The sequence below is a fragment of the Sinohyriopsis cumingii genome, chromosome 9, assembly GCF_028554795.1.
Source record: "Sinohyriopsis cumingii isolate HCF-2022 chromosome 9, ASM2855479v2, whole genome shotgun sequence".
NCBI classification, from domain to species: domain Eukaryota; kingdom Metazoa; phylum Mollusca; class Bivalvia; order Unionida; family Unionidae; genus Sinohyriopsis; species Sinohyriopsis cumingii.
In genome coordinates, this window is record NC_142969.1 from 99244892 (window position 1) to 99389070 (window position 144179).

The 144179-nt window shown below is 37.0% G+C and overlaps 6 protein-coding genes across 7 annotated transcripts; 3 read left to right on the forward strand and 3 right to left on the reverse strand.

Annotated features, from left to right (window-relative positions):
- The first annotated feature begins 17719 nt into the window (after window positions 1–17719).
- Window positions 17720–20527, forward strand: LOC149792326 (uncharacterized). Its single transcript, XM_089970903.1, has 3 exons — window positions 17720–17830; window positions 18626–18908; window positions 19408–20527. Exons 2-3 carry the CDS (start codon window positions 18626–18628, stop codon window positions 20064–20066), a joined length of 942 nt encoding a protein of 313 aa, XP_089827029.1. The 5' UTR covers window positions 17720–17830; the 3' UTR covers window positions 20067–20527.
- Window positions 20528–23193: 2666 nt separating this feature from the next.
- LOC149792327 (uncharacterized) lies at window positions 23194–26008 on the forward strand. The gene is made up of 3 exons (XM_089970904.1): window positions 23194–23311; window positions 24103–24385; window positions 24886–26008. Exons 2-3 carry the CDS (start codon window positions 24103–24105, stop codon window positions 25542–25544), a joined length of 942 nt encoding a protein of 313 aa, XP_089827030.1. The 5' UTR covers window positions 23194–23311; the 3' UTR covers window positions 25545–26008.
- Window positions 26009–35968: 9960 nt separating this feature from the next.
- On the reverse strand, window positions 35969–51713 carry LOC149792328 (perlucin-like protein). The gene is made up of 5 exons (XM_089969376.1): window positions 51573–51713; window positions 41792–41880; window positions 40400–40499; window positions 37426–37642; window positions 35969–36089 (listed from the first exon to the last, which is right to left on the reverse strand). Exons 1-5 carry the CDS (start codon window positions 51628–51630, stop codon window positions 36068–36070), a joined length of 486 nt encoding a protein of 161 aa, XP_089825502.1. The 5' UTR covers window positions 51631–51713; the 3' UTR covers window positions 35969–36067.
- A 3873-nt stretch (window positions 51714–55586) lies between these two features.
- LOC149792329 (perlucin-like protein) lies at window positions 55587–64601 on the reverse strand. Its single transcript, XM_089969377.1, has 5 exons — window positions 64457–64601; window positions 63466–63554; window positions 58785–58884; window positions 56569–56785; window positions 55587–55739 (listed from the first exon to the last, which is right to left on the reverse strand). Exons 1-5 carry the CDS (start codon window positions 64506–64508, stop codon window positions 55718–55720), a joined length of 480 nt encoding a protein of 159 aa, XP_089825503.1. The 5' UTR covers window positions 64509–64601; the 3' UTR covers window positions 55587–55717.
- Window positions 64602–75954: 11353 nt separating this feature from the next.
- On the forward strand, window positions 75955–104454 carry LOC149792330 (uncharacterized). Of its 2 annotated transcripts, none has more exons than XM_089970905.1 (7): window positions 75955–76027; window positions 82943–83064; window positions 87805–87869; window positions 91534–91571; window positions 92352–92431; window positions 94129–94191; window positions 94664–104454. In XM_089970905.1, exons 1-7 carry the CDS (start codon window positions 75970–75972, stop codon window positions 94769–94771), a joined length of 534 nt encoding a protein of 177 aa, XP_089827031.1. In that variant the 5' UTR covers window positions 75955–75969; the 3' UTR covers window positions 94772–104454. The 2 variants fall into 2 exon arrangements, with proteins under 2 accessions (XP_089827031.1, XP_089827032.1); XM_089970906.1 differs by having other exon boundaries at window positions 94667–104454.
- A 30279-nt stretch (window positions 104455–134733) lies between these two features.
- On the reverse strand, window positions 134734–143169 carry LOC149792331 (uncharacterized). Its single transcript, XM_089969558.1, has 3 exons — window positions 142746–143169; window positions 136029–141950; window positions 134734–135233 (listed from the first exon to the last, which is right to left on the reverse strand). Exon 2 carries the CDS (start codon window positions 141050–141052, stop codon window positions 136631–136633), a length of 4422 nt encoding a protein of 1473 aa, XP_089825684.1. The 5' UTR covers window positions 141053–141950; window positions 142746–143169; the 3' UTR covers window positions 134734–135233; window positions 136029–136630.
- Between the last annotated feature and the right edge of the window lie 1010 nt (window positions 143170–144179).

The following is a 144179-nucleotide window of genomic DNA, read 5'->3' on the forward strand; positions in this document are numbered from 1 at the left end:
CAATTTTTGAACTCCTGCGTAACCTGCAGGATGGGAGGCATCGTAGTAAATGCTGGCTAAGACTTTTTCCATTTTTTGTGTTGGTTGGTGTGTTAATAAGACACCCACTCTTGGAGGATGCTACTCTTTTTCTCTTGGGGTACTTTCTTGGATTGCAATGCTTTGCGTGTGCGGCCAGCAATAGGTGTCGAAGAGGAGAAGGATGTTTGAGCGGGGGATATCGGTTCTTGTTTCACTTCTGTCTTCACTTCTGTCTTCACTTTCTTTTTCTCTTGTGATGAAGAAGGGGTGGCCATCATCTTTTTAATCCATCCAATTCTGGAGGTAGGTGGTGTTGTTAACTTGCGTACTTTTTCTGGTGGAGTTTGAAACCCTTCCTCTTCTTCTCCTTTTTCTGTCTTGGTCACGGGTACTGGTGGTACTGGTGCTGGTACTGGTGATGGTGCTGGACTTTTCATCAAGGTCTTAAAATCTTTCAGAGTGGGTAGAGCTGTTTCGTCTAAAGCTTTCTGGTGAAAGAGTTGCAGTCGTTGCAAGAGTTGACCGTACTTTTGCGATTTTTCTGTTTCGGACAAATCTTGGCGATCCATCAAGGACTGCAGTTCGTGTTGTAACTGGGACATCTCGCTCAAATTGGGATTGGGAGGTAAATGCGGGGTGTGTTGTTCTTGCCACCGATGGTATTCCATCCATCGTTTGTAAGGCACTAAAGCTAGTTTTCGTCCTTCCATGGGGTTGTCAGGGGTCGATTCTGAGATCTTGGGACTTTCGAAGGCCTTTTTATCTTGCTCCCACCAGTCCTCCCAACATGGTTCCCAAGACTCCTTTCAGTATGGGGCCTAGCAAGAGAGGCAAAATGCCTCCACGTTGCACTAACATCTTCTTTTTTTGACGAATGGGAATTTTCTTTCGAACCATTTGGCGAAGAACGTGACGATGTTTGCTTAAGCATTGTTTCTGGTGTTTGGACAAAGGGATTGTGCCTTTCAAAACGTTCAAACAACATTCGCACACGGTATCGATGACCTCTTTGGAGGCCGTTTGAATGAATTTTTTTCGTAGGGGTGGAGAAGCTTTGGACAGGACAGATAACAGGTATCATGTTTGGCTAAACGTGGTGGCAGTCCTTTCCTTTTCTTTCCTTGGGGTTTTCTGGAGGGTGACATCTTTGAGTCTTTAGGAGCACCTAAAAAACACTGATACCCTACTCGGTCACAGGCCTTTTTTATACTGGAACGCGTCGCCACTGATTGTCTTTACGGCGTATCAGTTTGAGGACAGGCATGACACGTCGTGCAGGGGTACGTAACGGACTAAATCGAGCCAGTTCTTGCTTGGACAAATCCAGTAAACTTTGTAACATGCCCGATCTTTCATGGACTTTGATTTTGGGAGAAGGTACTTTGTGAGCAGCAGCCACTGCCACTAAATTGGAGGGTCCTGCCACTGGGGAAGTTCTTTTGGGGGTCATCAACGGAGAAGTTCTTGGTGTGATCAACGTCTCCAAGTACTCTTCAGTTCCTGGTGACATCAACGGAGAAGTGGATAAACGTGAGGCTGCCGGAGACGCAGTCACCGCTGTGGCAGGTCGTGGTTTGTGAGTGTAAGGTTGTGTCCTGGCCGAAGTGCCTCTCTTGCGACTAGTTTTCTTCTGTGGACTTTTCTTTTTCTGAGGACTTTTTCTCTGTTTCTTTTTCTGGGGGCTTCTTTTCTTTTTCCGGGGTGGTGGTGTCTGGTAAGAGGAGGGTCCTGCCACTGGAGAAGTTATTCTTCTTGGGGACATAGTCTATTTTTTTTTATTCTTGGGGCTTCGTTGGACTTTTGTCTTGGGGGTAACTTTGGGGGCATTAGGATCCCATCTTAAGAGTGAGCGAATGATGACCCCTCCTAAAGTACCGCTCCCTCCAGGTTTCAAAATGATTTGTTTTTTGGTTTGAGTGTCGATGCGGGGATCGGCCAGTTGGACCAAAGCGACTTTGTTTCGATCGAAAAAGCGTTGGGTTTGATGAGGAATCTGAATGATTCCTTGGAGTATTTGACGTGCCGTCACCGTGAACCATCGTAAGACTTCTTTGAGACTAGCTTCTAAGACACGAGCTCGTGTTTGTGGATTTTTTTCTCGACTGATGCCATACAAGGCACGAATCAATTTGACGGGAAGATGCGACTGAAGGGACGTCATGTTCACACTGTGTGAGACAGACGAAAAAGGGTCTGAGGTTTTTATAGATTTTTTTCATGGGGAGTGAAATGAAGTCGAGGAAGGAGACGTGTACAGGACAGGTCCTCCGTCTTGGCACCAGTGGTGAAACAAGTGGGTACGAAATCGCAAATCCTCGGGAGTCGTAGGTTTCAAATCGACGAGTAAATAGGCGTGTGGCGTTTGAGTGGCATCGTCGTACGCCTGAGTCAGCCAAGGCGTTCCTTACTGTTTGGCTAAGACTTGCACTTGCGATTTATCTCGAGGGCTTTTAAACAAGACCACGTAATGCGCATTGAGACTGATGGTGCGATGGGCTTTACTTTGTTGAAACAAATTTTGGGTGATGTAAATGACACTGGCATTACGGTGATGCCCTTTGCGCGTGAACCACAATTTAATTTCTTCTTCGTCTTCTCCTAACATGTCGTCGAAAATGACCAAATGGGTTTGACGGGAGTCAGAGACGATGCCGTCGTCTTCTTTAGGAATGCCTTCCACAAACACGATGGAATCGCCTTGACTTTCTCGCAAGAGGCTGTACGCCGATTGCCACTCTTTGTAACACCACACGATCCGTTGAGGGGGCCGATCGATCAAATGATGTTTATGTTCGATCAAACGTTTGACGAATTCGGTTTTGCCAGAACCGCTAGGTCCAGCAATGAGCATGTTAAAGGGATGGCGAAGATACAAAGCCTCCCAACTGGTACGATCTAAGTGTTCGTCGATGACTTTGACAGTAGAGGAAGAGGGAGCAGAGACAGTAGAGGTAGCCATGGTGTGAGAAATGTCACTTGTGACACGAAAACAAACAAGACAAGAGTTTATATACTTTTTCAGAACACGTTTATTGAATGTTTTTTTTATCAAACATGAATACGAAAGACAAAAATACATAAAAGCCAAAGGCTTAAGTACAAGGATAAAAGGCACATGATAACGATGAACGTGGAATAAACACAAGTGTCTGTACAACAACCACATGTTTTGGGTAATGTTCTAACCAGTTCTATAGTAGGGGGTAAGGTCACACAAGTGTCCTCCCGAAAGGGTCTTTCAGGTCTGTCCACGACAGTCCTGTCCTGGGTGACGGGTTCTTCTGGCACCGTCACGAACACGGGTTGAAAAGTAACTTTTTTCCTTGAACAACTCTCGTGCATACTGGGCCACTTCTTGGGTCCAAGCCTCAAAACCCCATTCTTTCCAGGCACGGACATCTGTCCAATGGGGATGTAAGTCACAAGCTACACACACATGGTCATACACGTCTTGGGTAGCTAAAAGTTGACGAATCTTTTTTTCCTGTTGAGGTCGAGAAGTATCCAGATGAAAACGGAAGGCTTTGAGCAAAAGGAGTTTTTCGTGACCATTTAAGGCCATTGAGGTGGTAAGTACTGATCGTAAAGAGTCCACAAAGAATCGGCTGGTAAACGAAATCCCAGAAAACAAGTCACTAAGACACACACCACTTGTCGTCCCAAATTGAATGGATACAGTTGTTGTAATAATCGATGGTAATGATCCACATTTTGAATATGGTCATTGAGTTCCTTCCACGGAATCTGTTGGATTACATACGACATAAGTCGTGGCATAGCAGCCTGTTTTTATAGCCTCTTTGTTCCGAAAAGAATACACGTACTTTCTAGCCAGTGATCTTCGTTCTCCAGTTGGGAATGTAAATCTTGCATACTGTAACCGAAACGTCAGAGTTCGATTAGAAGTTTCCTCTTCCGCTAAGTAGATTCCACGTAACAAATGTTGGTAATCCTTTACCTTGTCTTCCTCAATGGGTTGCTCTAGGTGAATCTCGAAGTAACCAAAATGATCAACACGTGAATCATCGGGAGCCTGGAAGTATTGAACAAGGTCTGACCACTGAAACAATTTCTGACGAATCAGTTCTCTTATACCATTCAGGTACCAGTGGTTAAAGATCTGGTGACGTAACGGATGCAGTTGTTCTTTACGTTTGACTTGTATTTTGACCAGCTCTCGGTAAATGCGTTCTCTCAACTCCACAGGCAAAGCACGAATGTTCTCTTGTAAAGTATCCATGAATAGGTCATACTAAATTCTCTTTGGTCTGACACAAGAAATGTACTGTTTGCACAAACATGGTTTTAATTCATTGTCGAATCTAAATCGTTTCACCACTAATCTACACATTACAATTCGTTCAGAAGTTTCCTCTTTCACCAAGTTGACATTGCGTGAAAGATGTTGGTAATTCGTTAACTCTTCCTCTGGAATTCGATGCAGTACGTTTACAATGTAGTAGATAGAATCGTCAATACCAAACCATTCCTTTTTATAACCAGGAGGTCGTTGATCAATGTCTGTCCAATGGAACACTTTCAACTCAATCAGTCCTTGTATAGCCTGAAGGTACCAGTGGTTCAAACACCGGTGACGTAACGGATGCAATTGTTCTTTACGTTTCACTTGTATTTTGACCAGCTCTCGATAAATGCGTTCTCTCAACTCCACAGGCAAAGCACGAATGTTCTCTTGTAAAGTATCCATGAACAGATTATTATGGTAAGAAGTTATTTCAATGTCTCGGTCCCACTAAGGGTAAGTAATGACAATTCGGTGACCATCGAGCATGTTCTACGTAGGCCGAATCTTGCGGTTCCCAGTGGTGAAGTGACACACCGCAACTGAAGCACTTGACTTTATCTCCTTCGCCCAAGTAGAAAAATCCGGCTCTGGCTAATTCTTCGGGGGTCGGTCCTCCCAGATATTTAGGCCATTTTCCTTTGAACGATTGAAGACGATTTTCAAAGTCGCAGTATTCCGACAAACGCACAGGAAACGAATATTCGTTTTTCACAGGTTCGTTTCGATGAGGGTTGGGTGACAGGAACAGGAGTTTGCTCAGGGCTGGATGACATCCGTAGGGGGGTAGACGTGAAGGTGAACATTCCGCTTTAAACCCGGTAAAATGTCTAAGAGGACGAGTGGCATCGCTTTCGCATCCCTCAGGTTTGACACGCACAGCATCACTTTCCATGACAGGGGTAGTGAGAACAAAGTTCCCATGATGCTTTACGGCATCGCTCAGGTCACAAGGTACAGCATCGTACCCATCGCAAGGCTCACAATCGCACTCGTCTGCAAACTCCGTTACGCAATTACAATGGTAACCACATGGACAATCGCAGTTTCCTTCCGGACATTTTTCGTCGCAATGCATGGGTCTTATCCATCCAATATTAGTCACACTAGAGGAAGATACAACTTTTTTACAATCCCCAAACTGGAACGATGTCTTTTTCAAAGTATTCATCTTGTTCGCTCGGTCTTGGTAGTCACAATGAACTATCGATCTTGACCATAGCCCCCTTTTTATACTAGTCGCAATGCAGTCTCCAGCTTGTATATCTTTCCTTTTTTACGTTTTTTATGTCTTGTTTCGGAAGGTACCGTCTCTAAGGTACCGTCAACATTGTACCGTAGTGTAATGGGTGGAAAGGCCATAGAAAGGTAAGGGCAGTGCGGAGACCATCGAGTATGTTCCAGAATAGCTGAATCTTTATAGATACATAGATCCATTCGTAACTTCAGTCCACAAGCGAAACACTGTACCTCGTATCCCAATCCTGACTCAGGTCCCAAGTAGACAAATCCTGTTCTAGCTAAAACATGCGAAGAAGGTAATCCTTCCCTATCCGTAGGCCATTTCTGAAACGTGTCCAATCGACGGGCACAATCACAATAGTCAGGTAAGAAGACTGAAAAATGGTAGGGTTTGAACTTGGAGTTCTCATCGGGTTTCTCACTCGATTCTTGCTGTGGCGAAGTCATCTTTCTGGTGAGTGGCTATCCTCTTACAACCAATGTTTTATACCAACGTGTCCATACGGTAAGGTGAAATGATTGGGAAGTCGAACTCGCTTCTGGTACACGATTTGATAAACTTTTTCCAAAGGTCGACTGACGATGTGGTGAGTGGGTAAACGTACAATCTTGTTCGGTTGGTAAGTGGTCACTTTAAAGTTTCCATCCTCTCCCGATTGCAAGGCTTCTTTCAATACCCCAAAGTTGACCACTCGACTGGTTCGATAATTCAGAGTCAGTCCTTTCACTTTGCACGTCGTGTGCACTTCTCCTTGTTTGTCCCGGTATTCGTAGCCGTAATTTTTGGGACCGCCACTGACGAAACTTAGAATCTTGTCGTCGGGATGCTCGTCTGTCCGGGCTCCTAAACCGTCTCCTTCGATGTTAGGGTGATGTTGAATCGGGTGATGGATGTAAATGCAACTGTCCGTGTCAAAGTACAGGACGCGTTCTTCTAACAGTTCTAAAGCCTCGTACAATTTTAAGCGAGCATGGGCTGTCACGTAAGCCGCAATGATGACATTTCCAAAAGGGTCGTCTTGTACAAAGTCCAGATCTTCTTCGTAATTGACCAAGATCAAATTCTCTCGAACGACGTCCACGTGTTTCATGTATTTGGTTTTGTCGTGAATCATCTGGAAGTAGCGGGAAGGTTCTGTCAAATATTCCGTCTTGGGTAAACACGGTCGTTGTGCCATTTTACCCCACAAGCAATTTAACATCACTTTGGCAAACGATCGCCTGCCTTCGTTTTTCTCGATGTGGTCTAAAGTGATGCCTTCTTGTTCGTAGTATTTCTCTTTGAATTGTATTTGGTCTTCGGGAGTGTGACACCAGGAAGGATAGCCGTTGGCTTCTTGCTTCAGTTTCAAAAAGGCATCCACGTAGTCTGCGAAAATGCCTTTCTGCGTGGGGTCACCCTTGTGGTATTGTTGTGTCTTGGGAAAGTGGCAAATTTCGTACACTTCTAACAGTTGGTATCCCATGTCCAGAGCTTTGAACAATTCCACGCTGACCCAGGTTCCCGTCAAGGCCCGTTCTTCCTGGCTGTGATGACAAGGTTGGTCTTGGTTGCACGTTTCGGCACAAGTACGGCACAAGGGAAACATCAGTTTGCCTTGACAATGGTGAGGTAAGACGGGATGGTATAGGTTCGTGGGAGGCAAAACTTTACACTTGATCAAGCCTTCGTATTGTCGAATGTTTTTCAGGTCGATGTGTTCCGTTAACAATTGCGGGTGCCCTACAGGAAAGCGACAATATTTGCACACGTAGGGATACAGCGAACACACGTCCAAGTATTTGATTTCTTCTCCTTTCTCTTCGTCGGCTTGGTACAGTAAACAGGTGGCATTGGTCCTTCCTCCGTACAAACTATCCCTCGGGTTCAGCGGGTCCATGAACTGGTAACTTTCCACGAGGCGTTTAAACTCGGGATCGGTTTTCAAACGGTGATCGTACTCGTGTTCCCACATTTCCACCACCTGGTATCCTTGCTGTTCTAACTTTAGGCGTCGCTGACAAGTGTCCTGGTACAAGTCTTCCATGGTTCGTTGCAAAAACTGATTTTTAGTGCCACGGTCAGGGTAACAGACGGGACATCCGTGAAATAAGCAACCGTTAAACTCGTACACGATCTTGGGGTTTTCTAAGTCCCAGCCATCGACCAAATACGTTCCGATGGTCTTTTCGCCCCCTCCGTTGCGAGCATGCTGAATCCACTTGTCTTCCTTGTCGCACAAGTAATGTAACCAACGTAGGGCTTTGACCGAGTATTGACGCTTGACAAAGTGGGTCGTTTGAGGACTGATGACAGCCACGGTGTTTTCAGGCATGAATCGTTGTCGATACACTAAGGAACACGCTTTGGCAATGGTGCAAGCTTCTTTCAAAGGATCGACCCCTCCGTGTTCCATGAACAGTTCTCGAAATTTTCCACAGCAACGTCGTAAAATGTCCACGTCGGAACGACAATACTTTAACATTTCTTCCTGAAAGTCGAAAGGGTCCGAGGCGTGAGCCTGGTACCAAGCGTAGAAAGCTTCTCGTTGTTCGGTACGCATGTTGTCGGGGTCGTAATAGTGAGCCTCAGGTAAATGGGGTAGAACGGCGTGTTGATTGGCTTCCGTATTGAAAAAGTGTGGAAAGTACCCTTTAGCCATTTCTGTCATTCCAAACGTTTTAGGCATTCGACTCAAAGGCATGGCCAAATAGCTCATCGAATCTTTAAACTGTACTTGTCCCACTTGCATGAAAATGATTTTGGCTCCGTTCAAAGTCACTTTAGGCCGTTCGGTGCCATGTTCCGTATAGTATCTGAGAAGAAACTGTCCATCGTATCCGGAGAAATTGTGAGCCATCACCGTGGCATGACGATGACAATCTCCGTAACGTTCGATGTCCTCTTGGCTCCACGTCTTGTCGACGGGGTCTAAGACCCATTGGGCAAAATCGGCTAACGTGTTCGGCCCCCGAAAGATTTTTTCACGCCCTCCGGGAATCATTCTGCAGTGAGGGCAATGACTGAAAATAGGTTCTTGAATGCACTTCTCGCACGCTCGATGAGCCACGCAGAAATTAGGAATGTGAATGCCGGTTTCTTGCATGCATTCGAAATCGAAAAAGATGAAATTGCCTTTCTTCTTGTGACCGTCCTCTTTCTCTGGTGGGGGTTGGTATTTTTGCACGTAGCATTGGTGTTTCAAGTCCACGATGTGATGACAAATGTGACATTTCTTTTTTCCTGAACATACGTGTGCCTTGGTACTATTGGTACGTATGCCTTGTCTACACGTAGGGCACAATCTCAGGAGTTGACAAGCACATTTCTGCTGTGAACCTTGCGTCTTCAGATGTTGTTGGTAACAGGTAGGGCTGACAAACGTGCGCAGACAAGTTGAACAAGGCACTGGTTCTTCGCTCAGACAGGGTGAAGAGGCCAAACATCCTGAGCATTTCAATCCACAATGCTTGTGTTGCTCTCGATTATTATAACCATGGTCACATTTCTCACAGTAATAACCGTATCCCAGGAATCCGGTGATACTGGTAATGGTATCGAAATGGTCATCGTAATGATAAACATGAATGTATTTTCCGTCCTTAAAATCTTGCCCTCGAAACAACAGAGGCCCGCGCACTTCTTGAGGGTGCACTTTCAAGGTGTATCGTGGAGCTGGGGCATCTTGCAATTTTTGCATCTCAGGAATGCCACAGGGTGTGTCTTTGGATAGGCCAGCTTGTTGCAACAGGAGTTCTGCTTCGTTTCGTTGTTTGGCTCGGTCGGATTGTTGAATAGTTTTCCAGGTTCTTTTCCATTCTACCGTGTCGTTCTTGTTGGCATAGGTTCGTCCCACCACGATGGCACGGGCTAAACACATCTGGTCATGAGGATTGTGAATTTGGACAAGGCTACGCTTAATGCTGCGAAGCTCGTTCACCAATAACATCTTTTTGCGTCCGGTCCCTTGAGGAGGAGAGACGTGGGTCATGTCCAATGTGGCTTTACCATCGGTGATGTCAAACTGGTCATTAGATTGTTGCACGTGTTGAATCTTGTCCATGACTTTGGAAGCGGTCAATTCTGCAGGGGTGCTAAACTCGATCCAAACAGGGGATTTCAAACCGTCGTGTTGTATGGAAAGTCTCAAGCGATCGTCTTCTTTGGGTTGACATTGTCGCTTGAGTGCAGTGAGCAGAGAATCCCACACTCCGGTGATGAACCCTTCTGCTTTCTCTAACGGTACTTCGGACTTGAAATCTTTAAACTTCACCGTGTATTTGTAAGCCGTGGTTCTAAATTTTCTAGAGGAGCGCTTTTCCGTCTCTCGAATGGAATAGTATTTTTCAGGATTGACTAAGGGTGGTGAACTTAGTTTAGAGGTTTCAAATTCTGGTTCACTCATGTCCTCTTCAAAATCACTGGCATGAATTTGTGCCAAGATTTCAGCCCTGGTACGAGGCGATAGATCACGTTTCTGCCTCTTACTTTCTTTTTCTTCTTTCTTCTCGAATGAATTAGATCGTTTCATCTTGAAAGCAAAAAGTCAAATGACTCAAGTTCAAACACCATGAGCTACTTTATAGTCATAGCAGACCAGCGTATATAAAAGGGTGTGTGTCTTGTCCTTTCACTATTCATTTCACTCTCAAGCCGAGCACAACGATGGAAGAGACTAACCAGATGGAACGTTTCGTCAGAGCTTTGCGAGGGGTCATTAGAAAATTCTCTTCAGACCAGCCTACGGACTACTCTCCTTCCTTTAGAGATAAAAGTCAAGATACTTGCTATATCTGCCAGAAGAAAGGGCATTGGTCTTCAGAGTGTCCAGACCGTCAAAAAAGAACAAAAACAGGAGCTAAAAAAGACAAAAGTCAAGATACCTGTTATTATTGTAAAGAAAAAGGACATTGGTCTCCAGATTGCCCAAAAAAGAAACAAGAGGAGTCAGAAGAAAAGAAGGATTCTTCAGAAGAAGAGAGGGATTCTTCAGAAGAAGAGAGGGATTCTTCAGAGGAAGAAAGCAGACAGGTGAAGAAAAAGAAACAGGAGAAGAAAAGAAGAAGGGAAGAAAGTGAGGAGGAAGAAGAGGAAAAGAGTGTGACAGTGAAGAAATTCAAAAAACAGAGAGACTAAAAAAGGAGAAAGAAGAAGTCAATGAACTTTAAATTAAAGTGTTGTGTTGTGAATTGGATTGTAAAAAAATGGAGAAAAGAATAAATGAATGATATAAGGTAAGAGTCTTTGAGTTCTGATTTTAAAATAAGAAGCTGCACTCAAGCACTCATACACAGACACGTACTATAGGGTAAAATGGGTAGGTTATTTTTTTTTTTTTTTTTTTTTTTTTTTGAGTTATTGGCAAATTGAAATTGTATTTCTTTTCGAGATATGTGGGTGGCCCTGAAAAGGGCCTTTTTTCTTTATGATGTAGGGGTGAGTTTAAGCAATCAACTTTAACTGCCTTATGCCTTTGCCACGGCCAAGGCCTACTTCTGGACTGCGTAATGTTGATGATGATGATAATGATTGGGTTGAAATCACTAAGGGTGGTACGGTAGGCTTAGTCACAGGGTTGACGTGTTTAGCTCGGGAAGGTCGTATTCTCTTCGGTCGTGATAAAGAAGTCTGATACATTTGTTTCAGACTTCTTAACTCCGCTAAAATGTCCAACAGTACCGTGACCGTTTGATTTTCACCCTCTTGTTTCTTTGCTGCTACTTCTTCTTGCTGTTGTTTTTTTCTTACCTCTTCTTCTTGCTGCTGTTGCTGTAGGAGAAAAGCCTGTTCCGCTTCCTTTTGTCGTTGTATAAATTTCTCCAATTCTTCTTTCTGTCTCTGTCTAAAATTCTCCACTTGCGGTAATGAAGAAGGTAACGAAGGTTCCGGAACAAATTCTTGCGAGGAGAGAAAATCGACAAAATCCCAATTCACCTCTTCTGAAAGTAAGTCCGGGTTCCCTTGGGCGGTCTCCCCTGTTGTTGCACCCCATTGGATCGTTTTCTGAGTTTCCGTCATGTTGAATCACTGTCGCATAGATTGACTGCACACAAGCACTAGCGAATCTATATAGACTACGTGACGTCACAGACTGCTCTCTTCAGATTGGATGCGGGCTGACTGAATTCTGTAACGCGTGTTAGGATTGGTGAATGAACTCAATCCGTTTCAATCCTTTCTGTCCCTATAAATAAGCGCAGTTCACTGCATTGATTCACCTATTGTCGGAGCCTCAACATGTGGACAGACGTTGAATCTTCAACCCTTGTGTCAACAATGATGTTCAGGACGGACATGCTCATGTATGTCCGATCCAAGTGGACCGTTGTCCACAGGACCAGCAGCAGCCTGTGGATAAGAAGAGTCTATATAGAGAGACAAGGTTGCCTCAAGAGGACTCTGATGTATGGCCCTGCTGTAAGACGAAGTTTGAGGACAAGAAGATGTCGCAAATGCCCTTTATGTTAAGGGCATATTAACATAAACCAAAGGCCCTTTTCAGGGCCAGCCATATTTCTCGAAAAGAGATAGTCTTTCCATTGCCTACCCCTTTTTTAAAAAAATTTAAAAAAAAAATCCCATGTTCAATTTCCATTGACGCTATACAGTCCCACCCTGTTTAAATCCTTTGACGCTATACAGTCCCCTATTCCCATGATCAATTCCCCTTGACGCTCAACAGTCCCACGATTTTTCTCCATGTTAATTTCCCTTGACGCTATATGTTCCCACGATTTTTCTCCATGTTAAATTTCCCTTGACGCTATATGTTCCCAGGGGTGTTTTTAATGCTAAGTCCCATTGACGCTCTAGTATCCCCATTCACTACTTGTGTGAGTATGTGTACTTTTTTCAGCCGGGGGGGGGGGGGGGCGGAAACACCTGATCCCCCCTCCCCCCACTGACCCTAGATCTCATTGATTTTGCCGTGAGTATTTATCAGGAGTGTAAATAATGACCTTCCAAAGGAATATGAATGTATGAGAACTCTGATAAGGTGAATAATTGCCAATTAAAGGTATGTTTAATGAAATTCTAAATAATGACACTCATTACTCAAGTAATGGGTGCTGAACACCTACATAACCTGTATGACGTTTAATATAACATATGGGGACCCGAGTGGCCGAGTGGTCTAAAGCGCTCGCCGTTACGGATCACTGCCATCTCACCTGTCCGCGTGGGTTCGAGTCTCAGGTTCGGCCTATGTGGGTATGTGAGAAAGCTTGCCAGTAGCTTCTCGTGGGTCGGTGGTTCTTTCTGGGGTTTTCCCGGGTTCTTCTTCCACCATTAATTTTGTAATTTCCTCTTGTAACAAAGTGTACAATAAGATGGTTCCGTCAGTAGATATAATAATAGTAGCATATTTATACTTAAACATCTAACCCGAACTAAATTTTAATACTGACATGTTTCTGTTTTGTTTTCAATAATTCACAAAAAATTATAAAAAAAAAGTTTAAAATTGGAGTTTAAATTATCCTCTAAACATGTAGCTGTAAAGTTGAAATTATTCGTAACATCAGAAACCATCTGCTTTGAACAGAAGGACATTGTCGTATGAGACACCTGTATGTCATTTTCTTATTGAAGTTTCGGAAACTAAGATAAACCAATATTCTTGTTTAAGTGGCAATCGATTAAATATTTATAGCTATTTCTTATAAAAAATATTTTAATCTAGGTACCTCTATCAGTTACATTAGTCACAGTGTATAGTCTCTGCTGTGCTCATTAGAGGCCATATGGCCAGAATACATTGTGTACTGACCAAGAAGGGCACATCAACCTTAAATTGCATGAATGTTTATGATATTTTGCATATCCAAGTACGACACAGGTGTATGGTGTTTGCAGTACACCACTCCTGACCGTAGTTGGAGTCGTATTAAAGATCTTTTTTTGTGGAAGGGATTAGGTGAGAAAGTCAACAATAACTGTATACTGTAAGAATGAAACTATATTTTTGAACTTCACCTACCTTGTCGTTGTAATAACATTCTCCTCGTTAGTCAACCATGCAATATAACCTATACAAATGGAGCGAATAGAGAAATGCACAATCTGTATTAATAGACTTTCTTAATAAAAACAGCTCACTTCAGTGAAATTATTGGTAAGTAAATTTGGTTTCATGTGATATTCTAAACTGAGGTTTACATAATGTATTGTATAACAAGGCTGGATAACGACCAGCTTAGTTTTCCGAGTACACGACTTCATTTCTTGAACTTATTCCCAAAATAGAACAACTATTAATAAAGGAAATACACTAGTGGATTTAGCATTGGATACCCGAATGGTCAGTTCAAATGTTATTGACTAAATATGCAGCATTTTATTACTATGTATTGTTTTATTCATGGCTGTCATCTCAATGTTTCACTTTCTTTATCTGTAAAATGACGTAAAAGTGACATGACACCCAGGAAAACATGCATGAATAATTGCTACTTTTCTTTCTTTTCTGAATGTATAGAGATAGCGTCAGAATAATTAACATTTTAAGGTCTGGACAGAAACTACACTCATGATTATCCTAATAGTGGCTTCATTCTTATGGAAAGACTTGTTGATCAACATAATCCTTGTGATGGGAGTTCGTTCAAGTCTACCATTTTACAGAAGTATGAGATGGCCACATAATTATGGACAAGAAAATTATAATGCTCTATGACCAGAAAGATTCACTGTCAAAAAACAGAAGGACACGACGACTAACGTTCAATGTAAGCTTTAAAACAAATTATTGCAAGCGACTTCATAAAACCCATGAAGAATTGCTGTCTGTGAAAGACAATCTTCTTAAAAATGATTCAGCTTGCTTGATGGCAGAGATGGTGAACTAATTGGCATATAACATATTTACCCGTTCCCGGATGCAGAGGCGACCTGGAAATGAAATATACCTTCTTGCTTCTGTCATTTATTTGGCTTGATCCCCATAAATTGTTATGGGCGTTGATTCCTGAGTACAACAAACGGGATAGGAAGCTGAGCATCAGATTGTCAAATTCATTTGCTTGGTGTTTGATGTTATATAAATCGAACAAATGTAATCACTCGGCTGAGAGTGACGCTTACAGCAATGGCAAGTGAATTTCTGTTTAAAGTAATGACACATGAAGAGCCCTGTGAACATTTTGAGTAAAGGTGTTAAAAAAAGGAGTAATTTTTAATGTGGTGTTATCCATAACTTTTTTAAAGGTTTCCTGCAGACACAAAACTGCAGGATTGAAAGAAACAAATTTTCTTCGTGATTTGCTTTACGTCTATAGTATGATGATGTTTTCATTATGAGTTTAAATTTGGGATGGTGTAGTAGTTAAGTTAAACCTTTCTGGAGGGAACTCTTCTATCTACTTATTTATCAGGAGGAAGTAAGGGGATACATTTTTGTAGGTTTGTAGCTGCCTTTCCTCTGTGCCCATTCCCTCAAGGTCGCCTTACCAATGATGCGGGTTTATTTGGGCATCAGACCAATTTGGCTACATGTTTAATTGTTGTTTAGTTTTGTTGTTTATTGATTTTTGGTGTTGATTTGTTATTGAACTTTGTCTGGGTGGTTATTGTGGGGTTTTTTTCTTCAGGTTTATAATGTGGTTGTTTTCGGAGTAGTTTTCTCTATAGTTAAAAGATTGGGTCAGGTAGGAAGGTTCTAGCTTTAAAACAAAAATCTTTCTGGGCTCTGGAAAGGCGAAATATGATGTGTATTTCACCCTTTGTATTTCGTTTTACCTGCTTCCAGGTTTTGCAGTCCTTAGAGTTCGCGTGGTGCCCCTTTCCGCAGTTAATGCAATTCGGCTTTGCACTCAGGTTCTCAATGAGAAGAGTCCTCGTATCGGCCCTACTTCTACCACTTGAAACACTGAAGTGAGTCTGAGATGCATAAATCCAACATTTACTACAATGAGTATTGTTGGTGCGTTGAAGTTGAGTATAACCCATTCTTCAAACTTCAGTTATGTTTGATACTAATTGTACGAATGGCTTCGATGATTTCTGTGTCGTTGACTCCAGCCAGATAATCAAGCCCTTGGACTAATTTAGTAATGTGTTAGCGAAAGAAGTTATTGGAAGTTCGTCATGTTCTGGATGTTTTCAAATATGTTCTCTCCACTCACACTCCAAGCAACCTGATTTTAATATCTGGACTTATTTTGGGATGGCAACTAGACCAAGCATAAAGAAGCAGTGAATACCCATACCTAGCTATAGTCAATACCGCTGGATGTTGACCGGTAGCAACACCGTCAAACAAATGGGACTGTGCAGTGAGTATCTAATAATAGAATTTCTTATATTTAGATGTATCATTCAATTGTGTGTCTTGTTATCAACATATTGGCAGAGGATATCTACATTTATCAACTGATATACATACAGAAGGTGGAGAGATTCGATGTTTTAAGAAAAGACATAGAAATTATCACCGACTGAGCATTGTAAGTGAATAAGCACTGGGGGAGATCAAGTACAAAGAAATATAAGGGTTGTTGTGCATTTTAGCTATATCTTATGTGTCTGAAACTAAATAAACGTCACCGAAACTTACCTTATATTGTATACATGTCATATACACCGTTACTACTAATTTTAATCAATATTGTCCATTAACATACATATTGTCTAGTATCTACATGAATATACATTATTTTTTTTTAGATAAAAGCGAATGATTTTTACTACCGTAAGTCATTAGTTTTAAGAATCCCACTATCTCTAAAACGCACTACGCATGGGCGGCCTGTGCCGATTTATCAAATGTTTTTTTTAATAAAAGCACATGGCACTTATTGTAATCAGATTATAAACAAAAAGTCGATATCATCTTAAAGTGAGTTTTAAAAGGAGAGGTTTAACTCACTTTAACACATTAAACAGAAGCAAGCCTACCATAAACTATCCTCGCTTTGGGATAAATATTTACAAATTTTAAGTCGTATTCACTTCACACGTCGCAATCTGCATAATATTGTGGAATAATGATTATATGCATTGCATTATTTATTCATTCAAACATGGGAAAATCCATGTAGACTTAGTGAAAATTAAGATAATGGCAGGAAATGATTTTGTGGCTGTCCTGCTAAAATGAATAGAAGAAAAACATTATTTAGCAGTTTGTGCAGCAAAGTCAAAAGGAGCATGAAAACCGAAGGGAAGAAGTGGATGGGGAGAGTGCCGTCGGTCAGTCGATATAAAGAGGCTAGTGTCATTTCCAGTACATGGTTAATTTCGCAATCATATCACGATGTATACCCACACCCACATCAAACTAACTCTTATGTACAGTACATTTTAGATACCTGTTTAATGAAACTCTCGACGTCACTTGACATAATCAATAGCATTTTTTGTCCTCAACACCTGGACTTTCCAAAGAAAAATAAGTATGTCGAACTGGACGATCTGGGTGTATTTTGGCGAAAATTCAAAGGTTTGAAGCAGCTATGAACCACACACACACACACACACACAACAACAACAACAACAACAACAACAACACCAACAACAACAAAAATAACAATAAAAGTTGTCAATCCAGATATGAAGGAAAAGAAGCGTTAACATATATTTTGGGTTTACGACTTTAAAATGAACCTACTTCTTAAAATTGTTATAAGCAGAACTTGCATTACTTTTTACTTTATTAGTTCCACCTCATGTTACCATACATAATACGACTGTACAAAACATAAAGACGTCATGGGACACCATTTATGGTTGCACGTGGTAATGTCACAAAATACTGATAGAACTCTCAGTCTGAATACCGTTTACACATCATCAACGTTCTAGCAAGTTCTGTTGATCTGAATTTTACAGGTTTTTCCGTTGGTTTCTCTATCAAATAAATCGAAACGTATTAGGCAATTTAGGTAAATCTATTTATAGGTTGTTATTTGATTAGCTATAAATATATACGGGTCTAACAATTCCGTTAACCACATCGCTTTTATCAAACAAATACCTTTAACTCTCTCTCTCTCTCTCTCTCTCTCTCTCTCTCTCTGACCTATTAAGAAAAGCAAGAATAAGGATTTGTCACCCGATCTTACAAAGGAGTGGCTGAAATTAAAAGAAAAACCTGGCTTATTTAACTAATCGTGGCTACGAGTTAGCACAGAGGGGAATACCAGTCCTCTAAAATTAGATCAATATTTACTATTACTTAAAATAGATGGCTGCTTAATATAAATGCCACCCGCCAAACGGTTTCTGCTCAGTCGCTTCCGAACGAGAGCTAGCTACCTACTGAGGGAAATACTTCAAAAACAAAGGTAAGTACAAGTTTTGTGCTAATTTTATTTTTCTTACACATTCACATTAACTTGAATATTCAGGTGCTTGTTTAAATTCTGCATATTCCTATCTGATAGTAGCGAAAACATCGGAGAACTATATAACATTTTCACCGTATGGTGTTTAAAGTACACTGCTGACCGTAGCTGAGGAAATATTGCAAATCTGTCTGTCTGTCTGTCTGTGTCGGTTTCTTATTTTTTTAGGCTATGGGGCGATGACAAAGTTTATAATAATCTTATACCATAAGACGGAGACGGTATTTTAAAACTTAGTATACAATGTCTTTGTGATAATCTTTTCCCCTTTGTCACTTATGCAGATGAAAATGGTGCTAGTAGAGAAATGTACAGCATATATTAAAAGCATCTGATACAATTGACGACAGTTCACTTCATTCAAGTCCTGTGTAGACTAAATTTGTTCTTAATGTTTTAACGGCGATATTTATCCCTGAGCGTCACATGATATATCGAATAAATAAAAATTGTGAGATTACAGCCAGCTTAGTTTTCCCATATACTACTTGCAATTTTAGAACTTAGTCCTAGAAAGGATAACCCTTAATAATGGGACTCGATTGATGGATAGCATTATCTCCCTCTAGTACGATTGGGAAAAATAAATGGTCAGCTTAAACGGTGTTTGCATAATTTGCAAGTCTTTCACTTTAAAGTGTTATATTCACGCATGCCAGTTTTTAAGTTCGTTTATTTGCAAAATGACATTAAAAAACAAATTACAAATAATTTTTATCTTTATTTCTTCTCCAGATGTCCATAGACAGCCTTACTATAATTAACATTCAAGGTATTGATACAAACTACACGCAGTTTGATATCGACAACCGATTCAGTCTTATGGAAAGACTAGTTGCTCGACATAAACCAACGATATTGCTTCTGGACGATCCTTATGATGGAGATTTGTTCAAGGCTTCCATTTTCCGGAAGTATGAGAAGGTCACATCCGATATGAACGAGAATATCGTGATGCTGTATGACGCGAATAGAGTCAGCGCCACAAAACAGAGGGACATGAGGCCTAACGTTCAATGTAAGTGTTAAACCAATTCTGGAAAGTAATAGTATAGAAAGCATGAAAGATTACTCTCCTTGAAAGAAAAGCTGCTTACAAATTATGCATTCTGCTTTATATAATAAGATCGATACAAATCAACTGCTATTACAAAAGAATCTACTGGATGAGGTTATCTTTTTTAAAAAATACGTTGGCAAGTTCTAAAAGTTCCTTGAGATGGTAACATTTTTTTTCCAAATCATTTTACTCGGTTTACGATCATTTTCATCAATAAATAAATTATTTAAATTGTAGTAAAACAAATTCTTCTCAGAGATATATTGAGATAAATTATTAAATTCTGTTGGCATCAATATCAAACTACTAAATGGAAAGGAATTCTGGAAATGTATTTCAAACGCTATATGAGTCCGTAGCATGTATTTTTATCTTGGTATAAATAAAACTTCCACCATAATTTAAAACATTAAAACAGAATGGTTTTATCAGAACCTTCACACTTTTATCATTTCAGATTTAAATTATGACAACATAGTTATCCCTAACATCGAGGTTCTGTCCCCGCAACCGATGCAAACGGTAATAAACCGTTTTGCATGCATTACTTGGACTGGTGCGAATATATACGAGGAGGAAAACAGACGGAAATCATACATCGAGGAATTAATTTCTTTATCTCAGGCTATAGCACTGACGAGAAATCTCCCAATCCTTATGGGTGGCGATTTTAAGTTCCCTATATCGGAGCTAAGGAAACTAGTGAACTCCCGCAATCAGAGTGCATTTTCGGGCCTGCGCGAAGAAACTCAGCCTATGTTCGAACAATTTGGCATTGGGCTTGCATCGCAAGTGGACTACCAATTAGGTCGTCCGAAGCGTCTTCTGACAATGAAAGTGCACGAGATACAGCGATACAATGGTACAATCTCCAGAAACGATTGCTTTGTGGCTTCACAAGAACTGAGGCTCCGTGATCCAAGTTTCATCAGCATCGATGAGTTATGGAGTACATCGATTTATTTGCAAGGAGAAAAGGAGTGCAAGGGTGGTGAGCCGTTGTACAATCAAACAACCATGAATGGTCACTGCGAACGTCCGAGTTCAGCACAGTTTTGTCCCACCAAGACAGACATTTATATTCCACAAAGACCTCCAAAACACCATGGCGGCTAATCCTTTCGTATTGGCAATATAGTACTTTACTTCTGCATTATCATCCAGCCTGTCCCTGTTATATCATTTCAACTAAAATGGCGATTAAATATAGCAGCATTCATATTTAGCATGAAACTCTTTTCCCTTCAAGTTAAAGCTGTTATGCATTGTTTTTATTTTTTAAATAAATTGAAGACTTATTTATCTCTGTATATATTTTTTCTTCTTTGTGATAACGTTTATTTAATAATTAATTTGTGCAACGAAATTGACGGTTACGTCAGTTTTTAATAAACGGATAATTACGTTACTTGCTTGCAATAGATTTAATCTTGATCATCTTCTTTAAATGTCGTTTTATCATTTAATATTTAGTTTATTTATATATCACAATATATTTTGATGCCCATATTTCTATTTTGTATTGAGTAGCAGGCTACTCTTTTATTTAAGAATTTGAATAAAAACGTTAAAATTTGCTACGTTGTTTTCTTATTGATATTATTCTATAATAAAAGCAAATATTTTTACTTTCTTCTTTGTGTACCCTTCTTTATGGTCTATACAGTACACATTTAATTGAAAGCAATAATAAGCACCTCTCTCTCTCTCTCTCTCTCTCTCTCTCTCATGTAATAATACCTGGAGACAAACCATTTTATCTGACAGAGTTTGGTGTTCCCAAAGAAAGGTTGTCATATATTATAACTCTAAATGCTATAGTCCCAAGGTGATGCCTCCACAAAAGATCCATTTATCTACATACAGACAGACAGACAGTGAGACATATCTCACACATGTGTGAGTATCTGGAAATAAGAAAAATATGTGCGCTTTGCTTCTTTGTTTTCTTTTCAAATTCTAGTATTACGAGTGGTATTTGAAAAGTTCTTAATATCTTCTTATAACTTTCTATTTTCTTTGAAAATGTCCAAACATTTAGTACAAAAAAACGTTCAATAACTTTATATTCAGCCGCACGTACAGTATGTCAAACACCTGCAGATATATGTATGTAACATAACAAAGGTAAATGACAGTGACGTATACATTTCGCTGGAGAACAATTCTGCGACATAGTAAATATATTGCTGTAAATCCGTGCGTGGCGATGGTACTCTCCTGCCTTATATCAAGACCGACTTGTACCAATTTCACAAACGTACTTCTCTGCAATATCTTACAATCGTGAAGTGGTTTCTCTGTTTAAAAAATGGTGGCGAATCCATGCATGATGATCCACATTGTGCAAGACCACATCTTCATTACAACCCTGATTTACCTCCACGTGATATATTTGGCACAACGAACCACAGAACTGGCGTAAGCGAAGAACGATTTGAAAGATTCACAGAGGGGCTGACGATGTGAAAGCCCCCATGCGGTTGGGAGTTTAGTTTTACAGTGTACGTACAGCATACCAAAACGTGCATACGAAATAGCATATGTTAATTAAATAATCAGACGGAGTGACTCGGGGTGACGTAGAGTTCATTAATAAAGAATTTTATTAGATAGTACACTAAACGGAACTTTTCAAATATCACTCGTAGATTACTTAGAGTGACATGAATGTACCCCCTCCCCCCAACCACTAGCTTGGCGTTTAGATGGCGAGCCGTAGCTAATACAGGCCTATGTAGCAACCTGAAATATCATTTTCTCTCATTCGTATATTATGTTTGTATACATTCACAGATGAGATGTATTGCAAATTCCAAAGTCTTCAGCAATAGCTGCGTTTAGCAAAATGCCTTTACATTGAAGAACAAAATAAAGCACTTTTCTTCAACAATGAAAGTTGTCGAATAAAGAGAGTTGTATTATTACTTCACATTAAGTATTTGGCATGCGAGAATGTGAGGAAATTGTCTATCTGAATTTTATTCAGAATAAGGGAAATGTATCTACAGTTCTATGTAACGGTGTTTAGAAACGGCGGTTTAGAGTACACTCGGGGTCTCGATTTTATTATCAAGAATAGGTGATATATCTGTGCACCTTGCCACCTCATGTATGGACACGAAAACAATTAGAGGTCACTTGTAAAGTTTAATTAATGCCACTTCGTGTTGAGGTACGAAAACAATTAGAGGTCACTTGTACAGTTTATTTAATGTCACTTCGTGATGAGGCATGAAAACACTGAGAAGCCACTTGGAAATTTTAATTAATACCCTCTCGTGTAGCAAAAGGTCCGAGAACTGTGCGAGTCCACTTGTAAATTAAATAAATTCGTTGGCAAGCTGTTTAGTTAGGAGGTTTTAAACACATTGGAGGTGGGTGAGATATTTTTCTTGTACCTCTGTCGTGCCAACCCTTCGACCTCGTCCATCCGCACGACCTTATTTGTTTCAGAATGCCAAGCTTTTACAGATTTTTTTTCATAAAGGAGACCATATCATTACAAACCAAACGGGTCAACAGTGAGTAAAAATATGACATGACAAAATAAGCAAATTTTAAACACTCTGAATGAAAGACTGAATTACTTCTTATTTGTACGTGTTGGCGTTCCCTTGCTTATCTAGTCACGTGATATCGTGCTATTAAATCTTACTACTTAAATAACTGCTGCAATTGTGGCACACCTAAATCGCAGCACACGAATTAAAATTTGATCTATCTGAAAAATTTCCGTCAGCTCCATTAGTTGCACATGTTACGATACATAATACGACTGCAGAAAACATAAAGACGTCATAGAACGCCATTTCTGGTTGCACGTGGTAATGTAACAAAGTACTGATAGAACTCTCAATCTGAATACCGTTTACAAATCATCAACGTTCTAGCAAGTTCTGTTGATCTGAATTTTACAGGTTTTTCCGTTGGTTTATGTATCAAATAAATCGAAACGTATGAGGCAATTTAGGTAAATCTATTTATAGGTTGTTCTTTGATTAACTATAAATATCTACGTGTCTCACAATTCCGTTAACCACATCGCTTTTATCAAACAAATACCTCTCTCTCTCTGACTTATTAAGAAAAGCAAGAATAACGATTTTTCACCCGATCGTTGAAAGACTATATTACAAAGGGGTGGCCGATATTAAAAGAAAACCCTGGCTTATTTAACTAATCGTGGCTACGAGTTAGCCCAAAGGGGAATCCCAGAGTCCTCTAAAATTAGATCAAAATTTACTGTTACTTAATATAGATGGCTGCTTAATATAAATGCCACCCGCCAAACGGTTTCTGCTCAATCGCTTCCGAACGAGAGCTAGCTACCTACTGAGGGAAAGACTTCAAAAGCAAAGGTAAGTACACGTTTTGTGCTAATTTTATTTTTCTTTCATTTTCACATTAACTTGAATATTCAGGTGCTTGTTTAAATTCTGCATATTCCTGTCTGATACTAGAGATAACGTCGGAGAACTATATAACATTTTCACCGTATGGTGTTTAAAGTACACTGTTGACCGTAGCTGAGGAAATATTGCAAATCTGTCTGTCTGTCTGTTTCTGTCGGTTTATTATTTTTTGAGGTTATGGGGCGATGACAAAGTTTATAATAATGTTATACCATAAGACGGAGACGGTATTTTAAAACTTAGAATACAATGTCTTTGTGATAATCTTTTACCCTTTGTCACCTGTGCAGTTGAAAATGGTGCTAGTAGAGAAATATACAGCATATATTGAAAGCGTCTGATGTAATTGAAGACAGTTCACTTCATTCAAGTCCTGTGTAGACTAAATTTGTTCTTAATGTTTTCACGGCGATATTCAACCCTGAACGTCACATAATATATCGAGTAAATAAAAAAATGTGAGATTACAGCCAGCTTAGTTTTCCCAGTATGCTACTTTCATTTTTAGAACTTGTTCCCAGAAAAGGATAACCCTTAATAATGGTGGATAGCATTATCTCCCTCTAGTACAATTGGGAAAATTAATGGTCAGCTTAAACGGTGTTTACATAATTTTGCAAGTCTTTCATTTTAAAGTGTTATATTCACGCATGCCAGTTTTTAAGTTCGTTTATTTGTAAAATGACTATTATAAACAAATTACAAATAATTTTCTTTTATCTTTATTTCTTCTCCAGATGTCCATAGACAGTCTTACTATAATTAACATTCAAGGTATTGATACAAACTACACGCAGTTTGATATCGACAACCGATTCAGTCTTATGGAAAGACTAGTTGCTCGACATAAACCAACGATATTGCTTCTGGACGATCCTTATGATGGAGATTTGTTCAAGGCTTCCATTTTCCGGAAGTATGAGAAGGTCGCATCCGATATGAACGAGAATATCGTGATGCTGTATGACGCGAATAGAGTCAGCGCCACAAAACAGAGGGACATGAGGCCTAACGTTCAATGTAAGTGTTAAACCAATTCTGGAAAGTAATTGTATAGAAAGCATGAAAGATTTCTCTCCTTGAAAGACAAGCTGCTTACAAATTATGCATTCTGCTTTATATAAATAAGATCGAAACAAATCAACTGCTATTACAAAAGAGTCCACTGGATGAGGTTATTTTTTTTAAAAATACATTGGCAAATTCTAAAAGTTCTTTGAGATGGTAACATTTTTTCCAAACCATTTTACTCGGTTTACGATCATTTGCATCAATAAATAAATCATTTAAATTGCAGTCAAACAAATTCTTCTCAGAGAGATATATTGAGATAAATTCTCAAATTATGTTGGCATCAATATCAAACTACTAAATGGAAAGGAATTCTGGAAATGTATTTCAAAAGCTATAGGAGTCCATAGCATTTATTTTTGTTTTTGGTATCAATAAAACTTCCACCATAATTTAAAACATTAAAACACAATGTTTTTATCAGAACCTTCACACTTTTATCATTTCAGATTTAAATTATGACAACATAGTTATCCCTAACATCGAGGTTCTGTCCCCGCAACCGATGCAAACGGTAATAAACCGTTTTGCATGCATTACTTGGACTGGTGCGAATATATACGAGGAGGAAAACAGACGGAAATCATACATCGAGGAATTAATTTCTTTATCTCAGGCTATAGCACTGACGAGAAATCTCCCAATCCTTATGGGTGGCGATTTTAAGTTCCCTATATCGGAGCTAAGGAAACTAGTGAACTCCCGCAATCAGAGTGCATTTTCGGGCCTGCGCGAAGAAACTCAGCCTATGTTCGAACAATTTGGCATTGGGCTTGCATCGCAAGTGGACTACCAATTAGGTCGTCCGAAGCGTCTTCTGACAATGAAAGTGCACGAGATACAGCGATACAATGGTACAATCTCCAGAAACGATTGCTTTGTGGCTTCACAAGAACTGAGGCTCCGTGATCCAAGTTTCATCAGCATCGATGAGTTATGGAGTACATCGATTTATTTGCACGGAGAAAAGGAGTGCAAGGGTGGTGAGCCGTTGTACAATCAAACAACCATGAATGGTCACTGCGAACGTCCGAGTCCAGCACAGTTTTGTCCCACCAAGACAGACATTTATATTCCACAAAGACCTCCAAAACACCATGGCGGCTAATCCTTTCGTATTGGCAATATAGTACTTTACTTCTGCATTATCATCCAGCCTGTCCCTGTTATATCATTTCAACTAAAACGGCGAATAAATGTAGCAGCATTCATATTTAGCATGAAACTCTTTTCCCTTCAAGTTAAAGCTGTTATGCATTGTTTTTATTTTTAAAATAAATTGAAGACTTATTTATCTCTGTATATATTTTTTCTTCTTTGTGATAACATTTATTTAATAATTAATTTGTGCAACGAAATTGACGGTTACGTCAGTTTTTAATAAACGGATAATTACGTTACTTGCTTGCAATAGATTTAATCTTGATCATCTTCTTTAAATGTCGTTTTATCATTTAATATTTAGTTTATTTATATGACACAATATATTTTGATGCCCATATTTCTATTTTGTATTGAGTAGCAGGCTACTCTTTTATTTAAGAATTTGAATAAAAACGTTAAAATTTGCAATGTTGTTTTGTTGATATTATTCTGTAGTAAACACAAACATTTTTACTTTCTTCTTTGTGTACCCTTCTTTATGGCCTATACAGTACACATTTAATTGAAGGTAATAATAAGCACCTCTCTCTCTCTCTCTCTCTCTCTCTCTCATGTAATAATACCTGGAGACAAACCATTTTGTCTGACAGAGTTTGGTGTTCCCAAAGAAAGATTTTCTTTCTGCCCTATATTTTTACTCCAAACGCAATAGGTCCATGATGATGCCTCCACAAAAGATTTATTAATCTACATACATACATATATACATACATACAGACAGACAGACAGACAGACAGACAGACATATCTCACACATGTGTGAGTATCTGAAAGTAAGCAAAATATGTGGTGATCGCTTCTTTTGTCTAAATTCTTGTATTGCGAGGGTTATTTGAACAGTTCTTTATATGTTCTTATAACTTTATTTTTTCTTTGAAAATGTACTAAAATTTAGTACAAAATAACGTTCAACAACTTTTTATTCAGCTGCACGTACATCATGCCAAACACCTGCAGATATATGTATGTCAGATAAAAAAGGTAAATGACAGTGACGTATACATTTCGCTGGAGAACAATTCTGCGACATAGTAAATATATTGCTGTAAATCCGTGCGTGGCGATGGTACTCTCCTGCCTTATATCAAGACCGACTTGTACCAATTTCACAAACGTACTTCTCTGCAATATCTTACAATCGTGAAGTGGTTTCTCTTTGTAAAAAATGGTGGCGAATCAATGCAAGATGATCCACATTGTGCAAGACCACATCTTCATTACAGCCCTAATTTACCTCCACGTGATATATTTGACAGAACGAACCACAGAACTGGCGTAAGCGAAGAACGATTTGAAAGATTCACAGAGGGGCTGACGATGTGAAAGCTATGGAAAGTAGCAGTTAAAATATACTATAGAAGTGTTTCCCTTCATTTTACATGTGAAAAAATATCTTAAGCACAAGTTTGCTCCACAAACAATCCCAGCAAAAAGATCTCTTGAGATTTCAGTTTTGACAATTCAGATTTTCATCTTTACTCATGCAAGTTTTATACATCTATTGAGACCCCTGTAAATGTAAAGTGGCAGGTTTTTATATAAATGTAAGATGAAATGTACCTTTACCCGGCACTGCAGTATCGCACTGATGACAAAACTTGGCTCCATCTTGGAGCTTTTCTGCACATTCAATGCAAAACATCTGAAAGTGGTGAAAACTTGTTAATAATTTACAGATTTTTTACAAACAAAAATATGGCAACATAAGTTGAAATCAACCTATAATTTTCAAAGGTCTATGCACATTTGGACACTATAGTTTCTGCTCACCCTATCTGCACCTTGTACCCCATACAAGCATGAACGATGTAAATTAAGCGAAATGTACAGAATTATCCAGAGCTTTCAAAAAAACAGGGACGGCATTTCAACTTTTTTCAGTGGGGAGGAGGGGGAAAAACTTGATTGGGGCGGAGGGGGGCAAACTTGACGGGCTTTTTAATTTTTGTATATAGGCTACAGCAATTTTACAGCACATGCAAATTCGGGAAGTGGGGGTGACAGATCCACCCCACCCACCCCGACGTCGCTGCAAAACGCGTTTACAAATCACGCAATAAGGTTCCAACCCCTCATGAGATACTTAATTCAGAGGTCGGTCTAGTACTAGTATTAGTACCCTTATTGCTACCTTAACCATAACTAATCAAGTTGACTCTACGACATTGTATTTTTTTTAAATTATAAATTAAAGGTCTGTCCAGTATTGTACTGGACTCAGTACAGGTATATGAAAACTTTTTAGTCAAAGCAAAATATTTGCAGTATAAAAAAGCAAGTTAATATTCGTCACTAATGGAAAATATAATGTAACAAATGCTGAAAACTAATGATGCTGACAGTCTGACCTTGACGTGGTTACTCAACACAAACAGCTGGAAAATACCTTGTAGCAAATGTTGAAAACGAAACAAACTAAGGTAAAAGACACTGATGCGAATAAGATGATAGTATTCCGAATATAACAGCACGTGATTAAAATCTCATTTATGAGTTTAAATCTCGTTCGGTTCGTTAGTTAAATTGGAACTGAAGATTATCAGCGGCGTTACTATCGAAGGAGCCGGAGATAATAACTTAGAAGATCTCGTTTTTGAGTTGAAATCTCGTTCGAATCTCGTTGGGTAGTAAAGACGGAGATCAAAATTACAGCGGCGTTACTGTGGAAGGAGCCGGTGATTGTAGTTTGTAGACTGAGCTACACGTGTTTCTGGAGCCGTAAATTGTGATTTTTATTAACGGAGCCGTAAATTAAAAGTATTTAAGGAACCGCTAATTGTAGAAGGAGCCGCTAATTGTTGTAGGAGCCGCTAATTGTAGTTCATATAAAAATATGGGGGAAAGATTGTAATCATCGTCATTTTAGGAGCCGCTAATTGTTGTCGGAGCCGCTAATTGTTGCCCATATAATAATATAGGGAAAAATTTTGATCACCGCCGGGTACCCGCGGCTTTCCATAGAAAGCCCCCATGCGGTAGGGAGTTTAGTTTTATAGTGTACGTACAGCATACCAAACCGTGCATACGAAATAGCATATATTAATTAAATAATCAGGCGGGGAAAGTGTATAAAGGTGCATGGGGAGTAATTCGAGGTGATGCAGTAACGTTCAGTTCATTAAAAAAGAATTGTGTTAGATAGCGCAATAATCGGAACTTTTCAAATATCGCTCGTACATTACTTAGAGTGATATGAATGTGCCATCCCCTAACCACTAGCTTGGCGTTTAGATGGTGTTTATTGTTGTTGTTGCTGATACAGCCCTATGTAACAACCTCAAATATTAGTTTCTCTCATTCGTATGTAATGTTTGTATACATTTCACAGAAGAGCTGTATTGCAAATTCCATACAAACGTCTTTAGCAAAAGCTGCGTTTAACAAAATGCTTTTATATTGGAGAACTAAATAAATCACTCTTTCTTCAACATTGGAAGTTGTCTAATAATAGAAAGTTGCATTCTCACTTCATATCAAGTATATGGTATACTAGAATGTGAGGAAATTGTCTATCGAAATTTTATTCCGAATAAGGGAAATATCGCTATAGCTCTATGCAATGATGTTTAGAAACAGCCGTTTAGAGTACAGTGGGGTTCTGACATTAATTTTCAGGAATATTTAACATATCAGTGCATATTACCATCTCATGTATGGGCACGAAAACAATTAGAGGTCGCTTGTAAAGTTTAATAATAACTGAGGCACGAGAACACTGAGTAGCCACTTGGAAATTTTAATTAATACCCTCTCGTGTAGCGAGAGGTCCGAGAAATCTGCGAGTCCACTTGTAAATTAAATAAATTCGTTGGCAAGCTGTTTAGTAATGAGGTTTTAAACACATTGGAGTGGGTACGATATTTTACTCGTACCTCTGTCCCGCCAACCCTTTCCACCTCGTATATCCCAACGATCTCATTTGTTTCAGAATGTCAAGCCTTTACGGATTTATTTTCACGAAGGAGGCCATATCACTTCACACCAGACTGGTCAACAATGAGTAAAAATTTGACATGACAAAATAAGCAAATTTTAAAACTCTGAATGATAAACTGAGTTACTTTTTATTTGTACGTGACGGCATTCCCTTAGCTTGTCTAGTCACGTGATATCGTGCTATTCAAATCTTATTACTGAAATAACTACTAAAATTGTGACACACCAAAATCTCAGCACACGACTTCAAATTTGTTCTATCTCAATAGTTTCCGTCAGCAGATGTGTGTGTGTATGTGTGTGTGTGTGTCAGGTCAGGAAAATCAATACCTGACCTGCTTTTGTCTGCATCAGCCCAACCACACACCCAAGACAATACTTGATCTAGTTTTGGAAAGATATTAAGCGATTCAGCGGTATCCAGACTGAAAAGATAAAGAAACCATATCAACAACATTACAAAGTCACCGAAAGAAAACAAAATACATTATATCCTGCAAGCACGACAGTGGATTGGGCTGAATGGTCCTGAGTTGTTATTAGTGTGACACAGATCGGTGCCAATGTTATGAATCGACATTAAGCTATACTTGTATGGAGGGGAATTACCGACATAATTATATGCGTGTATTTCCTAATCTTCCAAATGCATTATTGTAAATGGCTGCTTGCAAGTGCTACTTTCATAATTCTATCAATCTCTATTGTATTTTCATTGATGCAAATTGGACGTGGCAGTTTGCAAGTGATACTTCTCAACTGCATTATTGTAAATGGCTTCTTGCAAATGCCAGATTCAAAATTCTAGTCATGAATTCTCTATTTTGTATTGATCCAGGCTGTAAATGGTTGCTTGCAAGTTTTTCGGTCTACTTTCCTTCTGCGTCATTGTATCTTGCGATTTGCCAACTACTGAATTGTTTCTGGAGTTTGTCGTATAACAAACGCTTTGTCAGTTATTACAAGTTTTGTATATTCTGTTTATAAACTTTACAATTACATCATTCCAACTGATGTTTAAATACAGATTTTGGCCTTGCAACAATGTAAATACTAAGTTTGATCAGTATCGTCTGTGTTGTCCAACTCGTGTCGCCATCTGTTGTCATAATGGCATACAAGAGATTAGCATGGCATTATGGCAACAGACGGCGCTCTAAATTTCTAAAGTTTTTCCTTTACCAGATACAATGAATGCTCCCCACGATGCGTTACGAGATTCATTTTGTGTCGATAACACTTTCAGTCCCTTTTTTTAAGGTGTACGTTAGCAAAAAAGTTTTGATCGTCTCTAAAACCATATGTTTTCTCGAAGATCTAGATGATTTATAGCACCTTACGAAAATAAAAACAACAAAAAAGACATACACTACAGCAGGGTAGTCCATCTTTTTCAACCCCAGTTTTTACGCACTTGAGTATTTACCTTCACCGTTTAAGAAATCTACGTCTTAGTGATATCTCTCATTAATTTGGAAACCTTAGTTATTTAGTAAGGATCAGAAATGTCAAAGATATGTTTCCTCGTACTCTTCTTAACGAGCTTTCATCAGACGAACCCTGGTTGTAAGGATTGCATTGTACGTCACCCATTTTGACGCACCTCACAGACGTCTATCTTTTCGTATGATACTCTTGTACATATGCTCCCGCGAAAATAAAATATTTCAGAGCAACATCAATAGCACATAAAAATAAAATTTACAGGTAAAATGACATTAAAAAAATTAAGCATTCCTTAAAGGTATTCTTATTCTTATCACGATTTTCAATCTGGAACACATTTTGCCGCAAAATCCGAAATAATCAAACTGTGGAAATTCATGATCGCATCATGATAAAAATGTTTACTTGCGATTAGAAAATTAGATTTAGCGTACAGTTGTTTTCCAGTACTTAAGTTGCATTGTTAATGTACAGAAACTCAACCTTTGAATGTATTATTTTTTTAAAAACCCCAAAAAACAACTTTAAAACTGGTTTGCATCCTTTAAAACTTTTGTCTCTAAAAGTGGAAATAATCAGAGACAAAAGATGTTACAGGAGAGTTTACTTTTATTTATTGTAATTCTTGCCATTATGAAACCAATTAAAATTAATAATTTGGTTCAAGAATTTTAAAAATATAAATATAGCACCCTTGGGTTCTAATTATTCAGTTGTTCTTTGTCATATTAAAGATTTTTTAAAAAAATGCTTTACAGAATTTTGAAATATGAATGTAGTGATGCATAATTCTGACTTGTTAACTGAGCTGCTCTTTGCAACATGAAAGCAGTTTAGTGAACTATCTATGTTCAAAGAAAGAGAGAGAAAGAAAGAGAGAGAGAATGCACCAAAATTGCATGTTTCATTCAGTCATTGTAATTGTATACATGTATCCTGCGTTGATGAGTGTGTTTTGGGACAGTCTTCAGCAAGTATCAACAAAAGAATAAACTCTACTGATCTTACTCGATAATTATACAGAGTAGAATTTTACAGATCACTGTCTTTTTATTTGGTTTTGTTCTATGTAATTGCCTACATGTATCCTGGGTAGCTGAAGGTGTTTTAGGACAGTATTTTCTTGTTTTAGGGTAGTCATGGGGTATTTCGTTTGGTGATAAATACCAATATGGGGACAAAAAAAACTTTCCCGATCTTACTCAATAATTATACAATGAAGGATTTTACTGATCACTGTCCATTTTAAGGTTTGATTCAATATAATGATATACGCGTATCTTGGGTAGGTGAGTGTTTTCGGACAGTCCTGAGCTAGCCCCATTACTTTCAGAGTGACAGATAGAAATATAAAACTGTTGGATGTCTAATTCATGCATAAGTTGTTGGAAATAATCAAACTTAAAATTTGATGGACACATTTGGGGAGGCAAACAAGTGTTATAAACATCGCCTAAACTTTTAGAACAGTTTTTGCTTTAGTATTCTTCAAAGGAATAGACAATGGAAATCTTGAGGACACACACATTATGGTCAACAAGTACTTTTTTTTGCTTGACTTGGTATTAGGTAAAGAACCGACATTCTACCATTTTTCTGTTAAATGGCTTGTCAAATGGTCAAATGCAGGAATAACTTGCAGATGTACCATAGATATCTTCTGACTGAGATTTCCTACCATTGGACAAGTGTGACAAGATCTATGGTACTTATAAACATCACTTTTAATTTTCGGCAAATAAAATGATTCATAATCTTGTGATAAGTCTTATTGACACCAATATGACCAGCTTAAGGCGTTTTATGGGCTACACTATGCATTTCCTGTGTATATGACATAGGAACAACAGTTTGATTGCTCACTGATCACTCATCACCAGCAGGTACATCAAGGGTCTCCATTTTCTCATAATGACTCCATGTTTCAAAAGTAACAAACTGGTACTTGTGTGGCTTTAATTTAGAAAACCAAGTCTTGTGTCTTCTCGGAGGAATAGTATTTGCAGGACTATAACTCACATTAAAATGTCTAACATGCTTAAAAGTAGCTGTTACTTTCTGCTCAGATATCTTACAACTGCAGTCAGAAATTGGCAGGTGGTTTATCTTATTCTGTGAAGAAACTAACTTACTTATGAATCTTTCTCTCTCTCTCTCTCTCTCTCTCTCTCTGCTGAGTGATTAAGAAATTATAGAATTTACCTTATCCATTGTTCCAAGGCACATACATTTGGGATAAGAAGCCAAATTTTAAATTTCATCTCAGGTTCATAAATATAATAGTTTTGTGAAGGTCATAGTATTAGAAATAACAAATTAGCAAATAAAATATAATCCTTTTCATGGCTTTTGCTCATAGCAAGTGCAAACAACTTGTTTTATTGCCCATAAAATAAATTCATCAAAAGTGAGCATTTTTGTACAGTATATATATTGAATACAGATCCAGTAATGGAATGCTTTTTTGGGATTAATTCTTGAAACAGACACTAGGGAATATAACCTGACTGTTCTTGAACCATAATTTACAAATGTATGTGGTACACAAAAGGTAATGTGTCTTGGCCAATCCAGAATTTACAGTTTTAATTCCTCAGAATTTCCAATGATGAGTATGTCCAATCCAAAAGCCAGGAAAGCTTGTCTTCATTCATGTTTTATTCATGTGAAAGTGAAAAATAAAAAGGGATTGGCTAATAAATATATAAGAACAATGTAACAAGACAATCCAGGTATTTGTTCCTTATAATTGCCTACCTGTATGATAATATTTTTATCCGGGAGAGTACAAACAGCTGAACACACTCAATGAAGCTTTTGTTTGTACTTAAAATCAAAATGTAACAGGCCCGAATTTTTACCAAGGCCCTGATTTTATCTAGGTGTTTTACAGCTTTGGATAGAGACTCTAACGTACACCAAATTAACCGTAAAAATGCAAACTTATTTTATCTCAGATGTGGATGAAAATATTTCAACACAAGTACCTGCCATATTTGTAAGAAGAAAAAAAAATATTTGAAAATAAAGTTTCAGGCAAATATTACATGACAGTAATATACATTTTCGATACCCAAAATAAATCCCACCATTCATTCATAATGTGTATGTAATGGATACGAACAGTGTTGTAGAAAAAAGCGCCATCGTAGGTACGTGGGCACGAAACGCTTGCTTTTCAGTATATTCTCTGACGAGTTGTATCGAATCTGCAAACGTGCGATATAGAAAAGGTGGTCATGTTGGAGACCTACTGGTAGTTCCTAGAGAAACAAATGGGCGATACACAACAATAGGTGAGATCTGTACTACCGGTGCAAAACTTAAAGATCGCCACGAACTGACAACACTTGCGCAAACAGCACATGTACCAATGTCCGTAGGCATGAATGGGTTGCCAGTCCCCAACGTTTTGGAAACGATCGCATCGTGCGTAGACAAACTCGTCGGAGATCCAGCACATTCGAATAACACATTCTAAGTGGTTAGTTGCATTCGAAAACAAGGTATGGCTCTTATTTGTTGCGAACCACATATTCGCGGGAAATTTCGAGCGCAGCAATTGTCTTAGGCATAACGACTTGGTAGTAGGTTACTCCAACCATTCGCGATTTTGTCTGTGTTGTAGGAACACCATCGCACGAATGTTCTGTTGCTTGTCACCATCTACAGCATCGCAAAGCTCGCAGGGCAGATCGATACAGGTATCCACATCCATGCAGCCTACGATAGCCAGCCAGCTGCAGATAACAGTCACCTCTTCCACCAGGTCTGGGGACTTTTTGCCAGAGCGGTACGCACCCCACCCCAACCAGCTTCCGCAGCCGGTCGGCCTGCTCCATACCACAGTCGGGCCTGCACTGCTTGCGAAATAGGAAGACATGCACGAGGTAGATGCATCATGGCTGGCCAACCTAGATGAGTGGCATGAGACCATGGAGGGTCCCCTCGCCTCGACTCCAGTACACGTGGAAGCAAGCATTTCTTACCTTTCTCCTATGGCCTCTTATATTGCCGTGTTTAGGGCATCATTATTTGTTGTCTCCATTGCACGCTTCTAATTAGGATTTTAGTTCCTTCTTTTATGGTGCCTACTGCTTCAAAATCATTCAATCATCTCGATTTGTTTTGTCGTCACATATTTATTCTTATTGTTCTGCATATGTCCTTCAACCAAACTGTTCGTTAAGATCATTCTGATGTGACGCAGACTTTAAGACTTAATAATAAGGCGATGCTGGTCAATTATTTTCAGTCTTTATGCTAATGTGACAATGTTCCATTTCTTCACTGTAACAAGCTATTATTCAAGCTCGAGTAAAAATATTAAATGTATTTGTATATTGTGTTGTCTAAATTTTATAGTATCCGGTAATTACTGAGATGTCTTCAGTTTTCATCATTCATTTCTCTTTCTTTTCAGGTTTGAAGGACTAACGTATATTTCCTTCTTTCATTGATACTATCGTTTAATGAAGAATATAATGTTATTTAACGTTCCTATCGTTATAATATTGTGGTTATGATATCTGCTATGAGGAAGTAGTGGTTTCAAGATAGTAAATATGGCTGTAATGATGAATCGAATATTAACATCATTTCAGTCGGCAATCAACTTGTCATAAAGAATATTTCTTATAAAGGTGCATGCCTAAAAAAAATTGCAAGATCAATGTTTATGTCTTGGTCTATTTACACAATAGTTTTATTTGCCTGCAATATTTTATTATCCAGCTTCCTTTAACACATTAATGTTGCATATACAACAAGTTATGTTCTGTATTTCCGACCTACAAATTGGCATTATTCACTCTAAGAAAAGGAAAGTTAACGGAGGTTTACGAGTGTAGTATCTTTTTCAAAGTAGGAAAACATTTTTAGAAAAAGAGCCTATTTGCGGAAAATTTCTGAAGCACTTGACCTAAATTGCAAGAAAAAGACGTTTTAGTCATTTCGAAAAGATGGAATTATGTCAACACTAACAATGTTTATTGTGTTCAGATTTTACTCACTATGCCAAACACATGTTCATTTAGCGATGTTGAACAATTACAGTTTATTTTACATGATAGTGGACTTTTCTTCTTTATCCGATGACTTGGGACTCTCTGCAGAAGAAAATAAAAACATGCATTAAAATAATATATATATGTATGTATGTATGTATCAATGTATGTATGTTTGTGTGTGTGTTTTTGTATATGTATGTATGTATGTATGTATGTATGTATGTATGTATGTATGTATGTATGTTGATTGAATTGCAACCCTATCATCGAAAAAAATCTCACCGATCTAAAAATTCCATATGTGAAAAGAACTTGACCACATCTGTAAATCTCAACATCAAATGTGAAAATTGTCCGTTTATGGGTGTTAAAATTAAATTTCACCAAGCATAAAAGATATGGTTACAAATATGAAGAAAATATTAATAGATATATGTAGGTGAAATGAGAGTCCTACGAATGTAGAAAAAGGAATGTAAGGTATTAGTGCTTTACCTTCTTAAGACTTTATTCTTGAAAACAATTAGTTACTTATGATAAATCCTTTTGACATTTATATTTTAAATGTAGATTCCTACAAGCGTAATAACGTATGCTGAAATGACAAATGTCAAAGAAAATCTTCACCATATTCACCAAGATGTAACAAGCTAGTGCTTTATTCGCTTGATTCTCATATTTACTATAAAAAGGAAGAAAAAGCACTGACTTTATAAGAAATGATCGGTGTGCATCAGAGACACGCTCAGCAACCAATCTGGGTTGGATTAGCAAGCGCCTCTTGAAGTTATTTTGCCTGGTTGCTTTGGTTACGTCTTTTTTCGTATATCTGTAGAATTTTCTTTACGTACATTTGGCCAATGTTTCTACATTTGTAATCAAAATAGTTTTACACTTGTAGTCACATAGCTTTTATACACAGAATGTTGACTTTTGCTTTTTTTAAATTTGTAGTTTACTTTTTTAGATATGTGTCCGAATCACATATGCAGGTATTTTATATTTCAAGGAATTTTTACATTTAAAACTTCTAGTTAAAAGTATGGTGTAATGAGCCAAAGCCGGGCTTGATCAGAAAAATAAATGTTTACCTTTATGCTGATGTCTAATATGATTACAGGTCACATACCCAAACCATACGCTCCAGCCTCATAATCTGAGACAGATGTGCGACTGCTTAAATCAATTTAATATAATGATTCTATATACAACCATAGATCTTGCTGTAATCATAATCAATCGCAACATACATACATACATACATACATACATACATACATACATACATATACAAAAACACACACACAAACATGCATACATACATTGATACATACATACATACATACATACATACATACATACATACATACATACATACATACATACATACACACGTGAACACACACGTACATACGTGCTATTTTTATTTTCTTACCCCCCTTCCTTCTCGCAGGTATAATGAAACAAATAAGAACAGGGTGCGTCATTCCAATTTCCGTCGTTTAAAAATGTCATGCAGTTTTCATTGCTATTACTGTTGCTTGGATTCCCTGGGGCCCAATGGATCAGTTGTGTGGAGACCCTGGTGTTAGTGGTCATCCACATCCATTCCCCTTCAAATAGCAGATCGGAAGCTCCGACCCAAAACTGGTCTGTGTTTAGAATTCAAAAGAGCATGACAGAAAGGAGGAAATAAAAAAGGAAAAGAAAGGATGCTTTTACATTTACTCTTTCAACCATGTTTAACATATCCACAAACAAACACTCCAAGAATGTATTCTTTGACTAAGACATTTAGTTGTTACTGTTTTTCATTTTATATCAGTTCACGTACATTGATATTAAATAGCTATTAGTTTACGGCTGCTGCTGTTTCTTGTATAATATTTACAAACACCGTCAACACTATCATTTCTAATATTACTAATAATGCATCAACTGTTTCTACCATAAATGCAACCAGATATTTATCTACTTTTACTACTAATATTTCTACAAAAATGTCCACAATCAGGGTTGAATGCAGAAACATACTAAAACATAAACAGTACTCATAACACGCATAGCTTATCATAAATTTTTTGCTAATTCATTTCTATTCATTCATCAATTAGAAACAAAAATCTTTTATTGTACAAAATTACAAAATTCAGTTTTGCTGACAAATTAATTCCAGCGGTAATGGATAGATACATAAAGCAGCAGTCACTTTGCAGAGAATATATAGATATATATATATTATTTTCTTTAATGTCGATAGACGCAACATGCCCCATTGTTATGTATAGATTATGTGCTTGACCTTTGTCCGTGACTGAGGATTGTGTCTACCTGACTTGTATAAAATTCTAAAAAGTTAACAAGGTGATTACTTAAATTTAAGTTGAATGCTTGAAGTTGTTTTTACGTTCGATGGAATTGTCCATTTGAAAAGGTCAGTTTGCAGAACATTTTGCGTAATAGATCATGTGAAAGTTTGGGTATAAATACAGGCTAGGTACAAATTTAATTATTTTTATTTCAAATCAGTCTTTAGGAATCATTCATTACAATTACTAAAATGATCACTGACTGGATTAACACATTAGTTTGGGGATTTTATTTATTACTACAAAGACATTATGGATTATATCATTGTGGTACAACATGACTAACATTACATCAACACAAAATAAAGCTTATTGGTATATCAGCACATTCCAGATTACTGGAATTTATTCGAAAATTCTGTACTTTGGATCTGCTATAGAACATTTAGAATTATATGGATTTAATTCAAACGACTGTAAACTCCTCTTATATTTTCACTTTGTGACATATAAAATAACTTCTTTTGTTGAATTTTACCAAATTTCTTGGTTTCACTTCTTTCTTTAGTTTGAGAGCACAGAGTCGTAACACCAATCTCGAAACTTTTGAATAACTGACTCAAGCTCAAGTTCAAACTATCAAAAACCGTTGACATTTTCTGGGCTTAATTGGAATAAATCTAGAATCGTAGAACTTCCAACATTTTCTCAACATGGATCCTCCTCTTGAGCAAGAAAATTTTCATTATTTGATATTTCCATGAATCAAAATTTCCATGATTTATTTGCATCCTAGGTACTGTGTCAACATTTGGAGTTTTGAGCCTGAATTTTAGTTTTTGTACTTTTAAAGTTCCGAGAAAAGAGGACTAGAACAACCACTGCGCAGAAAATGTGTCGATTATTTGTATTCATGGACTGATATCATTTAAACACGCTCAGAAATGAGTGAAGACAACAAGCATTGTAAAATTTAACAAATAATTATTTCCCCTAGATCACAAAGTGAAAAAAAAGGGAAAAAGGGCTTACGGTTATGCGAATTAAAGCCAAAATTAATCCAAGAATTGAAGACTTAAGTCCTGGTAATAAAGGTTATGGATGAAACTCAGTTAAAGTTCGGAAGAAATTTAAAATCGAAGGCGATGACGTGTCTGTTGTGGTCTACGAAATGCTAATGTGTCAACAGTCTCTTTTTGAATCACATAAATATTACTCCAGGCTTGAATACAGTATAAATTGAAACGAATGTCTTTATCCTAGAATTGTATCTGATCACTTTTGCATTTCCAGAGAAAATAATCACTTGAGTTTAATCATTTGAAGAAAATAAAATTTAGCACAAGCTGGACACAACATGATAGAACTTAAAGTGCCAGATGTCAAAGCATAACTGGTAAAATTCTGATAGTCACAAGATAATATAGTTCTCTGTTTGACTGCAGGTCACACTTTAGCATTTTCTAAAACCAACCATTACCTAATGGAAAATAACTTTCTAGCATGATTTAATGAACCTTGTTTATTAAAAACATAATAGCCTATAAAATTCACTTTGGATTCTCCAAAACCTTGACCCAAATCAACATGTTCATTTAAATAATAATTTGGTTAACTGGCTCATACACGTACAGAATAATGAAGCTAGTATTAGTTGTTTACATCAATGAAATAAAAAATAAAAAAGTCAGTCAGGTCAAACAGAACTGAATTCAACGTTTGGACAAGGTCAAGTCAAGCAAACAATGTTACACCACAATAAAATGTAGTGGAATAAAAACAAAATTAAAACTAAAAGACAAACAATTACATTAAATATACATATATATTCTTCTGGCCGTGCATAGTTTAGAGTGTGTGAGAAAGTTGTTCTTCACTATTTTACGGCAATTCTTTTATGTAATATCACTCAATCGAAGTATTTTTGGTATAAGAGATACGAGGTCTTCCGATTGGGGTCGTCGGAAAAGTAAGCAAATAATTCCAAATAATTCATCAATCACTTGTATTATCATTACTACTGTTAATACTGCTTCTACAGTAACGGCTACTACTAATACGACCACAACTACAAAAAGCGCGACTTTTGTACATATTTACCGTCAATACTGTGCAGGAGTTTGGACTGGTTTTCCAGGAACTGTCCTTCTTCAGGAGTGTTAATTTCTGTTAAATATCCACCAAGTGCATTACAAATAAACTGAAATTTTACAAGAATGTATAGGGAATTAATAAATTCATTTAAAGTTCAAGCATTTGTAATTCGAAAGAATTCTTTCTAAAACATGTCACGGAATAGGTAAAAGAAAATTAACTTTAAATATTAACCGAACATTTACATATTCCACGATCCCCGTATTTCGTTAACGTAACTGCGTAAAAACAAACCGATTACCCAATGTTTGTCCCAACTCCATAGATGCAATCCTATCTTCATGTTGGAAGTTTACGACAGTGATTCAGTCTTGCAAAATAAAACAAAACTCTAAAATACCATAGTGATGATTATTATCTTTTACTGTGATTTTTTATATACCTTTACATATATGACAACTATTTCAAGCGTAAGATCAATTTTTCTCATGTAATGGAACAACATTTAGAGGTCGATAACAATGCAATATCAGCTGTTCGATGAAGCTGTGAAGAAATTTTATGTCTAACCCGTGAATACATTTTTACCTGATTTGATCACGTGCGGTCTTGTCACATTAAGGACTCTAGTGTGTAGTATATAACTCTTTTGCAAAAGCCAGTCTAGGACACGCGCACACATATGCACACACGCACGCGCCTGTCAAAAAGAAACTCATTCATAAAAAAAAAAATATTTAATGATATTTGCACACAATATTGTCTCTTTCTTAGACAGATTTTGAAATATTTCGAAACTCACGTCCTTTTTTAGTTGAGCGTGAACAGTATTTGTCAACTGTCCCAGTCTTGGTCATCGGAGTAAGGGAGTAAGGTGTAAAAAAAAAAAGAGACTACAGACTACCGAAAATCTAAGCCTGTTTCAGTGTTAGCGAAATATCAAGAAGTTATTGCGTCTGCAGGTGTGTGTGTGTGTGTGTGTGTGTGTGTGTGTACCCGCCTGTCATGGTATCAAATGTGATGAAAGTGTTTTTACTTGCTTCATGTATACTACTCTATATTGGTCACTTATTTACAAAGAAAGTTGTGTTCGTTTTGTATATACTGTCAACAAGTTGAGCTCTACATGCGAGAGTGACCGAATGGCATATTTTAAACGAAATTAATTTAATAATTATAAATAAATAAATAAATAAATAAATAAATAAATAAAAATAAAAATATAACAAAATAAATAAACCTTGACCCACTGTGTAGCACACATATAATAGCAAAAAAATATGATAGTTCAAGTAATTTTATCAACTTCATTGCCGTGTGCGCAGGGAAAAATGACGGAAACAACTAGAAATTGCTTCTTATAGTAATACCAACAAAGCGTCACAAGCATTCACTTACCTGAGCATTCGGCCAATCTTCTTTATCATGGCTGAAATGATAACACGAATTTCCATGCCGAGTCCAGCCTGAGGGACATTGACCACGAACTGTTGATTTAAATAAAAACACGTATTAAACGAATTGTTTGATCGTCAAGGTTATAAAACATATAGGGACTGATTGTCATTCTGGACTCTTCTCTTAAACACAACATTCTGATGCAACATTGAATATCGAAGTCTGTTTTTCAATAATAATAATAATAATAATAATAATGATAATGATAATAAATAAATAAATAAATAAATAAATAAATCATGACGGTGATAGCATTTACTTTTGTTGGGTATCTTACGGCACAGTAACCCTTTAATTTTATATTGTACTGAGGAAGGTAGCATCAGGTAGCTTGCCCAAGGAAATGTCCATCGATAATGGGAATCAAACCTGCATCTTTCCCGAGCCTAACTTCTTACCCACTAAGTCACCGCGGCATTCTACTAGTCAATATCAGTAGCTGACTCCTCTGACGAACTATATAACCCGGTTATGTGTTATTTGTTAGATTTTCAGGTCTCGGGCGATGACGAACTGTATAACCCGGTTATGTGTTATTTGTTAGATGTTCAGGTCTCGGGCGATGACGAACTGTATAACCCGGTTATGTGTTATTTGTTAGATTTTCAGGTCTTTGGCGATGACGAACTGTATAACCGGGTTATGTGTTATTTGTTAGATGTTCAGGTCTCGGTCGATGACGAACTGTATAACCCGGTTATGTGTTGTTTGTTATATGTTCAGGTCTCGGAAATCTCCTAGAGGTGTACAGAATTAAAGAAATGTAAATTAACAAACCCAACGAGTCCATTTCGGAATGCCAACAGCTACAATTTGTACATTCAGCTGTACACAGCGATCGCCTATAAGACTCGTAACACAAGTGAACTGTTCCGAATCAAAGGTAGTGGTATCGTCTGTTTATAACAATATTTAGTGCTGACGAACCTCTTTCGTTGACCTATAGTATTACGCTTAAGTTTCAGTTAGAGACATGGATCATAGGAGCTATACGAGGGTAATGTTAGTGCTATGTACAACAAAAGTTCTCTGTTAGTCAATAGTACTTCAGTAGATCCCCTCAATGTATTCCAAATATTCCTCTAGACACTTTCTCAGTCTATTAACCGATTGTTAAACTACATTTTGTATTTACTTTTTGTTGTTTATACACTGCCAAACTGCTTTTACAACGGAGCCTGGAGATAAATAAGGGATGTGTGGAGGATATAACAAAGTTTGGATGCTGTGCTCCATCAAGAAGCCTGTCACGACGGCGGATTTATGCCCCATGGTGCGTTGTCTTGGAGTATGATGATACATCGGGTACCGGTGGAAAGGTAATGTTCCATAAATGTTGTCAACATTTCATAAGAGCATAAAAAATGTTTGGTGGCACTATCAGTTCATGGCATAGATACTTGGAAGACCTGGTCTTCGGCATCGGAAACTAATGCTTATATAGTGTCTTGACACTTCAAATACGTGGAGAGATTTTCTGGTCTCTGCTCGTTTTCTCCAATCCAGTCTTCATTATCATATTGAATCAGCACTAAATAAATGTAAATCTATGATTCATCGCCTGTAGTCATTCATTTCATATCTAGCTATTTAGCGATTTCAATTCGACATTGTTTTTGATCAGTCGTCAACAAATGTGGCATCCATCTTGTTCGATTATTTCTGAGCTTCACATGATTCTTCATTATATTAAAAACAACTGACAAATTAATGTTTGTGTATGTGTGTGATTTTTCATTTTAACGTAGCTTTAACAATTTCCCGGTCATATCGCTACGATGCCTGCAGTGTGGCAGTTTAAATTGATGTCTTGTGATGGGACATCATGCTGCAGACATGTAGCCTCATTTTCCAACCAATCACATTGTCCTGACACCATGCCGACCAATCCTAACACTAACCTCTTAATGCTGAGTGCCAGCTGCTAGTATATTTTTGGTAAGACTTTGGTATGACTCGGCCGGGGTTTGAAGACGCAACCTCCTGTTTCCGAGCGGACTATCTAACCACTTAGGCCACCTGAGCGGTCGACGACGAATAAACGCCCGATATAATAGAAATATCACCCACTGTGTAGAGAGCATCTGCAAAAGTTGTCCAAATCACAACAGCTACTTCCCGCTCACCACTCGCAGATATCGGTCTTACAAAAGGTGGATCGTCTTCGAAAGATTCGCGACTATCTTTAAAACTATGAAACCACATTTTTAAAAAATGTAGGATATGACAGAAAATTACACCAGTAAAATGTATCTTGGTTGGCATTCATCTCAGTCAAAGAGTGTACTAAGCGCATCGGGTCTCTTCGGTAAGCCCTTGCTCAGTAGCAGAAATGTTCTCTTTCTTCAACATTGTTATGTTTCTGTCCTGTTAAGTCACGCGCATATATCGGCAGCTGTCAAGCGCGCTGCACGTACAGTTACATTTCATGAACGTTATTTTGTCTATCGATCGACATCAAATTTGTTGACAGGTTGAAAGAAATAAAAATGTACATTATATACTAAAATATGTCTGTAACAATGTAATGAAACTATGCGCAACACTAGCATTTGTTTTCATCTGATGACACAACGTGTACTATAAGTTATGCATAAAGTATAGGAGGACTAAGGGTTCGAGATTTCCGTTACCGATCTGGGTTAACGCTGTCTATACCCCATGTATTCAGCCTTTCTTTTTTTTCCAGGTGTAGACCCGCCGTGTCATCACCCTGGAAGCAACACTTTTAAACTATTTACTTGATTTTTACGGAAAACAGTGTTTCGGTTATCTTTTTCTCTGTTGTGGCTCTCCGGTTTCGAATCTGCGACGAGCTGTCAGTGGTTTTTCTTTTCGGTATACACTGTCTCGAGACTGCGCAGTGGTAACGGTTTTATCTTCGATAGCCATGAAGTATTGTTTACTAAATGTGTTCCGACTACTTTGCACTGCTGCGAGAATATTGTATTAAATAATGCACGCGAGTAAGTATTATATAATGATACTGAAATCATCGCCGTTTGACACGCAGTTTCGTGAAAGAATTTGCGTCCTTGGCCAATGCATAATTTAAATTATTGTTCAGCCTGAAGGCGTCATATTGATTTATATATGTAGTCAATATACACGCATTGCATTACGTTTAAAATCATCGGATGTAGTTGTAAAAGGGGTGGTCATTTACGAGTTTATGTAATACTTCACACTGGTCACCCTAGTTAATTTGTGGTACGTGTTGCATCGGATACAATATGAAGACATGGTTGTTCACATAGAAACATTGATATCAAAAAGACATCGTCACAAAAGCAAACAGATTTTTCAGTCATTTACTTCTCTGCGTAAACGAAACCTTAGCCACCCAAGAAAGGTGATTGAACCAGTTCTGTGTTTCAGAAGTAAGATGCTTGTTCCGAGGACAAAACGAATTGTGACAGTTACCACGTGAAAAACGTTAGGAGGTTTGCAGATGTTTTGGGTTCACCCTGAACAAGGCTGTGAGTAATCTGCTATAGATGACTCTGACGGTGCTTATGTTTTTTCATGTAACAATACTTGTGTATCAGGACGAGCACTCACTGAGCTTGCACGGGGATGACTTGATGATACAACTACATTAGAGATCAACCTGATATTTACTATATATAATGACAGCGGTACGTGGACAAGTGAGACGGGTGTACACAACATTTTACGTAAATGGCCTTGGCGATAACATCTAAGGACTATCCACGAGAGCTCGAAAGTAGGTCGGGTAACTGACCGCACGCGCGGAACCAGTTGTCAAACACTTTGGAACGCGCGTCGTTGATAGCTTTAAATGCGATATCATGAATCGGTTAAAAAATCTGGGACTGCATGAGGTCCAATTGATTCAAGGTCAACTACCGTGATTAGTAAATCGGCAACTAAATGCGCTTCCTTCGACGTCAATAATACCAGAGCCAGTCAGTAAATCATCAATAAAGATGCTCAACGACGTCTAGCTGAGCTGACACAAGCCACCGCCAATTATATGATTGAAAATGCGGCAATTGATAGTTGATTATGGTTGTGGACGGACTTGAAAGAAAAAATTGTCTAACAAAAAGGTATTAAACGTAATCTATAATAAACATGATGGCAAGATTCAAATAAGCAGCCTATCATCCTTTCGACGTGAACGCGCAAGTAGTGAGATTTTTAGTATTATACGTATCCGGGTAGAGACTTCTAGCAGTAACAATTGCAGGACAATTTCGGTACTGTCCCTAGTGTGAAGTCTTCATGAAAATCAAGGAAAACATATGCATTGCAACGATCACAATTACCCAAGTGGTTGGATTTGTCACAGACGGTATCTTGGCATTGTTCATCAGCGCACGTTAATCCATTGACGCAGATTATGATTATGCAAGATCCGCTCTCTCGGTATAATTGACACCGATGAACAATACAATCTGGATTTCTACAGTGTAGAGGACAACTTAATGGACACTCATTGATAATTTCGTGTGCGATTCCTCTCAGTCACATATTCGGATTTTTCAGAGATGTCTGCGCGATTAATTACACCAAAAGTACAAAACCATTGAATCAAATGGAGTCATGGTGGTGTTGATCGTAAAGCTAACGAAATTTATATTGTGGATGCCTGTGCTAACCTCTTTGCTGACGACAGAAATGCGTTTGTTTTCGTTTATGGAATATTATGGCGTGTCGACATTGTCAATTTTAACGGTCATCAGCCGGGACCGAACGCAGTATTCTTCGGTTTTTGTGGCAAATAAGTACTCAACGACGTGTTAGCATTCTAGCATGTGCTCGTGGTATTTCTAGATAAGGCTTGGGTAAATGGCGGAGAGGTCTATATTTTGTGAATGCCTGTGCTAACCCCCTTCGCTGACTTAATTCGGAGGCCTGTCGACGTAGTCATATTTCGCGCTCACCACAGACATGACAGAAAGCATTCTACAGCAGTTTTCCTGCCAGAAAGGTACCCATGGAGGGGTTAGCGCACAAAAACACGTTTCAAGATAAAGGTCAGGTAAATGGTTGACACGTTCATGATTACATAATATTTGACCGTTTAGGAGTGTCTGCAGTTTCTCTGCGGTTAAACGGCCATTGGGAATCATACGTAGAAATTTTAATTGACTTTGACTTAATACAATTTCATGCGCTTAACAAAAATCCTTTATTTTGGTACTGTTACGATCTCGAATATTTTTGAATATGTTTTAGTGAGCTTTGAATCCTGCTGAAAAGGTTTTCCATAGATCATGAATCAGGATACACAGTTTGTGTAGTACCCACCTTCCAGCGTACATGCATATATTATTATGGTGTTCTCATGAGGAAGCATAATTGCAACATGGGGTTCATGTGTAGGGATCATATCTCGAATGTATGCCAAGAGCTGACATTATCTGCCGTAAAGACCACCTCGGTTTGAATAAAAATCGAAGGAGAACTTACGAATATTTCGAACTATTTTCGTTATTCGCAACACTTTGGTCAATCGCACGATGGTATGTCCAATGGTCGAAATAGAAGATGTAGTCTGTTAATATTGTGGTATTCTTCTTGCAAATGGATTGCCATGGAGCAAAATATATAGTTCTGCTGTAAATCTCCGCACTGTCAGCTGAGCCAGGTATAGTGTCCGAGGAAACTAAAACCCACTTCGCTGACAAGTGTGCCACACTTTTATCCCCATTACACCTCAAATAACTATAATCCTCCATCATAATTCAAGGCACAGAATCTGCGTACTTTTTTCCATGAAGCACTAATGCGCTAATGTGAAACTACTGACCAATCACTGTGGCTCAAGGGAGAAGGCAATGATAGGCTAAGTATTTCAGATAATATTATGCCATAATGTTGTACATACTGCTTCAGCTAGTTTTGATCAGGGCAAACCACAGTTTCCATGGACCACGAACCAATTTATACCGTTTATCGAGTACCAAACTGTTAGCTTACATGAACCTTGTGTTGCTTCTCCTGAGAAACTGTTTTTCCTGCAGTTTTTTCGAGTCAGTATAGTGTAAGAAATGAAGGGTATGGGAATTATACCCAACCAGACAACATTGTAGGAGAACAGTTCCTACGCGAGAGTGATACTAATACATTAAGTTTTTTTCACACACCATACTGTGTGGTCATATGTTGTCTGCGCTTGGCATTTGTGCCCAGTGGCACTTTTTTAAATAATAACCGTAGCCGGAGTCAGCAAACAGTGAAGTAAAAAACAATTAAAGGCAAAATAAATGAAACAGTTAAATAGTTCCTGCGTAAAAACACAACAACACGGCTGCACAACTTGCAAAATATGTTGATACCTCTGGTTTTGTACTAAAACAGAGTAATACCAGTAATGGTAATGACTGTATTGCAAGAGCAAAAAAGTCATGTCAACTAGAACACGTACAACTTAACGATACGAAGCTGATATGTGCATTATATACCTTTACGAAAATAAATATAATGTTGGTTCTGTCTACTCGTTGCATTCTGACAGTTCACTGGATTACATAGTTATCACGATAATGGTGCCGGTTCGAGTCTCGAATTCAGCCAATGTGGGTATGTGAGAAAGCTTGTCAGTAGCTTCTCGTGGGTCGGTGGTTCTTTCCGGGGGTTTCCTGGGTTCTTCCTCCACCATTAATACTGGCCGCCATGTATAGCCTATCGTGTGCTGAAAATGGCGTTAAACCCCACAACAACAACAACGATAATGGTAAAAATCATCAGATTGTGGAAATTAAAATATATTACAGTGAATGCAGAACCGTCCTTATAATAGCCAGATGGCGGCAACTGGCGCCGTAGTCGAACCATGTAATCTGCTCCCCACGCCCTTCCAATAATTTCTCTTTGAAATTTGTGGACTTAGGCAATCGCATAGTTCGTTCTATATTGACGTACCACCCTTGTGAAAGTTAGAACTAAGATGTCAGCATAATGGAAGTTGGAATCAACGCCATTCATAATGAGGCATTACAGGAATGACCCGTTTGATAACAGATTAATCGCTGAAGAGGCAGAAATCTTCCGAGCCCAGTATATCGCAGGGACTAAGCATGAATACATAGCAACGAGGTTCCTATTCCAAGAACAATCATTGGTAAACTTGCCCTTTCGATCGATCGATCGATCGAGAGAGAGAGAGAGAGAGAGAGAGAGAGAGAGAGAGAGAGAGATTTCTGTGTGCATGGTCGAGATGGCATTGGGGTTAGCGCTTACCGGTAAAGCGATGGATACCGTTTACCCGCGGACCCTGTTCGAATCTCCTTAGAGTACAAATAACACTTATGTAACCTTTATGATAATGCTATTTATTCGTATTTATAAAAACATTATGTTAGCATTATCAAGCATTCTAGTTTAGAATACAGAGTGTAACGACACACTCGACTATTCGGTGAATTGAAAATGTCCCATAGTCGAATCGTATTTGGACTTCACGGCACCATTATTCGATTATTTTCGATTTCAAACAGTTTAACATGGATTTTAGGCATAGTTTGTTATTTCTGTCGCACAGTATAATAAACGTATTAAGTAAAGTTGTTTATCGTGGTACTCTAAGTACGATCCGAGCAGCTGTGTTTTGAACTTTTTGAAGCTTCTGGAGTAGATATTGAGATGAACCAGACAGAATTGAGTTATAATAGTCCAGTCCTGAAAGTACTAATGAACACACAAGTGTTTTAGTGGCATCAGCTGAAAGATATTTGCGAATAGAGCTGATGCGACTCAGCTCAAAATATGCAGCCTTGCATATGTTCATGACATGTTGGTGTAATGTGAGAGTACTGTCCAGAGTAGCACCTAGGTTTCGTACTGATTGTGTGAATTTAATGTTAGCGTTGCTGATATTTATTGTTTTAGGTAAAGGATGTGAATGAGAAAGTCTTTGTGTTGTGATCAGAATGACCTCAGTTTTATCATCATTCATCTGCAGCTCGTTACATGTCATCCATGGTTTCACATCAGAAATGCACCTCTCAACACCTTGGATGGTAGCATTAACTTCAGTTGGGTGGCTAGATTTGTAATTTGCGTGTCATCAACGTACAATTGATGAGATCAACTGGGTTGGAGTGTATTCCATTTGCAGATATATATAAGAGTTTTTTTAGACATTATATTGTGTTTGGCTTCAAATCATTAGGAATTAATTACTACAATTTGCGATATCGATATATTGAGATTGCACATAAACCCTAAGCTGACACCAGGAGTCCACAAAATTAATATTATATTTTAATCAATTTAATTTGTAATTGTTTGATGCATTTCGTGTAATTCGCAATTATAATCGATAAATGGCGTTTTGGTTAGCTGCTAGTTTTTGAAAAGTAGTTATATATTTACAACCTAGGAAATGTCCATTGCACCTTCCAATCACTCATTCCAACCCTCGTTTTCAAGAGCTTAGTTTGAAACTGTTTGTTGTAGATGATGATGATCATCAATTATTAAGCAAGAGCCTATCTTGTTAATACATGCCCCTGATTTGAAAAAAAAATGGATATCGAAAGGCCCAATAGTTAAACATGAGAGAGAGAGAGAGAGAGATCATATATATAAGTTAAGTTAAAGCCAAGTAGATTTATCACTTAGAGGATTTGGGAGAACGTTGAACTTTTAAAACCAAAGATTTTGCAGGAACTACTGGTGAACTGTGAATAGTGCTTTCTTTTCAATTCGTCACCAGAAGAAAAGGCATTCGTTTTAATAAAAGAAAGAAAGATTCTCCGAAAGAAATAAGATTGATTGACTGATTGGATTTACGTCCCGTGCGCCCAGAAGTAAGCATTTATTTTGTCTTATTATTCAACAAATACTGGGTTGCTCACAAGACACGGCAGGTCGTATATGTAGATTAGTCCTCAATGTTTAAAACGTTCATCATACGTGATGAGTGTCACTATTTAATTCGGTTATCAAAGAGTCCTCTGTTGTAATAATGTTACAGTAATCTACTGCATCTTGCCTCACATTTACAGCTAACTAGCAATTTTCTTTGCGCCACACTATAACTGTCAGTAGGTGAATGTTTTACCTGTAAATTACTTAACAATGTGATATAAAATTTAACCTGTCAATGCAAAGTGAAACTTTGGAGATGGAAAGACACAATTAAAATTATCAATGTGTGTAATGTTACAAATTACTCTAATGAAATCTGAACGCACGAGATTGCAGTATTGTATATCATACCGAACAAACTCAGTACTAAATAATGGCAGATGTATAGAAGAAATCATCATTTTGCAACCTACACACATAGAAAATGCAAAATAGAATTAAATCAAAAGAATATAGATCACAGAACTAACAGAAAACGCAAATACGAAATGCAGAATATAATATACAGCTCATGATAATAGATAAAGATGCGTATAATTTTGGCGGTAAGAGGCCTTAGCATGATTAACACACTGCAATGCGTTAATTTTAATATCCTGAATTATATACCGATTTAGATTGGACAAAAGCCAGAGACAGCGCGGTTAGTTTTGGTTTGCACTTGCTACCTTCATCATCATCTACATGTTTACTTCGCCTCAAAATAAAACGGCTCAGTGTTGAACCACAGCAAATTTTGGAATTGACACCATAACGTCTTCAACACTTCAGACAATGACTCTAATGTGTGGTCAGAGACTGACTCGAACGTGTGGTCAGAGAAATAATCTAACTTGTGGTCAGTGCTAAACGTAATACAAAATACATCGCTACTCACCAGTTTTCAAGAAGAGGCAAAGCAAAGCCGCTATTGCCAAATTCGACGTTTTCATCATGACCTGATATGTCTGGAAGCAAAAGTAATGGTCTGAGGACAGGTCAGAAAGGAAGAGCGATTAGATTGTAACCCTGGCTGGCAATCCCAATAGCATGTGTCATCAAGATTAGAAAGGTCAAAATAGATTTACATTGTACGAAACATTTATTCGTGCATCGTTCTTGCTTTTGCCCACCTACATTACTATATTTTCAGAAGAAATTTCGTTTATTAAGTAAGTAGATATCTTATTCTAATAGCTGTTTGTCCTATTTAAGCTAAAATGCCCCTAACCCAAATGTAAAAAAAAATAATTAGATGTACTTGTATAAAACACATAAACCCCTGGTGCAAGCAAACATTATGCCATGAATCTATTTATCAAGTTGATTGTAAAAACAAAATGGCCCAGACGAAGAGGTAAAAATAAAGGAATACCATCGATGAGAAGTATGTTTTATTCAGCAAGAATTAACAGGTTTATGAAGGATGGTAAGGGAAAAACGATAAAAAAAGAACAATTATATTGTATATAGCTTTTGATTCATTGCAAATCTCTAGGGAAGTTTGCGAAGAATTTAAACGAAGACAACCTCATTCAGGTAATGAAAGATTTTGATGGCATGATATTGTCGCCACGTAGGTGCAATGACATCCAAAATACTTGAAGAAAGGCATTTACACATACGTATACATGAATTACCTTGAGAGGTTTTATATGAAATCTATATCATCCAAAAGAGAAGTTTTATTCATCGCATAGAGATTTGAACATATCAAAGACTACCGCTATATACATGATGTAATGTAACACGTTAACCTGAACACAGTGTCCTTCGCACATGGATTGCAAGATACAAAATGATTGCAAGAAGGGCAGGTCAAGGTCATACATTATGTGCCTTGACGCTAATAAATGAAAGAAATGGCTGTGATCCAGGACACGGTAAATTTATTACAAATATACATGTGTCCATTGCATTTTTATGACAGTACTTCAAACTTGCCACAGAATCAACCATAAGAAGATAAGACCTATGACTGAACAATGTTATCGTTCGCTTTGGGTCCCAGCCACTAATTACTTGTGACATATAGAGCCCGTCATCCAGTGGTAGTCACATGGTATGGACCCATAGTGCTAATACGAAGGATGTCTTTTAAATTTACGTTCACTTGTTTACCATAATGCAATTCAACGAAATATCGACTAAGCTGTAAACGAAGGAGAATCCGCTGGTCACAGACTGCGGAAGGAACAGCACAAAGCTTATATATTCTGAATCTAATCACACAACATATAAAAAAACTGAAAAGATGAAGCGTAATCCGATATGTTTTATTTATGCTAGTTCTCTATCAGAATATAATTTGTATATGTTTTAGATCCTTCAACCTAGGCGTGTAATTTGTTAAAAATAACTCTGATGATAAGATATTTATAATTGTTTAGACGTCATCAGCGATATTTGTAACAGATCAATTGCAAGTTGTTTTCGTAGAGCTAATTGTTCCTTTATTCCTTTCATTTTCTTTTTACCTCTTCTACCGTTTTGGTTATCTCCTTTGAATCGGTATTTTTTCGGAACCTTAGCTTGTTTTTTGGTTTATCTGATATCTTGTTGTTTCTTTAGGCATTTTGTAATTTTGTTTTACCATCGTATATTACCATTCGAATCTCATGCTTCTTCTATTGAATTCCTTATTAAAAATTATGTGTAATCAGGGACGTCATTTCAACTTGATTAGGGAGGGGCAAAACTTGATTGGGGGAAAATTTAACGGGCTAGTTAATTTTCGTATATAGTCTACAGCACTTTTACAGCACATGCAAATGGGGGGGGGGGAATACCCCTCCCCCCAATGACCTCTCTGTGTGTAACTGCTCTAGCTACCATTGTTAAGTAGTATGTCTTCCAGAGATGGTTTATAATTTCTTCATGTCACTCTCTGTGGCAGATCTCGGTTGTATATATTGTCGAGCGTTATGTATTTTATTTGGTATGTCTCCTAATGTTTACATTTGAATTTCTGTCTGAACAAATCGTGTGCATCCAATGTGTTTTTGTAGTCCGAAGATTTTCTTAACTTGTTCATTATCACTCCATTCAATGGCAGCTCATGTATTGTCAACTTTTTCCTATATGACTAAATATTTTTTTTAATTGTAATCCTCCACAGTCGTACATTTTTCAGTTCAGTTTTGTACAACATTTATATTAGCCTCATCAAATCCGTGTTTTGAATCTGCCTGATTAGCTTTTTGTTCTGCCTTGTGCAACATATTTTCTTCTGCTTTTGTTAAAAGGAAACCCAACGTTGCGTATCATCTACAATAGAGAACATTTTGCCATTGTCAAACACGAAACTGCCCAATGTATGACACCCCTCACTGCGCGTCTGTAGAGTACAAGACGTTTCAACGGAATCCGGAATCTCAAATCGAATTGTCAAGAACTGGCATTTATTTGGGACATTTTTATAAAATACGAGGGTATTTAGAAACTTCTGAATATAAGTGAGCTGTACAACAAATGTTTTTTCTTAATGAACATTACTTATACCTCAAAGTGAACAGTACGTCAGTACATCCCCTCAGAGTTAACAGTATGTCGTCAGTACATGCCCTCAAAGTGAACAGTACGTCAGTACATACCCTCAGAGTTAACAGTATGTCAGCATGTCAGTACATCCCCTCAGAGTGAACAGTACGTCAGTATATCCCCTCAAAGTGAACAGTACGCCAGTATATCCCCTCAAAGTGAACAGTACGTCAGTACATCCCCTCAAAGTTAACAGTATGTCAGTACATCCCCTCAAAGTTAACAGTACGTCAGTATATCCCGTCAGAGTGAACAGTACGTCAGTATATCCCCTCAAAGTGAACAGTACATCAGTACGTCCCCTCAAAGTGAACAGTACGTCAGTATATCCCCTCCGAGCGAACAGTACATCAGTACGTCCCCTCAAAATGAACAGTACGTCAGTATATCCCCTCCGAGTGAAGAGTACATCAGTACGTCCCCTCAAAGTGAACAGTGCGTCAGTATATCCCCTCCGAGTGAAGAGTACATCAGTACGTCCCCTCAAAGTGAACAGTACGTCAGTATATCCCCTCAGAGTGAACACAGTACGTCCCCTCAAAGTGAACAGTACGTCAGTATATCCCCTCAAAGTGAACAGTACGTCAGTATATCCCCTCAAAGTGAACAGTACGTCAGTACATCCCCTCAAAGTTAACAGTACGTCAGTATGTCCCCTCCGAGCGAACAGTACATCAGTATTTCCCCTCAAAGTGAACAGTACGTCAGTATATCCCCTCCGAGTGAAGAGTACATCAGTACGTCCCCTCAAAGTGAACAGTACGTCAGTATATCCCCTCCGAGTGAAGAGTACATCAGTACGTCCCCTCAAAGTGAACAGTACGTCAGTATATCCCTCTCAAAGTGAACAGTACGTCAGTATATCCCCTCAGAGTGAACACAGTACGTCCCCTCAAAGTACTCTATTTGCACCTCGACACACTTTCTCAGTTCATTTATTCGATTATTTATTGACATTTTGTATTCGTTTTGGCATGCTTATATCCACCGTATTACCGAGAATAATAACACAAAATATTTACCAAAAATAATGACACATACTTGTTATTGTATTATTACATAAATTAGTGTAAATTTTGAAATATGACCTGCCTCTGCATCTTAAAATGTCAATATAGAAGCACGACGCTATCAGAATACTTAATGATTTCTCTTAAAGTCAGTGACTTCATGACAGTGTAATACTGACAATAAATTTTCACGAATCGCATGGTGTCTTGTCATCCAGTGAAATGGCACCTCTCGCATGAGTCAAGTTACACGGCTTGGAATTTTCTGTAAATGCTTCAATGTAGCATACTGCCTCGCAAGATTTCTCGTGACACGGTTAAGAAAATTAAATAAACTTCAAGCATTGAATCTGATAGTAAAACTTTATTCATTGTAACCACGACGAAAATCCAGTCAATTAATCAATCAATTGTAACCATGTACATTTTCATTCCAGCATAAAACACTTCATACATATCAGAGCAATCTCATTCATCGTAGAGAATAGACTTCTTATCCAACAATTTCCGTCTCACTGTGAGAGAATAAAATACGAAACAAAATTACATTCTTCATTTACAATCACACGAAAAATTCAACAGATCATTGTATTACATTTTGTGTTGATTATGTCTTTCCATACAATAAACAAATAATAATATAAATGATATGAATGTAATACGACAAGAACTATTTTATACCGTAGAATGTAATACAACAATACCTTTTTATATCTTAGAATGTAATATAACAATACTTTATATCGTGGAATGTAATATTACAATACTTCCTATATATTGTGGAATTTGATATAACAATACTTTCTGCATATTGTGGAATGTAATATAACAATACTTTCTGTATATCGTGGAATGTAATGTAACAGTTCTTTCTGTATATCGTGGAATTTAATAGAACAGTTTTTTCTGTATATCGTGGAATAAGTCATCTACTATTGATCTATAATGATGGAACAATGAAAAATAGCTCACAAAGTCAATATATAAAAAACAAAGACAAATTTCATGAACATGTCACAAAAAATGGTTTCAGAATAATATAATTACTGCTTCCATATACATTCGTACGCTTATTGAATCTTTATCTTTGAGGCAGGGTATGTATGTATGTATGTATGTATGTATGTATGTATGTATGCATGCGCGCGCGCGCGCGCGCGCGTGTGTGTGTGTGTGTGTGTGTGTGTGTGTGTTGTGTATGTATGCATGCATGCATGTATGGATGTGGTAAAACGCACTGATGGATGTTTTCACTTACAAAACAGACAACAAAGCAACAGATGAAAGGAAGAAAGATTACGGCTCTGTGTGTGTGTGTGTGTGTGTGTGTGTGTGATTTCTCACCCGGACTGCATCTCACAAATATAATGAAATAAAAGCGAGCACGGAGCGTCATTCCACTCTGCCCTGTCTGCAATAGTCAAACAGTTTTCATTGTTGTTAGAGTTGCTAGGACTTCCTGGTCCCCAGTGCAGAACCTGTGGGGACACTCTGGTTTTACTGGTCATCCACACCCATTCACCTTCAACCAATACATCGGAGCCACCGATCCAAAATTGTGCTATTTTTGAATAAAACAGACATCAAGTATGACTGAGTCTTCTGCTAAAATGTTAATGTACTGACAAATGGTATTTATTTTACTGCAAACGTATTTATTAAGATATGTCCTATAGCATAACGTTCCAAATTGTATTTTAAACAATGTAACCAATTTGTCGATAGATACTTCTATGCTCTCATTTGCCACACTCGGTCATTTCCGTCAGTCGAAAAATAACCTCTCAAGTAACTGTCAGAATACAAGTGCAGCAGAAAAGGCCTGCAATGGTTTGATTGTGACTGTTTCTCCTTCTACCACCATATTGTGCTGTGTGCAAAGTTCTTCAGACTACAAAGGTCAAGAGTTTTTCAGTTAAGCATCCAACCCCCATTAATCAGATCATGACTATAGTGTACGCCGATGGCATCCGAATACCCTGTGTTGTCAGTTAAAACACTAGAACCAGGCATTGACTACAGAATGACGGAATTCAGTGAACAATACAAAAAGGCGGACATCTGACGGCTTACGATAGATATGAGACGATTTAATGTGTTCAAGTGGAGACTGTGTTATCGTTGCACAGAATAGCACAAAGCGATACAGAAACAAAATGGTTTTGATTTTATTAAATATCCTTTCGTTATTTTTCAGCGTTTCACGTGACAGCTCCCTTTCCAAGCATCTTGACAGCAACAAGTACACACGAACCGCGAAGGATTGGCGATAATACAATGTCCCCACTATAACACATTGAATCGGCACATTTCTATAGCAAACCGTATCAAGTCGGCCATTTTGTATTGTTTACTGGATATGGACATTCAAACCACCTTGGTTATTTCAGTCAATCCTTCGGTCATTCCAGCCGTGGAAATAGTCAGATGGTCCGAATAGACTGCGGTTACTTGTTTAAAAACTGTATAAAATTTTATCTCATAGAAATAGTTTGTCTGAATGACTACTCACAATTGGTTATCTCCCTTTGACGCAATAATATGCTTTGAAGGAATACGAACTTTGAGAAGCGTGTCTCTTTTAAGAATTATGTGTAGTGTAGACATAGGCCATACTAACATAGATGGCATGAAAGATGATTAACAACTGAGTCAAGCATATTTATAAAGTTCATCACGTCTTTCACCGAATGAAACAAGTAAAGATTCAGATGATAAATTTTATCATTCCCACCATGATTTACATCAACAAAAAAAATTGTAAACTTAAATAAAATTAGTACTGGGAACTCAAAAGGCACCAACAATTCTGCAGTGTTTCCATAGAAACATGAAGCGTTCAGCTGAGATATATATTTAATACTGTATAGCCTGATGTGGAAAATAAGGAAATTAATATTTGTTCTACCTCTGAAGCACATCAACGTTGGGCATAAAGCTTTTGCAGGGGTGTAGTGGGAGTTAATAAAAGATGAATTGGGGTGTGTTAGATGTAGTGTTCAGCAAAGAGGTTTAAAATCAATATCAAACGTCTTTGCAATACCTAGTTATAGATCTTGTTAGATCCTTGTCATTTCATCATTTCTTTTCGCAGAAACTCAATTGCTTCTAAAGTACTGAAATTACATCGTTGCTAATGTTGCTGATATTTAACCTCAGATCCCTAACACTCACTTCCTACTTTTTACATATGCTTATTACATCTGCAGCACATGTATGTATATCGAGATAAACCAAGACTAGATATTTATTGCTTTCAATTGATGAGTCATATCTTGATATGTTACTAAGATTATAAGAATAAATTTACGTTTTTATCTCACACGGTCATCCTCTCACTTCTTTTTTTAATATTACCCACGAATTTTCTATGTACTTTTTGCATTGCTGCTTCAGTAAGTATTCCTGTATTACTATCAAAAACTTCCACCGTCACAATTGGCACCACCATTACTACTACTACGACTACATTACAACTACCACTACTATCATCCGCACTACTAATACCGTCATTAACAATACAACCACCACTAGTACAGCGTCGTTTAAAAGATATTTACTGTCAGTAGGTTGAAGTAGTTTGACTTGGTTCTCCAGGAAACTTGCCTCGGCGCCATCTTGTACCTCTGCCAAATATCCGCCAATCGCATTACAAAGAAACTGAATTATGAAAAGAAAATACATCGAATAAAATTTCATAGTTTATATCAAAGAAATCGCTTTCTTGCCTTTCAGATTCAGACAGTTACATACTTCAATATCAAAATTTACACTGCATACCTCTTGCAAAACGTTAACGGTTAGCTTACTTCCACAGTGAGTTCTTTCACAAGCACTTCATAAAGATAGTACCCTATAAATAGATAAGTAAAAATATAGTGTATAACTTCAAGAATAAACTGTATGTTTTTACAAACACACTCTAGTTTTCAGGTGAGCAATGAATACTTACTTAGGAACACTAAAGTTTTTTTTGCAATTTGACAAAAATTGTACTAAATTTAATTTTATTTAGCAATGTATCTAAATTTTGATGAAGCTTTTTAATCTTGCTTCACTTTATTCAAAAATAAACTGCTTAATTTTATTGACATTGTTACAAGAATTTTAACCGGAGTTAAGCGACCTTTCAATTGAGATATTTATGTATTTGTCTGAATTTCATTAAATGTAGTGCTGTCCAGTTTATATAGCCTCAGATGCGGCTTGAGGGACTGTATCACTGAGAGAGAAAAGGTATATCAATTAAAATGGCGTTGATTTTAAATTATGTACAACAACCTGTTTCGACGTTAGTTCTAAGCTAATCTTTGGGTGTTGCATGTCTGTTGGTAGTTGTGAAGATACTTTTATTGAAATACCGGAAACTAAACTATTTAACACAACTTTGCAGGTAATTGTCGCCAGGACAGGACATAGTTTCATTTGTACCAGTAACCTTCCATCCTTAACTTTTGAGTTGGACCGGACCCAAATGATTTTAAATTTAACGCTCTGTCTAAAAGGCGTTGGGGAATTTTAACTTTAGGTATCGTAAGTGCATTGCTACTGCATTCTGGACACTAACAATTTGTTCTCTTCTTCCATCTATATATTCAGAAAAAAAAATGTCAAATACAATCAAATTGCAAGGTGCAAGAGGGTCTTACAGAGGTAATTCAAACAGATCATTAAACTTGAAGATGAGCACACTTGTCAGATTTTAAAAACTTGTAACACATCGATGTCATTAAATGAAAAATGTATGGGCGTTACGGTATATACAGAGATTTTGTGGGTTTTCTTAAAAGCAATTTTCTAAGGGATAATTTCTCTAGTTATTTTCGGCAATTTGTTTTTATTTACAGGTATTGCGACAAAATGGCAGTTATTTGAGAGTAACTTGAAGTTTGTATGATTACATTAAAATTGAGACTTAATTTGGATATAACGGAACACCATACGAAAAGTAAATGCCTTATGGGTATCTGAACAAAATATTGATGTTAAGTTACGAGTTGATTCAACCCATCTTACAGCAGTGAAAAGCGATGGATTATAGACGTAGGTTGTGCGAACTTACATGATTATCAACTTCGATCAAGTCTACCCCCGTCATCTTAAAATTTCATCAGTATTTACTATATAGGTTGACATCGTTGTTCTGTGTCACTTTTTAACAGTTCAAAAATAAACTTTATGGAAGAAACGAATTAGTGAATCAAGTATCTGCGATTGAACCGATGTGATTTGGTGATGTGAACACTCTACTTACAATGTCGAAATTTGAATTACTTTAGCATATCCATTCAAGGAAAATATGACAAAAAGAATTTGTCTTCCTTTACACAGATTTAGAAAGTTTAAATAAATGCAGGATCGGCAGTGGGGACTGCGAATTTGTCTTTCTTTAAACAGATGTAGAAAGCTTTGAATAGATGCCTGATCGACATTCGGGATTGAGGGTAAAGGGGGATAATAAGTAAGGTTATCCTAGATATGAATTAACACAAACCGATAAATAGACAAATTAGATTGCAGCTTATGTGGTGGTAAGCGACGCAGATTTAAGTTGTTTTCTTTTTCCAAAAGGAAACATCTACTCTGCAATACGTTCCGTTCCTCCATTCAGTATTATCTACTTATTTAAACATATCTAATTTCAGGAAATTTTCGAAGTACATCTTTTGATGTGAATTATAGAGATATACCTTTTAGTTCTTTCTCGTGGTGCAGATATACTGCGGTTGGTTAGGAGGATACTTCCGGATAGAAAGTGAAAAAGCATTTTTAAGTGTTTGAAGAATAGTTTTATGGCGTGATCACCTATTGGGTTGCATCAGATTCATAGACGTTCTACTCGTCGTGTAATGATGTCGTGCCTATTTTTGGAAATAGACTCGTCTCTAAACAATATCCCAATCAGCCAATCGCCTGAAACGAATTAATTATTGCTGACACGTAGCAAATCATTTTTTAAACTTATGTCACATATTTAAAAAGAAACTGATTTATGTTGAACGTTTATCAAACATTGACTAAAGGATGTTCTCCTACAAACAACCAATAATGTAACAAATTAAATACTTTTTCAATAAACACATTTTTATAATTATTTTGAGCGTATTTTAATTTTTATTCTGTAGACTCGTATCATCGAATAAAACTAGTCATATACGGTGAGAAAAAAAATCATTACTGACAGAAAAATATATATTAGTTCACATACTATTAAATAGTCATACGTGGTGTATTTGAAAAGTTCTGAATATTTGGTTATAACCTTATTGTTTCTTTGAAATGTCAATCAATTAAACACTAATCGACAGACAAATAACTTTTATAAATTGAACAGCCGATAGATGCAGATATATTTGTCTAACTTAGCATAGCAAAATTAGTGACATAAAAATGCTGAAGAAGGAAAACAATTTTGCAACTAAGCAAAGAGCATACAGTACAACTGGTGCTTTCTGGTTGGTATTAATCACGACCTTGATAAAGTTTTCCGAATCCTTGGACAATGACCCACTTTCCAGCAGATCGTTATCTGCGGTTGGGGCAGAGTAGTTGTTGTGAAGGGGGCGATTGATGACTTTACTCGAAACACAGTGAAAAATATTCTATTCTCCAATCTTTAATATGTATATTGTTTTAAATGTATATCATGAAGAATGATTTGAAGCTCGGGTAGGTTTGTTCGGCGTTCCCGCATTCGTTAACGACTGAAAAAACATACTTAGGCGAAATCGCCAAACTGCTACTCGACAAATAGGAAAAGGGTGGTCAGAGATATTTGAATGAGATTGTCAATGGTGGCAAAACAGGGATTTTTATTTTAGAACCCGCCTCAAGTGAAAATTTAAAAAATCAGATGAGAGAAAATAAGCACATAACACAAATCACTCTACGTACTTGGAGTTTCAAGAGATTACGGACTAATGTTTCTTTTTACCTGTACTTGACTGCCTATGTCACTGGATAATAATATGCTTCAAAAAGTGTTGCCAAAAGTTGAGACAATACTGAACAACTCGTCCGATCGCCGGTACCCAGGCATTCTATATACTCCATGACAACAAAAAGGCCCATAAATCCACCATCGTGAGACAGCATCCAAACTTGCATACAACCCTCGTTATGTTCCGCATAATGTTTTGGGTGAATCTCCCGTTATTTAAGCTTCCCTGAGGAGCAGACGATTTGAAAGCCGCCCTGGACGAACACTGCTTCCAGTGTATGAAACAACATTTCAAAAAGCATTGCAAAATGGCATTTAATAATTTAATAATCAGGATGAGAGAGGGTATCGAGGAGGATAGTACTTGGAGTTTACCTAATGAAATATTTTTCACTAATAAAATAAAAAGACGCCGTATTGTAAGCGCAGTGATATTCAGAAATCTGTAATGACTTCTCGAATCTAGAACAAATTGATACAATCTCTCTCTCTCTCTCTCTCTCTCTCTCTCTCTCTCTCTCTCTTGTTTACTGACTCGAGCCGAAAACTGGAGTATGCGACACTAATTCGTATTGGAGGATTGAAATCATGATCTGGGCTGTGTCCCCTATGTTGGGAAACAAGTGATGACGGTAATTTACATATTGTAACGAAATTTCCCTTAACCTTGGACAAAATAAAACATTTGATGGAGAATCTATTTTTATATATGCCTCCAACTATTATTTTGTCATTTCAATGATCACTTAGATGAAGTTATACTGAATATTCTACTTGGTGGTTTAAACAATATTTCAAAACGATTGGAACTCGAGTCATGGATTAATGTATCAAGTATTTCATTAAGATAATTGACACTATATATTTCGATTGATTAAGGAACTTACACAAACTATAATGCAATCAATAACTGCATTAAACTGAAAAGAGAGCAGGATATTAACTATTTTTGTTGTGTAGAACTGTAAAGATTATATCTTCAAAAGATGAACAACATTGTAGATTAGCGAGTATAATACTTAATGCAAGCAAAAATATATCTGATGGATATTAGACGATTCAAAAGCAAACATTATCTTATTTGATAGACATTCAAACCGAGTGACCGTAAATTATTCATTGTACAAAAAATATACTCTGAAATATTTGAAAGCAGATGTAATTGCAAGTGTTGGTATTGATTTATTTATAATTTGTTCACCTTTGATTTGTAAATAATTCAAGGGGCAATAATTATTGAATTGACTATGTTCGTACCTTATATTTTGCACTGAATTTCTAGGCAAGAATGTCAAAATTACCTGAGCATTGGGCCATTCCTCCTTGTCATGACTAAAATGATAACACGAATGTTCATGCCGAGTCCAACCGGAAACGCAATCGCCACAAGCTTGAGGGGAAGAAAAAAGTGAGATTTTTCTCTACTGACCAGAAATATTGTTAGGATCCAACCACCGCTCTGATGTTTTCGTGACATCCTTGATTCAACTCATATCTAGACACACTTTTTTTTAATTTTCAGAATAATCTACATTAAAAAATGAATCAATTTTCTGGTCAAATTGTCAAAACACATATCACACGAGGTGTTAGATTGTCATGATTCTAAACACTGTTATTGGGTCGTCTGTCCACAATCAGTTTTTCAAAGACAAAGCAGATTCTTCCAACTTTGAAGACTTGTCATCGACAACAAGGAAACCAATAAGAGTAATTTTGCCAACTCTTGTACAGATTTCTTCATCATGTGATGTAGAGTACCATTTAATATTTTAAAGGCATTTATCGAATGAATTACGTCAAATATCGCAAGCTCTGATAATATTACCAAAAAAAAACACATGAGAACTTGTATATATTTATTACATATATTGAAATCCAGTCAAAATAATTTGCTATTTGTTATTATCTTCTTGTGATTGGCACCAATGTATACAGTGGAAATCATGATCGTGTTGTAATTGGCTCTACTTCATATATTGTAATTCTTGACCTTGTTGTAATTGGTACTATTTAATACATTGGAAATCATATTCTTGTTTAATTGGTAATATTTCATACATTGAAAATCATGATCTTGTTGTATTGATACCATTTCGTACATTGGAACCATGATTTTGTTGTAATTAGTACCATTTAATTCTGTGGACACTTGAGAAAGTATATCCTAAAGCGTTTACTTTCTTTCATAATCCTACGTTACACTTTTTATGATTGGTCATTAAGACATTAAAAAGTAAACTGTTCTTACCTTATCTGGAGAAAACAAAATTGTTACGGAAGAGTACTCACCGATATCGATTGAGATGAAAAACGATAAAATGGTAAATAGTATTGTCTTCATGTTTGCTTAAGGTACGCCTAAAATTGAAATAAAGCGCAACGGTTGAAGATATCCATCGAAGGAAGGACCCCACACTTGTGACTGTCGATAGAATTCTGCCAGTCGTTTATCATCAAGATAAGAAATTCAGATACGTACATACATACATATATACATACATACATACACATACATACATACATACATATACATACATACATACGTACATATACATACATACGTACGTACATACATACATACATACATACATACATACGTACGTACATATACATACATACATACGTACATATACATCCATACATACATACATACATACATACATGCATGCATGCATGCATGCATACATACATACATACATACATACATACATACATACATACATACATATACATAGATACATAGATACATACATACATACATACATACATATACATGAGCAAATTTAAATCTGATTCTGCATTATATATGTTTTGACCATTACGCCACGATGAAGGTCATCATGTTCATAAAAAAAAAAGTTTTCTTCACAATAAAATGTCATATCTTTTCTTACACACTCTAGGAACGCACATATTAAATTTTAATCTGAAACCTGACAATGAGGAACTCGTATGTTAATGATATTGTTGTAGCAGTCAGTAGTTGTTGTTGAGGCACCTGTAACTTTGTGTTGCTGGCAAAGGTTCGGCAAACAAAATGACAATGACAGTTTCTGAAAACTAATTCGAATTTTTTCAAAATTCGTTTCCAACCTTTCCATTGTTAACTTTATTTTAGGGATTGGAGTGGATGTGTAGGGACGTTTAACTTATCATCGCCCAGTCATCTGCTGATCAACACACACTTACTAACAAATACAACATTTTTACTGACCAACATCCAATCACCTAGAAAACAACATCTACTCTTACTGACACACGAAAAGAGGTGGAAAGCTGACACATATATGAAAACATAACTTCAGCCCTGCAAACGTAGAAATGTCCACACATAGATACTAACAAACACGCCGTCAGACTGAGCAATACGCCATCGCCTACTGACCAACACTACACCAACTAACCAACATATTTTTTGGACTTACCAAAGCTATACTTACGAAGATACATGATCCTTAAATTGACAATCACCGGCTCGTCAACTGACGAAACACCCTGACTGAATAACCAGCACCCGTTCATACTCAGACCAACACCCACACCTATAAACCAATATGCCGTTTAGACTCACCAACATCTACATTTGCTACCATCCTCATAAGACCGACAGCCATATGAATTAAATGAAAATAGAGAAATGGGTAGAAATTCGCACACACCATTCATGTAGACAATATTATATACTATCACCCGTGAAGCGTAAGGAGAGAAAATGGTAGATATGTTAACACAATGGACACATAAACATTCTTATATAGTCTCATATATCTAGATTGAAGAGTCCATATCAGGATCACCCTGGTCACTTAGCAATCGACACAACTAACCATTGCAAATGGAACAAAAAAAATCGCTCCATTATAAAAATGGGCGTGAGTGTTTGAATATTGTATGAAGACTAAGAGGAAAAAGGCACGACAGAGATATATGTACGTGTTTCCTATTTGTCTTTACTAAAAGTCACAATGAAATTTCAGTCACTTACGTTTTTGATATATTCACCTGAATAAAAATCACAATGAAATTTCAATCACTTACGTTTTTGATATATTCACCTGAATAAAAATCACAGTGAAATTTCAGTCACTTACGTTTTTGATATATTCACCTGCATAAGAATCACAATGAAATTTCAGTCACTTACGTTTTTGATATATTCACCTGAATAAAAATCACAATGAAATTTTAGTCATTTATGTTTTTGATATATTCACCTGAATAAAAATCACAATGAAATTTCAGTCACTAACGTTTTTGATAAATTCACCTGCACAAGAATCACAATGAAATTTCAAAACATATCAGAAATCTTCATTCTCTTCTCCATTGTACTCTCTTGACATTTTTTAAATTTATACACTGGAATGGGTCCTTTCGCTGTTTCTTCTGCATTGTCTTGCTTTGAACTTCTTTGCTTTAATGGGTACTTCGTATATATCTTTTTGTTCACTTTGTTGTGATATTCTAAGGACCAATGTTATATTTCATTGCAATTAAAACAGCCGTCTTTATGTTTATCACGGGACTGGGGTTCTCAAGTTTGTGAGTTTTATTTGGCCTGGCGAATGGACATTCTTCAGGATAAAGTCCTATTTCGTAAGAGATATAACAGGTATCTACACTATCGTCTCGGCACGAGTAGAATAGATTATTGCCAGAAATCTTGCTGCAAATGAATTTTCGAATGACTAGATCTCTGACAAGACCTGTGACCTCTTTCGGTTATTCCATATTATTCCATCTTCACTGGAACTGAATGAGATTATCCTCCTACGTGTGGATTTTATACATATATAGATGTGTGAGTGCGTGTGGAAAAAATATTAATATATCTGTGTTCCGCATAATACATAGAAAAGTAACAGAAGATCACAGAATAAATTTATTTATTTATTTATTTATTTATTTAGATAGATAGAGAGACAGCTGGAAGGGTACGCTAGACAACTTAAACTTAACTAATCTGCTGTCATGAAATCATCATACCGTTCCCATGAGAAATCAGACACGACGCAATTACGACGTGCTGTGCCACCTCATAATATCAGAGTTATGGAAAGAAGTTTGCCCTGGCGATTTAGCGGAGGAATTGGTCGATCCATATCCAATACCATTCTCCTACTCCTCCCTCCCAAGGCCGTTGGACCAAAGTTCGTCCAAAATAGAAAATAGTTCGAGTGCATATTATGAATTTCTTTTTACGTTCAAACCACTTACAAAGTGTCTTCTGGAAATCGTAGAACTACTGCGTACAACTGCACGGTGAAATTTAAAGAGTTCAAGTTCCAAAGTTCTTTAGGAGAAAGATGCTACATTTATTACGGAATAACATGATTCCGTGTTTGCTCGAGTTTAAACGACAGTGTCCGACCGAAGGATTGTTTTATCGACAAAGGTATTGAAATACCAAATACACTACTAAAACAGTCCTCAAAAGATACTTCTCTTACAACGATGCTTACAAATAACTCATAGTAGTGAAAATATCTAAATCAATAATTTTCCAAGGATTTTCTATTTGGTTACAAAACGCGGAGCAAATTAGCCATGTCAAGAGAAAATTAATGAGAGGCCATTCTTTTTTCTTTTTCTTTTCTTTTTTTTTGGGGGGGGGGTATTTGCAATATTTGTAAATTATTTAATATTTTATATTCTCAAATTGTATGTTTACAACATTTCAACTGAAATGATTTGAAAGAGAAAGATTTAATTTTCAAACGTATATAAGAATAATTTATTCTCAACCATGTTTTTCGTATTTATACTATTTTCCATTTCGTAGCTGAAGGGGGTTAAGATATTTGCAAATAATATTTTTTTATTCTGTTTTTAATCATTTCTGAAACGCTATCAGAATTAAAACCTATTGCCTCGCATTCATTTAATTCCGAAAGGAAATATTATCAAATGTTTTATCTCAAGCGTACAATTAAAATTGATAATTTTCGACAATCGGAGTACTTCTGCTTATATTCTCCGACAGAGAACTTTCTGACTTTGTTACCAGACATAATTTGATATGGGTACATGTTAGCCCTTTAATAACCGCTCCGGTGGCCTAGTGGTTAGAGCGTCCGCCTCGGATGCGGGAGGTCGTGGGTTCGATCCCCGGCCGAGTCATACCAAAGACTTACAAAAATGGTACTAACAGCTGCCTCGCTTGGCGCTCAGCATTAAGAGGTTAGTGTTAGGACTGGTCGGCCCGGTGTCAGGATAATGTGACTGGGTGGGACATCATGCTACACGTCTGCGGCATGATGCCCCAGTGCTAGACATCACTATAAACTGCCACATTGCAGACATCGTAGCGATATGACTGAAAAATTGTTAAAGCTACGTAAAAAAAATTCAATTCAAATCACGTAGCCCTTTAATAGGATCATGTCAAGTTTTCATCTCTGTCTCTTAAAGTTCGGCGGTCTCAATATATTCTTGTCATAATGCCATCGATTGTATATTTTTGAACTGAAATCTCGTTTGACAACAGTATTCCCATTCATATTAGCACTACGTTTGATTCCATTGCATGTTCAGTGTCATCTAAATCCAAACCTTGATATATATGTACAAAGGACATGAACGGTCATACATGACTTACTTACTTGACCTAAGCTGTCGCTGTGAATTTGATAACCAGGCGACACATATACATGTATTACTTCCGTGCATCTTCCAGTTTAATTATAATCAATATCTGTTTTCTGTCACTTCTTCTTTCTGTATATCATTATCCAATTCTCTCTGCAAAAGATGATTGACATAAAATGAAACTGTGTTAAGTAGTCAACTCGGGTTTAGAATAGTTGTCATTTAAGGTTGTTGCTTGATTTCATTTTTCTACAGTTATTTCGTCATTGAGAATACATATACCTATGGCAGGTGATTGCTTAACAGAGGTTTCCTTTAGGTCGTATTTGAATTTATATTCAACTGAACTCAGACTGTCTTACTTTTACGTTTCAGTATAGAGAATATTACGAAGTAAAACTAAAGACACCCCCACCCCACACAAACACACACACACACAAACACAAACGTCCTGGATTAAATTTGTATATATGAATCAGATCTTCCATGTATCTCAATTGTCGTTTTCCCAGGGCCAGCTAAGATCACAGTGCCTACTTAACTTCTCAACACATAAGCATTGTTAAGCTGGCCGAATGTAAACTTAGTCCCAGTATGCATATTGCACATGTTTTTCGGCACTAACATGTTTTGCTGTAGTTTAAAGTTAGCGCTGCAATCTGATAGAAAAGTGCCGCTACAAAAATTGTTCACAGTGACTGAACTAGTCTCTCTAGAATGTTCCATCTTTAAAGATGCAAACCTACATTATATCGCCTAAACTCTCAAATCATACTCACTCCAATTTCATTTTTGCACATATCTTCGGCAATAACGTTATGATTTGTAATTCGATTGAAACGTGACTGTGACATTTTTTTGTCGGACGGCTAAGGTCAGCTTCTCTCCCATGTTCCATCTTGAGAAGAACGTAAAGTTACATTGCTTATCGGATGGCGATTTGGCACATTTTCGACATTTTAGCAGAAAAGCCAAGTCCGCAACCTCGCCCAGTACCCTCTTTTTTTAAATCATTAACAGAAATTAGAGTTTGACCATCATGATATGTCGTGGGCGTGTTTTTTTAAATATATATTCACTGTGGTAAATTGTGGCATCATTCATCGAAGTTATCAGGATTTACGAGAGAAATGTGAACCATACTCATTTGTGTATTCAATACACCATTGCTCAGCAAATATAATGGCAGTCGTGATGATAAGTGATTACTGACACAAACAGAATCTTTTTATGATTATGGCCACCGACACTTTTGAAAATTAGACATGGGTCAGTTAGGCAGTCGCAAGTACACACCAGCGACATAATAAATTTGTCGGCAATACCTCGAATTCTTCTACACACCTGTCTACACGGCAATAGCATCTGATATTATTCATACTTTGGAAATACCTATGAATCACTCAACGACTGTCTTTGTTTTAGCACGCAAACATGTTTTTGTCCAAGACACACGACTTAGCAGCTTTCATAATAACTATTTTATTACACAATTTACACTTTTGTATGCACAGAAAGAAAGAGATAAATTGTTTATGCTTGGCGATATTTTTCGAATCAAACTATTATTCTGGTTAAGCCTTCTTGACTATGGTAATATTTGTTCTTGTACACTCCCGCTTCAGAGGTGGCGTAAGTTGTCCGCGAGAGAACAACGTTCGTGAACAATGTCCTTTACGTTAGAGAGACAAGAACAATAAGAAATATTGTTCTCTTGTCAAAAACGAGTCTGCCCATAAGTCACATACATCCTGGCCGTCTATGAGCGACATTCCCCACGAAATGCTAAGTACACGTTAGTAGCATAATGTGGCATCATGGGACAAAAATGACACTAGACGGACAATGGGAATTAACATTCGCGCCGCCATCCTAGACGTATGATACTATGGGGACTAAATAGTAGTTGAAATACAATGGAAATTTAACATTAGTCCCTAAGCTGAATATTGATATGGCACTCGGGGGGAGATGTGGAATTTAACATTACAATATTGATACGCATGATGATAGGTGTTCGACATATAACCATTAGGAATTCGATATCAGTATATCCATAGTTTAAAATTAGTATGGCACTATAGGGACAAGTGAAATTTAGCATTAGTCCTTAACATGACGTATCATATTACCACCGTAATTGGGGCCCCGAATGGCCGAGTGGTCTAAAGCGTACTCCGTTACGGATCACTGTGATCTCACCTCTGTCTGCGTGGGTTCGAGTCTAGGATTCGGCCAATGTGGGTATGTGAGAAAACTTGCCAGTAGCTTCTCGTGGGTCGGTGGTTCTTTCCGGGGTTTTCCCGGGTTCTTCCTCCACCATTAATACTGGCCGCCATGCATAGCCTAAATTGTGCTGAAAAATGGCGTTAAACCCCACAACAACAACAACAGTAATTCCATTTAACGGGTTCTAAACAACAGTGCTAGAGGAACACTAAGAAAATGACATTACATCTCAATGTTCAATAATTGATAGAGGCAGTAGGAAATGTAATATTAAACCTACACTTATTAATCAACACGCCGTTTTCACTCACCAATTCCACTCAGCTATTAACCAGTACGCCGTTGACTGATCAACGACTACACGTACTAACCAATACACCGATTGACTAACCAGATCCCACACCTACAAACCAATACGCATATCAACTGACCATCACTAAGTCATCTAGTGACCAATACTGACACTTACTAGCTAATAAGGCATTGTTTTGACCATCACCAGATCATCTGCTGATCAACACCTGCACTTACTACTACGCCATTATGACTGACCAACGCTCAGTCATCTGCTGACCAAAATCAACTATTACCCAAATGCCGTTTTACTGCCCATCACACAGTCATCTGCTGACCAACATCTACATTTACTAATACTCTATTTTGAATGACCAACATCCATATCTTCTAAACCATGCGCCGGTTAATTGACAATCGTCCAGTTATCTGCTGATCAACGTCTACAATTCCTTACAGACACGCCATTTTTACTTACCAACAGCCACTCACCTACCGAGCACCATCTAATGTTACTGATACACGAAACGAGTGGGAGCGCTAACACATAAGCACAAACATAATATCAGCCCTGAAAGGGGTATAACTGTCCACACATATACCTACCAATCAACATGTCGTCTAACTAAGCATCACCAAATCATCTACTGATCAATACTGCACCAACTAACGATTGCACGTTTGCACTTGCCAAAGCCTACCCTAACTATCCATCATCCCATTTCACTGACCATCACCAAGTCATCTATTGAACAGCACCTAGAAACCAACATCCTGACTGAGTGACCAGCACCCATTCATATATTGACCAAGACCCAAACATACAAACAAACACCCCGTCTTGATTCACCAATATCTATATGTGCTACAATCCTCATAACGCCAGCAACAATAGCATTTAAATGAAAAGAAAGATATGGGTAGAAATATATACATTAGAAACATAAAATTATTTATATAATATTACCCATGGAGCTTACGGAAAGAAAATGGAAGGAGTCTTAACATAATAGACACAGAATCACTCTTATATACTACCATACACATCGATTGAAAAGTCCATAACATTTTCAAAACCAAACGAGCCATTTCACGGCCATCCAAATCGCTTAGAAAAATGACGATACTAAAATGAATAAAACAAGACATAGGTATATTTAAGTCTTTCGTAATTTTCTTCAATAAGAAAAATACAACGAAATTTCAATCACTTACGGTTTTTATATATTCAGTTGAAAAATAATCACAATTAAATTTCTCAACACATCACAAAACTCTATTTTACACTCTTTATACTGTCTTGCATTTGTTCATTTATTCAATGGAATGTATTATTTTCCTTTTTCTTGTGCTTTATCTTTCTTTTAATTTCTTTGCTAGAATTGGTTCTTTATATGTATCTTTTTTCACTTTGTTGGGATAATCTGAAGATCGGCGTCCTTTTTCTTCACAGTGGTAAGAGAAGTTTTTAATTTCCTTAACTATAGCGTTTGGATATTCTGTAGTGCAATGACCTTTTTCCTGACAGATATAGCAGCTATCTGCACTTTAATCTCGGCAAAAGTAGAATAGATTTTTTTCACGAAATCCTGTTGTTAAATGTACTTTCGAAATGACTGTAAATCTCTTGCACTGTGAAATTTAAAGAGTTCAAATCCTAAGTCGCTGCAGAGAAATTGTCTACATGGCGGACTTATCTGAATCTATGTTTGCTCGAGTCGAAACTACAGTGTCCGCCCAAAGCTCTAATTAAGTTATCTTTCTTGTTTAATGAATACAAATATTTAAACAGCAAATACACTACAAAAACTACCCTCAACGGATAATTCTCCTAGAACGACGAGCACAAATAATTTGTGGATGTAATACAATTTAAAATCAATAATTTTCTAAGCATTAATTTTTATTAAAACATTGCGGAGTAAATTAGCAAAATGAAGAGAAAATTAAATGAATCGCGAGTTTTGGGAGATTTGAATATGTGTGAATCATTTTAAACAATATGTCCTCAACTTTTTTGTTTACAACATTCCAACTTAAAACATTTGAAATGGAAACTATTCTTTGACAAACTTATAAAATAATCATCTTTGCTCAACCATGTTTTTTCAGTACTCACACTGATTTCGGGGCCCCGAGTGTCCGAGTGGTCTAAAGCGCTCTCCGTTACGGATCACTGCCATCTCACCTCTGTCTGCGTGGGTTCGAGTCTCGGATTCAGCCAATGTGGGTATGTGATAAAGCTTGCCAGTAGCTTCTCGTGGGTCGGTGGTTCTTTCCGGGGTTTTCCCGGGTTCTTCCTCCACCATTAATACTGGCCGCCATGTATAGCCTATCGTGTGCTAAAAAATGGCGTTAAACCCTACAACAACAACAATAACAACACACTGATTTCTTATTTCTTAACTGATGACAAAACCTGTTTGGGGTTTAGGTGCTCTCTCTCTCTCTCTCTCTCTCTCTCTCTCTCTCAAAACAAGTCATAATTGATTTTTTTTTCTTGAAATCATGTTTTATGTATATCATCTTTTTCAGAGAGTTTTGAATAATCAATGATATGCAGAGAGAAGGAGATACAGAACACATACATTGGGGAAAATTAGACTCAATGCACGGCAGTAATACATGTATATGTGCCATCTGGTCTCCATTATCAAATTCACAGCGTCAGCTGAGGTCAAGTAAGTCCTGGATGACCCCTCTTATCCTTTGTACTCAGACTACTTCAACGTTTAGATTTAGATGACACTAAACGTGCATTGGAATTGATCGACTGCAGTATTAGACTGAATGGGGACTACTCTGTGTTATGCAATCAAATCGGAGAATTATGACAAATGTCTCTTTTTAGAAACAGTTGTTGCTTTATAACATTTAATTTTTTTCTAAAAGTTATTTTATTAGAACATCAGCAATAAACCGGTCATGACATGTGATTGCTTAATAATGAGTAAAGAAATAAAACTAAATAACTCTCATTCTCTCTGTGTGGGTATGTGTGTGATTTAGATTTTTAACGTAGCTTTAACAATTTTTCTGCAGCGTGACAGTTTATAGTGATGTCTATCACTGGGGCATCATGCCGCAGACATGTAGCATGATGTCCCACCCAGTGACATTATCCTGACACCTGGCCGACCAGTCCTAACACTAACTTCTTAATGCTGAGCGCCAAGCACCATTTTTGTTAAGTCTTTGGTATGACTCGGCCGTGGATCGAACCCATGACCTCCCGCATCCGAGGCAGACGCTCTGACCACTACGAGAAGAACGAGCTCGAGTCCGAAGACAAATTGTTAAGGTTACATGTCCTTCCCAAATGTTCCGGCAAAGGTTTAAATAAAGAAAATCATGTATCGTTATTTATTTCAAATATCTGTAAAGAATTTATTCATTGCTCGCATACAGAAAGATTTTAAGTAGAACGAAACAACTCTTCTGGTCCTTCAGCCAGTAATGTGCTAGGTTTCTCTGGAACATACTTGCACATGATGTAAACTACGTATATATGGTGGGAAGTCCCAGTGTTGTTAGAACCAAATTAAAACATCCCTGGTTTGTTGTTAGAACCAAGTTAAAACATCCCTGGTTTGTTGTTAGAACCAAGTTAAAACATCCCTGGTTTGTTGTTAGAACCAAGTTAAAACATCCCTGGTTTGTTGTTAGAACCAAGTTAAAACATCCCTGGTTTGGAGCTAGCGACCCCAGCGCCAACTACTTTACTGGAAGCATCAACGGAGTTGGCGCTGACTGGGTTGGATGGAAGGGAGTCCCACAGGCAGATTCATGATGGGAAGAAGGACTCTGGTGAAGGGGACGAGAAATCTGAATGAATGTCCTCTGTGTAAACCCCTGCCTGGTGGAGGTACGGTCCTGCTGGGCAGCTAGAGGGTTTACAATTCGTTACATCATAACAGCTTTTGCACGTTGTCCTCGGTAAAAATGCTAACATGGGAATGGACTCTCAACGACAAATCGTTGATGCAGATCAAGAACAGGAATGGACCCATGACCATTTCTTGGTGAACGCCTGAAGTGACTGGGAATGATGAAGATGATTGGCTTTCGAGCACAACGTTTTGGTTTCTTCCATCTTAAAAGCTGTTTATCCACTCAAGGGTCTTGTCTCATACATGATAGTGACGAAGCTTTACTGCAAGGCGCTTATGGGGGACTTTATCAAAGACTTTACTGAAGTCGAGCAGGATCGCGTCTATTTATTGTAGATTTAGACTGTCTGCTAGATCCTGTAGTGTGATAATATGTTGGCTCTCGTTTGATCGCTTCTTTCTGAAGCTGTGTTGTCTTTCATATGGAGCGTTGTTTCTTTCGAAGATCCACGTCAGATGGTGTGCTCCGTAATTGTTCAGCAAACTGATGTCAGGAAACTGGCATGTAGTTGGATGCTTTGCTTTTGTCGCTTCTTATTGAATATCGGAATGTCGAAGGCTCTTAACTGGCAAGCGCTGAAAAATAAGCTAGGCACAGGAGTTACATGTAGCAATCAAACAAACAAATTTTCTTAATTTGTCGATAGGAAACATAGTTACAGCTCTTTTTAATGTAATTTCGCCATGTTACGTGTTGTTGTTAGATTTGAGATACAGCAAGCAAATATCCAGCATCAATGATATATATCTGGGATATAATTCTTAATATGCTGAAAGTACCATGACACTGACAGTACCACAATGGCGGATGAGAAGCCAAGTAAAATTTGGATCGAGTCAAAACGTTTAAATTTTGGAGGTAATTAGAACCAAAAATTAAATTGTTTCTTAAGATCAGATAAGTCCTTCCGACATTATATTGAGCTTTAGAAACAACAAAAGCAGAAAGTCCAGAACTGATTATAGCTTTGATCAGGCATGGGGTCGATTACAGGTGCTCGATTACGATTATGATTTCAGGTTGCTTGTCACTGATGATTACGATTACACTATATTTGGAAACGATGATTAGCTATTACAGGGAAGTGATTACGTTTACAGTCACGTTAAGTCAAGAATAAGAACGATTACTGTAATGTATGTTGACATAGGCTTTTATTCTTGAACCAAGAAAAACTTTTTAATAATGTTGTTTTTAAATGAAGATATTAAATGCTTTGAAGTTGTATGTAGATTTTGCTTACTACACACATTGATATTCTTCAAACACAGAATTTAGTACCCCCCCCCAAAGGCCACCAGTCTTACAAGGTCACTTTTCCAGTGCATAAGGGATGGCCATAGCAGAGCAAGACCACTTTACCCTTCTGACCAGAAGAGTTGACACAACCATTTATTACCATGAAACAGCATATGATTATTAAGTTGTCTAGCTGATTGCCAGCGTATATTACCTTATTGCTTTAATAAGATGAAGGCGCTTGTTTGTGAACCATTGTATCTACCAACTTACCTTTGATTCATCATGTGTTCAATGCTCAAAGATTTATTTTTTTTAGACACAGACCCCTGTCTGAAATTCCACAAGCCCGGACTCCAATTTCCACATGCTCAAAATTTCTCCTTTTTAATAGTGTCATACAATGTTGCAATAGCTACAATTAGAATATAAATTTAATAGGGTTCAAAGGGGATTGAAGATAATGCAAGTGGCATTAGTGTTCATTGCTATGCTGGTGTGCTTCACAAAGTAAAACTCTGTCAGCCAAGAGTTCTGCAGGTTCTTTTTTTTGTTAGGCTTCACTGATAGCTAAGCTATATTGGCTTTAGAAATAAATTACATTGGAACACTATTCCGACCACTGAAATGACCATGCTTTGCACTCTGTCTGTACAGTTTAAATCCAACTTAAAGAAATGTCGCTGATCACAGATTTGTCAAAAATATAATACATGACTTAAACATTCTAATTTGAGGCAATAATATGTAATAACTCTTGTTCTTGTACACTTATCTAGGATCTCTTTGATTTCCGATAATGGGTTGCTCCACTTCCTGATCCTACCTATGCAAATTAGCACAATGGGCTCAACCACTGCAGTTTAAGCACATCTCACTAGATGTTGTTAATCAATTAATATGTGAAATGGTGGTTTGTACCTGACCTCGTTGCTATTTAAACCACCCAAGGGATAGTTTTACATCAGCTCCAAACATTAATGTTTACCATTTATACATGCAACATGTAATGGGCATATTCTGAAAGTGAGTGGGGTGGGGGTGAAAATTACTGACAATTGTTTTCTCAAAACATGATCATGTCACGGGGCTTAGGAGTACAAAGTCATACTTTTTAGCATGACAGGCCATGCTTCAATCTGATTAAAATCAGATCTCAATTTTACTTAGCACAGTGATGGTCTGATTTGGACTGCATGATGTTATGGCAGATATGTTAACATCTTGAAAATACATTTAGACATTTCGTCAGCCTGGTCAAATTTTCCTCATTAATGTTTTTGATTTTTCAACAAGCCCAACGGTTGCCTCACTTAGAATACGGGACAGGCCTGATCTAAAATTACACGGGCCCTGGACGTTGGGCTATCTGATTTTTTTTTAACGCTGTGTTGATAGTTTGATAATTGCATTAAAGCAGCCCAGTACACAGTCTTACCTGTCACATGATTTTTCAAGTGCCTCTTACATAATTGGCTATCGACAAGCTTGAAGTGTGTACCGTAATGGGGTTGGTTGTTGTGCGGCATTTCACAGCAATTTCTATAGAGCAATGTTTGCAAGCAGGTTTAAAATTCATGGCTTGTCTATGGAGGGTCCATGTATTTACTGTAGACCACCTCAAACCTACTGCAAACCCCCCTTAAATTATGATGCTAATTTATCAATGAAAATGTGTTGTAAGTAACAAAATGTGAAACCTATCGTATAATACGTGAAGAAATTTTGAGTCCAATTTGCAGCTGTAATGGAGACCTACCAGCCCTGATGTTTTTGCTGTAAGTCTTATGAAAATGATCCATAAAATATTGACTTTGGGAATAAAAACAAAAACTGAGGAAAAATGAATGTTGCCAAAAATCTGTATAATTGGTTCATCCATGTTTGATTTGGATTCGGGTTTCATATTAGAATTAATGGAATCAGTCAGGGAACCAGTCTACTTTACAGCAGTACCTCAGACACGTTAAACTACAGATATTTTTTTCATGTAAAGTGTTTGGAAGATCAAACTGTTGATTTTGGTGGCAATTTACAGTTTCCTATTTTGCATGGGGTTAGAATTTTTAAGTAAAACAATTTCCCCGGGTTTCTTCACTGGTTATACTGGCTATTTAAAAAAGACCTTGTTTAGCTTAGCTACTGTGCAAAGAACCTTTAATTCCCTTTATTTTGGTGTATGATTGGTGAGTGTAGTATGGGTTATAGAGTATACAGCTTGGCCTTACTCCAGATGTGCACCTTTTAAAAAACGGCATGCTTCATTTGGTCATTTTCACTTCCTGGACTTCAGAGGTAAATTGTAATAAAGAGCCGATGACATTTTTTCCATTTTATATATTTAGTAATTCATCCATTGCAGTTTCAGAAGCTAGCTGGGCAAAATTCATTTTCTCAATTTTAATAGGTGCTAAAGTTAGTGTACTTTAGACTAATTCATGGCGATTGTTTTTAGCACAAGGGAGCAGTCATTTTAGTTTGCAGTGTGCTTAGATCATGTACAGTTTCCATAAGTACAGTATCCAAAGAAATGTCAGCCACATTACATCAAAGTAGCATAGACATATGCCAACATTCTCTCCACTGTGCATGTTTCAAATGCAAACAACTTCACCTTACATGTCACTGTCTCAAAAGTACATGATAACTGGTTAGCATCACCTATATAATTTTGTAAAAATGGTGTCCAGCAAACAATGCATGTTGAAGATGAAATGGAAATTAAGCCTCTCAGTTTTAGTAATCTGTACAGAAGAAAAAAATTGAATATTCAGATTCTTCTGAATAAAAGCAGGAAGGGACACAGTTACGTTTATTAGACATCACATGTCAATTTGAGTATATCTCATGTTGGGAGATATGATTGTCAACGTCATGTGAAATGGAACACGCACTTCCAAGAATTACAAGTTGAGAGATAGCAACAACCCATTGAGCATCATAGGGTTTGGAACTAGTAGGTAAATAAAGTCTACATGTACTTTACAAACTTTTCATTTGAATCTAATTTTGCCATAGCTGCATGTTTCGAATACCAAACCTTTTTAAAATATGTTTTCCAGCGTTATAAAGCAGTTTATATTTTGTTTACACCTTACTGGAAATATGAATTGCCTTAATGAGAATCTCACTGAGTGAGAAGTTCAAATCATGGTTGGCAATTCTGGTAAATATTGTCATAACCATTATTGCATCTATTACATTCACGAGAGAATTGAAATAAGTAACTTTATTTGAGCATATTTGAGTGTACTTCAGTATATATTTCATTGCATTTTAGTAATTAGCTATATGTCATAGCCTCAGTGTCCAAGAAGTTGGGGTACTGTTACTTGTTTGTAACCATAGAGTCATAGCAATATTAACTCCATTTATCTCATAAAATGTGGGCGGAGGGGACAAAATATATATATATTACAATAAAGTATGCTCAAATGCACTCAAATGCCACACAACAGTCTTTTTAAATGGGCCGGCTACACTTTTCACCTAAGCTATATTAACTTAGCATTCTGCTCAGAAATCAAGTAAAGTTCTTAAGGTATAACCTAGAACTGTGTGACAACTTTATGTTTAATCTAGAACTGCTTGACAACTTGAAGTTTAACCTACAACTTTGTGACCACATGATGTTTAAACCTAAAAGTATGACAACTTGAAGTGTAACCTAGAACTGTATGACAGCTTGAAGTGTAACCTAGAACTGTATGACAACTTGTCACATTTACTATTTGTAAAAAAAGAAGCTATATTCCATCCCAAAGCAAATTTTAACTAATTAACAAATGTGTTCTTTTTTTGTAGCTTCAGTTTTGAAAAATATGTCTTACCACCAAAATATACTTGAATTTTTGAGGTCAGCCTGGTTACTGTTTTAATTGTCTCATACCAGACACCCTTCTAAACAGTGGTAGGGGATTTTATGTATGCAAAAAGTTGGTTTTGTTTTCCCAATGAAGATCTGTCCATGTAACCCACGTTAGAAATATCGTACAATTGGAACAGATGTTATTTAGTCATACAAACCTTTTAAAACAACTGGATTTTTTAAAAGTTGAAGAAAAAGAAGAAAAAGTCCAGAAGGTACTTTTTTTGCAAGGAAAATGTTGATAAATTAGTGATGCTGGAGTTCAGGCTACAAGGAAAACTGACAGGTAAGTGCAGATGGAGTTCAGGCTATTGACTGACATCAGTGATGATGGAGTTCAGGCTACAAGGAAAACTGACAGGTAAGTGCAGATGGAGTTCAGGCTATTGACTGATGATGAAGTTCAGGCTACAAGGAAAACATTGGCAGACTGATACATATGGAGTTAAGGCTGTTGATTGATACCAGTGCAAATGAAGTTGGGTAAAAGTGATGATATAAAAATGTGTCCATTATGAAGGTCAGGTTACAAAGAAAACATTGAGTAGTACAGATGGGTTTCAGGCTGTTGACTGACCTCACTGCATATGAAGTTCAGGTAACAAGGAAAACATTGGCAGAGTAGTTGCTGGTGGACTTCAGGCTGTTGACTGAACTCAGTGCAGATGAAATTCAGGTTACAAGGAAAAATTGTCAGATTAGTACAGATGGAGACAAACATACACAGGTGTTTCAGTGCAGATGAAGTTTGGGTTACAGTGAAAATATTGACAGATGCAGTGGCCTGACTAACCACAATATATCTGTAAAAGTGATATAAAAATGTGTCCATTGTTATCCCAGTGTTGAAATTTACCAAAAACCTTTGCCTTTATTGGGATAAAGTAAGTTTCACTCAGTTTCTCTCCATGGAGATGTAAATGATAAGGAAAAATGTCACACATCTCAGTGGTGATGCCATAACATGCTGCTGCTGTCATTGTCTCATTAGTTGTTGTAGGGTTTAACGCCATTTTTCAGCACACGATAGGCTATACATGGCGGCCAATATTAATGGTGGAGGAAGAACCCGGGAAAACTCCGGAAAGAACCACCGACCCATGAGAAGCTACTGGCAAGCTTTCTCACATACCCACATTGGCTGAATCCGAGACTCTAACCCACGCAGACACAGGTGAGATGGCAGTGATCCGTAATGGAGAACGCTTTAGACCACTCGGCCACTCTGGGCCCCCAATGTTTCATTGGAAAGTATGCATTCAGTCATCACTGATCAGAAGAAATGTCACGTGCCTCAGCAATAATAATGCAAATCAGAAAAAGAATTTTATGAATTATTATTGTAAGGTGACATAGTAGTTTGAATAGGATATATTTTCTTTACAAAATATGACAAATATGAAAACATAGTCAACCTTGTTAACTTAAAAAAAAATGTGTGCTTCATTTGACCAAGTACCCAATCTGTAAATTAAATTAAAATGGTGAATGCAAGTCTGGGAGAAACTGATTTTCAAACAAGGGTTACACTCATAATTTAAAAAAATGTGTTATTGTCTTGATACATTTATTACCAATATATAAGATTCAACATTTGCAGAATGATACACACTCACACGTTTTCTAGAGCCAACCCTGGTGGAAGTTCAGCATGGTGGTCAGTTTTGTCTGTTTTCATTTACAGCCATCTTTATGTCCATCCATATGGTAATGTGTTTTTGTTTTTCTTACATTTTGATACTGTTTCATCCTCTTTAGATTTGAAATATTGCTTCACATAGCCTTCATTTTCAAAGCTTTGATGCAAGGCTTCACATGCAGACCATATATATCTTGTTAGAAGTTCAATTCAGCCTCAGACATTGTTGGCTCAAACCCCCAGGTCTTTGGAAAACCTGTACTGGTGTTTAGACCTGGCTGAATGGATGTAAAAGGTTATATAAAAATCTGATTGACCCAGAACAACCAATATCTTTAGCTGATTTACCTGGACCTTTACATGAAAGGTTATTGATATACCACCTTGAAGTATGGGATTCTGCATATTCTATGATCGTTTGTGACATCTCCCCCAGCTCTTGACCACAGTGTGCCCTTTTGGTATGCCTTTTGTTTACCAATGCTTCTAAACAAACAATTGACCTCCCCAGTGGCCTAGTGGTTAGAGCTTCCACCTCGGATGGGGGAGGTCATGGGTTTGAACCCTGACCGAGTCATACCAAACACATAAAAATTGTACTAGCAGCTGCTTTGCTAGGTGCTCAGCATTAAGAGGTTAGTGTTTGGATTGGTTGGCCTGGTGTCAGGATAATGTGACTGGGTGGGACGTATGCTACGTGTCTGCAGCATGATGTCCCAGTGGTAGACATCATTGTAAACTACCACACTGCAGACATCATAGCGATATGACTGAAAACGTTATTAAAGCTAAGTTAAAAATCCAAATCACACACACAAACACACTAAACAAACAGTTATGTATCTCTTTTCAATTTTGTTTGTCCCTCAGATTTGGGGTGGGTGGGGTACAATACCCATGTTCATATGATATGGAGGTGGGGTATTTGTTGTCTAAGCAAGAATACAAGTTATTACTACTCTAACATCATGCATGAACATTTTCAGCTGATGAAATTTAACAACTCATTCTTCTGTTTTTATTACAGATGAAACATCAACTGTATCCTCTGTTGAGTGCATTGAAGTGAGGCCAGAATCACAAAGAAAGGATGTCTTGAACCAAATAAAGGAAGAGTTTGACATTGATGTAGATGACGAAGTATTAAAGGTAATGTACACACTCATAAAGAATTAGCATCATGGAGTGAAGATAGTGTGTGATATTGCTTTTTATGACTGACTGTACAAGTTTGGGAATTTAAGTCATATCATATTTTTAATTATAGTAAGTTTTATGGTCAGTTATTTGGTTCGGGGCTACTGAAATTGTGTTTGATTGCTTCTGTAAGGTTTTACAGTAGTAGTTGGTTGCCATTTATACAGTATCAATCTTCCCTGACTGGTTCCATTAATATTGCCAAACTGAAGCAAGTTTATGATGTTATTTAAAGTTAATGAGAATTAAACAGCCAAACTGTGATGTGGCAAATAGTGCAGTCTATTATGAATGTAAACCTCACAGTAATTATGACTGTAAGCCTCACGGTGACTATAAATGTAAACCTCACAGTGACTGTTAGATTTCATTTTAGTTGCACTAAATTGAATTATGATTTGCATATTTTTGCTTCAGAATTTGTTAATGATAACTTTTTTGATTGATGAATGTTTTGTTTATTTTGCAATTACTACCATAAAAATGAAAATTACTTTATTAGCTAATTTTGATGGTTCTTTAATTAGATCAAAATGTGAGGAAGAAAATAATATATCCAGATCCTTTTTAATCATGCCAGTCCTAAAAGAGCAAGAATTTCAAGCAAATGACATAGGATTGACATTTCCAGTGGCAACAGAAGTAGTGAAGGCATTTCTAGTCAGTATTTACATTCTTTGTTTACAGTGACTGAATAGCATTTCACTGTGAACAAGTTGTGCCTAATGCAGTCATTTGTATCACAACATGGGCAGATGACTAACATTCTTTCCCATGGCTGACACATGTTATAGTCTGTTTAAAAGTTTACCCATGACTGACTTCCAATGTGTACATTTACTTAAGCTTAAAAGAGTGAAAATGATGGTATCATATATACTCTCTTATAAGTCAGTTCAAATGTCAAACAACAAAGATAGCATAATATGGCAGATTAGGGTCTAAGCTATTTGTTCTACTGATAACTTGTAACAAAACTGCACAGACCCATATCTGCCAGTACATTATGCGAATATATACCATAGTTAATTTTTTTTATAACAGTTTATCAATTGGTTATAGTTGTTGTTGTTGTTGTTGCAGGGTTTAGTGCCATTTTTCAGCACAAGATAGACTATACATATTAATGGTGGAGGAAGAAACCAGGAAACCCCCAGAAAGAACCACTGACCCCTAGAAGCTTTTTCACATACCCATATTGGCCGAACATGAGACTCAAACCTATATAGACAGAGGTGAGATGGCAGTGATCAGCAGTGGTGAGCGCTTTAGACCACTTGGTCATTTGGGGCCCCATCGGTGAAAGTAACTGTAAAAACTGGCTATATTGAGCTTAACACTAATCAAATGGATTTTGATCAAGAGATGGTGTCTAGATACCATTCTTGCATACTACTTTTTCATAGCATTTGCCTTCAGCAATACTGTATTGTCTTAAAAACATTTTCAAAGATAGATACAGTGAGGATGGATCATGTTATGGTGAGACACCCATGTTTCCTTGGAACCCTTGTGGTAAAAGTTAATCAATCATTTTTATAGAAACAAATCTATAGCAAAAGAAGACTTATGATTGTTAATAATAGCTTTTTTATTTTCATTATTGTGTCCTAATAGATACATGTAAAAATAATTTGTACTTATGCACTGGACATGGTTTTAACACAGTACAGTTAGAAAGGGTTCACATAGACATCTGCAACACTTCATAAAAGGCAAAGACACCAACCAACAAAAAATACAGTAATATTTTCAAGTTTGTGTTTTGTGTGCCGTCTATTAGATAAGTCTGACAAGTCATCAAGAGGCTTTATTTTAACACTGAAACCATGGGGCAAGCTTCTCATTGGTCAGTATTATCTCATGTTCTAACACACCTCTGAACAGGTGAGTTGTAAGAAGTAATGAATCAAGAACTATGTTATACAGAATAATTGGGTTACAGAAGGTGATCACAAACAATACTATGATATAAATTCAATTACAGTACTGTGTATTTAGTGGCCGTATGAAAAGACAAGTGTATTTAAGGACATTGAAAGTATTAGCCTTATCATCTGATAATAACACCAAGGGCAACAACTGAAGAAATCAAGTGTACATAATGCATATGAAGATACTGCTGCAAATCCAAATAAAATTCTTGACTCCAAAGTTTCATTTCCAGGGGCAAAATATAGCAATGGTCTGAGGACTGGGACCAGGTTATTTCCACTTTGAGTCTTTATTTCAGTTCTAATTTGTAAACATTCTTCTCTTGAATATGAACATAAGAATATTTACAGTAATCTCTCATGAAAGAGAAATACTTATATTAAATTAATTTTTTTAAGGAATTTAAAATATATATGTAATTGTTGTGATAAAAGAAGCAAATAATGATCATAGTAACTGATAAAAAAGAAAGTGAGAAGGGTGCCATAAATTTGTCCCTGATAGCCCATTTTTAATGATTTACTGGTTAAAAGTAGCAATTGTGAGATACCTTGTTTCCTTATGTACTTCCACATAAAGGTCTTGATTTCTTTCATAATTATACAGTATCAGGTTTTTTTAAAAGAGACTAATGCTGCAGTGTTTAAGAACAGAAGTCCCATACATAAACAATGGATTTCTCTTTCAAATAAACTCACTGATTACAATAACCTTCAGAATATACGCCCTAATGCCTCCCAAGTCCACCCCTCCCAGAGGCAAAAATTTGTCTTTCCGGTCTAAAGAATATAAAGGGCAATAACTCTTGCACATTACCTCCCCTTGCTACCAAAAGGCATTGCTGATAATGTTGTTCACTTTGACTGCTGAAATCCATGGGAAATTTGTGCTACTTTTCATGCCATCCATTGAAGATTTTCTTAATTTTGAATGCTTTAGGGATTATTCTATAGGTGGTTTACATCTTTTTTTCTTGTTGACAATAATTATGTGAATTATTTTTACCTATGTGGACTTAAATTCTGTGTTTTCTGACTTCATGACTTTTCATAGCTACATTGTAATAAAACGTTTAAGTTGCATATGCTATTTATTTATCACCCCTGGTATAGCAGGGGTCCTTGATGTTCTTAATGTTCTAAATTTCACGCCTCTTAGTTTTGTCTTGCATGTACAACATGCAGTATGTTTGCCAGTTGGTCAGAGAATATAATGTTGACAGTTCTAAGGAAAACTGCAATAAACAGGGAGTGTAAGTGGGATATTAAGGGACTTAAAGTAATGATGTTTTGAACATTTGAAAATCAAAGGACCAAGTACCGATTTATTCAAAGTTCACCTTATACTGAGTCTTTGGCCAGTCTCGTGGGCAACGCTGTTACATCTGGGCAATTTCTATCCTTTTGAGGGAGTTTCCACTCAGTTCTGTTCAGCCCAGGTTGTGTCCATCCCCTGCATATACTTTTGGGCTGTAAGTCCTGGTGCATGGGTTAATAAATGAATGGAATGACCATTTCTACATACTTAGGTCTTACTCCATTGTTCAGTCATGTTATTATTACTGGCACTAGAAAGGAGTTGGAACTGCTTGATGAAGCTAGACAAGCCTTCTGTCATGTTATTATTACTGTCACTGAGAAGGAGTTGGAACTGCTTGATGAAGCTAGACAAGCCGTCAGTCATGTTCTTATTACTGGCATTGGGAAGGAGTTGGAACTGCTTGATGAAGCTAGACAAGCCGTCAGTCATGTTCTTATTACTGGCACTGGGAAGGAGTTGGAACTGCTTGATGAAGTTAGACAAGCCGTCAGTCATGTTCTTATTACTGGCACTGGGAAGGAGTTGGAACTGCTTGATGAAGCTAGACAAGCCGTCAGTCATGTTCTTATTAATGGCACTGGGAAGGTGTTGGAACTGCTTGATGAAGCTAGACAAGCCGTCAGTCATGTTCTTATTACTGGCACTGGGAAGGAGTTGGAACTGCTTGATGAAGCAAGACAAGCCTTCTGTCATGTTTTTATTACTGGCACTGGGAAGTAGTTGGAACTGCTTGATGAAGCTAGACAAGCCGTCAGTCATGTTCTTATTACTGGTACTGGGAAGGAGTTGGAACTGCTTGATGAAGCTAGACAAGCCGTCAGTCATGTTCTTATTACTGGCACTGGGAAGGAGTTGGGACTGTTTGTTGAAGCTAGACAAGCCTTCTGTCATGTTATTATTAATGGCACTGGGAAGGAGTTGCAACTGCTTGATGAAGCTAGACAAGCCTTCAGTCATGTTATTATTACTGTCACTGGTTAGGTGGTCATTGTGAGTTGCAGTTAACATTTTTGGACATATAGGCCACCTTTGTGATAAATTGATTGGATGTATATTGTACATCCTTAAATGTAGGACACAGGTTATTTGATATTAAAAGCTGTTTGTTTCAATTAAATTTGTGGGAGGGGTTTGCTGTCACCCATGTTTTGTTTTCTTTTAACCAGAAATTCATATTTTTATAACAAGGTTTTATTGAGCAAGGGAATTATTGTCACAGCTGTCTTTTAGCCTTAACAATCTCACATAAATGTATTAGTTATTCGTTATAACATATAATACCAGGAACTGGAATTGCATATATAATTTGACGAGTGAAAGGTGTTAGAGATTTATGGTCTTAATTAAAAAAGAAAGGTATAACTATGTATAATTGAATCATGCCAACCTGCATGTACTTTTATTTTGACTAATCAGTTATAATTTTCTGATTTACAGTTACGGAATCACAGAGGGTCATTAATACCTATCAATGGAAATGTTCCAGTCAACTCAAAATCCATGTAAGTTTAGAAAAAGTATGTACATTGACCAAATATACTGATGAGAAAATTTGTAGGATGGTTTACATTCCTAAATATTTTATTTAGCACTGCTTAGAACATCCATTTGCAGAATATTGACTTTAGACTGTCCATGACATTTTACATATTGGGTTTTAAACCCATTTTGATTAGGTTAAACATGAAATGTACCTGGGTTTGTTTCTTGTCTTTGAATAGTGAGACATACATGATGGTATCACCTTCCCACCAGATTTTTTTAAAAAGTGTAAAATGCTGCATTAAAGTTTTTTAAAAGTTCAGTGGCCTTATTTAAAAGTAACTTGAGTAAAAATGGTAAAATTGGGATAATACACCTCTTTCTGCATAATGCACAAACAACGGGGTGCATAAATGAGAGCAGAGAGGGAAACAAGTTTGGTTAACACTAATGGGGAGGATGCTAGCAACTTTCGTTAAATCATGAGAATTCTAATCATTTTCCAGACACATATTTGTATAATAGGATTTAATATTATTAAATGTTAGATCTTTAAAGGTCATTTAAAGTTATTGTCAGTTTATGATTTTTAATATAAATCAGGTTGAGGTGCGGTATTCACAGATTTGTGTTGCTGTGTAGTTTGAGTTGCCTACATCTTATTAAAGCATTTGAATCCAATGGGTTAAGCCAAAACAGATTCACTTTTCATACGTGGAATTACACTTATAAACTGCCACTGTCAACCCCATCATTATGTTTGTACTAATAAATTTCTCAAGATAGCAATATTAACTGTCGCCATAAAAATTTTATCAACAGCTAATCCTTGTAGTTGTACTTATAAACAGAGTTAACACACGAGTATTTAATTATCCAGATTTACTAATTTCATGAAGATGGTTTAAAAATTTCAAAGTACTGACTGCTATTTTCAACAATAAAACCAATATAAACAATATATACTCACTTATAAGTCAAGTCCAATTGCAAACAACATAGACACTGATTGGCTAGAGCATTATGTGATGGGTATATGTTGTTGTTCCATTGATTACTTAAAACATGAACCCAGTCTACTGCTACATTATGATTTGCAGTTGGACTCTGCTTATAAGTGAATACATATAATATCTCGAGCTTTATTTACAAATTGAGATCACATTTTTTTGTTGATATTTTAAGCAAATAGTAGAGCTTGTTGTTTTGTCTCCTTTCTTGGGGGAAAAAAAAGGGACTGACACCTTTCACTGCATTATAAGTGAATTTCTGGTGTTATCCAGGTGCCTTAAAATGAGGGAACAGTGCAGATGCATACATGTGTAGTACATGAAGCACTTTGGCTCTCTTATATTTTCGTCAGACAAAAACCAATATCCATGTTGAAAAATTGTATCTTCTGACTATTTATTGATCTGTTCTGGTATAAGCAACTACACTGTCAGACCATGTATCTACACTGTCAGACCACATACAGTATCTACATAATTTGTTCTGGTATACGCAGCTACACTGTCAGACCATGTTTCTACATAATTTGTTCTGGTATAAGCAACTACACTGTCAGACCATGTATCTAGTATAAGCAACTACACTGTCAGACCATGTATCTACACTGTCAGACCATGTATCTGGTATTTGCAACTACACTGTCAGACCATGTTTCTACTTAATTTGTTCTGGTAGAAGCAACTACACTGTCAGACCATGTCTCTGCATAATTTTTTCTTATTTCACCCTTTCTTTATTGCAGTATTTCCTATCTGTGGTTGGCAACACTTATTTTCAAACTGTTTGTATGTTTGTTGTGCATTAATTTAGAAAATATCAAAACAGTTCTGTCATTATACATTACAGTTTTGTCATTATACATTACAGTTTTGTCATTAAACGTTACAGCTTTGTCATTATGCATTACAGTTTTGTCATTAAACATTACAATTTTGTCATTATACATTACAGTTTTGTCATTGTACACTATTGATAAGAAGATAACTATAAGTACACACAACATTTTCTAATTTCAAACACTGTAAAAGTGTAAACAGAAATGTAGTGCTGTTAACTCACAGTACTGCAGTCAATGGAACCATTGTTATTTACGTTGTTTTAAAAAAACTTTCCTCAAGCTGTTGAAACAAAAGCAAAAGTAAACTGCAGCTCTCTGTCATAAAAGTAGTTATTATCAGCATAATGCAGTGATTAGTGTACAGAGAAGTAGTGGAGCCCAGGCATCATGTTAATCTGTGTTAAATGAATCCTGGGAAGTATGTCATTTATATTATTGTTGAACCTGCCATAGTGGAAACTGAACATGGCAATCACAATGGAGTCTGTGGCTTTTCATCCATACATCCATATGTCTATCCATGTTCTTGATTAATCTCAGTGTTAAAGGTTTCAACTTGCCCCTTATTTTAATTGGATGCAGGCCATGGCCATTTTCTTACAGTATGAAAGTTTGGGAAATTTGCATACTCTATCATGTTAGATTTGTATTAATAGAGTATATACCATATATATTTGCTTGTAAGTTGAGTCCATCTGCAGCCAATATAGATCCTAATCTGCAGTCACATAATATGACAGAAGATCAAGGTCTGTGCTGCTTTTTAACTAGTGATGCACTATGCCAGATCTAGACCTGTGGACCTGATTTATAAGCATGTATAGATGGTATATTATTAATGTTTGTGAATATTTAATAAATCTGTGTACCCATATGCAACCTTCAGAGAAGTTTAATTAATTATGTAATTTTTTCTTGTCTATATATGTTTGGTGAGATATAGTTGGGACAGAAATTGCAGTGTAAAATTGTTCTAAGTTGATGAAAGTCACACATCTACATCTGTTGCAGTTGTGAATCTCATTAGTCATATATATTCAGATATGCTAGCATTTTCTGATATTGATATGCCAGCATTTTCTGATATTGATATGCCAGCATTTCCAGATATTTTTATGCTTGCATTTCCTGATATTGATACATCAGCATTTCCTGATATTTATATGACAGCATTTCCTGATATTGATACACCAGCATTTCCTGATATTTATATGCCAGCATTTCCTGATATTGATACGCTAGCATTTCCTGATATTGATATGCCAGCATTTCCTGATATTGATACACCAGCATTACTTGTCTCATCTATTTAAACAAAGTTTGACTCATCATTTTGAACAATATTAAGGTTTTGTCTTAAAGCTTTTGAAAGCTGCTACATTTATTGCTATTGTCAGCTGAAATCGGATATAATTTATTATAAAATTAAAGTGAAGACAACTCCTTACTCAGATATGCAAGGAGTTGTCTTGCCTTCATAAGCATATTAAACAATGCTCAGTTTGATCAGAAAGCTTAACTTATGTACTCGCTAATAAATCCAATTGCAAACAACAAAGATCCAGTTCTGCCACAGCATAATGCTCTTACAGATCAGGGTCTATTTTATTTGTTATATTGATAATTCCTAACAAATTATTCAGACCCAGATCTGCCATCACATTGTGTGATGGCAGATCTGGATCTGTGCAGTTTGAAGTTGAACTCATCTTATTAGTGAGTATTTACGGTATGAAAGTCAAATACAAGGGTTACACTGACAAGCACATGGATGGAGGTGAGACACCAAGGTCTGCAGTACACTTAAGTTATTATGACTTTATTTTCATTGACAGGCCATACATTCTTGAAATTACAAGCAGGCACCAAAATGGTATGTACCACCAGAATAACATTTATTGTCTGAAACTATCTTGACTGTTTATTATAAATCAAAGCAAAATATCCTCCCTTCGACAACAGCATTTTGCCTTAATTATCCTTAGCTTATTACCATCTCTAAGAATCAGATATTTGCACATGAGCAAGGACTCATATTTTTGTTTGAGGTACTAAAAATTTGTCACAAGTTCATAAAAACATTTGAAACAATTGACAAAGAAAGGTCGCTTACTAACATAATGTTGGTATGTGACCATCATTTGTCAGCATGTGACACTAACTGTATGCAGTAGTGTGTTGTTGCACAGTTACAATTAAAAAAATTGACCCAATTTACTATTTTAAGAATTAATGTTTTGTAAGGTTGAATAATATCATTTAGTGTGGTTTGATAGGAAAGATGTATTTTTATGGGAGATGATGGTTGCTAAATTGTAAAGGTGTAATTTTAATGGCAGACATTTGTTTTGAATAAACAAAAAGTCCATGTACAAGATGAATGTACGTATGTACATGTTTGAGCTTTTCAAAAGAGATGAGTTACATAATTTTTGTACTATCTGTGATGCACAGACAGAATAAGTTTGAAACTTCTCAACAATAAAATGTTGAATTCTTTATGTTATGATGCTCAAATATTTGTATTTGCTCAGCATGAAATTTGATAAAATTAAATAACTTGTAAGATTCCTTCCATGAAAATCATTTAGAAATTAAAACATACCAATGTTGTTTTTTTATACTGGTTGTGTAATTTATTTCTCTTCTGCAGTAACCCCAAAGCCAAAATCTGTAAAATTGTTATCATATGATGAAACAGTAAAGAAGAAGATTCAGGATATTATTGATCGGGTAAGTAAAATAAGTAATAATTTCAGTTATGTTGAGTTCTTGAGATAATTCATCTAAATTTATGTTGAGTACAGATCCATGCAGGCAGTCAGCATTAAGAGGTTAGTGTTACGACTTTCCAACCTTGTGTCAGGATAAAGTGACTGGGTGGGACATCATGCTATTTGTGTGCGGCATGATGCCTCAGTGCTTGACATCACTATAAACTGTCACACTGCAGACATAGTAGCTATATATGACTGAAAAATTGTTAAAGCTACATTAAAACTCCAAATCACACACACAGATCTGTGCAGATTATTATTGATCCATATTGGTTTTGTTTTGTTTACTTGATGCAAATTGTAATCATTTATCTCCAGTTTACAAGCTGGTTGTTCCAGCATATTGCTTTGTTTTTTTCAAGCAGTAACCAATCTTTTGTTTTATCAGAGCATTCCAAAATGAATTTAAAAAATTTCACCTTCAGATATCTCCAGATATGACTGGACTTTCTAGACAGCATAGCCACTTTGTTATTAATCCAAACCATTATCCATTTTAAAATTGGATTGTCTCCCTTTTATCATTTCTCCACTACTTAACCCAAAACTAATCTTCTATGCTATCTGTCTGACCATTATCTCAACAGATTCTAACTAAAAATCATTCATGCTCAAAACCAAGGAGGCTAAACTATCACAGGCTAGTGATTTATTGCAGGCCTAGTCCATACATCAATGTTAATTGGTACAAGTCATGCTGACCATGACAAGATTCCCTCAGTTACTGTGCAGCTATCATCTCTCAAAATTCATTCTGTTACAGTATGTATTAGAGTTTATCAGCACAAAGCTAAAATTCTAAAACTGTAAGTATGAAGAATTGTAAAAAATCCACTTGGAACATAACTCTTACACAAGCAAAAACATGAAATTCTACAAAATAAAAGATAAAAGGTAATTATGTAACTATAAAGAATTGCAAACAGTTGGAAGATAAACCATTCCAAAGAAACATTAACCAAAAGTACTACAAGATTAAACAGAAATAGTAAGGCTGTTACAATTCTGTAAAATTTATATAAAGTAAAAGATAATGGTAAAATATATAATGTCCTTTCTTTAATCAACCATATTAATATAATTTGCAGTTAAATCTGAAAGCTAAATGTAAATATAAGAACTGAAGTAATACATTTTTTTAAGAGTAATTCCAGTAACAACAAACACATATAAAAAATAGATGTATGCAAATTTCACTCATTGAATAAAAATAGGTGTATAATACATACGATTGAGATTTTCCAGTATATTAAATGACCTTGGAAACAAATCTAACACAGAATGTGTACAAGTTTTCTACTGACTTCATATCAATCCATACCAGGTCACCTACAGGCCATGTACCTAATAATCTAGCTACATTACAATGCAGCCAAAACAAAATGGATCCAGTATTTAAATTGAGATGCACAAAAAGTCCAGATTATCAGTTCAATGAAACTTTGATCACACTAAACATGAATTACATGACTTCTTGCCATCACTTAAATCACTCTCACAGTGTAATTTTTTTAGCATTTGTTTGTCTAGGTCTCCAGAAAACTCAGGACAAGAAATATCTCAAGCCAACAATTTGAGATGCCTTTATTTGATTTAGTCAATGTCAAATTTGTTCTGTTGATGAAGTTATGGATCATGTTACTTTTGTTTAAGATTGAGAGACTGGAGGTAGCAGCATTGCAACTAACTGAGAGGAGAAACAACAGAATTGAAAAGGTATGGATAAAAAGGCAACAGTATTACAGAAATAGTTCTGTAACATGTTTAAAATAGAAATATAATAAAATGTTGGCTTCAGAAATAATGATCATGATGTATCGTTTTTCATCAATATTTTCCTTTTCGTTAATTCTTCAGTCTTAAAGCAGAACTAATGAAGCATGAGGTAAATGCTTGCAGTTTAAAATTGATGAATTGACTGATTGTCATTGCTTTACTCTAATATGATCTTATTAGTATTGCCGATCAAACTCTTTCTCTGGAATTTGGAAGGAGACCAGGAATCTCCATCATAAAATATTACTTAACATTTAGAGTAAATGATAGGAAGTGACTTAAACGAGGAAAACTGACCTTGCAGTGTAATAATTTCCCCATAACCAGCTTGAAATTTGTCATGAAAAACATTTCTGTAGTTCTTCCATCTTATCCTCCAAACCATCAGTATTCCCAATACTTTGATTTTCAGCAGGAAATGAAAGAATTGGATGGCATGTTGGAGTTCCTTAACAAAAGATTGACAGAAGCCAATGGTACAAAATGGAAGGGCATGTTCAAGAAGAATCCTCTCTGGTGAAGCTAACGTTATAGTTCTCAGATACTCAGCCTAGATTCTATTGAAATCATTCGGGTTTGCTGACATACCAGTAGCTGTGTTGCCCTGTAGAATGACCTTCTGATAGTCAAAGGTATTACCCGTGGGTTGAGAAGGTGTGAAGAGAATCTACTCTTTCTCCATTTTACTTACTTGCTGGCCTAATATTTAAGAATTGAGGAGCAGGAAGTTCTTGAAGAAACCAAGTTCAAGATGTCTTTGCCAAAGTTGGTGCTTGCTAAAGGAATCTGTAGAAGTTCGTATGTGTAGCAGAATGTAATCAAGTATTTAAATGGATTTCCTCTGTGCATTACTTTCTTGAAAATCAACATTCATATGTTTACATTTAATTTTCTTTTTTGCACAAAAAGAATAGTGTACTATAAATGATGTTACCTGCCTGTTGTAATTATTATCATGTATGAAAACATAAATTGTATGTAATTATTCTAACTTTGGTTTAAAAAAAAGTAAAACTGAGTATTTACTTACATTTTAATATTTTTTAATGTATGCATCAAATTAAAATTAGTAAAACAAGCACATTATAACAGCTGTCAACATAGACCATGTCAGCTGCATGTCAATTGCAGTATGCAAGAGTTGTCAACCTTGACAGTCTGTTGCACTATTGCAAGTTCTATCTTTAACTTGATGATATACCCTGTGGATTGGAAGGGCATTATTTCAGTGAAATCCTATGAATACAGAAGTATACAAATTAATTGAATAGGCTTGCATTATTTTTATTACTATTAGCCTTACATTTTCAAGATCTTTTTGTTTGTTGATAATGTGACTCTACATTTCATGGCATTAGAAATTTTTTTCAGATCACAATTGGACATTGTGTCATTTTTAGTGGTTTGATGCATGCAACTTTATCATGTCAACGTTCGCTAACATTAGAAATTATGATGCTTTTGTCCTTATTGAACAAGAGTCTCTTTTTTTTCATATACTGTGAATCACTTTAAGTTCATGGGGACCCAATTTCCTTTCGTGCACAAGCTAGATCACGATTTTAATGTCGCAATGAAATATGAACTAAACTGATAACAAAAGCATGCAATATGTGGATCAATTGAAATTTGTTTAATTGTGACTTAATTCATGTGCAAAATATCTGGAACCTAAAAGATTGGAGCTGAGCTTCATTGCTTCACAAAGCGCATATTATATCCATTTATAATAATGAATATGTAATACAACTTAATGCAATCCTATGAAATTTGCAAATGAGTGGGACAAATGAAAGCATTAAAGTTCAAGATAATGTCAGTCACAGTTTGCAACTTGTCAGCGCACATATCCTTGAATAGCATTGATAGCTAAAATATCCAACACATTGATAGCTATGTATTTATGAAATATCCAACACATTGATAGCTATGTATTTATGAAATATCCAACACATTGATAGCTATGTATTTATGAAATATCCAACACATTGATAGCTATGTATTTATGAAATATCCAACACATTGATAGCTATGTATTTATGAAATATCCAACACATTGATATCTATGTATTTATGAAATATCCAACACATTGAAAGCTATGTATTTATGAAATATCCAACACATTGATAGCTATGTATTTATGAAATATCCAACACATTGATAGCTATGTATTTATGAAATATCCATCATATGGATCACAAAATCACTGTATTATCAACAGTTAAACACTGTTCCATACTAAATAGATACTTTAGACACTTACATACAGAATATATACTGTAGCAGAAAGACTCCCTCAGCTACACTACCCTGAGTCTCGTTATCTTGGATTCTTTACGATAGGCCTTTGTATATTGGATACTCCACTCAATCTGTCTGAGGACTGGCACTCTAGAGTGTGACAGATTTCTTCCCCAGCAGGATACTGTCTTACATCTGGCTTCTAGTTGCTGACTGGGTCGCAGAGTCATTGACTGGGTCTTTGTTGGTGTCACAGAGTCACCGACTGTGTCATAGACTTGGGCCAAAGACTTGGTTGTTGAGTAGCTGACTGGGTCACAGACTGTGTCGTAGATTCGCCGACTGGGTCGCCGAGTTGCCAACTGTGTCTTCTTCTGGTCACTGACTTTGTTGCAGATTTGCTGACTTGTCTTCTTCTGGTCACAGAGTCGCCAACTGGGTCGCAGAGTCATGTCACTGTCTAATCGAAATCAACAGAGAGAGACAATATTGCAAAGTGATAAAAGAAGAGTTATCCTCAGTCAAAACTTGTATTGTTGCAAGACCTCTGCATTCCTTGGATGAGCCTTGTAGCGCTGGTCTCTTGGTCTGTGAAAGACCTTGTCCCCACTCTTTTCTGATTTCTGGCCTGGCTCTCTCCTGTCTGATGAAATACTACCAAATGCTTGCTCTGGCAGGATGGTTATACAGCTTCACTTGCAAGGGACATCTTCACACCAAACAGCTTCCTAACACACCACTGTTGCAGCCACAGTTGGTACATATATTTACCCAGACAGAATCATGTGACCCAAACTAAGATGTTAGATGGCACTACAAAACCCACCAAACATTTAAAATCAGAACATAAACTATAAACAAAACAAAAATTACATTACTGAAATGAAAATTTAAGTCCATGGGTTTTCCTTGTTACACAACCCATGCCTCCACTTTGTGCTTCCATGCACATATGAATGGTCAAGAAAGAAAAAAATTAAGAAAATCACTTAAATCATGGTTAAATCACAGGAAAACACAATGTCAAATAATCACACAAAAATTAATGTTCATTTAAATGTTCATCATTATTTCTCCATGCTTCTTTTCAGCCATCATGACACCTACAAGGACACTCTCATTTGCACAGTTGCACCGGCAAGGGTTCTGTCCATTCTTCCACCCTCAGAGTCCTTCGTATTCTCTGCTTAGTACTGTCTGCACGAATAACTTCTTTATCAATGGTCTTCCTTCTGATCTGTGGTTCGGCTACTGTTTGACAGGCTGCCGATCCTTGACGTGTCTCCACTTCGCCAGTGATGGTTAATCTCCACTTAGGTGTTCTGATAGGCAAAACAGGTGTTGGCAGCACAAAGGTATGAATCTGCACCTCCTCAGGTGCCATCGGCCTAGTTGCTGACAGTAACTCATATGCAACAGAAATTGACATTGACAGCAATTCCTTACTATTTTGCCAGTCACTTTCCCGGGGGGGGGGGGGGGATCTGTCTAGAATGTGCAATCTCTTCTGATGTTTCTTTAAATCACTAGGGCGGTCAGTACTGTAGGCTTATTCCTCACATTGATAATTCTTCACTGAATGCCTATGCCTAAAAGAGCCACATCACCAACATGCCTTTCCTCACAAAAAGGATAATTCTTCAATTTGTTAGGAGTAATCTTGGTCCTTGCCATGCACAAACTGGGAAAGAAAATAAATAGATCAATGAGCTCCTTGATAGTGTCTGTAATTTCAAACCATGGTAATGATTGGTACAAAATTGTAACTCTTTACCTGATTGGATGCTGCGCTAAACACATCTAATCAAGCACACCAGGTTATTCGAATTAACATAGGAATGTTCCGAACTCACTTGATCCACTGTTCCAGATTAGAAAAGTTCACATAGAATTCTTCCAATTTCTTAGGTGGTTTCCTCTGTCTCCTGGGTCACTCATCACCAGATGTTCTTGAGTCTCCATTGTTGATGTTGTCCACAGGGAGAATTTCTGTCATTGTGTGGATGGGGTAAGGCACAACAAATCTGGTATCATTGAGGTCATTGTTCCCTTGATTTTTATCAATACATTCCAAAGTCTTAGAGTCCAATTCCCTTGCTCCTTCGGTAACTTCATTACATGCATGAAACCTTTACAAGCGATCCAAACTCTTATCCATAGTCCCCTTCCTCGCAGTTAGTCATTTCTCCAAATCTTTACATTCCTTCATTACGCGCCAAAACTCGTCTTTGAAAGGAATTGCTGTCTTTACTTCCATTTTGGGAGTAAGCATCCACTCACTGAATTTTGACCCTTTGTAGGCCATCTTGATTATGTCTTCTACTCCTCAACCTATCCCACCACAGCCCATCAATTTGTAGCAGAAAGACTACCTCAGTTACACTACCCCAAGTCTTGCTATCTCAGATGCTTTAGGATAGGTCTTTGTATTTGGAGTGATACCCTGCTGAATCAGTTTGAGGACTGGCACTCCAGAGTGTGGCATATGTGATGGCAGTTGTGGGAGACTTCCAAACAGAATAGATACGTTTAAACACTGTTCCATACAGGATATGTTAGACACTGTTCCATACAGAATAGATACATTAAATGCGAAGTCAGTTACATTAATGCTTACAATATTAGTCATTCTAGGAACAAAAGATGTCTTCTCTTCATTTTTTTATTCTTTTCATTGCAATTATAATTCAGTAATCCAAACAGTACACAAAAGCACGTTGTTACTAAGTACATTTCATACTTGCAATTAACTGCTGAATAAACAATCAACATATTCAGGAATCCGTCCTGCTTTTGGAAACCAATTTTAATTACATCCATCTTAAGAAATACTTTGTCAGGTGTGCAGATATATACACTTAGCATTAAGTGGCGTAAGGATGGATGTTTGCCAGGTTGATTGAGACCTGATCTGATAGAACTTCCCCAATGTCTTTCACATTTATTTAGTTGAGCAAATGGAACAAACACCAAGAACTTCCCCACTGTCTTCACATTTATTAATTGAGCAAATGGATCAAACGCCACTTGTGAAAGAATAATCTGAGTTTTTCTTGGGCAAATTGTTGACAGTAAATCTGGGGTGGGGGGTTGGATGTGTGCATGCATTTGGCAAAAAGGTATGATGCCATTTCCTTTAAACTGAGACAGCAGCATCTCCCTGTGATATACTTCCAGGACACGAAGAACATTTACCATCTTGTGTTCATGCTAATTATAGCAGTGATATTAAGTGTGTTTGATTTTAAATATGTACCAGATGATTTGATTCAGATGCTTTGATACTAACTCATAGCAATAAATAAAAGCAGAGTAGGGATTACACTTCTTTGCCTGGTAATGGATAGAAATGATAGATGGTTTATTCTTTTAGATACATATATACATCATCACTCATTATTTAGCATGTTTATTGTTTCTTATTTGTTGATTGTTTACCAATGACAAGTCAACAAAATTAAGTACTAAACTACAAAACTTTGAAATTTTATACCCATGAATTTTGACTGATTCACAAATGCCTGTCTCCGTGTATGTATATATGCATGTTTTTAGAGTTAAACCGCACATGTGTGAATTATGGATATATAGATCTGAGTAAGTTTAAGTATCCCCTCATAAGGTACGCAAAACAAGGATGAAGCCCAAAATAGTAACATCCTTAATCTACAAAGTCTGATTTTTTTATATAAAGCACATTCTTTTAAAAAGGCTAAGACTTTCTTTGCTGGAACATCGTCATGGGAGGCAAAAGGGTTACATCTTGTAGTCACCTCATACAACATGTAGGATGGTGTATTGAGAGAGACCATTCAGTATCCCAAGCCCATCCAAATATATTAGCATATTATATATGTACTTAGCGACTGATTATGTAAAAATAATAATCATATAAAGTTTGTCTGTGCAGATATATGCCAGAATTCTTGGGCAAGACTTGGAACCCTCTGGGCAAGACTTGGAACCCTCTGTTTCTAACTCATCACACATGCTTACATAAATGTTTGTACAAAACAAATTGTATATGGTCTCTATATAGCTACTGATATGTTTTGATCATATCCGATTGTACAGCATTCACTATGTTGCAATCTTATCCGATTGTACAGCATTCACTATGTTGCAATCTTATCCGATTGTACAGCATTCACTATGTTGTAATCATATCCGATTGTACAGCATTCATTATGTTGCAATCATATCCGATTGTACAGCATTCACTATGTTGCAATCTTATCCGATTGTACAGCATTCACTATGTTGCAATCATATCCGATTGTACAGCATTCACTATGTTGCAATCATATCTGATTGTACAGTATCACTGATATGTTGCAATCATATCCGACCATACAGCATCACACCTACGGTGTCTGGTTTTGTTTGTAATTTGATTAGATAAAATAGTCCAAATATATCTTTTTTTTCTTTTTTGTTTACATTATTTCCAGTGTATGAAGTCAACTTTATATGTTTCTTGTATTGCCAAATATATCTTGCATTACCTCTGTGACAGTGACTTCTGTGGTCTAATTACTTTGCTTGTGTTGTCCTCTTAAACGTATTTATGTGATTGTCATTTTGTTTTTGACAAGTCATTTTTAATCAGTTTGTGTGATCATAATGTCACTGTGTTGAATATTGTGTATATCGGACCAATTTCAAAGTTAAAACCAGGGTTGTGGCAATTGGAAGCTGGTATCTTCCATAATTTATCATCTGACAGCAATTCATGGTTTTATTTTACTGGCATCCTCTGCCATTTTTTCCTTTCTGTCTCTCTCTCAAACAAAATTTAATGCATGTACATTATTGCTTATTGAAAAAATCCTGTTTATTTTTACTCATCCAGTTCCACTGAAGTCATTGCTATGTGGTCTTGCAATGAAATATTCTGTATTTACCTGTTTGAATATCCTAAATCAAAGCTGCAAGAGGGTAACATGAAATTAGCATAGCCTTAATACCCACTAAGACACAGAGTTGAAATTTGGAACATAAACAGAAAATTTAATTTTTTTACAACTTTGAAGAAAATACGTCCGAGTTCTTTACTCCATATACTAGATTCATGAGCTGGAATTTGGCCAATGAATTTTCACAGTCATATTTACTAGGGAAGAAATTCAGAGTGCCACCTTTCCATGCTGCGCATTATGGTGCTGTGAGCTTAGACACTGACTATAGTGGGTCCCTAGGCTGTCACACTAGAATGCTTAGTCATGATGCCATTTGTAAATCTGGTTATGATAGTGTTTCTTTCTATTAAAGAAACGCACACAAACACACACGTATATGCATACAAGTTGAGTCCACCTGCAAAAAACATAGATCCTGAAACGCAGTTGCTTATTTGGCCAGCAGATCAGGATCTGTATTGTTTGTTATACAGTTACTCCTAGCAAACTGCATAGACTCAGATCTGCCAGCACATTTTGTTGTGGCAAATCTTGGTTTCTGCAGTTGGAGAGAAAATAGCCAATCATGGGCAAGAAAATAAATATCACCTTCTCCTTATAAGATTTCTGTATTTCACATCTGTGTATATAAATACTTAATATTTAAATACTTAATATTTATATGAACTATACTAGAGCTTAATTATTTTCAATCATTATTTCCATTTTTTTAATATATTTTTTACCTACCTGCCTACATGTTTATCCTTTTGTATGTACTTACATTTTTACTTGCAATATTTATTTAAAAGAAATGAGGCTAGATGTGTCCGTGTTACTGTGACACATTTTGTTATTTTGGTCTTATGACCCTTTATATGTGTTACAGTTTATTGCATTGATTTAGATGAAAAGATGAAAGCTGATAATCTTTAATGATAAACATGGGAATTCTTTTCTTCCGAATGCTGGTTTTATTGCCAGATTTATCTAAACACACTTTTTAGGTCTAATGGTCAAAGACCAGAAGACCTTTTGTGATGAGCCTGTGTTCATCGTCCATACCTTAGCTGTTATTTATTATTGCTGCTCTGCCTAAACTACTTGGAGAAAAGTGAAGAAACTTAGCATACATTTTCATCCTGATGTCTAGTTGTCCCGAGTGAAAATTGTACCCCATAAACGTCCAACATGATCAACATACCCACCACAGCTTGAAAATCTTGTTATTGTCATTCCTTCAGGATGAATGATGATAGTGATGTTGAATTTTCACTGTGGTGGCCAACCTGAAAATCATCTTATCACTGCTTCTTCAAAATGGACAGTCTTATCAACAGGAAATTTTCATTGAAAGATTGGCTATGACATCCGGATTGCCCTAAATAAAAATGTTTAAAAATCTCGCTATATTGCTACTGGTGACGGAATGACTTTAGCTTTTCACTAAATACGTTTTTTGACTTTTATATGGTCCCAATGAAAATAGTACTGATCTGACATCCAGCATCTGGAAAATCTTTTTATTGCTGCTCCACCTGAACTGACGGTCTATCAACACGAGATTTTCACAAAAAATCTTGTTATTTTCACTCGTCCTGAATGGATCATCATATGTATCATCATGGAGTTTTACTAAAACACTTCTTACAATATGTGGTTGGTCCCAACCATAAGGATGGATACTGATTTTATTTTCTCTAGATGGTATCCATTTGGAAAATGTTGTGGCTACTTGTCTTGAATGGATGGTTTTATTGACTTGGATTTTTAATTACACACTGTAAAGTATGCAGCTGGTCCTGAAAAAAAATGGTGCTGATTTGTCTGCCAACAAGGCTACTGTAGTGGCTATCACAATTCACTACTTGATGGAATAAGCTTTGTCATTTTATTTTCTTACACAGTGTAATTAGATCATATTGAAAATGGTGCAGATATGACCATCAATATACATTGACCTTTGTGTCAAGTCAAAAATCACTACTTGCATTTTTATACTTCATGGAGATTATAAACAGTGACTTTTACATATACAAAGGAATTTGGACCAGACTTGGTGGGTTTCTTTTCAAAAAACAAATTGATAGCATTGATTTCAACGTCGTTAGTCTTGTGGTGATATGTGAGGATCATAACACAAACAAGTATTGATAGATCTTGATCAAACTCAGTTTGTGGCTATATCTGAAGAATACTTTAAACGATGCCTGTTCAGATATAAAAATATATTATGATAATCCAAGACAAGTGTAATCTTGGTATGACTTCATAGTATCCAAGACAAGTTTAATCGTGATATGACTTGACAGTATCCAAGACAAGCTTAATTGTGGTATGACTTGACAGTATTCAAGACAAGCTTAATTGTGGTATGACTTGACACTATCCAAGACAAGCTCAATTGTGGTATGACTTGACAGTATTCAAGACAAGCTTAATTGTGGTATGACTTGACAGTATCCAAGACAAGTTTAATGGTGGTATAACATGACAGCATTCAAGACAAGTTTAATCATGGTATAACATGACAGTATCCAAGACAAGTTTAATCGTGGTATAACATGACAGTATTCAAGACAAGTTTAATCATGGTATGACTTGATAGTATCGAGGACAGATTTAATGATCTATCTCTTGTATATGATAACATTATATCATACTCTGGTTCAAGGACCAAAAGAAATACTTCGTTAACCAAACTTCGGATAATGGAATTCCTAAAATATATATGACTGTAAGTTCAGCAATTAAAAAAGGTAAAGAAAGGGAAGCATCAGTCTCTTTGATGGTCTCTTGTCAACTTAATGTAAATTTTTGTTGTTTACCAAAATTTGGCAATATTCACTTTATCTATTTTTGTAGTTACTGATGTTTTTTTAAAATTTACTATTGATATATATTAAATTAACATTACATGCAATATATGTTTTTGTTTATATTAGTGAAATTTCTGAGTTTTTCTCATTATTTGGTGATATTATCTGCAAATATTGTATATCAAATAGATATTTCATTAAATGTGATAAATTGACTTTAAAAAATAAAAATTTAATTAGGTTATTTGTACTTGAGTTTTCTTTACATATTAATATACAAGTACAGTATAGACCTTTGATGCATGAAACAGTAAACCTAATATAAAAAGTGCTCAAAACATAGTGTTTTAATTCATTACTTTCCAGTTTTTAAACCATCTGTCCCCTGGAGGGCCCTAACCCTGTTTTTTTTTTGTTTGGATCTCAAATCAGAACCAGACAGGAGTTTCTTTAATAACATAGCATCCATATATGTTGGGGTGAGTTTTTTTTTCTTCAGACAACAGAATTGATGTAATTCATCATTTTCAACAAGATCATAATAATTCTGCAAATTTTCATAACTTTGGGAGTTATTACATCCCTTGAAACCCATGTACATAAGAGTTAAAATGCTAGCCCTTTTTGTTTTCTTCAGTTGCATTTGGAAATATTACAACTATACATTGTTTATACAGTATTTGTGGCTGACAACGTGGTTTTACCTTTGATGTATGTGTTGTCCTAGAAACCTTTTCATTGGTTTGAAATGTGATCAAGATGGCAGTTTTATTCTCCCCCCCCCCCCCCCCACGCCCGTTGACATTGGGAATGATGAATGAATCGACTAAGATTTTGGCATTTTTTAAAATACATTTCATGTTTCAGATTGCAGGAAGGTGTGGTTTGACTGGGGGGGAGGGAGCATCAAATATATGCCAGCCATTTTTACCTTTTCCAGTTAATTTATATTATAGCAAGATCATATGCTGTCCAAAAACAATTGAAAATTTGATTTAAAGAAGTCTTGATTCAAATACATAGCTAACTATCTGAGCATAGCCATAACACAAATATTGGGAGATAATACAGATAATGGGGAAAAGGGAGGTAATAAAGAGGCTTATTTAATTTTCACCTTTCGTATTGGCTGATTAACGATCACTGTTGTTCTTGTTGTGTTTAACGCCATTTTGCAGCACAAGATAGTCTATGCATGGCAGACAGCATAAATGGTGGAGGAAGAACCAGGGCAAACCCCCAGAAAGAACCACCGATCTACGAGAAGCTACTGGCAAGCTTTCTCACATACCCACATTGGCCGAGACCGAGACTTAAACCCAAGCAGACAGGGGAGATACGGTAATGATCCGTTACGGTGAGCGCTTTAGATCACTCGGCCATTCGGGGCCCCACGATCACTGTACATTGACTGTCGATATTGTAGGATTTTGTTGCCCGTGATGACTTACAAAATTCATAAAGTGCCCCCCCCCCCCCGAAAAAAATTGTTGTCCACCCCTGGTAGATAAGATAGTTGATTTTGGTGCTTACATATATGTGTGAATAAATCATAATGAATCAGTAATGGAGAACATGCAACTGGGTTACTTCACCATTACAACTAGTTTCTTGACCGAAATGCGTAAATTTCACATAGAAATAAGCAGGTTTTGGAATTGTCAGTGAATAATTTTTCATGTACCCTGAATTTTATCTGGAATATGTTGTTGTTGTTGTTGTTCTAGGGTTTAACGCCATTTTTCAGCACAAGATAGGCTGTACATGGCGGCCAGTATATGGAGGAAGAACCCTGGAAAACGCAGGAAAGAACCACCGACCCACGAGAAGCTACTGGCAGGCTTTCCCACGTATCCACGCTAGCCGAGCCTTGGACTCGAACCCACGCAGACAGAGGTGAGATGGCAGTGATCCGGAACGATGAGCGCTTTAGACCACTCGGCCACTCGGGGCCCCCATCTGGAATATGAGGACCCAGTACAGTACCTTTGGCTATACACGAGGTAGCCTCAAAATAATTGGAGAAGAACTTAACACTGATTGTTTCTTTCGAACTAAATAATATCTTTTCCACCGATCCGGTGGCCTAGTGGTGAGAGCGTCCGCCTCGGATGCGGGTGGTCGTTGGTTCGAACCCCGGCCGAGTCATACCAAAGACTTAAAAAAATGGCAGTTACAGCTGCCTCGCTTGGCGCTCAGCATTACGAGGTTAGTGTTAAGACTGGTGGGCCTGGTGTCAGGATAATATGACTGCGGCATGATTCCCCAGTGCTAGACATCACTATAAACTGCCACACTGTAGACACAAACGTTAAAAATCCTACTCACACATACACAATATCTTGTCATCCAGTCACTGATCCACCACATGGATATAATATGCATGCAGTTTATGTAGATGCCATTGATGGAGTATTGTCAGAAGCGTTTATTATAGTCGAAATATATTACGTCCACTCCAATGCAGATTATACACAGGTTGGAGGAATTGTGTGTAGAGACAGATAGTTATAAGCAAACAAATGCCTAAACGGCTGAAATTGAGGAACTTCTGAGTTTCTTAACTGACTTGACTGAATTGAGAGAACATAAAAAGTACTTAAGGAAGAAATCTTAACAAACGTCAAGAATAAGTTATTAATAGAATATGTATGTATGGATGGATGTTTGTAGGTATGCATGTATGTATTTATGTATGGATTATTTGGAAATAATCTCGTTCATGAAGCGCTTATTCACGAGATGTTGGAAACTTGATTATTGTCATGTTTCAGTTGATTATTATTATTATTGTTATTATTATTATTATTATTATTATTATTTGTTACGACTCTATGGTCAGAAATTTAAGTAACAGAAAGAAAGCAAACCAACAAGTTCTGTAACTTAAACAATTTAATTATTAAAGTAATAAATGAAAAATATGAGGAACGTACAGTATAATGAAGTGAATCCAAAAATAGTCCTTATAAAGGACTATGAAAGTCCTTAAATAACGTAAAGTCCCTTATAAGTTTTAATGCAGGAAATTTATTGGTCCTCCAAAAACCGTGGCGTCGTCAAGATCGTGTTCTCCAGAATTCGTTCGAATAATTCAGAACAGTTCCAGAATATTTTTAGAGTCCAAATAATGAGTACTTCCTATCACCACTGAACAGACCAATGTTTTTTCCTTTCCAAAAATACTTAAGGACAACATAAAACACGTCTGCAGACACACGAGGAACACAAAAGGTGTGAATGACTGCAGAAAGCAGAATGAAACTGAATGCTTAATTTTCTCCTTATATACACACCGTATATTGCGACTGTAGTTCGCAATATTTCCCATGTAACAAAATACACTACTGATTTTTGATAAACTAACTATATTCACGTGATCTTACGCAACCAATGGGAATCCACGGAATTATTCTGGGAAAATCGACATCCCATCAGTCAGTGCGAAAATACGCCATACGCGCCATTTTAAGTCTTGTTAATTTACGATTATTATTACTAATTGTCAACACCGGCGTAAACAACATGACTTGATTATTTAACAGAGCCAAATTACGCACACAATTTATATTATAAAATTATTCTATACAGCCCACAACCATGAATAAAAAGTACGAAAACCAAAGAAACTCAAACACCAGAAGCCACATAAAATAAAGACACACAACATATTATTATTTGGTTTTCACAATTAATTTTTCGATTTTGACTTCCTCATTATGTCGGCTGAAATCAGTTATTTCATTGATTAAGAAAATATGATAATGCACAAGTACTTGAATGAGTTGACTGGTTTTTGGCTGGTTTTTTAACTGCATTTTTAACACATTATTGCTTGTATCATGCTGAGGAGAGGGACACAAATTACTTTACCCAATGACACACCGAGGCTGATGTTGGTGGTTACTGAATCATGATTCTTGGAGTATATGTTTATGGTTCTACCAGCTGAACTACCACAACTCCCACAAATACGGTATGAAATATATTGGTTATTTCCTGTGGGATGAACACGTGTACACACATATGATGCACGTATGATTTCACCTTTGATAAAAGTGATTAAAATGTCGCAAGTATATAATATTTACTAACAGTGCTTTTGTCCCGGATATGCGATTCCATGGGAGTCCTTTTGATTAATCATACGATGCCAGTACATTCAACTGTTCCGGTAGCCGAACTGGTTAGAGCGTCCGCCTCGGATGCGTGAGGTCGCGGGTTCGAACCCCGGCCAAGCCATGCCAAGGCTTAAAGGTTAGTGTTATGACTGTCTGCGGCATGATGCCCCAGTGCTAGACATGGTCACTATCAACCGCCACAATGCAGACATCGTAGCGATATGACTGAAAAATTGTTAAAGCTACATTCAAATTTGGGGCCCCGAGTGGTCTAAAGCGCTCTCTGTTACGGATCACTGCCATCTCGCCTCTTTCTGCGTGGGTTCGAGTCTTGGATTCGGCCAATGTGGGTATGTGAGAAAGCTTGCCAGTAGCTTCTCGTGGGTCGGTGGTTCTTTCCGGGGTTTTCCCGGGTTCTTCCTCCACCATCAAAACTGGCCGCCATGTATCCTATCGTGTGCTGAAATATGGCGTTAAACCCAACAAGAACAAGAGAGCCTGGATTTTAGAGTCTAACTATTAGCTGACTTTTTATCCCTGTCGGACATCGTTATGTCACTATCATTTACCTATGACAAGTCACAGGCATATATCTGTAGATGTCCAGCGTGTTACGCGTGCAGCTACCGATGATTTTGTAGAAAGTTATTTTTCAATCGGTCGGCATTAAATTTATTGACAAGTTCAAACAGTGTGTTTGTGATTTGGATTTGTAACGTAGCTTTAACAACGTTTCAGTAATATCGCTACGATGTCTGCAGTGTTGCTGTTTATAGTGATGTCTAGAATTGGGGCATCATACCGCAGAGATATAGCATAATGTCCCACCCAGTCACATTATCCTGACACCAAGCCGAGAAGTCCTAACACTAGCCTCTTAATGCTGAGAGCCATGCGAGGCAGCTGTTAGTACAAGTCTTTGGTATGACTCGGCCGGAGATTGAACCCGCGATCTCCCACATCCTTTGCGGACGCTCTAACCATGTATATATGGATGGATGGATGGATGGATGGAATGAATGGATGGATGGATGGACTTCTCACACTTGAATTTGGTTAAAACAGTTTGTTAGATTGGTTACGCAATCGAAGACATTCGGCACTAACAATGCTTTTTGGTCTTGCCTTTATAGCAAAATTCGTTGTTGGCAACCATATACAAAGCTAGGTATCCAGTCAGCTAACTTTGTTTATGACTGGGGAGATGCAGTTGCACAGTGGTTAAAGCACTGGACTCGAGACTAGGGGTTTAAGGGTTTGATTTCCAACTCTTTACTTTGGCTACGTATGAACTATCAAAGTGATTATCAGACATTCAACACTAAATTAAATCGTTAATTTTGAAATTCAACCCTAACAAATACAGTTTTCACCGATCCGATTGTTATCATAAGCACATTTTCATTCCTCGTGAAATAAAAGATATGCACATAATCGCTTACATTTGCATGATTTGAAAATGGTTGAAAAATTACGAGTTATGTACCTGTCATTTGATACACTCCTTGGGTAACATAAAGCCTGAACATATCTGAATCTTTTATTACACAAATATTTAGTTGAAACAAATACCCCATGTTGGTTTGATATCTTTCCCTGACTCAAATAAGTTTACAATTGACCATTTCATCTCTAATCGGGTTTTTATTATTTTAAGAACACGACCTATGTAAATTAGCTCTCAAACTTATGTCGATTTTACCTATTTCGGTATAGCTTAATTAAAACTCATTCACAAGCTAATTAATATTCAAGGCCTCTTTCTCATATTCGAATTTGATCAAAGATCTAAGATAAGATAATAATTCTTTATTACAGGCTGCATGGTCCGTACATCTAAATTAAACTATGAATGTATTTTAAGCGTAAAAGTTGATAGGTGTCTTATGTACAAATATGCAAACACGTATACAACTACTGAGCATGTCTGTTATTGTTAATAGCAAAATTGTGTAAGACATTTAGAGAGTAATTTGTTCCATCCATCCATAATCCGAGAATTAAAACGAATTCCATAGTTCCACAGAGATTTCAAGACTCAGTTATTACTATTAGATATTCTTGTCATCATTGAAAAGACATACTTTATATATATATATATATATATATATATATATATATATATATATATATATATATATATATATATATCAAGACTGTTGTTGCAACATATTCAAAATTCAAGACTTGGTACACCAGCACATTAAATATTAGAATTATTCGGAACACTCTACACTTTTGGACTTGTGATATAACTTTTAGGATTTTCTGGGATGTAATTCACAATACTGCAAGTTACTCTTACATTTTCACTTTGTGTTCTAGAGAAATAAATTTCTTGTTGAATTCTACTAAACGTGTAAAAACTTATACAACTTCTAGAATGATCCTGATGTTTGCAAAATAGAAACCATTACCTGGATTATGTAAAATACACGAATGAAATTCCAAAACCTATACCTAGACCCAAATAAACATATTTACTTTTATTAATAATACTTCTCAATTTAAACCCATACACATAGAGAATAATTTAGCTATGTATCTGTTTACACAGACTAAAATAAAAAAAGTAAATTTGGGTCAAGCAGAAGTTAATTCAATTTTGGACAAGGTCAAGTCCAACATACAATGTTAAATTACAATAGCATATAATGAAATTATAGAAAAATTAAGAATGTTAATTAAACATACATAACAAATATTTCCAGTTGCTTACGATCTTTACTATGGCTTTAATCCCAAGTATTCAAATATATATTTAAATTCGGACCCTTTCTTTTCTTCAAATGTTTATATTTTCGTGGGCGCAAGTTCTCCGTTATGAAGGTTACATACTTAAAGAATGTGTCCCGCGTGTTATACGACTTAATTAGCTCTTGCCGAGTAACCACTTTACTGAGCTATTGTTCATGTTTGGTTGTCTTCTTTTTGCTTTTTTGTCTTCTGGAAGGATTTTTTAAATTCCTAACATAAGAAGCAGGTATCACAGTATGGGGAAAGTGATTTCGTTTTATTTTTTTTAAATTTCAATAAATGTTTATTAGGTTTTTATTAACTTCCTTATTAATACGTGGATAGAACAGCCAAACAAGGGAATAAGATATTTCTGTGTACTCAGAATAACTCAGCGCAATTTTTTAAAAATTCCTTACAACTATATAGATTCATATTTTACCATTATATAAGTTACCCCCCCCCCCACAACACACGTGCATACAAAACCTAACATTTCATTATTCATGAATAAATCCGCGAGAGCAGTCAACCTGATCTCAAAAACGTTCAAATAATGATTACATCAAGACAAGACAATTTAACACAGTGGTTTTTAAACAGCATACGTGATATGAGCATAAACTTTTGGAAGTTCAAAGTTCTTTGTTTGATACTGATGCAGCTGTTTGCAAGTTTTCCTCTATCCAAAGTCAGTTGTTTTTCTCAACACGCTATCTTCGTATTTTGATAAATGGAAATCTTCCAGCACCGCAGTAAAATTGTCAGTATTTTAAGGTATGTCTTTTATTGTTTTTCTGGTCTGAAGAAGTATGTCCTTTAAATGCCAATAAATCAAAGCTTTTTCATTGAACTAAACCTGTAGATACGCACGTAAACCATATGTGTAACAACTGATACTACCGATTATGCTGTGTTGAAATAGTATTCACCAGACTCATGTCAGCATGCTAGAAACTGCCAAATGTACGAATGCAATAATGTTATTTTTCTTCTTCTGCTTTTGCTGCAATGCATTCAGCTGCTAATTGCAGCTGACGTTTGGCAGACTACATGAATACCAGAGAAACGCTTGGTGTACATTTCTTTTATTAACCTTGACTATGTTGCAAGCACCATTGAAAGCATTCATCGCACGAACCAAAATTACCATGGTATTTTTGCCTTGACACGTCTTTTTATGACGAACAGAAGGAAAAACATTTTTATCTACCTCTTCATGAATTACATTGCAAATTGCTGATGCTAATAATTAGACATTTATTTATTACGTGAACTGTACGTCGAAGTTAATTATTCACTTCAAAGGTAAGTAATCATCAATTTACCGTGATTGTACTGTTGGTAGACAAATTCTACGTTTGGAGCTTCGCCAGCAGTTTGAATAAAATATCCAACACAATTATGATCTATAATATAAACCATTTACACCCCATCCCTTCTTCTAATGCGCGGTTGAGTTTATAAGTATTTGCAAATATGGATGCCCTTCGTGATAGAAAGTGAACAAAAGAAACAAAAATTGAAGCTGCTCGAAAGCAGAAATAATCTTTTGCTATAACCTTGATTAAAATGCGTGAAATTATTACAGTTAACATAGGGTGAAAATGTATTCATAGAGCCTAACTGTTGGTACCACTGTGTAACATCGTTTAGGATGTACGCCCCTACCATGTTTCAAGACAAGATGTGCAAGAAGGTTGGAAATAAGAGCCTTTAGGAACGCAAACCTTAACATCTCTATTAACAACGACAGGAATAACAACTACAACAACACTATCTACTACTATTAGAGGATACTTTGGGTTGAGCGTCGGACTCCCATCGTTTGCGTCTGTTCGTCCTTGGAAAAGTCACGCTGTTGCCATTTCTGGTGTATGATATTGCCTTAAATATGTTAAAGTGCCATTAAAACTCACCGCTCCGGTGACTTAAGTTGTTAGAGCGTCCGTTCGAACCCCTTCCTAGTCATACCAAAGACTTATAAAACTGGTATTAGTAGCTGCCTTGCTTGACGCTCAGCATTAATAGTTTAGTGTTAAGACTGGTCGCCGTAGTGTCAGGATAATGAGACTGGGTGGGACATGATGCTACATATCTGTGACATGATGCCCAAGTGCTAGACATCACTATAAACTGCCACACTACTGACATCGTTGCGATATGATAACAATTGTTAAAGCTACGTTAAAAATCTAAATCACACACACACACACACACACACACACACACACACACCATCCAACCAATTGCAACAACTACTACTGCAAAGTGGATATAAGCCTTCATACCACTTTTGTACGGTTCGGATAAAATAGAGTCAGCGCATTATGAATTTATTTTTAGAAATTCCATCAGTTCTCAGCTGCGGATCCAGAGTTGAGTACATTGGGATTTACGTCTCACCATTTGGCTGTCAGATGTTTCATGCTTGTAATTTACTTGAATCATATTCGTGATGAAAAACAACACTTTGAAATCTTGGGCCCAATCAACCAGGTTTGTACAATATGCGTGTTAGTTGAAGAGCTGCATCATGGGATATATTGTTAAATGTAGGTGTATGCATTTTGTAGACAAATGTTACGAACTGAAGTTTTATCAATTCTTATTAAGGAAGTGTATTCATATCAAAATTCGTTATCTTTTTCTTGTTTTCTTTCATAGTTATGTTTGTTTTGTGTCTTACACTCATTCTTCTGTGATGTTCCTTTTTCTTTGCAATCTGATAGAATATGCCTTCGACAACGTCTGTCAGGATAGTTTGCCGCTATCTTCTCAAACGGGTCCTATCTTGAAAAGACCACCAGTCTTTCACCAATCAAATACAAACACATCTTAGTAAACATCACAGCGACTATCTTTGTCAAGTTTAAGAATTTAAGTCTTCTCTCTCTCTCTCTCTCTCTCTCTCTCTCTCTCTCTCTCTCTCTCTGGGTATCTGATGAGTATATCGTTTTTCTAAAAGACCAAAATTATATCGCTGCAAATTGATCATAACACGTGACACGTGCCCAAGTTTAAAATAACTGACGCCGGCATATCACTAATATTTTGCCGTTGCTGATAAACGACCAATACAAGGGAATATAGTGTTTGCTTCATAATGTATTTTTGCTTAAAATGAAGGAGCTGTCGTGAAATTTAGAAGGCAACTCCCAGTATATTTTATTGAAAATAATCTCTAGCAAACGAGCGCATGTTGTTAACATGCAGTGTTTTGCATAGGTCCGGCATAAGCAAACGCTACGGTTAATCCGAACCCAATCTGACTAAAATCAGATCTCCGCTGTCCTGCGTGAAGATCTGACGACGACCGCTTAAGGGTCGTGTTCTGTTGATCTTTGAATTAGCCAATGGAAATGAAGCTTTCAAAAATCTGAAAGTGAATCAAATTGTTCGGTACACATTTATGTTTTTCATTCGCAGTGCTCTTTCTCCGAACGTGAAGATATTAGACTTCATCAGATTGGTTGATAAAATTAGCAATTGTGGTAATAAAATAGGTTACCAGAACATAACCCCTAAGCGGTCGCTGTCATCTTCATGTATAAGAGCGGAGATACGATTTTAATCAGATTGAATCCGAACCTGACATCTCCAGTAGCCTAGTGGTTAGAGTGTCCGCCTCGGATGTTGGAGGTCGCGGGTTTGAACCCCTACCGAGTCATATCAAAGACTTATAAAAACAGTACTAACAGCTGCCTCGCTAGACACTCAGCATTAAGAGGTCAGTGTTTGGACTGGCCGGCCTGGTGTCGGGATAATGTGACTGTGTGGGACATCATGCTACATGTCTGAGGCATTATGCCCCATTGCTAGATATCACTATAAACTGCCACAGTGCAGACATCGTAGCGATATGACTGAATTTGTTTTAAAGCTACGTTAAAATTCCAAATCACACACACACACACACACACACACACACAAATAACCGGTTATCACCGAATGGCTAGCACAAGGATGCTATTGAATTGTATGCTCGTCTAAGTACATTGTGAGTTCTATTTTCTGATTTGTAATTACGCAGCCAGAGTACACATTTTGTTTATTTTATTTCTGTTCAGCTAATTATACTAATTATAACTAGTACAGTTTTACTCAATTTTTGACAGATTTATTGTGGCTAGTGCGAGATGTCAGCCTTAGTTTAGTTTTAGGCCTACAAATATTTACAAAATTGGCAACCGTGTGGTAAACAATCGTGCAAGTGATTATCAGTGACACAGGAACTGCACCTTTTCATTAAATCCTACATTTAGACATCCGTGCTCAAGACGATTGATTGGCTTGCTTTTACTGATTATTTTCTTAAAGTACGGTCAGATCGAATGCATCACCGCTACGTAAAAACCAAAGTTGGTCAGATCTGGTTGTACAGCACATGGCACAACATTACACAGTGGGTTAATTTACTGACACAAACAAAATAAATCTATGTTTATACTACATTATTTAGCTGTTAGGGGAAAAAACCCAGGTTCGTTGCCATAACCTTTGATGATTACATGTTACGTTCAAGCATTTTCGAGTTTATAAACCACTGCAGTTTTTTATGGTCTTGGTACAATAACATTCTCTACGTGTGTCTACACGTTTCGGCTGCATTACTGATATTTTAATTTTGTAAACGTGTCTAACAGTCGAAACAATATCACGACAATCCAAAGGATGAGTTACCTAAATTATCAGATGCATTAAAGAAAAGCATGTCTTTAAGACTTAATCCTGTCAAAGTAAAAGGTAAAGACGTACATCATTGCGAAACAAATGCTAGATGAATGACTTTGGCATATAAATGGCGGTCGTATGGGAGCCTAATGTGCCGTTTGGAAGAAAGCTTGAGTTTCGTAATGATTTGGTTGAACGTTTCTATTGTTGGTTACTGTGTACACGTTTATAAATTTTGGTACATGTTGCAGCCATAATTTCTAATTCATTTACTTTCTTTGATCTGCCAATTTATTGAATGTCTGTCATTCGTGTTTTATGCTTACGATGTTTATGTAACCATTCTTCAATTCCTTTTGTTTTAGTGTAGACACTTTGCGTTAAGCAATGTCCGGAATCTGTCTTCGTGACAGCCTTAAATGTTTGTGTTAATCACTTACATTCCTCATTCTTGCTATCGTTAATATTTGTTGATGGAGTGTTTGCAAGAAGATGATTCGGTATTTTCAACATTTCATGATGTCAGTCAGATTTTGTATCGTATGATGTTTTTATTAATTGAATAGTGTCGATTTTCTAGTTATAGGGTCGTCTGTTTATTCTAACTGAGTTTTGGTGGTTTATTATTTTTAACGTAGCTTTAAATATTTGAGTCATATCGCTATATCCACTTAGAATATGCCACCGGAGCGGTCTTATTCTAATTGACGAGTCTGTATAAATTCAAATTGACGAGTCTGTATAAATTCTAATTGACGAGTCTGTATAAATTCAAATTGACGAGTCTGTATAAATTCTAATTGACGAGTCTGTATAAATTCAAATTGACGAGTCTGTATAAATTCTAATTGACGAGTCTGTATAAATTCTAATTGACGAGTCTGTATAAATTCAAATTGACGTGTCTGTATAAATTCTAATTGACGAGTCTGTATAAATTCTAATTGACGAGTCTGTATAAATTCAAATTGACGAGTCTGTATAAATTCTAATTGACGAGTCTGTATAAATTATGAATGTTAAATATATTAAAACAATCAGAATTGATACATTTCATTGTGTAATCCTCTACATTTATTATAAACGTTATTCAATATTTGCGTCATAACGTGCCGAAGATTTAAGATAGTGTGTTGCATGTTTTAGTGGAATTTCAGCTGATCCATGGATGTTTGACTGATTTTAGACAATGTATTTCATGTTTCAATGATCTTTCAGCTGATCCACAAATGTTCAACAGGGTTTTTAGACGATGTATTTCATGTTTCAGTGGTCTTTCAGCTGATCCACAAATGTTCAACAGGGTTTTTAGACGATGTATTTCATGTTTCAGTGGTCTTTCAGCTGATCCACAAATGTTCAACAGGGTTTTTAGACGATATATTGCATGTTTCAGTGGTATTTCAGCTGAACCATGGATGTTCGACAGGGCTTTTAGACGATGGATTGCATTTTATAACTGTATTTAAGCTGATCCATGGATGTTCGACCGGGATTCTATATTATGTATTATAGGTCAAGTAAAAATGTATATAAATAGGGATTTGACTGTACATGATTAGGCCATTTTAAATATGTAACGTGTAGTCATTTATATTATATGAACAGAATAACAAATTTAGAAATTGCATCGCATAATGCTCCAGCAGATCTGGCTCACTGCAGAAATGACCAGTAGAACAAACAACATAAAATCCGGATCTGCCGGCGCATTACGAAATAACTTGTAGTGATCCTTCCATTGTTGGATCAGTGTATATAATCCCTGAAGGTTCGGAGCAATTCTCCCTTCAAGCAATTAATTTAATAGAAAATGAGATGTTTCATGTTTCTAATAGCTCTAATTATATTTTTCTCTTTGGTGACTTTAACACCAAAACTGATAACTTATTGGCTATTTGTAATAACATTCTTAATTCAAACCAAGCTGGAATATTCAATCTCGACAATCACGCAACGAATAACATAGAGGGGACCGAGAGTCCAGACAAATATAATATACCGCAAGAACGGTACTTGCAAGACAAACATAGAAATAGGAGTGGTATGAATTTATTTTTAAAAATTGTAGAAACAATAACATATATATTTGAAACGGAATGGTAGGTGTAGACAGATGAGTGGCAAATGCAGATTTGGTGACAAATACATAATTGATTATCTACTAACGACGTTAAGTGACTTCAAATTGTTTTTAAAAAAATCGAAGTGCTCGACTTTAACCCTTTGCTTTCAGATAGTTACTGTGGTTTATCATATCAATTTCTAATGAATGAGCTACACGTAATTAATGATTATATCACAGAAAATTCTATAATAGAAAAAAGAAATTGTGGGACAATTTCCAATGAATCAGATACACATAATTAATAATTCTATCACAGAAAATTCTATAACAGAAAGTAGAAATTGTGGGACAATTTCCAATGAATCAGCTACACGTAATTAATGATTCTATCACAGAAAATTATATAATAGAAAATAGAAATTGTGGGACGATTTCCAATGAATCAGCTACATGTAATTAATGATTCTATCACAGAAAATTCTATAATAGAAAATAGAAATTGTGGGACAATTTCCAATGAATCAACTACACGTAATTAATGATTCTTTCACAGAAAATTTTATAATAGAAAATATAAATTGATGGTTTACGAGAAGGAAAATGAATACCTGGCGAATATAAATATTCCAAACACGAATAATATTGACTAAGAATTGCAAGAACTCATCCATACAGATAATGTAACGCCAGGCGATGTAAATAGAATCATCAGTGACATTAATAATGTTTTTTTACAAGCTCTGCTGAAATAACATTTCGCTCATAAAGAATATTGTAGGTTTTGCAAATGCACACACACACACACACACACACACACACATATATATATATATATATATATATATATATATATATATATATATATATATATATATATATAAATTTAGGATAAGCTGTGTAGATATTGATGTTCTGGATGAATATAAGCACTTAAGCCATATATTTCACAAGAACGGAAAGTTCTCCAACAGGCCGAATAACCTAGTATCCATAGCAACGAAAAGTAGCACTTACTAAAAAAGTGTATACACAATTTAGATTTGACGATTGATTCTCAGCTGAAACAGAATCCATTGTACTGATTTAACATATGCTTGTGAAATTTGGGGATTTGTGAAATCTGATATAGTCGAGAAAACTCCTCTTTCTTTCCTCAGAAGTATATTGGATGTCCAAAAATGTACTCCTCTGTATATGGTATACATCGAACGTGGTCGTTTCCCATTAATTATCAACATTAGAAGTCGCATGGTAAACTATTGGGCTAAATTGGTTAGTGGTTATGAAGGAAAAGTATATTATGGTATGCAGTCTTTCTTATACAAATACTTTGGTGATAAATTGTATGACAATAAATGGTTACTTGGAAAATGCAAATTAGATGATGTTGGGTTAAGTTACATACAGAGAAATCAAAATTTTGTATCAGTTAAATAGTTTTAAATAAATTCGGTAGAACAACGACCAAAAGATCAATACATACAAGCTTGGGAAGCTAACAGCAATACGTTGTCTAAAGGTGTACATTACAAATTATCTGAAACGTGTTTCGATTTAGAAGAGATCTATTTTTCATTACCAAAAATATATCTAAATATTAATTAAGGTCAGTACTGCAAATCATAGGTTTCTGGTCGAAACTGGTTGATGGGATAATGTTCGCTATAGCGGAAGATATTGAACCCTTTGTCAGTCTCTAGAAATAGGGCATGAATATCGCTATCCTCAATCTTACTCTTGTTTTTACACAGAAAGACGAAAATGTATACCTCACTTTTACACTACCAGAACTAACGTTTATAAATATAATCAATTGCAGGTAACGTACAACTCCTCAAAACTAGTTGCAGGTTTTTAGATTGTCTTCCAAATTTTGTAAACCTTGTTAAGCACTATGTAATATTATCACACGCTATATACCCGTGTTCTTTTTTCTTATATACCTTACGTGTTGTAACCTTTACAACCTGAGTGTAAAAGTTATTTTCTTGTCTTCTCTTGTCTTGTTTCTTGTCATGTACAGTTACTAAGCTATTTCCCCAAAAATTAATATTTTGCCAATTCTCTGTGTGCTTTTGTATTCAGCTATCAAACTGTACAAGTAGTGTAGCCCCGTGTACGTCAGGATAGCAGTGTCATATTTCAGCAGTTCTGAGCTCCATCTTCCAAAAATAGAAATATCTTTATAAATAGATATCTGGTATATGTGGAGCAATTAACAGATACAAAGAAAGCATCTCAACCTCTTGTTACTCCAACAAATAAGCAGGATCCCTTCGCACTTAAATGTATCACTTGATTACTTCGAGGCAGTAGTGTACGAATGAATGGCGTCGGTCATAGCACGTGCCAGACGCATCTGTCATCTCATATTTCAAAGGCATCAGCAGATGTTTCAGTAGGTAAATTTAAACCTGCCTCGGAAAACACTTCAAATGAAAATGTTAAATGCTCATGAAGATAATAATAATAATAATAATAAGTGTTGCTGCTGTTATTGTTCGCAGTAGTATCAGTAGTACTAATATTAGTACTGGTAACTGTATTTAATTACAACATATATGGCAAATGCTAATTCACTGGCCAGTAGAAGAAAAAGAGTTAACATACATGGAAGGAGGAATGTACACTAAAATAATATTTCATAAGCTTTTAATACATATTTTTAAATGTTTCTAGCACAACATTTAATACACATTTTTTTTAAAAATTTCGAACACAACATTTAATACACATTTTTGAAATGTTGCGAAACAGCTTCTAATATTAATCATTGCTACTCACAACCACACCTAAACACACATATTTGCAATTTGCAATTATACATACACGCCTAAACACACACGCACTTGCAAATATACACACACCTGAACACACACACACACACACACTTGCAAATATACACATATCTAAACAATCATGCACACTTGCAAATATGCACACACCTAAACGTACAAACACTTGGAAATATACACACATCTAAACACACACACACACACACACACACACACACTTGCAAATATGCAAACACCTAAACAAACACACACCATAAAACAACATTATAAACATGACCATATAGATGGATCATTTCTGAATCCCGTTTCTTAGGTTCGCTCACATATTTACCATGAATAACGGACAGCGGCTCATATAAGGTCAGAACTGTGTCGTCCTTGATGTGTCTTTAATGTACAGATTTGATTTTTAAACACACAGTACTTACAGCATCCGAACAAAATATTTACAAATAAGGTAAGGAAAGAAATGACAAATTCTATTCTTTGAGAAAGTTGTAAAATTAGTAGGATAGTTTAAATTTTATGACTAAAAGGATTAAATAGATATAGGCTAGTTAATGTGAAAGGAATGTTGATCAGAATATTGTATGTAAAACAGCGCGCATAGAAAGGAAGGAGCCGATCATGGAGTCATTTTTTGTAGTCAGCTCTTTTGGCTGCTTCACCTTGAAGTAGAGGTTGTTAGCAGGCCATGAATATAATGGCACATAGATCAACGTCAAGAAGTTTACAATAAATGCGTGTCTTGTTTGCTTCCAATGCATATAAATGTAGACAATATTTAAAGTTGTGAACCCTCTAATGCAGACAAGAGATTATGTTGACCACACACTAGTATTTATTTATTTATTAACTGAATAAACATAACAAATGAATTGCATTTGTACACATTTTCAATTCACAATAAGAACTAATATCAGCATCCCTGATTGCACGCCATTGTTTGGCCAACGTTGTACCAAAGTCGTCTTGAGTGTTGGCACAAAGTGGCGAAACGACGCTGGCCCAACGTCTGAGCAGGTATTAAATTACAACTCTCTGTTGTGTCTACTAGCAGTTCAGCGAAATGACATTGGGCTAACGTTGTAGGCGACATCGGTATCCACTGAGCCAATGCAAACGATGTTTGGCAGTCATGTGTGATGTCACGTGACATTCGACATAAATCGGTTATATTCCGGCTGATCTAATCCTCCGAGAAAAAAAAAGAAAAACAAATTCAGTTTTAAAAACTAATATTAGATCTAATTTCAAACTATTATATCAAAGGGCAAACAATACATGGTTAAAACAATGTTGTCTGGTACCCACGAACATTTTTTGGGTGCAATTTCTTTGCCAAATATGATCCTCAAACATGTAAATATACAAATCCTACATTCATGAAGACAAGTCTGCTTACATTATACAATATGAAAGATATTTTAAAATCTTATGAGCAAAATTTCAGCAACAAAAAAAAACAACAACAAAAACCAACAACAAAACATCAATCACAGATTGAACCGTTCAAACAAGTGCTCTGCTTCAGATACGGTTCAAGTGGCGTCAAGTGATTTTTGTATAAGTATAAAATCAAACTTTGCAAATTCGTGCCCATTGTCTGAGAACACTTCTGAACCACTAATTTTCTAAACACCAAATGTTCCTGGGCCATAATTTTATACCTGCTCAGAATATTCTCTACTTTTTAGACCATATTTTACTATCTAAATTGGGCATTGAGTAGCATGTAAACAGACTAAGATAAAGGCTTTCAACAAGAAATCAACAAATATCGGCGGATGTTTTGGCCGTAATCCTTGGTCATGCAAACTCCAAGAATAAAGTTTTTACTGCTCTGTTTTATACAGAACTCGAAACATGCATTAATAAAATGTAAAACGTGTGTCGAAAGGCACATCAGTGAAATTTATTTCATTTATTTTGCTTGGAATATTATTTGTAATAATAAATGAACCGTTGTCTTGATTCACTCGTACATAATAACTTTATTATATGCTTACATCGTTTTGTTAACAATAAACACAGATCTGTCATTGCGGGCAGTTACACTACATCACGTACTGACAGAAAATCAATAGATGAATGGCAACTCAAAGAAGAAGGCGTACAGAAGGGTCAGTATCATGGCATGTTACACTGTCGTCTCTAGTCGTATTATGGTCTCATTGTGTACAGTAGCAGCTAAGAAAAGCTCTTCTTTCCTCTGGCCATCCACTATATTTTTATAGTATCTCTGCGCCATCTAGTTCGGCGAACGCACATGTATGTTCAGAGTCCTGCAAAATAATTTCAAACACTTGATCGCATTAGTACGTTTTTTTGTTGTTACTTCCTAAAGTCATACTGATATGTCTTGATTGTGTTTTATGATTTCGTATAACAAAACTATCTTTGTTCATTGACGCATTTTCGTTGTCAAACTCTATAATATCATATGCAAGCACTTATTAAAAAATGTCAAATTCCTCAATTTCGGAGATAAGTAGTCCTTGCAAGTAGTCCGCAATCCCATAATGCGCAAATAAAAATGATCTGATTCGATAATCACTGAAACGTTTGAAGTTTGTTCAAGTCAATACAGTAATCTTCTCAGACCCTGTTAAAACATGCAGGATGTTTCACATTTCTGCATCTTAGATATAAAGTAAATGAAGCAAAACTTTATTAATCAAACATAAAATTATATAATCACTGTACATACTTCAACAGTGACCTTGCACTTTAAACAAATGGTTCATAGAAGGTGACGAATGTTCTACCTTTACCACCTAAATGAAACACATCAGCATTTAATTTAGACGTCATTAAAAGCAACATTCGTCCGAGGCAAGTTTTTGATCTGGTATTTATTTCGATCGATTTCTTGCAGTCTTAAAAAATACGTCTTAATATAGATGCGGAGTTATTAAGTTTTCGAAAATACAATTGGAAATTTATTAAATCTCATACCTGGTAACGAAACTTTTCTCAACCATAGATACAAGTCTAAATACCATAGATACAAGTCTAAATACCATAGATACAAGTCTATATACCATAGATACAAGTCTATATACCATAGATACAAGTCTATATATCTCTGGTTGAAGTTAACTCACTTTTAATTTTCTGTTCTCAGTTTTATAAATTTCAATTCGTTTGATTTTGATACAGCCTCCTTATTTATTTAAAGATGCTATTCTTTTCAAAAGTAAAGGAAATAGTTCTGATAAAAATTCATCATTTTTACATATTGATAACCATGTTCTGATCTTTTGTGTGCTCCTATTTAAATCAAAATCGAATTTGACTTATTTTTAGGTTGGAGTGAGGTAGATTTGATCATCACTTAAGTTTTACGGCTGAATTTTCATATTGTGTCTTCTGAGATAAAAGTATTCCAGTATTTTACAAATTGTTCATAGCTTCCATCAAGGCTTAAACTCCTTGTCTCATCTCTTCATTTTCCTCAATCTCTGTCAGTCCCTCACACCTTTTTTCCCGAACAGTGTACTTACCACCAACACTGTGTGCTCACCATGGAATAAAATAAGTGTAGCTGGAGTCTTGCACAGCAGATAAACAGCTAGTGATTGTTCTCCTATTAAATGACAGCGAAGTAACTTTTCATTGATATTTGATACACGGTGGATTATATATATATATATATATATATATATATATATATATATATATATATATATATATATATATATATATATATATATATATATATGCTCATATTCGTCTCCGTTAACTTTACATTGTCAGAATTGTGCAATATTTTGCGATATTGTACACCTACATATTACACTCACGTGCACGACACGTGTGCCCAATAGTAGTATAGTGTTTTAGGAACTACTTGGGAAACAAATCATGTACACTCGTGTAATAGACGCTTTAGGGTTTGGTTGATTAATTTTGTTTCTGAATGAACTAAATCAGCTGTTTCGTGGACTGCCACATGCCAGCTGCTTTGCAATATTCTGCGTTAACTTTCTGATACAGTGTTTCGGATTTAGGCTAGCGATAGACGCCATACAGGTGATAACATTGCTGGGGTTCCTACAAAGAGCACGCAAGTGATACGGCATAACATGTCTTCTTTAGCTAGTAATAAGAATGGCAACAAAAATATACTTAACAGTTTTACATCCTGAATTTCCTCAAAATGTATTTTCTTATATCTGCATAATCAAATTACATGAGCTATTTCATGGGTTGTAAAGCTTGATTACACATATCGAAGTTGTACTATAATTTCAACTACATTCCTAGTGAAATAACAGTCTCCTTACTGCACTCAAAACGAAATAAACATTATATTCCATAGTGTCTCTTTGAAAATTACAATTGATAGAGTTGATAATTTTCCCACATTATGATTCCAAACATTCATCGACAGAACAGAAACACGCATGCATATGAGTCAAGACGCCTCCCTCGCTGTACTTTAAGTAGAATAGATAAAGATAAATCCAGTCCATTATCACGAAATTAGTAGAATCGACAAAAATACTAAATCCATTCATTGCAAACCAAATCGAAAAATTGTTGCAATGAGCTCCCATTCACATTATGACTCTAAATTTCATTTGTAAATAGATCAATATGATAATTTCTTTAGAAAGTAATATCGAACGCGCGAATAGGTTCAAATTTGGCTGGGCGGAGTTATGTGTGTAATAATATTTTTTTTGTGTACTGATAAATCTGCGCTTGTATATTTAATTTGAAATACATCATAAATTCAATTACTTTGTTACTTGTTGTGTATTTTTTTTTTATAAAACTTAGCCTAAGATAGAATAAGAAAACGAGTATATAATAATACATTTTTTTTTACTGCATTTGTATGGGAAACATGAACTCGTTTTGTCGGATGGATATACTGCACTCCCAAGTGTGAAGTATCCGTCCGAAAAAAAGTCGTTCATATTTTCCCATATAAATGCAGTAACCTGTAAATATTTCATGAAAAGGAAGTGAGGTTTACGAGTAGTATAGCACTGATACAGCGTACATATCATACATATATTTTATTTATATGGCATACAAATACACATATTTGCCGTTTGATCGGAGTTAAAATTGACCGAGTGAATGATCTCCTCACATCCCAGCCGAATGTGTCCGCTACAAAATGTAGTTCTGTGTTTATTTGTGGCTATTCATAATCACCTTTGCATATTGATAAGTTGTTTTCTTTTTTGAGTTTCTATTGTGATAGACACTGATTAAATCAATGTAAGACACACTTATATTTAAACATGAAAGAGGGTTTTAATGAAGGAAGTAGAGCACTACAAACACTCTACGGTCAGCCATTAACGTACCGGCGCATGGAAATAAGTGTGGCGTAGAAACTAACCGAAATGACGAACCAACGAGAGGTAGTTAAAATATTTTCATTAACATTATCAATGACCATAAAATTATCTCTCTCTCTCTCTCTCTCTCTCTCGTATTGGTATATCAAATTGTTTTATGCTAACACTTTAAAAGCCATGTTATTTTTAATATTGTGGTGGGTTGATGTTGGCTGGGGTTGATCGGCGGATTCTACCTTCTTACAAGGTGTCTGCTTTATTTGGTTATCGTTATCTAGAGGGTGATCGACATCGGTGTTGTGGCCCGGATAGAGCAAACATTAATATAAAGTGTGAAATAAATGGAATAAATAGAGATCTGAGCAGATATATAGAACAGAATGACACAAGTCCCCGTACATGAAATTCAACAGTTTAATAATTACATAAACAACAATGATAATACGTTATATTAGGCAGATAGACTTCTCTTTTGAAATAAATCATTCACCGAATTTCAAACACAAATATACGTCTATAAATAGCCGATCTGTTTTAAAGATAGAATTGGTTTATCATAGAATCGAGTGAACAATCGAAGTCATTGCCTTGTACAACTTCATAACCTGCTTATTTCCGGTTCACTCCAACTTCACTGTGGCTGTTCTTTTTGGTCCTTTCCCTTTTTTCTTCTCTAGATTCTCTATTGTCTCGCCTCTTTCGACACTCAAACTTTGTGTGGGTAGGTCGATGCGTAAATACGTAGATACTTGGATAAGGAGGTTGGTGGATACGTCAGTGGAGCTATTTTCCCCTGTGCTTGCTTCTATTGCCAGAATTGTGTCCGTGGACTTTCAAGACATCCGGTCCCTCAGATAAATGTTTTAGGAGAGAATTTCTTCAATCACGGAGTCTCTTATATATTTCCTCTTGCAGGGAAACGTAGAGTGGCTAAATGTTTGCGATGGGGCATATTAAACCAAGACATTTCGTGTTGGAAACCAACCCCTTATTTAGTGAATCCAATAAGGAATAAATATTTATACCGCCTTTTATAACAGGGCGCCAAAATTGTGGTCAGCCTGACTTCTAGATTTCCAAAAAACTGATCCTGGACAATTTCAACTCTGACATGTTCGTGCAAAGATCGAAGTTAACCTTTTCCCTTCCAGTCTGTCTGACGGTTAAATGAACGAAGGCTTAATAAAGAATCACTTCCTCTCACGACCCAGACATTAACAATGATTGCAGTATATCATACCTATCCCCATAAATCTAAGTAATTGTTTTCTTCCCCAAATTAATGTGCTCTTTATAGATCGACAGAAATTTGCACCCTTACACACACACACACACACACACACACACACACACACAGGCGTGTAGACTGTGTGTGTGTGTTGAAAATGTCGCGGTTTAAATATATTACTGGCCATTGATATAGTGGATGTGACGATTGTTATGGTTGGTGTGGGGTGCTCCCAATATTTTATTTAATATATTAAAGAAGGCCCGCCCTGGCTCTATTTTGTTGTAAGTGAAATAAAGGTGTAAAGCTCCGAGCAATGCCGACGGTTAGATGGTTAAATATCCCAAAAGGTTGAAATTCAATGAATAGCAATATAATAATTAATCAAATAAATAAAAATTTCCAATTACACTCCTTCTGCTCGACCCTTTAATAAACCTATAGCATCATTTGATTAACAGTGTGAGACTGATTGCCACCTGTCCTTGTATTTCTACTCATATGTTGTATCCTTTCTCTCTCCTATTTGTCCCACTTCCTTCTCTTCTTCATTCCCGAGCTTTCTCCTAATTCCTTCTCCTCCTCCTCCTGGACTCTCTCTAGACTCTTGCTCCTCCTCCTCCACATTCTCCTGACTCCGTCTCCTCCTCCTCCATTTTCTCACCCACGACTACACTTATGTTGACTCCAACTGTTTCGGCTAGTCTCAATTCTTTTCCACCTCTTGAAGACTTGGGATTCAATGGAACCCGAAGGTATATGTCCCCTAAAATGCCTCATTTTAGAAGCTCAGTCTTTCCTTATAACCTACCTCTAAGTTTAGACGCCAAATTACGGGTGGCTTTTTCTCTGAGTAATCCGATTGATCATCAATCTTCCTAGGCGAATACTAAATTTTCTTGTACGAGTTCAAAAGGTAACATTCGTGAATGAATTGTAATCACGCCATCTCAATTTTTTTTATGGATATCGCTGTGGACCGATCCAATCAAACTTAGGGGACAATGTCCCTCTCGCTTTATGTCAACATAGGGACGGAAAAGAGCACGCCTCGTTCACCTCGTGGACATTCCTTTGATCCTTAAACAACCTTTTAACATATATGTGTAATAACAGCAAGGCTTTGCTAAGTGATGCGATTGTTGCCTTCGCAACTCAAGTTTCCGGTCTCTGGCTGGTCATGGTAACCTTGCATAAGAATTCAACACTAACCCCGCGGCAATATTCAGAGATCAAACACAACGCCGGGATAATATTCCCAAGACAGGTAGATTATAGCTTATACATGACTCTCTCTCTCTCTCTCTCTCTCTCTCTCTCTCTCTCTCTATATATATATATATATATATATATGTATGTATGTATGTGTGTGTGTGTGTGTATGTGTGTGTGTGTGTATGTATGTATGTATGTATGTATGTATGTATGTATGTATAAATGAATCCATATTTTTCTTTTTAACAGAGGCTAACAGAAACCCGAATTTACTGATATTCGAGATTGATTTTTGTATCAGTTGCGATGTTTATAATGGTTCGGAAGAGAATTCACCGTGCTTTAATAAATAACTCGTTCTTTTTGGCAAAAGTCAACTTCCTCTCTAGTTGATTGCTAGCCTGCAATAGAAAAGAAAACTGATTACAGAAGACGTCAAAACGGATGAGCTCATTCAAACGAGAATAAGTAGAAATTAGTTAGAGAAATTGAACAGTAATATGTGAACAGCCTATGTTACATGCTTGGAGCCAAATTCTGAGTTCTTCGGTTGGTCTAGATGTAAATCAGCATCAAATTCGATTTGCACTGACATGAACGAAGATTGGGATCGGGAAAGTGTTATAAGTCTATGCGATTAAAATAAATAACAGAAAAGAGTGAAAGACAACAAGCTTTGTAAAATTTAACAAATAATTTATTTCCCTGAAATACAAAGTGAAAATGAGAAAAAAGAACTAACAGTACTCCGAATTAAACCCCAAAATAATCCAAGAATTACAGACAAAAGTCTTAATAATTCAAAGTCCGGAGGAAGAAAAAAAACGCATTACATGTTCAGAATAAATATTTTTAAAAACTGACGGTGATGATGTGTTTGTTATAGCTCCTAGTGTGATGATGTGACAACAGTCATTTGCTGAATCACATAAATATAATTCCAGGTCTGAATACACTATAAATTACAGCGAAAGTCTCTATCCAAGAATTTTATCAGAGCCCTTTTTGTATTTCCAGAGAAAATTATCGCTTGAATTTTGTAGAAAATAGGTTCCAGCCCAAAATTACTGGCCACAACATACACTGCAATTTCAAAGGTCTAGATCTTGAAGCAATATATATATACCTCTTAGTTACACTTTACTTAGTTCTCCACTTGACCTCAGGTCACAATTAGCATTTTTAAAAACACCATTACCTAATTGTCTAAAATGATCCTGGTGTTTATAAAACAATAACCTGGATTATGTATAATTCACTTAGGAAATTCCAAAACTTAGACCCAAATTTACTTCGTCCTTATATAATAATAATGATTTTAAACCCATATGCCTAGATAATTTAGCCATGTATTGGTTGTTTACAATGAATAAAATACAAAAATCAATTTGAGTCCAGCAGAAATGAACTTAATTTTGGACAAGGTCAATCCAACATACTATGTTACATTGCAATAGCATGTAATGAAACAGAATAAATAAAAGTAACTAACAAACAAAGCAAATTAAATATATATAACAAGAGAGAGACATTATACATTATAGGAACATAATGGTACAGCAAAATTATGTACCACGAGTTGTTTCATGTGTTGAAACTGTGATAAGTTACGTTTTCATAAATAACACCGTACTGAGAAAAAAAAAAACGAATTAAAAACAACAAATAATGAATTATTATGATCAAACAATGGAGGGTAGTTGTCTTCTTTCATAGACATTTTCATCGTCATTGTAATCGACCTCAACATCATAATCAGCAGCAACACTGTCAGCAAGAACATTGTTAACATTACCATAATCATCGTCATTATTAAGCAGCCGTTCTAGTTCTGTGGTTTGCGTACTCGACTCGTGATAAGAGGATGTGGGTGTGAATTCTGCTCATTCCATGCATGGTCGTCTGCCATGTTTGTGGCTACTCAAGGTACTTTACTCTACTTTGCACTGCACAATATAATCTTTCAGGTCTTGACGTACCTCTAAACAGCAATAAATCTTCACTGTTGTCGTCAAACAACGTTACAAACCCCGTGTTGATCGCGGTCAAGTTCCCACCTTTCTCTATGGAAATAATCCGAAAATTATCCTCGTAAATACAGACAAGAAATAATCTTTTTGACATTTCAGAAAATTCATCTTTCTCGAAGGCCAGAAACTGAACCCGCCAGCATCCCAGAGGAGTCTACAGTAAAATAAAATAATTAATCAAGAAAAAGACGGACGCTGCGAATATGCAAAATGAGATAACCGAGATTGTCGAGTAATTGTTAAATAAAACTTCATTTCTTTCCAAAGAGTGCACGAAGCTTTTCTTAAGAGTCGAGTTGCATGCCTGCTAGGGTATGTCTTCAGCGTTGCTTTCAACAGTGACCGAATATAAATTTCCAAGATAGTATCGTATAAATGAATAAATATCTCCACCGGTTAAACGTGCTTCAAACTTTATTTATGAAGTTCACGTTTGGGTAAAATAAAAAAGTTGTACATACTAGTCATTCGTAATAATGTCATTTCAACACGGTTTAAACTACCTTAAGGTTGCTGTCCATCATCAGGAGGAAAATGTAGCTTGCAAGTGTTATGTGTAAAAACTATTTAAACCTACATTTGATATATGTCGATATCTGTTATCTGTTTTGATGATATCGTACAGAAGATAGAAACTGGTAGGATTATATAATGTCATTTCAACACGGTTTAACCTACCTTAAGCTTGCTTTCCAATAATTCCATCATCAGGAGGAAAATGAAGTATTGCAATTGTTAATTGGAATTTGATATATGTCGATATCTGTTATCTGTTTTAATGATATCGTACACAAGATAGAATCTGGTAGGATTATATTCGACATTACGATCAAACCTTTTTTGTCTACCTGACTTCAGGAGAATAATATTGTCCAAGTAGATTTCCCTCTAGTACTCCGATGACTTCAAACGTCTTCATCTTGCGTCATTTATTTACGTTCTGAACATTATGATCACATACATGTATAGTATTCTTTTAAAACTTGTCTTCGACAGGTTACAGTTCATTTTGTCCACTGGAGGCGTTCTAACCGAGGCCGCTTCTAGAGGGTAGAGCGTCCGCCTCGGAGGCGGGAGGCAGTGGGTTCGATCCCCGGCCGAGTCATACCAAAGACTTACAAAAATGGTACTAAAAGCTGCCTCGCTTGGCGTTTAGCATTAAGATGTTAGTGTTAGGAGTAGTTGACCTGGTGTCAGGATAATGTGACTGGGTGGGACATCATGCTACATGTCTACGGCATGATGCCCCAGTGCATGACATTCACTATAAACAGCCACACTGTAGACATCGTTGCGATATGACTGATTATTTTTAAAGCTACATTAAAAATCCAAATCACACACACACACTCTCACTCTCTCTCTCTCTCTCTCTCTCTAACCGACCCAGGCTGATCTGATGGTAGGGCGCGATTCGACTTTCTGCAGTTCATCTGATTTCATTATCACTAAACGTTCATCTTCAGCAAATAACGCATTTACAATCATATGACTAGTGGTTATAGCGTCCGCCTCGGGTGCAGTAGTTCATGGGTTCGATCCCCGGCTGAGTCATACCAAAGACTTACAAAAATGGTACTAACAGCTGCCTCGCTAGGCGCTCAGCCTTAAGAGGTTGGTGTTAGGAGTGGTCGGCCTGCTGTCAGGATAATGTGACTGGGTAGGACATCATGATACATGTCTGCGGTATGATGCCCCAGTGCTAGACATCACTATAATCCGCCACGCTGCAGACACAGTCCGATTATAATGTTCTATTTTCAATTGACCAAAATGTCTTTCAACTTAATTACTGGAATATGTACATTTAAGAGCATCATAATTATGTATATATGTACCTATAATTATATTGGAATTTCTTTGTGTACGCATATCATGTACATATGCATGAATGCAAGTGCGTTTGGGCACGAGTGTATACATGCATGTGTATCTCTGTACAGTTAACTTACCGTTGTGATCGTTGGAAGGAAATGTGATGTCTATTCTTAAGGTGTTCACATTATGATTTCATCTCTCAAACCAACACACCATATTTAGCTGATCTGTACTGAAATTATTTAGTACTTCGCTTCAAGATTGTATCAAGTATTTGTTTCAAGTTTAAACTCACTACATCCATCATTTGCCTAGTTTTGTGTCAAATTAACCAGCAAATTATCTTTTTCTTGGAAACTTGCAAGGATGATCTCGTCTACTGTATTCGTTACCTTTTTTCACTTTATTATTCTTGTCTCTCCCTTCTATGCACGATGTCATTCGTTTTAGTACATATGATTTTACCATATCTCGTCTTCACAGAGAATACATCCATGTACCTCTACCACGTAAAACAATCTTGTAATAATGGATAATTCCATGATGCCGTATAAGAATTCCATCGGGGTATTCAACAACCGTTCAATGTATTGCGGTAAAGTCATGAAAATTAACATAAAAAAATAAGTCTAGAAATGTTTTATAAGCGATTAAATACAAATATTTTTGTTGCCATTGATCAAGAAATCTCCTGTCATTTTAATAATTTCACTCTTACTAACTCTTTGTGGGCACATTGGAACAAACCCGGCACCTACCGAGGATAATTAAAGTTCTTTACTTCATTTGAATATTAGGAGTAGCCGACAAAAACTTTATTACTTAGGAAATATTGTGGAGAAATTTTAAACTATATGCTTTAGTAAAACACATTTAAATTCTAGCATCCATACAGATTATTTAAAACTCGATGGTTTAAAGAACGTATGCGGCGACATGGTATACGTTTCTTATAAGCTATTTTGTAAACTTCTTTACGATTCGAACTTTGACTGTCATAACGTTGAACTAATGCGGATTGAGATTACGTTACCCTCGCATAAATCAGCCTTAAGGGTTGGGTACAGATCAAACTAGTCTCTAACCAATTTATGGGAAAGTTTTGAAGCTTCAATCGATATCATGAGTGACACGTATAAATTGATTTTTATTATTATGGGGAACAATAACACTGATTTCATTGCACCTTCTACTTTTGCAAATTTAGCTAATTTAATGACAAGGTATAGTCTACAAATTGTAAGAACAAATCCCACAGGAGTTACTTCTACTACCAAAACCGTGCTTGATCCAATCTTTATCAGTAGTGGTACAAATATATCTCACACAGCCATCTTAAATATTGATAGAGAATATAGTGACTACACTGCCCCTAATATAGCAATATGCGTCAACATGAACCTTCAAGCAGCCTACATGCGCCGTGTCTGGATTTGCAACAAAGCTGATTTTAACAAATTAAACGCTCTGATAATAGGAATTAACTGGGCAGATCTGTTGCTAACATTAAGGGATATTGGTGTGGTAACTGCTATATTCGCAATCAAACTATTAAAATTCTCAGCTTAGTGTATTCCTTGTAAAACTGTGATAATTCGCCTAGCCGATAAAACGTGGTTTGATTGCCGATGAAGAAAAATCGTGGTAGGCCAATCAACTGGAACTTATTCAAACAAATGAGGAATAAAGTAACACCAAGAAAAAGTGTACTAAAGGCAACATATGGATAATATTGATGCACATCTTTCAGATTCTGAAAGAATGCTCCTAAAACATTCTTGAAAATTATAAAATCCTTTTTAAAAATGATAAATCCTTCAAATTCTATTCCACCACTTATATATACAAGAAATAATGCTATCTAGTTTGCATCAACGACGAAAAAGAAAAGGTCAACTTATTGAATGATTATTGTTTTACTTCCGTTTCAACTACTGACGATTGTAATGTTTCTATCCCGATGTTTCGGAAAGATGATATGACAACCAAACGAAATTACCATTACTGAAAAAGAAATGAAAGATATTAATTTCATTTTTTATCAATAAAGCCACTGGGCCTGATGGCGTAAGTCAGAGAATGCTTAAAGGCGAACAATAGCCGCATACCTAACGATGTTTTCAAATCTAAAGTTTAAGATAAATGGAAACTTGAGCACATTCTTCCCATTCCTATAAAAGGTGATCCACTGAGGTTGCCAATTATAAATCAGTCTCTCTTCTTAGCTGTGTCGCTAAAATCGTTGCAAGATGCATTTTAAACAAGTGTATAATTACTTTCATTAAAACCGTCTTTTATAAGTATCTATCAGGATTCTTCCTTGTCACTCCACTGTTTTTCAAACTTATTGAAATGTATCATTGTATATGCATTGCATTAGAAAAATCTCAGAATTATTGTATTTTATTTGGTGATATATCAAAAGCTATTGATCGGGTCAGACTGTGGGGGTGTAGTGGTTGTCTAGGGGTGGGGTTCTTCTTATAGACTTTAACGAATTATGAGAAGTTCCCCTGGTCCTTATTCAGAAGGTTAATTCTGGACACTATATTATTTATTGACTAAATATATTTATGGCTACGAGCCCCCAGTCAGCAATGCCGACAGTTAAATTAAAAGAAATACAAAGATGAAATTTAAACAATAACAATTTAATAAATGAAATTTAAAAGAATGTAAAGTAATCAGTGTCTCTCTTTCACCCAATGATCCCTTTGATCATCATTTGAGTTCACAGTGTGAGGAGATTTTTCCCTTCTTGAGTGCTACTCATCTAAATCTCTTCGTTCCCTTGTCTTTCTCTCCTTTCGTGATCTCCACTTCCGCTTCCTCTTCTATTATCCTTGTTCCTTGCCGTTATCTTGACTTCCGGTTCCTCTTCTAGTATCCGGAACCCTTGACGATATTCCTTGAGGTCACCCGAAATTCACTCGGTATCTCTCACCGTCACCCGAAATTCTCTGAACTTCTCTCGTCCCCCGAAATTCTCTGAAATTCTTTCGTCCCCCGAAAGCTTCCTGTTGAAAGGTATAATGCATTAGCATAGGGTTATAAAAATCTTCCCTCACACTACGTCACTGAACTGAACCATCAGTTTAAGGCGGGACATTTGGGTCGCGCATGCGCACACATCGAAATTCCCATACACTTCCGCCGCTTACAAAAATGGCGCCATAACACAATCACACAAAGGATTCAAATATCTACATACTGAGCCCTATCAGTATATACATACAAAATATTTCAAATATGATTGTACTAAAATATTACTACGATTAGTAATATGACTATCTATATATTTATATATATTTATATATTTCCTACACAAGCGTACCAAATCCACAATATTCACATTCAAATGGTGATAAACGGCAATCCGTTACTCAATGGCAAAATCTATCATTACGTAAACAAATTTCTTGTCTACCAAAATATAACTACGCAAAGAAATATTAATTCTTATAGCGGCTAGCGAGCAATACAATTCTTCACAAATACAAATCGTCCTTTCAAAAGGGCGTAAACGTAATAATCCACGAAATAATATGCACACAAATTACTAGCGAAAGAAGAGAACATTTTCGCCTCACAAAATAAGGTGTACATAGTAACATTATGAATAATGATGCAACGAATCAACATCGTAATCAATCGTAAACAAAAGTACTAGCTAAAGTCATGAAAAAAATGCAAAATATTAAGGTCATAATTAACTATTCATACTTCAATACAAGTAAAATGTATACATACGACAAATTCTCTTCAATTAACAGCAGTCGTATCAAGCAGAATCAACGTAACATCAAACTTACCTGATCGAAGCTATTTCATGAATTTCCTAAATTCCGCCAATTTTTACGAATGGCTAACGGAGTGTGTGTCACTGCGACTCTTAAACACCAACTGACGAATTTCAGGCTTGTACAAGTCTTATTCCAGCTTCTCGAATCAAGTCCCACCTACAACGCATCCCGATTGGATGGCGACGGACTCTGGTCATTTGATCGAACTGTCAATCATAAAAATGTCAGTCTGTGTGTCCCCATGTACTGTCCAGCCTACCATTGTCGGCTTCCGGCTCTTTGAAGTTGTCTACGTCACGTGTTCCCATGTACAAAGATTCCCGCCAGATTTCCACTCAAGAGCTCAAACAAAGACTGGGTTACGTAAGAGGATTAGCCAACGTAGGCACTTGGAAAAACAAAGCTTACCTGGCTCCACTTACAGACTTATAAATACATGTATAATACAAGGGGTTGGGGTAAAACATCACATCCCCCCACGCTTGAGAATAAAATCAGGATTGTATTCACTCAAACTAAAAAAGCAAAAGTGTTACACGATATAAAGAACAAAATCAGCAAAATGAACTAAATGCTAAACTGAGTATGAACACGAAAATATAACAAATGATCTATATCATTTCGGCGCTTCTACTCATGAAATCTGCGCCTACGTTTTCAGATCCTTTCACGTATCTGATCTGCATCTGGTACTGCTGTAAAAACAGCGACCATCGCATCAATCGACCATTGGACAACTTTGCCTGCGCCAGATAGGCGAGTGGTTGGTGGTCGGTCTCCAATATGAACTTACGTCCATATAGGTATCGCTCGAACCGTGATATGCCGAACACGATTCCGAGACATTCCCTCTCCGATACTGAGTAATTCTTCTCGGCAGCAGACAACTTCCGGCTGCCGTATGCGACAGGAAAAAGCGTCTTGTCATGCTCCTGGAGCAGTACTGCTCCCAGTCCCGTGTCGCATGCATCGGTGCGCAGAACGAATTCTTTATCCAAGTCCGGTAGACGAACAACTGCGTCGGATGTAAGTCTATCCTTTAGCGTTTGGAATGCGTGCTCACACGCATCTGTCCAAACGAACTTACTCGGGGTCCGTTTCTTGGTTAGGTCAGACAACGGGCCCGCAATCGCGCTGAAATTAGCGACATACCTCCGGTAATATCCGGCCAGTCCCAGGAATGACCTCACTTCCGTTTTCGTGGTGGGGCGTGCGGCGTTTCTCAACTGCTCCACCTTCGACTTCTCTGGAGACAGCGTGCCTTGGCTCAGGGTATGTCCTAAATAGTCTAATGTCCTGAAACCAAGGTGACATTTGGAAGGGCGGGCTGTCAAGCCCTCCTGACGTAGCCGCTCCAAAACGTCAGCTAACAGAGCGAGGTGTTCACCCCATGTCTCTGCAGCTAACAAGAGGTCATCCATGAAGTTGTGGACACCCCTATCGCGCAAGGGCTCCAACAACTTCCGCATCATTCTGGTAAAGACGCTGGGCGCGTTTTGTACCCCGAACGGCATCACCAACCATTGGTATGTCCCGTCGGGAGTAGCAAAAGCAAGCTTCGGTCGGTCTTCTTTCCTTACCGGAATTTGCCAATACCCCTTGGACAAATCCAGTTTGGAAAAATATTTCGCTTTCGAGACCGAAGCGAAGATATGTTCGGGGTCAGGTAGCATTTCAACTTGAAATTCTGTCACCTGATTCAGCTTCCGGTAGTCGACGCAGAACCGATGGGTGCCGTCCTTCTTCTGCACTAAGACTACTGGTGAGCTGTACGGAGAGTCGGCAGGTTCGATTACTCCCAGAGCAATCATCTGCTCGATTTCTCCCCTTACAACTTGTCGTTTCGCGTGGGGCAAGGGGTAGGGTTTACGCTGAACTGGTCGGTCGTCCACCATCTTTAACCCGAACTCGACAAGCGTCGTCCTCCCGGGTTTTTCTGTTAGCACGTCGGAATATCCGGCCAGCAAGGTCTCTATCTCGTTCCGCTGCCCTTCAGTTAACATGGGGTCACACTCCACGTCCGACGGAGTCTCGGCCCTCGTTAATGGACAGCTCGGGACAGTGTTAGCACCTTCCGTATCGCCTTCGATATCCTCGGTGACTATCGCTGCGACAACAAAATCGCTGGCGGTCTCCCTTTCCCGGTACCTCTTGAGCAAATTGGCATGGTACAATTTCTCTTTCGTCGGTAGCTGTATCCGGTAGGTTTGACCTCCGACCTTCTTGGTGACGACGTATGGACCCCTCCAGGAAACTTGCAACTTGTTGTGTTCCTGGGGCAACAACAACAACACTTTGTCCCCTACCTCAAACTGACGTGGTTTTGCGCGCTTATTGTAATTTTTCGCCTGTTGCGCCCTAGCTCGTTTGAGATTTTCTTGCGCGAGAGAACAAACCTCTTCCAGTTTGTTGCGCAAGTCCGCGACGTACTGGTAGGTAGTGCGTACTTCCTCTACAGCGTGGTCGTCTGTCCACAGCTGTCTCAGTACGGCGATTGGGCCGCGTACGGTTCTCCCGTACAAGAGTTCAAAGGGAGAGAACCCCAAACTCGCTTGCGGTACTTCCCGGTATGCAAAAAGCATGGCCGGAATATACCGGTCCCAATCCTTGGGGCGGCCTTCGCACAATTTCTTGAGCGTGTTTTTCAAGGTCCCATTAAACCGTTCGACCAATCCGTTACATTGGGGGTGATACGGTGTAGTCGTGAGGTGTTTAATCGACATGAGACGATTCACCTCCGCCATCACACGACTCATAAATTGTGTTCCTTGATCGGTCAAGATCTCGTCGGGCACTCCGACTCTTGACCAGATCGCAAACAGAGCTTCCGCGACGGTTTCCGTGTCAATGTTACGCAACGCAACGGCCTCCGGATAGCGTGTAGCATAATCGACAACCGTTAAAATATATCGATTTCCGTGCGCAGACGCGGGTTTTATCGGTCCGATTAAATCCATGGCAACACGTCTAAATGGTTCATCGATAAGGGGCGTACTCCCCAAAGGGATGGGTCGCTGATCCGTTTTCGGTGCCATTCTCTGGCATTTGTCACAGGAGAGACAGAACCGTTTTACGTCTCCCTGGACCCCTGGCCAGTAAAACTCTTTTACAAGACGGTCACGCGTCTTAGCAATTCCCATGTGTCCACCCATGAGACTCTCGTGTGCAAGTTTCAGTACTTCGCAACGCTTTTCCTTTGGCACGACGACTTGCTTGAAGTGTTCGTTGTGTTTCCTGGCGTGGCGATACAAGATTCCCTTCTTGTAGACAAACTTCACCGCGCCGTTCGGAGTTTCCCTTTCTGTTCCCGCTTCTGCGTGTTTGTGCAACTGCGCCAGAGTTGCGTCCTCCTGTTGCAGCTTCCTTAACTCCGCTGGAATAACATTACTAACCGGTGTCGATGTAACTTGGATTGGCTTTTGTTTCGGCTGTCGACTCATGGCCCTGGTTTCAACAGCACTCACTGGCATAGGTGTGCAGGTTTCGGGGTTCGGCTGGGGTAACACATAACGGCAACCCAATATGACGTCATGTGATAGCCCCTCCAAGCAAGCAGCTTCAATTTTCCCCTTCACGTATGGTGAATCGAGGTCAATGACAGCTACTGGTAATGAGTCACGCGCGCAGTTCGCGTACTGAACTTCTATTACCTCCCCTGTATAGTCCTCCGGCTTGACATATTTCTTGTCGACAAGCGCGGGGACGCTGCACCCAGTGTCATACAAGATGGTGGCGCCTTCACCATTGACAGTTGCGGCCGCAAGGTTGGCTGGGTTGCGACTCGCTTCCGGCACACCTTCCTTCTTAGCTACGACATTCACCTGGGTCTGCCTGCCCTTGGGACAGTCCCTGGCAAAATGCCCCAGGCGCTTGCAATTAAAACATGTCGGCGGCCCTCGCCGACTTGCAAGTCCTGGTTTCGTGGGTGAGGCCTGTCCAGGTCGATAGGCGGCAGCCCTACCTGTAGGTGCCCCTCCGACCTTCCCGTCGCCCTGACGGTTACGGACAGCCGGCTCAACCTCCCCCATACGACGCGACTCAGAGGGTCGGGGTCGGTCAGCAACCCCGGAACCTCCACTCTTCGAGTGCGCCTGCTCGTATCGCTCCGCCATGTTAGCGATCTCTTCGAGCGTCCGGTGTTCTCTTTCTGCTAAGAAAACTGTCAACTCGCGACGGTAAGTACCCAGGACATGTTCCTTGAGTATTACCTCGCGTAGCCCTTCGTACGTGCGTTCGACTTCGGCCATTTTCATCCACTTCTCAAATAAACCTCGAACACGGTTGTGGAATTGAGAGTGGGTCTCTGTTACCTTTTTCACCGAGTCCCGGAAAAGTTTCCGGTAAGTCTCGGCGGTCAGCCGATAATGGCAGAGAAGCGCCTTCTTGAGGGCAGTGTAGTCATCAGCCTCTTCTGCAGTTAAGCCGTGGTAGACTTCCCGAGCTGCACCTTGCAAAAAGGCTGAGACATTAATGGCCCAGTGCTGTTCAGGGACCTGATGAGCGCGTGCGAGTTTCTCAAACTGGACGAGAAAATCGTCAATAGCCTCCTCCCTATCATTGAAGCGTGACATGTTGATCTGGACTATCCGGTGGTCGATGAAAGGTCGGCCGGTTGTTCCAGAGCTTGTACTGGCGTCGTCCCGTCCGTTGGTCCTAGCTTCAACTCTGACCTTTTCCATCTCCAGAGTGTGAGCGAGTCTGGCTAGCTCCAGCTCTTTCTGGGCGTCTCGGTCCGCCGCTATCTTGGCTAACTCTTGGTCCGCTGCTATCTTGGCTAGTTCTCTCTGGGCTTCTCGGTCCGCTGCTATCTTGGCTAGTTCTCTCTGGGCTTCTCGGTCCGCGGCTATCTTGGCTAACTCTTGGTCCGCTGCTATCTTGGCTAGTTCTCTCTGGGCTTCTCTTTCCGCTGCTTTTTCGGCCTTCCATTCCTTGATCCTTTCTTCTACAAAGGTTGCCAGGCGATCTCCCTCGTATCCAAGATCTTCCGACCCCATGGCGCGGTATTCCTTTATCATTTGTCGTTCGGTAGCCATTATACTAATGTAAAGTGATACCTTGTCTCAAAATTCAAACAATATACAGATATTTGTAATACCAGCTTAAATACTTACCTGTCGACAACAACTAGTTTCGTTCAGGTAAGATATTTGTTCGATATCTGCTTCACACGTACTGCTATGAATGGAAGATCTACAAAGCCTGCACATATGACAATAAAAATACAAGATGAGAAAATCACAAAATTTCAAATACAAAGAATGGAAAATATCTCACACTGTTCACTAATACTTCTACCAATAACTTTAAGTCCCAAAATAATATATATGTCTAATTCATATCCCGGACGAAGCGCCCACTGTGGGGGTGTAGTGGTTGTCTAGGGGTGGGGTTCTTCTTATAGACTTTAACGAATTATGAGAAGTTCCCCTGGTCCTTATTCAGAAGGTTAATTCTGGACACTATATTATTTATTGACTAAATATATTTATGGCTACGAGCCCCCAGTCAGCAATGCCGACAGTTAAATTAAAAGAAATACAAAGATGAAATTTAAACAATAACAATTTAATAAATGAAATTTAAAAGAATTTAAAGTAATCAGTGTCTCTCTTTCACCCAATGATCCCTTTGATCATCATTTGAGTTCACAGTGTGAGGAGATTTTTCCCTTCTTGAGTGCTACTCATCTAAATCTCTTCGTTCCCTTGTCTTTCTCTCCTTTCGTGATCTCCACTTCCGCTTCCTCTTCTATTATCCTTGTTCCTTGCCGTTATCTTGACTTCCGGTTCCTCTTCTAGTATCCGGAACCCTTGACGATATTCCTTGAGGTCACCCGAAATTCACTCGGTATCTCTCACCGTCACCCGAAATTCTCTGAACTTCTCTCGTCCCCCGAAATTCTCTGAAATTCTTTCGTCCCCCGAAAGCTTCCTGTTGAAAGGTATAATGCATTAGCATAGGGTTATAAAAATCTTCCCTCACACTACGTCACTGAACTGAACCATCAGTTTAAGGCGGGACATTTGGGTCGCGCATGCGCACACATCGAAATTCCCATACACTTCCGCCGCTTACAAAAATGGCGCCATAACACAATCACACAAAGGATTCAAATATCTACATACTGAGCCCTATCAGTATATACATACAAAATATTTCAAATATGATTGTACTAAAATATTACTACGATTAGTAATATGACTATCTATATATTTATATATATTTATATATTTCCTACACAAGCGTACCAAATCCACAATATTCACATTCAAATGGTGATAAACGGCAATCCGTTACTCAATGGCAAAATCTATCATTACGTAAACAAATTTCTTGTCTACCAAAATATAACTACGCAAAGAAATATTAATTCTTATAGCGGCTAGCGAGCAATACAATTCTTCACAAATACAAATCGTCCTTTCAAAAGGGCGTAAACGTAATAATCCACGAAATAATATGCACACAAATTACTAGCGAAAGAAGAGAACATTTTCGCCTCACAAAATAAGGTGTACATAGTAACATTATGAATAATGATGCAACGAATCAACATCGTAATCAATCGTAAACAAAAGTACTAGCTAAAGTCATGAAAAAAATGCAAAATATTAAGGTCATAATTAACTATTCATACTTCAATACAAGTAAAATGTATACATACGACAAATTCTCTTCAATTAACAGCAGTCGTATCAAGCAGAATCAACGTAACATCAAACTTACCTGATCGAAGCTATTTCATGAATTTCCTAAATTCCGCCAATTTTTACGAATGGCTAACGGAGTGTGTGTCACTGCGACTCTTAAACACCAACTGACGAATTTCAGGCTTGTACAAGTCTTATTCCAGCTTCTCGAATCAAGTCCCACCTACAACGCATCCCGATTGGATGGCGACGGACTCTGGTCATTTGATCGAACTGTCAATCATAAAAATGTCAGTCTGTGTGTCCCCATGTACTGTCCAGCCTACCATTGTCGGCTTCCGGCTCTTTGAAGTTGTCTACGTCACGTGTTCCCATGTACAAAGATTCCCGCCAGATTTCCACTCAAGAGCTCAAACAAAGACTGGGTTACGTAAGAGGATTAGCCAACGTAGGCACTTGGAAAAACAAAGCTTACCTGGCTCCACTTACAGACTTATAAATACATGTATAATACAAGGGGTTGGGGTAAAACATCACACAGACATAGAGGATTATTATTTAAATTGAATGAATACGGTGTTTCAGGTAATCTGATTAAATGGTTTGAAAGTTATTTAAGTAACAAAAAACAAAGGGTTCTTTGGTACGATAATTTTTCAGCGGAAATCATTATAAATGCTGGTGTGCCACAAAGATCCGTGCTTCGGCAACTGTTGTTTCCAATTAATGTCAAAGATGTTGCTGATGGCATGAGTTATCTCGCCGTATTTTTATAGATGATATTTTCATCCCCTTATTGTGCTGAAACATAGATTGTTATGAATAGTGGTCTCATAAAAAACTGCATAAATAGTCCAAGAAACGACTTTTATGGTTTAATCCAGCAAAAGCAGTGGCAATGATTTTCACGATCCAAAAACGTAACAAATAATCCTGAACTTGTTTCTGATAATACTGAACTAAAACACGTGGATTGTTATCGCCATCTAGAAGTATTACTTGCATCCAATACTAATTGGACTTGAGACATTGATAACATTTTAAAAACAGCATCATCTCGAGTAGTCAATCTTAGAAAACTAAAATAGAACCTTAGCAGGACAATATTATTAGTTGTATATAACTTATATTATACCTATCTTGAAAAATGCCAGTGTAGTCAGGGACGGATGCTCATTGATTTATTCAGAAAAATGTGAAAAACTGCAGCCTGAAGCGGCAAGAATATTTACAGAACATCCAAAATACACTAGTAGGTATTCTCTCTCTTTTGAAACAAGGTGGGAAAGTCTGCATTCTAGAAGAAAAAGACAAAAATTATTAACACTGTACTAACAGCTGCCTCGCTTGGCGCTCATCATTAAGAGGTTAGTGTTAGGACTGGTCGGCCTGGTGTCAGGATAATGTGACTGGGTGGGACATCGTGCTACATGTCTGCGGCATGATGTCCCAGTGCTAGTCATCACTATAAACTGTCAAACTGCAGACATCGTAGCGATAGGACCGAAAA

Coding starts and splice junctions, on each gene's coding strand:
- LOC149792326 (XM_089970903.1), top strand. CDS start 18,626: ATGTCCATAGACAGCCTTACTATAATTAACATTCAAGGTATTGATACA. Junction 18,909..19,407: donor CATGAGGCCTAACGTTCAAT/GTAAGTGTTAAA, acceptor TTATCATTTCAG/ATTTAAATTATGACAACATA.
- LOC149792327 (XM_089970904.1), top strand. CDS start 24,103: ATGTCCATAGACAGTCTTACTATAATTAACATTCAAGGTATTGATACA. Junction 24,386..24,885: donor CATGAGGCCTAACGTTCAAT/GTAAGTGTTAAA, acceptor TTATCATTTCAG/ATTTAAATTATGACAACATA.
- LOC149792328 (XM_089969376.1), bottom strand. CDS start 51,630: ATGATGAAAACGTCGAATTTGGCAATAGCGGCTTTGCTTTGCCTCTTC. Junction 40,500..41,791: donor AAGATTGGCCGAATGCTCAG/GTAAGTGAATGC, acceptor GTAAAATTTCAG/TTTATTTGTAATGCACTTGG. Junction 36,090..37,425: donor ACCTGCGAGAAGGAAGGGGG/GTAAGAAAATAA, acceptor TTTCTTCTGCAG/AGAGTCCCAAGTCATCGGAT.
- LOC149792329 (XM_089969377.1), bottom strand. CDS start 64,508: ATGAAGACAATACTATTTACCATTTTATCGTTTTTCATCTCAATCGAT. Junction 58,885..63,465: donor AGGAATGGCCCAATGCTCAG/GTAATTTTGACA, acceptor TTCATAATTCAG/TTTCTTTGTAATGCGATTGG. Junction 55,740..56,568: donor ATTTGTGAGATGCAGTCCGG/GTGAGAAATCAC, acceptor ATTCTCTCACAG/TGAGACGGAAATTGTTGGAT.
- LOC149792330 (XM_089970905.1), top strand. CDS start 75,970: ATGGCGGATGAGAAGCCAAGTAAAATTTGGATCGAGTCAAAACGTTTA. Junction 87,870..91,533: donor CCAGTCAACTCAAAATCCAT/GTAAGTTTAGAA, acceptor TTTCATTGACAG/GCCATACATTCTTGAAATTA. Junction 91,572..92,351: donor TACAAGCAGGCACCAAAATG/GTATGTACCACC, acceptor TCTCTTCTGCAG/TAACCCCAAAGCCAAAATCT.
- LOC149792331 (XM_089969558.1), bottom strand. CDS start 141,052: ATGGCTACCGAACGACAAATGATAAAGGAATACCGCGCCATGGGGTCG.